At 37.9% G+C, this 133,011-nt stretch overlaps 3 protein-coding genes across 8 annotated transcripts in view; 2 read left to right on the top strand and 1 right to left on the bottom strand.

Moving 5' to 3' along the window:
• Window positions 1-12,280: 12,280 nt before the first annotated feature.
• Window positions 12,281-76,061, top strand: syt9b (synaptotagmin IXb). Its single transcript, XM_023261011.3, has 8 exons — window positions 12,281-12,770; window positions 35,517-35,692; window positions 40,426-40,643; window positions 41,888-42,428; window positions 62,913-63,033; window positions 63,196-63,367; window positions 63,453-63,582; window positions 72,578-76,061. Exons 1-8 carry the CDS (start codon window positions 12,623-12,625, stop codon window positions 72,653-72,655), a joined length of 1,584 nt encoding a protein of 527 aa, XP_023116779.1. The 5' UTR covers window positions 12,281-12,622; the 3' UTR covers window positions 72,656-76,061.
• A 12,357-nt stretch (window positions 76,062-88,418) lies between these two features.
• Window positions 88,419-91,917, top strand: LOC111570753 (uncharacterized). Of its 6 annotated transcripts, XM_023273707.3 has the most exons (4): window positions 88,419-89,209; window positions 89,553-89,639; window positions 90,206-90,297; window positions 90,393-91,917. In XM_023273707.3, exons 2-4 carry the CDS (start codon window positions 89,635-89,637, stop codon window positions 91,466-91,468), a joined length of 1,173 nt encoding a protein of 390 aa, XP_023129475.2. In that variant the 5' UTR covers window positions 88,419-89,209; window positions 89,553-89,634; the 3' UTR covers window positions 91,469-91,917. The 6 variants fall into 6 exon arrangements, with proteins under 6 accessions (XP_023129475.2, XP_023129453.3, XP_023129461.2 ...); XM_023273685.3 differs by lacking the exon at window positions 89,553-89,639; XM_023273693.3 differs by having other exon boundaries at window positions 90,206-91,917.
• A 13,775-nt stretch (window positions 91,918-105,692) lies between these two features.
• LOC111569225 (spondin-1-like) overlaps window positions 105,693-133,011 on the bottom strand; it is a 159,412-nt gene continuing 132,093 nt past the window's right edge. Inside the window, exons 11-16 of the mRNA XM_055009128.1 lie at window positions 127,736-127,918; window positions 117,719-117,889; window positions 115,877-116,044; window positions 115,044-115,202; window positions 110,665-110,928; window positions 105,693-109,673 (exon numbers count right to left, since the gene is read on the bottom strand). Coding sequence (XP_054865103.1) covers window positions 109,507-109,673; window positions 110,665-110,928; window positions 115,044-115,202; window positions 115,877-116,044; window positions 117,719-117,889; window positions 127,736-127,918 — 1,112 coding nt within the window. The 3' untranslated portion in view covers window positions 105,693-109,506. The remainder of the gene's footprint in view (window positions 109,674-110,664; window positions 110,929-115,043; window positions 115,203-115,876; window positions 116,045-117,718; window positions 117,890-127,735; window positions 127,919-133,011) is intronic.

The following is a 133,011-nucleotide window of genomic DNA, read 5'->3' as shown; positions in this document are numbered from 1 at the left end:
TTCTTTTGAAGTTTTTTGTGTTAAAGCCACAAAAAAATTAACAAAATATAATTTTTTAACCGTTTGCTTCAGCCACTTCACTATCTGTCACATAAACTTAAAATATTTAAAGAAGCAGCTTCGTAAAGCTGCACAACTTTATATTTTGATACTGGAATTGTATCAAATGACTGTTTTTTAATGCAAAACAGGGGTCAAATATAGCCACAAACTACAGACAAAACTTCCAGATCTGGAAATATGATTAATTTTAGCACATTTACTCAAAAATACAAGACAAACCTGCATTATTTCTACCAACCAGCAGGGGGCGACTCATTTGATTGTATAGACGTCTATGAAAATATTAACCAATTTCTCACTTGATTTATTATCTCAATAAATATTTTCCTAATATATTTATGGTCTCAGTTGCTAGTTTAATGTCTCCTTCAGTAAAGAATGATGTCTATTTTGTAAATTAAGGAGCTTTTTAGTATTAAACATTGTCAAAAAGGCACTGAGGTTTATGTTATGATGGCATTGTAATGTCAGATTTTATTCAAAATACAAAACAAAATCAGGTATATTTGTAAGTGAAAGCCATACAATGTTTAGAAAAGATGGATGGAGCATGTTTTTCTGAAAGTGAAGCCATCAACCTGCGTTATTTCTAAGAGCCATCAGGGGGCGACTCTTCTGGTGTCGGATTTTATAGAAGTCTATGATCAAATGAGTCGACTTCTTTTGACTTGTTTTTGTCTTAGGAGCGGCATCTTAAAGCTGCACAACTTCATATTTTGACACTAGAGTTGTATCAAGTGACAATGTGATTATTTTCTATAAATTTAGACTAAATTTACTCCAGAAAATGGGACATAAACGATAGTGAGAGTGCACTTTACACGACTCAGACATGAGCAGAGCTGCTGTTGAATGAAGATGTTGGCTATTGTCCAGATCATTGTGCAGCTGAAGGGGATAAAAGGAAGCATTGATGGTTTTGATCGGTCTGAAGCTCGTCTCATATGGACAGGATGGATAAGTGCCTCGTATAAGAGGACTTAGGAAGATCTAGACACAACTTCTCTAACTTGTTTTTGTGTTAAAACTACCAAAAAAAATGAACAAAGTGTGACTTTTTTTAAAACAGTTTGCTTCAGTCACTTTAAAATCTCATATAAACTTGAAATATTTAAAGGAGCGACACGTTAAAGCTGCACAACTTCATATTTTGAAATTAGAATTGTAATTAATGTCTGTTTTTAAGGCAAAAAGGGGGTCAAGCATCACCACAAAATACAGACAAAACTTCCAGTTCTGAAAAGTGAAAGCAAATATCATTTTTAATTATTTAAGGCCAATTTGGATCGATTTTGAGTCATTCTGAATCATTTTTAACTTAGTTTAGAAATATTTTTGAGTCATTTTTAATAATTTTAGAGCAGTTTAGATTAATTTTAGGCCACTTTGGACACATTTTGAGTCATTTTGACCAATTTAAAGTTATTTTAGAAATATTTTGGGCCATTTTGACCATTTTTAAAAATTTATTTCAGAAATATTTTGAGTTAGTTTTAATCATATTAAGCCACTTTGGACGCATTTTGAGTCACTGAAATTTTTTTAACTTAATTCTTAATCGTTTTAGGCGAGTTTGGATCAATTTTATGTCATGTTGGACAATTTTTGAGTAATTCTGGACAATTTCAAGTTATTTTTTGAAAGGTTTGTGATTTGGGACAAAGTATATTTTGACAATTCTGAGTCATTTTTGACAAGTTATTCATCTTAGACATATTTTGAGTAATTTTGACAATTTTTAACTCATTTTGGAAATATTTTGAGTCATTTTTCAACAACACAACAAATTGCTCTGACCCTGCATTATTTCTACCAACCAGCAGGGGGCGACTCCTCTACTAGCCTGATTGTATAAAAGTCAAAGAGAAAATGATCCAACTCTCACTTGATTTATTTCCTGAGTAAACATTTTCCTAATAAGTTTATGGTCTCATTAATCATTAGTTTCAAGCCTTATTTAAAACAACTTGATGTTCATTCTGTAAATTATGCACCTATTTAAAATAAAATATACGATAAACAGAATGTGTTTTAAGATGAGGCTGCGTTACAATTAGCCTGACTCAAATAACATAATTCAGCCATAAATGTCTCTAAATTTACCGATTTTTTTCCTCTATTTCTTCTCTGTAATTCACATGAAGCAGAATTACAAATATTCATTGTTGGAAAACATCTCTTAAATACAATAAAATTAATGAAATGCAATATAAATACACTTAAAGCACATCATTTGAATGTTGCTGTCTTTAAAACAACAGCAAAAGTATGTTATTTCATACAATTATTTAATCAATGTGTGATATTTGCTTGTCGATGTGCAGATTTCTGTCAAAGAATTTTTAATTAACATTCATTTTACTGTCTTTTAAATCTTATATATGTGATATTGTAATTATTTTTACTGTATTTAACTCTTTATTTAAATTATCACCAACCTTCTCATGTAAAAAATATAGTTTTGGAAAATTTTAATGTGTTTCTTTCATGTTTAAAAAAAAGAAATTCACAAAATGATAACTTTATTGGTTTGTTGTTTCACTTAATTAACTCTAAACTATTTAAATAGTGTTTAACCTCATTATAAAATGGTGGATTCTTGTGGGGATTTGTTTTTTAAAAAGTGCTTATTTTCCTATATTCTATAGATCCATTCTCGTAATAGCAAAAACAAAACAAAAAAAATATTATTATTGTTGTAAACTGAGATATTTAGGTATTTAGATTTCATTTTAATTTGATTTAATTTTACAGTTTAAAAACTTTCATGCAAGTTGCAGCTCTGGCTGACCTCCCAAAGCAATATGAAGAAAAGTAAGAAATTAAAAGATCCTCTCCATTCATTGATTTAAGCCCTAAAAGTTTTTCTCAAAGTCACATATTTTAAAGCTTTTGCAGTGAAAATAATCTGTAATTTTGGAGACTGTCACCAGTTTACTGCAACTTCAAGCTGGAAATGTTCCGTATTGGCTGCTTATTTCACTCTAGCATATAAAAATCAACAAATGAACACGTTAATGAGATGAAAAATTGGAGGGTGTCTTTCTAAAGATCTATAAAATGGTGCAACAGTTGATTTACTCTTTAATAATTGACTGCTCCATTGCTGAGTGCGAGCGCTAATGGTCAGCACTTTGCAGCAATACTAACCAGGAAGTGGAGAACACATGACAGCACTGAGGTCGTTGGTATGTAGTCAGTGTATCGACCACATGTTTTAATGATCCGTGTTTGGAGCTGATCTGATGGCTGCAGTAAATCTGTCAGCTGTGGTCGAAAAACAGTTCTGAGAGTCACAAAGCTAAAAAAACAAACAAAAAAAAACTGCTTTTCATTCAACCTGGGCTTTGATTTGTCAAGTTTACGTGTTGATTGATGCGTTTTATTTAAGGTTTGATACTGATTGTCAGTAATCAATGAGACCAAAAAAAATTTATTTACACTCGGTATTCCTTAAATGCTATATATTAGCAACACGTAATAGCAGAAAACCTGTTATAAATTTCTAATGTACTTCATTAAAAGTCATTCCATCTAAAATTCTAACAGGTTTAAACAATTTCTCCTCAGAATGGATTTTTTAAAAATCTATTTACAGATAGCAACCAGAAGAAAATACATCATTAAACGTAGTTTCAGTTCTAGCTAAGGCTAGTCATGGCTATTTCAGCAACTAGCGTTCAGTTGACATAGTGCTTTGACTTTAGCTGTGTAATTAGCTTTGTTTTATGATTTTAGCTGTGTACTTAGCATCTTTCTATGGCTTTAGCTGTGTAGTTAACTTCTTTTTTTTATGATTTTAGCTGTGTAGTTAGCTTCTTTCTATAATGTTCGCTGTGTAGTTAACTTTTTAAACATATTTTTAGCTGTTTGATAAGCTACTTTCTGTGACTTCAGCTGTGCAGTTAGCTTCTTTCTATGATGTTAGCTGTGTACTTAACCTCTTTTTAATAATTTTTTAAATGACAACTCGAACGATCTACAATATCAGTGCATTTTATGAATTACTGCTTTTATTTTGTGCATGATTATGTTGTTTACTGATATTTCTTGTTTCATTCATTGATTTTTCCTGCATTTTTGCACGATAATGGAACACTGCAAATGTCCATTTTCTTTCTTCTTCTGAAAAAGTTAAAATCCTGCATTCTAAAGGTTAACTCTGTGTATGCTAATATGCTAAAAGCTGTGGTTTTTAATGGGTGTTTCAGTTCATGTTTGTAGTAGCAGATGGTTAACCTACGTTCACCTCACATCATCACCTGCAGGCTGCGGATTTATTCTGGTTCGTTATTTCCTGATGTCAAAAAGCAGACGCAAGCATTAAAAGGATTCCTGTGTTTTCACCGCTGTGGCCTCGTGACCTACGTGAATTTGATATTTTAGTGATTTCACAGAGGAAAGTGTTGATGTTTGGACTGATAAAAGCTGCAGACTGATGGATGGTTAGAAAAGTTCAGGGGTCTCTCAGACTCAACACACTGGAAAAGAAAATCAGCTCAGAGTTTTTTCATCTCTCCTGTCTCACGCCCTTCTGAAGCCTTCAAACACTCACTCGTTTGTCCGGCGAGCGCTTCGACTCTCAATCAATACGACCTCCCTGTTCTCCACATCCTCCTTCCTGTTGACCTTCACTCACATTTTCCTCCTCATCCTTCAACAAACACAGAAAAAAGAGAAATCAGCGATTATAGAGCAAAAAAAAACCTAACAGAAAACAGGAAACTGAGGCGTTACATGAAGGATCCATTTAATTCAATCATCATGCAGAAGATGAGGTTCAATGATTTGAGCTAAGAGAGTGTTTAGGTTTTGCGTTTTCATTAACAATGTGGCTCCTGTGGGACTCCTCCCATTCTGTCATCCAATTAAAAATGACCTTTAAAAGCTTCTTATTACACAAAACACACTTGGTGTAAGTGATATTGACTTTTAGAGGTCGCGTGACACAGTATAGATTCAGCAAACGCCCCAAAATAACAAAATTTATGTTCAAATGACGGCAGCAGATAAGGAAGTCAGGCAACATTTTTACAGATAAATTATTTTAAGATAAGATTAAACTTTAGTAATTCAGAACGAAATTCCAGATTTTGCTCAGAAAAAAATATATTAAATAGGAAATGCAGTGCGTAAAAGTAGAAAGCAAAAAGATATCAGTATGACACTATACTGAAATAAAACAATATAACACATGATAATGAAATAATGACATTAAGTATTACACCTGACAAAGTGGAATATTCCTCATCACATTGGCAATGTTGTACATGAAAATGAAATATTACAGGGTTAATGTTACACATGATAATCAAATATAATAAAAATATCACACCTGAGAAATGAAAATATGAAATATTGCACATTATATAGTAACAAAAAACGCACAGAAGCTAGTATTTCCAGGTGGTCCCAATCCAAGTACTAAATAGGCTTGTGGTTTTTTTCTGTTTTATTATCAAAAATATATTACTCCAAAAAAGGTTACAACATGTACAAACCAAAGTATTTACAACACATACCACAGGATTATAAAAAACAAAAGCACCAAACAGGACTCAAATTCACTAAGAAACTTACAAAAATTCAACTGTACAAGGTGTTTTTTAGTAAAAACAACCACAGCAAAAACCAGAAAAATCCCCCAACAAAACATCAGAGTAGACATGACAAAACCCCGTCGCCAACTTTCTATGACCTTAACTGTGCTGTTAGCTTCTTTCTATGAATTTAGCTGTGTAGTTAGCTTCTTTCTATGACCTTAACTGTGCTGTTAGCTTCTCTCTATGAATTTAGCTGTGTAGTTAGCTTCTTTTTCTATCATTTTAGCTGTGTAGTTAGCTTCTTTTTATGACTTTAACTGTGAGGTTAGCTTCTTTCTATGACTTTAGCTGTGCAGTTAGCTTCTTTCTATGAATTTAGCTGTATAGTTAGCTTCTTTCTATGACTTTAGCCGTGCAGTTAGCTTCTTTCTATGACTTTAGCTGTGTAGTTAGCTTCTTTCTATGACTTTAGGTGTATAATTAGCTTCTTTCTATGACTTTAGCTGTGTAGTTAGCTTCTTTCTATGACTTTAGCTGTGTAGTTAGCTTCTTTCTATGACTTTAGCTGTATAGTTAGCTTCTTTCTATGACTTTAGCTGTATAATTAGCTTCTTTCTATGACTTTAGCTGTGCAGTTAGCTTCTTTCTATGACTTTAGGTGTATAATTAGCTTCTTTCTATGACTTTAGCTGTGTAGTTAGCTTCTTTCTATGACTTTAGCTGTGTAGTTAGCTTCTTTCTATGACTTTAGCTGTATAGTTTGCTTCTTTCTATGACTTTAGCTGTGTAGTTAGCTTCTTTCTATGACTTTAGCTGTATAATTAGCTTCTTTCTATGACTTTAGCTGTATAATTAGCTTCCTTCTATGACTTTAGCTGTGTAGTTAGCTTCTTTCTATGACTTTAGCTGTGTAGTTAGCTTCGTTTTTATAAATTTAGCTGTGTTTTTAACTGCTTTTGTTGTGACTTTAGCTGTGTAGTTAGCTTCTTTTTATGACTTTAGCTGTATAGTTGGCTTCTTTTTATGATTTTAACTGTGTAGTTACTGATCAATATTTATCACATCTGTTATGAGCACTAAAATGTCTTTTCACTCGACAGTTCGACTCACAAAAACTGAACTGCACGAGGTGACTTTATAAAAAGAACCATTGCATAAACAAAAACAAATAAACAAATGACAAAAAACAGACAAAATATCAGACTAGACATAACAAATATTTGGATGATGTTCATTTTGTCGTTGACTATCATAGGTTAACGTTATTTCTTTTACACCGACAAATCAAAGAAAGGATGCATTCTGTCTGGTGTTCTTTTCGTCTTGTGTTGAATGTTCTGCCTGTTTCTCCAATGTATGTTTTCTCGCAAGATTTGTATGGAATCTCGTATATGATGTTGCATTTCTTGTCCGGTTCTATTTTGTCTTTGGGATGGACTAATAGCTGCTGGAGTTTTGTATGTGGTGTTACTGCTGTGTTGATGTTGTGTTTTTCATTATGCAACGCATAAGAAGAACAAGAAATGCAACATCATTTATGAAATTCCGTGCAAATCTTGCAGCTCGCACAGAATGCGAAAAGGAAACAACTGGGCGACTCACAAGAATACAAAAAGAAAAAGCCGAACAAGAAAACAAAAAATCAGCCATCAGGGATCACTGCAAAACAAATAATCACATCATGGACTGGGACAGGGGGAGGATTTTAACATCAGAGACCAACAAGCATAAACGATGGATCAAGGAGGCCATCGAGATCAGGAAGCAGGCGAGCTGCTCCATGAACCGGGACGAGGAGCTACACCCTCTAATACCTGGGACTCCATCCTCCAGAGACCACCGGACGGTGGGGGGCGTGGCCTATCTGACAGATTCTGACAGATCTGTCAGACTGGTCACATGATAAAAAAAGACACGTCAGCACACGTCAGATGACGCTCTGAAGAAGACTGCAGATACAGTTGAAACATGTCAGCTAAGGTAAAACCATCTGTACTTTGATTTGTCGGTGTAAAAGAAATAACGTTAACCTATACATAACAAAACCCTGCCACCAAAGTAACGTTAATATCTCTCAGTGTCACGGGCCTAGCCCAGCACCGCCCCCTTCTGGCCATACGTTCCCCTGCCGGTCTGTGAGGCTCTCTGCAGCTGCTGATTCCTGGATTAGATGCAGCTGAGAGCCTCACACCTGCAGCTGATTCCACCTGCTGCTATATAGACCGGCTTCACACTGCAGGGGATGTGGGACCATAATGCCTTACTGACTGCCTTGAGCTGAGACAAGGAGCAGCCTGTGTTTTCCTCCCTGCCGTCCTTAGTGGAAGGACAGGAACCTCTGCCGCCCTCTGGAGAAGGGCTAGTGAGTTTTTGGCCTGAGTGGCATTATGGGTCATTTTTTGTGAATAAAACCTGTTTGACCGTGACCTACCTCCTGCCTGCTCTGTGTGCACTCATCTTGGGTTCACAATCCCCCCAACTCGTAACACTGAGTGCATTAAAAAAAAAGCCAAACAAACTCATTCGGGTTGGTTTGGTAGTTAGCACCTATTTTATCTTGTAAATGTCCAAATCTGATCTGAAAAATAACACTGAAGGCCTGTTCTCACTGGTCAGTATTGACACAAACCTAAACCTAATCCTTCATTTGTGTCCGGTGTCACACGGGTGTCGTAAAAAGAGAAATCAGTTTGTGGCAGGACGCTAGTTCTGAACAATCAATTAATCGATAACACAAACTGACCTCAGTGGACATGTGTCCTGAGTTACTCAATAGACACATGATTTGGATCACAAAGCCCCTTCTGCTCCATACGCCACTATGAACAGAAATGATCAGAGGTCATTAAGTGTCATGAGTCTTTGTCATGGTGACCTGTTGCTATCATGCCTTTTAAGTTAAAATGCATTGTTGGATCTGTCAGCTTAGAATAAAATGTTAACTCCAAGTGTACCAAAAAAATAAGAAATAATAGTTACTGGATGTGATTCTGGTTCGTAGAAACAATAGAAGTTTGTTCTGTTAGCCAATACAGTGAAGTTTAGCTTGTTAAAGGTGATGTTAGAGACAAGATGGCAGCTAAAACAGTTCAGTTTTTCAACTTTTTTTCCCTCAAAAACTGCTCTGAAGGAGGTTCTACAGGAGCGTTCCCTGAAGTTGAATGATGCTCAAAGGTTCACGCCACCAGAAAATGTTTAAAATGACGTTTTAGCAACGATCAAATACTGACTGTTGACTACAGCTGACGTTCCAGCAGTGGAACTTCAACTGTAGTCAACAATTAATATTTAAGCTGCTTTATGTTTTACTGTATTTAAAGCCAGTAAAAAATCATGTTGCAGATTTCTGTTGTTAATTTTGCAAGTTTTTACAATTTGAGTGTAATTCTTTTTTATAACAAGTAAAATTACAGAAAAAAGTATGAATTTACAATAATAATAATAAATAATAATAAAATAAATATTTGTTTATTAATTTTATCATAACATTGAATATATTTATTCAGTGTAATAATAAAATAAAAAAATGCATTTTGTATTAATAAATAAATACTGTATTTATTAATAGATGTTAATTATTAATAATAATAATAATAATAATAATAATAATAATAATAATAATAATAATAATAATAATAATAATAATAATAATAATACATAAACAGTTTCTTTATATAAACACACACATATACATATATATTATTACATTAAATAAATAGATATATTTATTATTAAATAAATTCACTTAATGCAATATATATATATATATATATATATATAAATAAACATATACATGTATGTATTTAGTAATTAATAAATATATTCATTTACTAATAAATATTAATTTATTTATATTTATTTTCTAAATGCATTTTTCATGATTAAATATTTATTTATGAATAAAAAATATATTTTATTGCATGAAATAAATATTACATAAAATATGTTTATTTATAAATAAAAATATATATTTATTTATTTTATTACATGAAATATATATATATTTATTTCATAATTACTTTTTTAAAGTAAAAATGAAATTTTCGTTCATAATATATATTTATTAATTCAAATTTTAACTCTTTTAGCTCTGTATTGTGTGAATTAATCTGTGATGCTAGAACCCTCTTGAGCCATTTAAATTGAATTTACTGTAGATTTTTCCATCATTTGACAGATTTAAACACAGATATTGATAAACTCTGCCAAACTATACATACAAAGACGTATTCAGCTCCCTGAAGTCCATCCTCTAACCTCTGCAGTGAGTTTAATCTGGATGCTGCCGAGTCTGAAATAGAGCGACTGGTGTGGAGCCCAACAGAAGCCCTGTTGTTCCTCTGAGGCAGCTGGTCTGGCCCAGACCTCCGGATCAGAACCCCACAATCAGCCGAACCCACATCCACACCTGGACCTGGACACACACACCTACACCCATGTAGAGATGCACAGCGAAACCACACAACAACATGAGAGCAGAGCTGCAAACCCACCGAGCTGCTCCCACTCACACTCCCACACCAGAGCTTCCACACATTTCTGCTCTTCCAGGATATTTTGGAGGACGTGACCAGATTACATCACTGCTCAGCAGCACAAAACACACAGTCACCCTCTGGTTTGCACAAAGTCCACGTGACCTCTGATTGGAGGAAGTCAGAGGTGGAGCGACATCACACGGGAACACGAGAAACAGCATGATGCTGCCACCACCGTGCTTCACATCATGATGCTGCCACCACCGTGCTTCACACCATGATGCTGCCACCACCATGCTTCACATCATGATGCTGCCACCACCATGTTTCACATCATGATGCTGCCACCACCGTGCTTCACATCATGATGCTGCCACCACCGTGCTTCACATCATGATGCTGCCACCACCATGCTTCACATCATGATGCTGCCACCACCATGCTTCACATCATGATGCTGCCACCACCATGCTTCACACCATGATGCTGCCACCACCGTGCTTCACATCATGATGCTGCCACCACCGTGCTTCACACCATGATGCTGCCACCACCGTGCTTCACACCATGATGCTGCCACCACCGTGCTTCACACCATGATGCTGCCACCACCGTGCTTCACATCATGATGCTGCCACCACCGTGCTTCACATCATGATGCTGCCACCACCATGCTTCACATCATGATGCTGCCACCACCATGCTTCACATCATGATGCTGCCACCACCATGCTTCACACCATGATGCTGCTTAGATCTTTTGCTTGTAATACGGTATTTTTATTTTGCTGTACTGATACTTTTACTTGGTACTTATTGGGTTTTATTTAACGAACAGATAAAAGCTTCATGTATTTTATGTTTTATTCACTCAGATTCATCAAATCTTCTTCCTCCTCTGAGCCTAAAGGCATTTTTTTGACATATTTAGCCTTTTCCACCACATTTCCACTGTTTCTCATAAAAACATCACATTCCCAGTCATATAATTGTTTTTTTAATATTGAAATATTGATAAACAGAGCGTTAAATGATGTTTTTTCAAGGAAAAAGGTGCTTAAAATGTAACACAGGCCATTTCTAGAGATCCTTTGAATGTTTCTGGGGTTTGAAGTTGTGTGATTGGACCCTCCTGCACTGATTTGGTTGTAAATATGTAGAAATATGAAACCCAATCTGGACTGTGTGGTGCTCAGAGCTGTTTGTTGGTCAGATTTGAAGGTCCTCCTCTACTAGTTGACAAACAGACGGAGGCAGCAGGCCGTTATTAGCTCCTACACCGGGGCTTTAATGTGACATTTATCAGTCGCTCTCGCCCTTCAATACTTCCATCAGCTAAAGGTCAGACTCCCTCTCAGGTGTTTGGCCGACACCAGCGTTTAAACATCTGCAGCCCAGGGGCACATGGGGATACCCCTTTTCTCATTACTCACGTGTTCACCTGCACTGTAAAAAACAACAAACACCTTCAAATCAATCACAGCCTTCAGCTGTCTGCAAATACACCTGGGTTCCTGAAGAATAGAGCTGCATGAAACCAACAAGATCAAACTTATAGTTAGATGGGTTTCATCAACAAGTTATGTGAAGCATGGCGGTGGCAGTATCATAAAGTTGATTTAACCAGGAAATCTAAGCTTCCTGAACAAAACCACCATGTTTCACATCATGATGCTGCCACCACCATGTTTCACATCATGATGCTGCCACCACCGTGCTTCACATCATGATGCTGCCACCACCATGCTTCACATCATGATGCTGCCACCACCATGCTTCACATCATGATGCTGCCACCACCATGCTTCATGTCATGATGCTACCACCATGTTTCAAATGTAAACAAAACATCAGGTTGTGTTTGGTGAGCTAAAAACATGCCACTTATTAAATCATTCTTAACTTCCCTAACAAAAGTCCAACGAGAAAGCAGCTGCTCACACATCGTTGATTAAACCAGGAAATCTAAGTTTCCTAAACAGAGCTGGTTAGTTTTACAGACTGAAAGTTGATATTTCAGGGAAATCCAACATTTTAGATTTGAGAATGAACCGAGGAAATCATTTTTTACAATGTTTTGAGAGGAGTCGTTGCTCTGGAGATTTAAAAAAGGAGGGAAAACGACTGAATGAGGGATTTGATGGCATTTTGTAGGAGGAGAATCTCAGCTGCTGGAGGCTGAACTTCCTGTCTGTCCGCATCCCGACGCGCTGAGGAACAGGACGAGCATTCATTCACCAAACAGAAGTCGAAGCTTCTCAGTGATTCTGCAGCAGCAGGAGGAGGATTAGAGCTCTGCAAACGAACCATGCACGGGAGGATTCTCTAAAATAAAATAAAAAACTTCTCTATCTGTGCCGAAATCTCCTGAAACTGCGCTAATTTCTGGATTTCCGCTGGATGCGTGGAGCGCGCTGGAGCGGTCCAGGGGTGTAGCCGCGGTGCGTGTTTCTTGCGCTGAGCCACGGTGGTGCATGTGAGGGAGGCGGAGGAGGAGCAGCCGGAGTGGCCGAGCAGTCAGAAGGATGCTGGAGGGCAATGCCTGCAGAACGAGAGGATGAGATTTGTCAAAAGGCGCTGGAGCTGCTGTCCGACCTGTGCTCCAAGGGCGAGGTGCAGGACGACAACTGCCTGGATTTCATCTACTACTTCAGGGACCTGGCCAGACCCAGATACAGCGACTCAGGTCAGAACCCGTAATGTGGGAGTTTAAATCAGGCTGGAGTTTAGGCGGAAACAGCAGGACTCGTGCGTAAAACCAAACTTTACGCATTTTTTTTTTAAATAAATGCGTAAAACCAAACTTTACGCATTTTTAGGAAAGCTCTGAGCAGAAACCTTTTATTCCTTTAATTCCAAAACTTTACCACCAAGAATTTAATGGTTACGCTGCTAATTTAATCATAATTTAACATTTTAGTTGCAGGTTGAACAGGTGTCTGCTCGACTTTTTCTTGCATTTCACTTTAAATGTCCTCCGAACTTGTTGCTCTGCAGAAAACATTTCAGATCATGTGAGTTTCTCAGAGCCTCCGTTCTGCTTCCTGCTCTCAGGCTGAATGAAAGTGATGCTCTGCTTTCAGTTTTTACTCCAGCAGCCTTCAGAGAGAGGAAAAGCCCCACCCAGTAGCTCCCAGACCTCCCAGTGATGTGCAGACCAGCAGAAAAAAAAAAAAATCTAATTCTACAGAATCTGGTTGGGAACATGTAGGTTAAGGACTGAAAACAGGATAAAAACCACAAATTACCAAAAATCTGCATTTTTACCAACAGGGAATTAGTTATTTTCCAATGTTTGACTGTAAAATTACACAATTTTTACTATATTTAAATTGAAAAAGCAATTATTTTACAGATATTTGCTGTTATTTAAGAGTAAAATTACATGAAAAATGTTATTTTACAAATTGAAACAAATATCTAGTCTAAAACTGTAAATAATGTATGCATGAAATTTTAAAAAAGTGTATTTTTCAAAATTCTATTACAATGTGTGGCTGTAAAATTACACTAGATTTAGTAAATCACCTGTAAATTTATTATTTTACAGATATTTGCTGTCATTTAAAAGAAAGATTATGTATACTAAAAGTGAAACATGGTGAATTATATTTTAAACTGCTGTTTTCCAGACAGTTTTGTCAAATTATACATATCTACTAAAATCAAAGGGAAATAAGCATTAAGCATAACAAAAATGACTATTTTATAGATGTTTGTCATGATGGAAAGGAAAAATATATAGATGAAGGACTGAAAAATGGTGAATTATTTTTTAAAAATGTAACTATTGTTTCACAATCAGAAAATATTAATTAAACAAACAGAAAAAAAACTCATTGAGTTAAATGTTAATTTGAAATATACTGTACAAAATGTGAAAATAAGACAATATCAGTAATTTACAGATATTTACTGGTCTTTGAAAGAAAGATTCTGCATATTACTATTATTATTATTATATAAATCACGGTGGTGGCAGCATCATGATGTGAAGCACGGTGGTGGCAGCATCATGATGTGAAGCATGGAGGTGGCAGCATCATGATGTGAAGCACGGTGGTGGCAGCATCATGATGTGAAGCACGGTGGTGGCAGCATCATGATGTGAAGCACGGTGGTGGCAGCATCATGATGTGAAGCACGGTGGTGGCAGCATCATGATGTGAAGCATGGAGGTGGCAGCATCATGATGTGAAGCACGGTGGTGGCAGCATCATGATGTGAAGCATGGTGGTGGCAGCATCATGATGTGAAGCACGGTGGTGGCAGCATCATGATGTGAAGCATGGTGGTGGCAGCATCATGATGTGAAGCACGGTGGTGGCAGCATCATGATGTGAAGCATGGTGGTGGCAGCATCATGATGTGAAGCATGGTGGTGGCAGCATCATGATGTGAAGCACGGTGGTGGCAGCATCATGATGTGAAGCATGGTGGTGGCAGCATCATGATGTGAAGCACGGTGGTGGCAGCATCATGATGTGAAGCACGGTGGAGGCAGCATCATGATGTGAAGCACGGTGGTGGCAGCATCATGGTGTGAAGCACGGTGGTGGCAGCATCATGATGTGAAGCACGGTGGTGGCAGCATCATGATGTGAAGCACGGTGGTGGCAGCATCATGATGTGAAGCACGGTGGAGGCAGCATCATGATGTGAAGCACGGTGGTGGCAGCATCATGGTGTGAAGCACGGTGGTGGCAGCATCATGATGTGAAGCACGGTGGTGGCAGCATCATGGTGTGAAGCACGGAGGTGGCAGCATCATGATGTGAAGCACGGTGGTGGCAGCATCATGATGTGAAGCACGGTGGTGGCAGCATCATGATGTGAAGCACGGTGGTGGCATCATCATGATTAATATCTTCAATCAGGAGGAATTTGCTTTAAAAACTCACTAAAATGCACTAAAAGGTTTTTAAAAATCAGATCATTGAATAAAAACCGTCCAGTCGGTGTGAGATCAGCTGTTTGATGCTTCCTGCTCCATCTGCTGCATGACAAGGATCAGCTTCACCGCTCATGTATGATTTAAAGCAGCTACACGTGTTTTCAGCCTCTATGTCTGCTCCTGGTTTGCATGTTCGTGTTCACATGTATGCTGGTTTGAGCTGCAGCCTTTAAGCGTGTTACAATCCGTCATTAAACATGTATGACGGAGGAAGTTGGAGCTTCCAGACTGGATCCCTGAGGAGCCGTGACCCACTTCCTCCTGCTCCGGATTCACATCGATCCACGACAAACTACGACTTTTAGGAAACACCGACGGCAGCTTTAGGAGTTCAGTCTGATTCAGTTTTTTCCTTTTAGACGCTCTTAATGCGGTTTGATGCTTTTAATCTGCTCCAGATGCACATTTTAGATCGAAACTAGCAGAGAATCCAGAATTAATCAATCAGTCCAGCTTTTGAGAGAAAAGAAACTCCTTTAAAACCATTTTTAGCCGGAATTTTTTCAACAATTTGCTGCTATTTTATTGATTTTCCCTGTTTTGGTAAATTATAGATCATAAATTATAGTAATAATTTACATATATACATATACATATATATATATATATATATATATATATATATATATATATATATATATATATATATATATATATATATATATATAGTTATTTCTCATGTATTTGCTGTAAATTCACAAAAAAATAAGAAAATTTACATGCTAAGCATAAGAAAACAGGACAAAATATTAAATAATGTTGACATAAAAAAATAGTCATTCATCCTTTTACAATGTTTGTACAATGAGACTCTTTTACCTTTATTTAAATAGGCAAAAAAATTTAAAATAGAAGTCAAAATGACAAATATTTGCTGTTATTTAAAAGAATATGTACGTATATTAAGGAGTGGGAATTTGTAAAAGTAGATTTTCCTTGTTTTGGTAAATTACAGATAAAAAAAAATATAGTATTAATTTACACATTAAGTGTAAGAAAACAGTTTTTTTTTTAGGAATAATGTCCATATAAAAACAAATAATAATTTTTTAAAATGGCAGTTTAACCTTTTACAACATCTGTAAAATGATGCTCTTTTTATCTTATTTATATAGGGGGAAAATTGAAAGAAGATTTACATATATTAAAACTGAAAACTGGTAGAAGCAGATTTTCATTGTTTTGTTAAATTACAGATATCTGATAAAATCATGGAAAAAAATATTGATCTCCATGGCAACTGAAAAAAGGGCCAAAATTGTCAAAATGTCGACATCAATTCATTCTTTTTTTATGCTTGACTGTAAAATCGAACAATTAAAATATATATATTTATAGCAGCAGAAAATATTTTTAAAAGCATATTTTAAAGGTTGAAAAAAGTTAATATTTCTTTAAAATAGACACATTTTCCCTGTTTTGTCAGATTACGGATAATAATTAGTACAGAAAAAAATAATATTACATTATTGGCCAAAATAGTACAAAATGTACACATGAAATATCTGTTTTCATGAATTTATAAATCGGTATTTTACAGATATTTGCTGTTAAGAGTGAAATTACGTATATTAGAGAGTGAAAAATGGTATTTTCCAAATTAAAACATACATCTAGTATAAAACTGTGAATAATATGTGCATGAAATTTAAAAAAAATCTGTATTTTTACAAATTCTATTAAAATGTCTCGCTGTAAAATTACACTACAGATATTTGCTGTAATTTAAAAGGAAGATTACGTATATTCTGAATTGAAAAATGGTGAATTATTTTTAAAAATAAAACTTTTTTTTACAAACATATAATATTTAGTAAACAAAAAAAGCATTAATTTATATGTTAACTCTGAAATAAACTGCAAAACGTGAAACTAAGCCAATATCATTAATTTACAGATATTTACTGGTATTTAAAAGAAAGATTCTGTAGATTAACAACTGAAAAATGGTGAATTATATTTTTAAACTTTTATTCCACAAGCAGTTTTGTTAAATTGCACATATCTACTAAAACAAAAAAAAAAGCATTAAGCAGAAGAAAAATCACTATTTTGCTGGTATTTGCCGTGAGTTGAAAGTAAAAATATGTAGATTAAAGACTGAAAAATGGTGAATTATTTGTTAAACTGTTATTCCACAGACTATTTAGTTAAATACTGATAATAAATCACAGATAAATGCATGAATAATGGACGTTACAGCTGATTTCTACTCCAGCTTTAGTATCTGTGGAGCTTGGTAGGTTTGAAGCAACGACCCGCTGATCTCTGGGTCTTTTCTGAACATTTTGCTGTGAAAAAAAATCACTTTTTATTCCAGATTTCTGCTGTTTTTCTATTTTTAAACGTCCTTTCTGCTCCTCACTGGACCTTTTTCATTGTCTCTCTGAATCTTCTCCAGAGATCCACAGAACAAAAGGATTATTTCTGACATTGTTTCTGCACAAACATGGATTTTAATGCCCTGGATTCAGTAACTGGAGGAGTTTTACGTCTTAATAAATGTTAAATTATTCTAATGTCATGCAGCAGGAGCTTCGTTTAGTTTCTCTCCAGGTGATTTTCCACAAACCTTCCCTCACATTTAGTTCTAATAAGTTCTGAGTTAAACTGCAGCCAAACAAAATATTTAGATAAAAAAGAAAAAAAAAAACGAGGAGAAGGAAACGTCTCGTTAAATCTGCGCTGAAAAATAATTTTTAAAAAAAATCTTTATAAAAACTGTAAAATGTGCCAACCAGAGTCCAGAAAAAAATGTGGAAAATAGTTTTGACCGATTTATATGTTGTAAAAGAACAAATGAACATGTGGACATTATGTGTAGTTTATTTTAGAGTTTACAGTAAATTAGTGCTTTTTTTCTGTAGTTTTATTAAATTGATGTAATTTAACAAAACAGAGAAAACCTCAGTGATTTACTATTATTTCAGTCCTCAGTATAATTTTTCTATTAAATAATGTCATATATCTGTAAAAGATTCAGATTTTTTCCTATGTAAATACTGCAAAACTGGAATATTGTGGTCAACATTTGTAAATGACATTTCACTATTAGTAATAAAAATATTTTTGATGTTGATGCCAAGTCTTCCTTTCAAATAATCACAAATCTCAGTAAAATAATGGTTTTATTTAACTGATATAATGCAGTGAAATAAAATGTAAATTTGCAGATAATTTTTTACCAGTGATTTTATTAGGCATCATCAGAAATTTATCAAAAACTAAGAGATAATTTGTAAAATGACAGTTAAAAATGATTTGATACTTTTTCAGTCCAAATTTAAATACAGTAAAACAGTAATTTTACAGTCGGACACTGTAAAAGAATTAAATTTAGTTTTTAAAATTGTAATATGTTAAAATGGTAAAATCTGTAAAAAAAATTGGCAAAAAACTATAAAATAATGGCATTTAATTTGGATTAAATCCAGGAAAACAGTGAGTTTACAAACACTGCAAAAGAATGAAATGTAAAAAAAAAAAAAAACTTTTTAACTCTAAAACTCACTATTTCAGAAATACATCAGTTTTATTTTTTAAATATAACTTTCGATAATATATATATTTATACACACAAAATAATGAGCAACAAGAATTTATATATATATATATTTATATGCTATTTTTGCTGATTGTTTTATGCATTTGTGTTTTTATATTATTATATTTATTTTATTTATTTTTTTGCTCATTTTCTTCTGTATTTGGGTTTATATAGGTATAATTTTTTTTCTAATTTCATTTATTTTTTTTCTCTATATTTGTGTCTTACAGGGTTGCAACTGTAAAAACAGCAAAAAACTAATGCTCTTTTGCTAATGCTAAGGTTGCAGCTAAACGATGTAAAAGTATGAAATCTTAAAAAAAGTTTTTAAAAAGTACCAAAGGTAAAAACTAAAAAACATTGGCAAATATGTGTAAAATAATGACAATCTTTGCCAATTTAAAGATGGTAAACTCTGCGATTTTACAATAATAATAATAACAACAACAATAATAATAATGTTTTTCTTGATTTAACTACAGTTAAAAAAGACGATAATATATATATTTTTGGTCATAGATTAGCATTTGTAAAAATACCCATTTTTTATGTGGCTGTAATTTACAGTTTTGGAAAATGAATCTTAATTTTCATTCTTGAAACAAGAACCTGAATCTCCTACGTCCACCAGGATGACTGAGAACTCTTCACTCTGTTCTTAATTTTCTTCTATAAATGTCCAGAAACTGAGGCTGCGTTGAGTTTTAAAGTGAGATCAGTAGCGTTCTGGTCAGAAGTTTCATCTCAGAGACCTCCTACATGATGTTTCTGTGTTGTTGTTCCTGAACATGACTGTTGGTTGGAGTTTTAAACCTTCAGAGATTCCAGCTGCAGTCGTGGGAACAACGTTCAGCCGGAAAGTGGAAAATGCGAGAAGCACTTTCATTTCTTTGAGATGAGCGATTGATTAAATGCCGGGAGAAACGGGTTAGCTTTCATTACACCCCTGATTGCATTTCCAAGGCATGGTTGCCAGGCAACGTGGCATTATTGGATATTTGCTTTTAGAAATGTTTGAGCCCCTGGTGATGCTCTCCAACCAACTTCACGGCTCCTGGTCTTTCTTTGAGATTCTCTGCTAAATGTCCTCCTGAATCTCCTCCATACGTGGTTTTTTGGGGTTTTTCCCGTCATTTCCAGGAAATCAGCGCCGTCCTTCCCCTCAGGTCCACCTTTCACCTCAGCTGCTGGGTGTTGTTGACCACTGAGGACGTCATCAAGCTGAGTCAGTGCCGCTGGGAGGTTTACTGGACGCCTTAATGAGGCTCCACACAAAACTAGAAAACGTCCATAATCACAGCTCCCATTACTGGATTAATCCTGATTCATCCTGTAGGTATGAAGAGCTTAACGCTGCAGGAATCTGGGTTATTATTATGAAAATTACAGCTTTTGAACATAAAAACTTTTTTTTTTGGTTTAAACTAACACAGTTTGAGTTTTTAGAACAGGATTTGTAACGTTGCTGTTAAACCAGCATTCAGATATTTCACTTGACATCACATTATATTAAGAAAAGACTAAATTTATTGCAGGCATTTCAACAAAAGGTCGTCCTCAGGTTGAGTCCTGAGTTCCATCACAGCTGTCAAGATGTTATTTTTCTGGAAAAGTCTGATCCGTTTACTGAAATCATTGTAATCGAGTTGTTTTTTAGTGTGGATATTTAATTTGTCAGTTTCACGGCAGGATATTTGCAGTAGTCGTCTAATTATTGTGTACATGAACGTAGAAGGAGAGCTGAGGATACAACTCAGTCATTTAACCCTCGTGTCGTCCTGTGGGTCAAATTTGATCCGTTTTAAAGTCTGAAAATGTGGGGAAAAAAATATTTTCACAGTGAAACTTCTGGAAATTCCAGAAATTTTTGAAAAATAAAAAATAATAAATAAAAAAAGAAATGTTAAAAATTTTTATGTCAATGTTCTTAAAGAAAATGTTAGAAGTTTTACTGATATATATGGAATCACTTTAGATATTTTTAGGATTTTTTTGAAGATTTTTACTCATTTTTTGAAAATGTTTACAAGAATTTTTCTTGCCAAATTTTGGGGATTTTTTTAAAATAAAACTTTCAAGGGGAACTTTTAAGGAATTCTTGGAATTTTCTTCCTGAAGCTTTTGCAAATTTTCTGAAATTTGGGGAAATTTTTTGCTGGATTTTTTTCAGACAAGGAAACAATATTTTTTGGTGCCTGTAAATGAAGACAACAGGAGGGTTAAAGCATCATTTGAAAACTGCATTTTGTGTTTACTTTGGTTATCTTTCTCTAATAGTTAAATTAGTTTGATGGTCTTAAACACATAAGTGGGGGAAATATTCAAAAAAATAAAAATTCAAGAAGGGCTCAAATACTTTTTGGTACTTTTTTCCCTTAATCAGCTGCCAGTAAATCATTTACTACAGAGAATTATTATGCATTATGTCACATGATGCTCTGTCCAGTTTTGTGTGAACAACAATCTATGTCTGAATGGCCGAATGCTACCACTTTACTGTTAGCGAAGCCGCAATGCTACGTATCCCATGACTGAAAAGGGCTTTAATTTAGCCTGTTGACAAGCTAACATTAGCTAACTAACACTAAATACAAAGAGCTTCGTGGTCACAAATCAAAACATTTAAAAAAATCAAACACCCGAGAAAAATAAAGAACGAACAGATCACCCCAATTATCAGGATTCATCCAGTGGGGAATCTGAACATTTTACTAACTCTAATGGATTCATCCAAACATTATCACATCCCTGTCTGTTTAGTCAGCCTGGCAGAAACCATCATTAAAAGATGGCCTGTATTTCTGTGAGCGACTGTCAGTCATTGATAGACGTTACTAAATGGAAATATTCAGCTCATGTGTGGGATGGAACAAACAATTAGAGCTGCTTTCCTGCTGCCGTTTCCAGCCGTGCACTAGTTTAACTGCAGGTTATTATCTGTGGAGGTGTTCTGATAGTAAACAGGAATAAAGGGTTACTGCTCTGCTCTGAGGGGCCGATGGAGCCGTTAGACCTTCTTCAGAGCAACGCCGTCCACCCATCAGTGCTAACGCCTGAAAACAGCAGGATCCCCTACAGTTAGAACGCTGCTCCTGGTTGTTATCATGATCTATAGACTTAATAAGGAGGAACACAGTCCTGTTTGCACAGCAGCTCCAGGAAGTCACATTAAAGAGCGACAGCTCAAAATCCATGAACATTCAGCAGCAATCAGAGGGAAGTTTGGCCAACAGCAGGGAGACACTCAGAGAAACAAAAGGTGCCAACAACAACCAAAAATGATTCTTAGCAGTGATGCCATTGAAAAGCCGTTTTTAGTTCAACAAAGAACCTTTTAGCAACAGGTTCTTTGAGCAAAGGTGCATCAAATAACCACCAAAAATGGTTCCTTTAGGCGTCACAAATGGTGCCACAAAGAACTGAAGCAAAATTAAAATCTTTAAGAAACTATTTTCAAGATAGTTCTTCCTAAACCCACCTGGTTCTGGACTTTTTTGATTTAAAAAAAAAAAAAAAAAAAAAAAAAAAAAAGACGCATCAAGTCCTATGCAAGATTTTTCAGCATTTCTGGTTCCCTTCCATTATTATACATTTAACCTTTTGGATCTTTAATCAGGCAGAACAACATATTTCAAGACGTCAGTTCAGGGTGTCAGAAACTGACGGACATTTCACTGCTTTATGGTGTTTTATTGACCAAATGAATAACTGATAATGTAAAAAAAATGCTCTAATTTCATTCTACCAAACCAAATAACTAATAAAAATGAAGAACCTTAAGCATTCTAAAGAACCACATAAAGGATGCAACAAACCATTTCTTAAATAAACAAGTTCTTCAATTGTAGATGCTGCTCCGAAGAACCAAAGAACCATTTTGGAACCATTGTTTTTCTGAGACTAGGAGGTTCTGGGTGGTGCTTGATAACATCCAAACCAGATGGACATATCCAGTTTCTAGATTTCTGTCTTCAAACGTGCACATTAGCAACCTTGTTTTGGAGTTTCACTCTCATGTTTTGGGCTGTATTTGAACGTCCATGGAGGGTTCTGTAAAATTGATATCTTGCATCTGTGTTGTTGGACACGCATCCTTAAGGTGTGTGTCCACTAGATGCGATATTCCTGCACTGCAAGGAATGCGCTGCATAGATGTTTGAGGACAGTTTCATGATGCGTGGAATCTCCACACCCCGGAGTCCAGCCTACTTTATGCAAATGAGCTGCAGCCCTCTTCAGGTAAACACACCTGATCGCAGCTGGAAATGCGCTGCATGTGGCATGCTGGTCCGGTTGCGGTGCGTTTCCAGCTGTGATCCGGTGTGTTTACCTGGAGAGGGCTGCAGCTCATTTGCATAAAGTAGACTGACTTCTACTTTATGCAAATTGGATGCTGCGTGAGGAGATTCCACACATCGTTAAACTGTCCTCAAACTTCTAAACTAGGCGTCAGTGACCTAAAACAAGGACAGATTCAGCTGCTGCACAGATTATTTCTGCCTCAGATGCTTTCAGAAATACTTTTCATTGACGTGTTTTTGAAATAAAAGGGAAAGTTTGCGGCCGAGCCGCTGTGTTTATCTGACTTGTCTGCAGGACTGTCCAGCTGAAAGCTCGGTCACGTGACCACGTAGCGGCCTGCTGTTGGTCAGTGCTGTCATGTGACCATGTTGTGGTCCGCTAGTGACCACCCACCGTCCGTGTGATTTTCAGATGTGGTGCGTTGCCGTGTGGGAAAATAGCATCTAGTGGACACGAGCCTTTAGTTAGGTTTGTATGGTGTTTTTTCTGTAGAATATTTTGAGTTTTTTTTCCACTTTGGTGACTCTGCACAATGAAACTGTTTTCTAGATAGTTCTTTCTGGACCCACCTGGTTCTGGACTATTTTGCTAAAAACATGATGCATGAAGTCATATGTAAGTTTTTTCAGCATTTCTGGTTCCCTTCCATTACTATACATTTAACATTTGGGTCTTTAATTAGACAGAACAATATATTTCAAGACATCAGTTCAGCATTTCAGAAACTGTGAGGGACAGTTTCTGAAATGCTGTTTTCTGGTGTTTTATCTAATGAATAATTAATTGATCATGTAAAAAATTTATATTCACAGGTCTATTTTCATGCCACCAAACCAAATAACTCCAGTAATAATTAAAGCTGCAAGCATCATTAAACGTGGGGCACATCGAGGTGAGGTGTATGTCGAGGTGTGACGGAAGCTTTAAGTTGAGATTTAGCTGACCAGTTTCTTGCAACAGTCTGTCTATCTATATCTATATCTATATATCTATATATATCTATATATCTATATATATCTATATATCTATATATATATATATATATATATATATATATATATATATATATCTCCAGTTTGCAGATCAACCTTAATTCAGTTTGCATCGAGTTGTTTTTCCTATAGAATATATTGAATTTGTTTCCACTTTGGTGATTCTGCAGCATGAAGCTAACTACTAGCATTAGTTTTGCTATACAGACAACAAGCGCCGGATTGGAAATATTGATGATAATGAAGCAAGATTTTAAGCTAAAAGGAGGACTTTGGCTTGATTTAGGAATACTACTGCCTCTGCTGAGCCTCATTGACTCAAACCACAGTGCATGATGTCTATTTAACTGAGAAAAAAGGTGAATTTTCAGTCTGATGCTGGAAGATAAATTAGTTCTAATCCTGAAGATGCCTCAGACACTCCAAAGTTAATGAATCAATCCTTTTTCCAGCCTGGAAACTGCGACAGGAGATGAATGTGGCGGCGAACGCATGTCACTGTAACACTAAATGCTAAATTAAACATGTGGAAGCGGCGCTGACATTTAACTTTCATACTGGAGGCTGCGGTTCAGTCGCCACCTATTCTGAGGTTCAACAAGCCTTTCTGGATAATCAGGCAGCCTCTGGCGTGTTGTTGGTTTCCACAAATCAAAGAGAGATTCAGTCCAAATCAATAAAAGCAGCCATCTGTGTGTCTGCTCACTTCAGAGGACGACGTCTCTGCTGAGGCTCCTATCAGGACGATAAAGCTGCGTTGTTGGACCATGAAGACGATGGGCTTCCTGCTCTAGAGACGTTTTCTGTTTGTGTTTAAAACCAAACGGCTTCAGAATCTGAGACGCTGTTGGTGTTTTCTGTGCAGATTAGTGTACATGGGTTGTGTCTTATTTAGGATTAAAAGTAAATGAGTCCAGAAATATTTAAACAGCACAAAGCCTTTCATGTTAGAAGCATCAAAAAACAGGAAACAACAAAACTAGTCGGACTAGAAACACATCGTCCCCTTTAATTACTGTTCCAAGCTGATGCCAAGTGCATGAAAATTATTGTATTTTTGCACAAATTTAACCATTTGCATGAGCAGTAATTCTAACAGTTCAGTGGTAAAATGCTATTTGGAACCAGTTGATTTATTATTTATTGCCAGTTTGATGTCAATAATGCATTTTTTTTGGGGGGGGGGTGGGGGACTGAATCCAATCTCCACATAGAAATACAGCAGTTATTTCAATGAATATTAGATTTTCAGGTTGTGGCATTTCTGCTTTACAACAGTGATGGTTTCAACACCTGAACGTCTTTGAAACAAAAAAGTTCTTGGTTTCAAACAGAACTAACTGTCCTAATTTGTAGGTTTTATCAGCTGCAGCAACAACTAACTAACAAATTCCACTGACATTATCTTGATGATGGTTAAATAACTGCCTTTAATCCTTTTTATCATAAATATGAGAAGTAAAAATGCAAATCACACTTCAGTCGCTGCCTGGCTACTATCCTGGACAAACACAGTGGTTAGATTCATGCATCATTCAGTGTCTGAAGTTTTCAAGGGAAAAGGTTTGTGCCTGTAGATCAACCACAGATTATGTATAACCTGGTGGATGCAGCAGTTCTCCCTAGCGGCCACCAGGGGGCGCCTGCTCGGGTTGGAAAATAGAGTTAGACTGTATTGAAGTCTATAAGAAGATTAATCGTCTTTCTTGATTTGTTAACTCTTTAAATGCTTCCTTATTGTGCATCCTGTTTAAATCACTAGTTTTAAGTCTTTCAGTGCAGAATTTAAGTTCATGTCCCATTTAAGGACAAAAGAAAGATAAAACAGGGCATGTTTTAGGTGAAGTAACATTGCAGTTCCTTGAATGGCCACTTGAGGCCACTGCTAAAAAGCACAACTTTATAGTTTTATGATTTTATACAAGAAATGTATAAAATAACCAGATTTAATGCAAAAGTGGTCGCTCATTGTGACAACCCGACAGGCTTATCATTTTAGCTTTTTCAGCCCTAACATTTTTTTAGTTTTCTGATATTTCCAGAGAAAAAGCTCTGAAAAAACCCCCAATGTTTTCTATAAGTTCAGCACCAAACAATAGAAAAGGAAAAAAATTGGAACAACCTGCAACCTCTCGGTTTGAAAAACAGAGAAAAAACGCAGTTCCTCAAATGTCCACTTGAGGCTCTCAAAGCAAATCAGTCCAAACAGACCTCCCTGTTAAAATGTCCACCAAAAATAAACATTTACAGCCTGGTAGAAAAATGGTTGTGGTCTGTTTGTCTAATTTCTCTGTCTCAGACAACTTTCCAGAGATTAATCTTTTATCCAACTCATCTGTTTAAGATGTACTGAGGTTTAGAGTTGCACATAATTAAGGGCGTGCCTTATTGATCCCTTAAGGGAAATTGCAATGTTGCAGCAGCAGTTTATCACATATCACAAAACATACCTGACTTAGACAGAGCTGCATAAAGTAGGTGAGAAAAACATGATTTTATAAATATATAACATGGGTGTAAAAACTGCGTGTGGCACAGAAAAACAAAAACAAACTGTAATAAATGAACTTACTGTAGGGTTTCAGGTGAATAAACGGAAAGGCAGCTGGTGATCCAGTGGTAACACATCCATAGAAGAAGAAGGTAACAAAAAAAAAACGGTCCAAAATCCACATAAATTAGAAAAAGGAACAAACACAGCAGGTGAACAGGTGGTTGACAAACATGGCTGCAAACTGAGGACCACCTGGAGACGTGAAGGTAGAAAACAGGAGATTAAACTGGAAGAACTGGTGGAGAACAAAGGAAAATGTAGGATTAAAGCAACACAGAAGTAACAAGGAGACCAGACACAGCTGAAACTGATTAGTGATCAAAAGAGGAGGGAAAACAGACAAAGGGAAGTAAAACAACACGAGACACACAAAGATGGGGAATGTCAAAATAAAACAGGAAATAAAACTAAGTGAAACCAAGACAGAACTATATACAAATATAATATACAGCGTATGGTGTCTTCCAACTAATAGGAAAAGGTTTTTAAATGCTAAACACCTTTATTATACTTGATACATTACGGGGGTCAAACTCATTTTAATTCAGGTTAGTTCTATATTCATCCCAATTTCATTTCAAATGACCAGTAAAATCACAATGGTTCCTAATGGTTCCTAATGGTTCCTCTGTTTTAGTGCAAAAAAAAGTACATTCTGAAATGTTCACATTTAAGGAATTATCTTTTTACAAAACATTATGAATGAACTGAAATTTCTTAAGAAAAATAAATTCAATTTCAACAAAATTATGCCTCAGTTTATCATTTCCACATTACAACTTCCAGATCAGAGAGTGTCTACAAAGGAACACAACATTTAGTCACCTGGAACTGAATGATGTAGGATTTTACTGTACGATCAAAGTGACAAAAGTCAAACAAAAAAAGACAAAACCCCCCAACAAAAACAAGACACTATTACAAAAATGAGACACAAAACGACAAAAATAAGCAACAAAATGACAAAACATGAGACAAATGACAAAAGTTAGACAAAAAAGACAAACAACAAAATCAAGACAAAATATTACAAAAATGAGAAATGACAAAACATGAGACAAACGACACAAAAACCCCCCAAAAAAGACAAAAAAGTTACAAAATGACAAAAAAAATGGACCAACGACAAAAACAAGACAAAGAATTACATAAATCACAAACAAGACAAAAAAAATGACAAAAGCGAGAAACAAAACGACAAAAAAGACCCATAAGCGAGACAAAAAACCCTACAAAACAACAAAAACACTACACAAAACAATGAAAAAAAGCAAAATATGAAATGACAAACGACAAAAAACACAAGCGAGACAAAAAGGAAACACAAAACGACAAACAAAATGACAAAAACATGAGACAAATGACAAGACAAAAAAGCAACAAAAATCAAGACAAAATATTACAAAAATGAGAGAAAATGCAAAAGAACCATCTAGTATTTTACTTTATGATCAAAACAACCTTTCATGCTCTAGAAAATATTTTCAATTTATAGTTTTACTAATTTACAATCTGCAGTTAATGTCTTCTCTGGAATTTTTACACTTTACAAAGTTGGCCGGATTGGACCCTCTGGAGGACTGCTTTTGGCCCACAGGCCTCATGTTGGACACCCCTGTCATAATATGAAGGTAGCAAACAGGAGATTGAAAATATGTTGACTTTTCTTCATAGTTCAGCCCTCAGGACACTAGAAATGATGTTTTTCCTCATTAGGATCCATGTGTGGTGATATATAGACAGTTGAAACTGCATTTATACACAGTATTTAATGCAAATTAGAATTTATTTATCTTCATACATCACATCAGAGTTTAGTTTGACATTTTGTAACGAGGAGATTTGACTGAAAACAACCTAAATAAACACATTTTACCTTTCAACGCTGCCATGAAACGGCCAGAACCTGCAGGTGTGCGACTATGTTGGGACGGCGTTAGAATTCGAGCTCATTCAGCATCGGATCTGTGAAGCCATGCAGGTGGAAGGCAGAGTGTGCAGCTCTGCTCAGGCACCAGCTGGGATCAATCGAAAGCAGCAAAGAAATGATCTACAAGCTGTGTCCCGATGCCGAGCGCCGGGTTCGTGTCCTCAGCTGCAACCAATAGGAGCGTGCAGCTCGTTGACTTTGATGTGCCCAATAGCCGATGCATTCGTTTCAACGTTTCACACCAAAATAATCCAGCTTTTTATGCAGCTAAACCAAATCACAGCTCAGGACAGCAATGTGTTCCATTCAAGGTTAGCTGCTTTCCTTTCAAAAGTCCAAAAAATACACACATTCAATAAACTCTTCGCTAATTTTGGCTTTAGAAATGAGAAAAACAGCCCAGACGGTTCATTCGGGTACCTTTGTTGAGGCTTCCTCTCCCAGACTGCAATCAAGGCCTCGACTTAATACAGCTGGTGGCACTTAATAGGATTCAGGAGATTATTATTATCATTATTCAGACACAGGAGTTTGAATATTTGTGTGATTTGAAGACTAATTCTACAGATTATCGTATGTAGAATTATCTGACAATGCATTTATTACCTTTTCAATAAAACCTATAACACACATTTTTACACCTTTTATACTTTGAAGGGTCAATAATTATTCATTATTGTCATTTTGGACATTTTTTTTATCATTTTAGATCGTCTGCATCTTATTTTGCACAACTTTTAAATCTTTTGGGACCAATTTCAAGTCATTGTAAACCATCTTTAGCTTGTTTTGGACACATTTTGAGCCATTTTGGACAAGCTTCCAGTAATTTCAGGCAAGATTCAAGTCATTGTTGGTGAAATGTCAACCAAAGACTGTATTTTTAGTAGAAATATGGATCCATCCATAGATAAACACTTACAGGAACTTTATGGAGACACAATACCAATCTAGATTGATAATGTTGCTCTTTTTTCCATGATCAAGGAGCAACAATTCTTAATTATTGTCTTTTTTGACATAATTTCTGCATAATTTTGGACCACCTTGGCCTTATTTTGAACAAATGTTGTGTCTTTTTGGACAAAAAAGTCCAAAAAATACACGCATTCAATAAAGTCTTCACTAGTTTTGGGTTTTGAAATGAGAAAAACAGCTCATTCAATTCCCTTTGTTGAAGCTTTCTGGAGCCACAGGGCGCCTCTGCTTTTTAAATCCTCTCCCAGGCTGCAATCAAGGCCTCGACTCAATGCAGCTGGTGGCACTTAATAGGATTCAGGAGCTCCGTTAATCAGTAAGCTCACTAAAGGAAGTCGACAATTACCATTAAAAATAAAAAAAAGGTCAGAGAGGTTTTGATTAGTGTAATTGTCTGTGGTTGCTTGTTTTTAAGGTGGACGATGAAGTGAAGTTTCTAACGTCTGCTGGGATGGAAGAGTGGTCAATAAGGATCAATAAAGGACACATTTTAGGTCTTTTGGACAAATTTTGAGTCATTTTCGACCATCTTTGTCTTCTTCCACCTATTTTAAGTATTTTTAGACAAGTTTGAAGTCATCTTGAACGATTTCTACTTTATTTTGGACAAATTTTGAGGAATTTTGGACAAGATTTACATAATTTCAGACAAGATTGACTAAATGTCGACCAAAGACTGTATTTTAGAACTTTCTGGAGACACTATACCAGCCTGGATCAAAAAAATGTTGCTCTTTTTTCCATTATCAAGGAGCAATAATTCTTCATTTTTGTCATTTTTGACATCATTTCTGCATAGTTTTGGACCACCTTGACCTCATTTTGAACAGATTTTGTGTCTTTTTTTGGTTATTTTGGACCAGTGTCATGTCAAAAAAGTGAAAAAAATGGAACTTTGTCCTGTCATATTCCCCAAACATCAAAATCTACTGATGTTAGAGCCTCAAAAGTTGGTGAAATGTCGACCAAAGTCTGTATTTTAGTAGAAATATGGATCCATCCATAGATACACACTTAGAAGAACTTTATAGAGACACAATACCAGCTTGGATTGGAAATTTTGCACTTTATTTTCCGCTTTCAAGAATGAATCAGCTTTTCAGTTACCGTCTTGTTCGGTTTCAGAAAATATCAGCTTTATTGGAAGCTTGTTTAAGGTTTTTGCACCAAAATTACTCAATAAAACAGGAAAAATATCATGGTTTGAGTTAAAATACAACCCTTTCAGTACGTTTGAACCTTCTCCTGCATTTTCTGGGTTACCAGAGTAAGAAGTCCATCTAATTTATGATTAGAAACTTTTACATGTTGGAAGCTTGTTTGAGGATCTTCCACCGATATTATCCCAGGGTGACAAGTCCATCGAATTTATGATTAGTTTGGATGCAATAAAGTAAAAACGTTGATTAGAAAATCTAAATAAACACAATTAGGCAGAAAATTAAGTCTAGTATTTGATTTATGCCTCCAATATCATCCAAAATGAAACTATATTCCCCTCAAAACATAATGAAGAATGTAGTTTAGTTGTGTAAGGATGTAAGTTTGTAGTAGAGTTGTGGTACTTGACTTTAAAACCATCTGATAGTTGACTGAGGATACTTACAGATGTAGAGAAGATGCACTCAGGTGGTATGAAAGCACAACACTTAAGGTTACCAACCTGTCAAAGATCAAGCACCATAACAAAAGTTTCAAGGTTCTAGTTGGAAAATGTACCTTAAGACGAGACAATCCTTGATTTTTGACAGAACTTTTCTTAAAAGTTGTCTCTTTGTGCTACAGTCTAGTGACTGAGGTCAACTCTGTCCACCAGATATTTCCATTTCTGAGCTGCTCTGTGGGGTGAAGGCGTTCGGTCGTCCTAATCGCTGTCCTCTCTACCAGTCTTTTGCCTTTGACAGCTCATGTGTGAAGGAAGCACAGCGGCCAGAAGCGCAACGCGAAGGAAGGCAGGAATTTAATGGATCCTGAGCAAATGATCCACCCCTGATCACCGCCACCTGCCTGGTCGGAGAAGCCGGCGATGGCTGTTGCTATGGAGACTGTTCTACACTGTAATCTCCACATCTTGTGCCTTTTAATTACATCCTATATTACCTTGGTGTGGTGTAGGTGGCAGATCCACAGCGTAGAACCAATGTATAGAAGGAGTTTCTGGAAGAATTCAGGCTGCTTCCTTTGTTGTGTTTTAAAGGTGATTGAAAATTATTAAATTAGTGTTTTTGGTGCATGAGAGTCTGAATATTTGTGTATCTTGAAGACTTGATGTGCAGATTATTGTATGTAGAATTATCTGACAAATAATGGACTGTAACGCACATTTTGACAACTTTTATACTTTGAAGGGTCAATAATTATTCATTATTGTAATTTTGGACATTTTTAAGATAGTTTTAGATCATCTGTATCTTAATGTGCACAATTTGGGACCAGTTTCAAGTCATTTTGGATCATCTTTAGCTTGTTTTGGACACATTTTAAACCATTTTCGACAAGTTTCCAGTAATTTCAGGCAAGATTCATGTCATCTTTGATGAAATGTCGACCAAAGTCTGTATTTAGAAGAAATATGGACCCATCCATAGATATACACTTAGAGGAACTTTATGGAGACACAATACCAACCTGGATTGGATATTTTGCACTTTATTTAGCATTTTCAAGGAGCAAAAATCATTAATTATTGTCATTTTGGACAAATGTTAACTACTTTGGACCGTCTTTATCTTATTTTGAACAAATTTGAGATCTTTTGGACAAATTTTGAGTCTTTTTTGGACCATCTTTGTCTTTTTGCACCCATTTTAAATCTTTTTTTGACAAGTTGGAAGTCAGTTTGGACAATTTTTATCTTATTTCAGACAAATTTTGTGCCATTCTGGACAAATTTCATTTCATTTCAGACAAGATTTAAGTCGTCTTTGGTGAAATGCCGACCAAAGACTGTATTTTTCCATCCATATATATTCACTTACAGGAACTTCATGGGGACACAACACCACTGTCATTTTAAAAAGTTGCATTTTTTCTCCATTTTTAAGGGCTAATTAATTAAAAATATATCCTCTGTTGGATCCATTTAATCACTCTGATCTGATGGAAACTCTTCTGTCTGAGGTCTCACCACATTTCATGGCTGTTGGAGATTTATTTCTGGACATAATGAACCTTAAAAATGTCTTCACAGGCTTTTTAAGTATAAAAATACTAAAATTCCCAGGTCTGAAAACAGAGTAAACTCTCAAAATTCAGGAAAAAGTATTTAACAGGACTAAGTTTTAGGTGCCAAATAACAAATAAATAAAATGTGACCCTGTGCAGCAAAATATTTATTCTATTTTGTCAATTTTTTTCAATGTTTTTGTCATTTCAAACCCAAAGAGAGTCCAAATTTTGGTATGGATGTGAGTAATTTTGAGTTATACTGTAAATACGCTGTAAATACGGCACTCAGCAGCTGATTTACGATGACGTGGCGCCGTGTCCTGAATGAATAACTGGCCTTCCACATTGTGTTTGCTGCTCTGTTGTTGATATTGCGTTCTGGAGTCTGAAGAGCTTTGAACCAAACAAGGAAGCTCAGAAATTCAGACGTATTCTTTGTGTCTGTTGATTCAAACCGACGATCATCAGAGGAGAACCAGAGAGCTCAGTCATCTCCAAGTCTTTAAAGAATCTGACCTCAGCAGAGCTTTTAGTTGCTTCACTATCAGTTATTATCAGACGTTAGAGGAGGAAACGTCTCCGCTAATGGTCCAACGGACTCACATATCCGTCCATCAGGCCTCCAGTCTGCTCAGGAGCTTATTTCATCTGGAGGGAAAGAAATAATCTGCTGATTTTCATTTTAACTGTCCATTAAAAGCTGAGAGAGCTGAGGGAAATTATTGGGAATGTTTGTAGAATTAACTGAAAGTAAATGAAGTTCAGAGAATTAATGGGTTAAGAAGAATTTACATTCAAGTGTGATTGGAAAAACTGTTGCGTTTAACAGCAAAGTTTCTGTCTGAATAATGTTCAACACATTTCATTTGTGTAGTTCATTGAGGATTTTTAGATTCTGCAAAACCTTTTAAAAAATAAACCAGCTGATTCTGAGGAGGTCAGTCAGACTAATATTTCCAATCAGGGACAATAATGCTGTTTAAAAAATTCTTTTAAAAAAAATCAAACGTTTCAAAAACAGAATTTAGAATATTGTGAGAAATATGTTACATAAAAATTCTACTCTGAAAGATTCCCACTCCTGAAATACTGAGAAAACACACATTATAAAGTCAGATTTTATAGAACAAAAAAGAATTTTGAGAAATTATTCCAAGAAAAAAGTTCAATCATTTTGAAAAAAGGTGTAAATATGTTGACTAGTATTTCCAGCAAAAGGAAGTTGTTATGTTTCAAGTGAAAACATGTGATTTTTAAAATGAAAAATATGAAAAATAAATAATAATTCAAAAATAATGTAATATTCTCAAAGAAATACATATATACTCACAGAAAATAGTTTTAAGTATTTGTTCTAAAATAAAATTGATCTATTTCAAGTGAAAACACAGATTTTCTTAAAATAAAACAAACAAAAAAATTTTGAAAAAAATTCCAAGAATAAAGGTGTAATTTTCTAAAAAAATAAATTAATAAAATAAAAAAGAATAAATATGCTGATAGAAATTAATAGTCGGCATTTTTAATAAAAGGAAGTTGTTATATTTCAAGTGAAAACACATAATTTCAAAAAAAAATAATAATAATAATAAAAGAAAACACACTTGAAAAAAATATTCCAGGAAATAAAGTTAAAGTTTTTTTTTTTTTTTTGATAAAAGGAAATGGTTAGATTTCAAATGAAAACTTGCAATTCAAAAAAATCGAAAAAATATTTTTAAAAAAATGTAAAAATGCCAAGCATAAAGTTAAGATTTTCTTCAAAAAGTATAGATATAATGACAGAATTTAATATTCAGTATTTATTATGAAAGGAAGTTGTTATATTTTTAAATCTTTTAAAGAAATTTTTGAGAAAATGTTCCAAGAATAAAGTATAAATAATTTTTTTCAATAAAAGAAAATTGTTATATTACAAGTGAAAACACAAAAAAAGTGTTTTGAGAAAACATTTCAAGAATAAAGTTAAAATTTTCTCAAAAACAGCATAAATATACTGACAGAAATTAGGATTAGGTATTTATCATAAAATACAGTTGTTAGATTTCAAATTAAAATGAATTTTAAAAAGTCATTTTGAGGAAATATTCCAAGAATAAAGCTGTAATTTTAAAAGTACAAACATACTGACAGAAATTAGCATGAGGTGTTTATTATAAAAGGAACTTATTTATATTTATATTAAGTGAAAACACACAAAATACTTTTTAAAAATTGCAGTAATATTCTAAGAATAAAGCTGTAATATTCTCCAAAAAGTATGAATGTTGACAGAAATTAGCATTATTTTTATTTATTTATTTTGTAATAAAAGTAAGTTGCTATATTTCAAATTAAAATGTAATTATTTCAAATAAAAAAATATTTTAAATTATTTTTGGACAAAATATTCCAAGAATAAAGCTGTAATATTTGCACAAAAAAGTATAAATATGTTGACAGAAATTATTTTTAGGTATTCTTATGAGGGGAAATTGTTATATTTTGAGTGAAATCAGATTTTCTTGATTTTATATTGAAGGATCCACATATTAAAGCCACCTCACTTCCCTGTTAAAGCTCTGTCTAAGCCTGCATATAAATGTGGTGGATTCTCAGATTAAATCTGTCTTTTTGGTTCCTTTTCCTTCTGTCCTATAAAAGGCTTTACAGAGCTCATACTAAAGGAGGAAAATACATGTTCCACTGAAAGGCAAAGAATAATTCTTCCAGACTAGTTGCAAACAGGAATATTTAATCATCCAAATGGCTCCTTTAGTCTCCAGTGATCCGGCCGTTTCCAGTGTTTTCGTATTTCATTGTAACACCTCGTCGCCACGTTATCGCTCGTTGATGGCTTTCCTCCTCGTTTGCCTTCGGTGAGAGTTTGTTACACTTTTTCCCTCTCATTTAGCATTCTGGATAAACACAGTCTGTCCTCCCTGGGGAGCTGGGTTTGTCTTTGGCAGCGTTTTTTTCCTCTCTGGCTGAATCTCTGCTCACTGTTCCCTGAACCTCTCGTCTGTAGATGTGTCGGTGAGCCTGCTGTCCCTGCTGGTGACCACCTGTGGCCTGGCCCTCTTCAGCGTCTCGCTCTTCGTATCATGGAAGCTCTGCTGGGTGCCGCTCAGCGGACGCTTTCTCCCCGACGTCCTCAAGGGGGCGCACTTCCTGGGAGGAGATCAGCAGCCCGTCCTCACCGAGGTAAGGAAGAAGAAGATACATTATGTAGGTATAAGAGAACGAAACCAAAGTCTACATCCGCTGGTACAGACCATGGATACCATGTCAGTCTGTAGATTCCAATGACTCCTAGAACTCATGAACTTTGGGTATTTTATAGATCCATTTAAGGTCTTCTGGATCAAAAATATACAAACACCATAATGACATCTAAATCTTCTGGTTTATCTTTGACTCCTCTGGACAGAATCTTTGCAGTTCAATGAAATTTGTAGTCTTCTGACTTGTTTCTTCAGGTTCTTAATGGGTCTAATTCAGGACTTTGGGGAGACCAGTCTAGAACCTTCATTCTAACCTGATGGAACCATTTCTTTACCACGTCTGATGTGTGTTTGGACTCATTGTTTTGTTGAAACATCCAACTGTGTCCAAGATCAAGCTTCTGCTGATGGTTTTAGGTTTTCCTGAAGAACGTGGAGGTGATCCTCCTTCTTCATTATTCCATTTACTTTGTGTAAAGATCCAGTTCCACAGAGCATGATACTGCCACCACCATGCTTGGTGGTAGGTTTGGTGTTCTTGGAGGTTAAAAAAAGTCTACGACCTGAGACAGTCTGACACCAGTCCTAAAAAAGTTTAAAACCGGAGCAAAATCATAACAAAACCAAAGCTAAACTACTCCTGAACAAGTCCAAGATCTGCCCAAGACAGTCTGAAACCAGTCCTCATCCAGGACCAGATCCAGAGTGAAATAAGTCCTAAAACAACTTTAAATCACATCCAAAACCAGGAGAACCAAGACTGAAACCAAACATAAACCAGTCCCAAGAAAGTCCAAAACCAGTCCAACATCCAGTCTGAAACTAGTCCAGAAGCTCTTCTAGAAAGCCCCAGAGCATGATACTTCCACCTCCATGCTGGATGGTAGGTTCGGTGTTCTTGGGGTTAAAGGTCTCACCTTCAGTTTTTCTTCCATCTGACCACAGAACTTTCCTCCAGAAGGTCTTTTCTTTGTCCATGTGATCAGCAGCAGACTTGAGTGGAGCTTTAAGGTTCTGCTTCTAGAGGAAGAACTTCCTTCTTCATGGATCCTCTCAGCTCATGTTGATGTAAAACCCTGTGGACACTGACAGCTGTGTTCCAGCAGCTTCTCATTCATTCAGACCTGCTTTCTGATGGTTCCTGGTTGACTCTTGACCATCCTGACCAATGGTCTCTCAGCAGCAGGTGATAGTTTGTGTTTTCTTCCTGATGGTGGCAGTAACACAACTGGACCATGAACTTTATTCTGACAAACAGATGATTCTGGATCTGAAGCTGCTTTCAAATGGCTCCAAGTGACTTTCTGACTTGTTTAAGGCAATGATTTGCTTTTTCAGATCTTTGCTGAGCTCCTCAGACTTTCCCACTGTAGAGTTTGAGTCTAATGAGTGGATCTAATGGGTTCTATTTAAACTGGATCAGAGGAGTCAGCAGCTGTAGTCGATTATAATCACTCAGGAGAAGTTAAGAGGTCATGAAACTAAGATAATTTTATTAAAACAGCGTTCTCTTTACTCAAACTGATAATTCAAGTTGCTGTATGTTCATTTTTGACCCAGAAGATCTGTAATAAATCTATGAAAGAACCAAAATACATGTATTTCAATGATTCTGTCATGGAACATTCAGAGTTATGGGAGTCACTGGATGCTCAAGACTGATGTTTACAAGTGGATGCAAATTTTTGTTCATAACTGTAAAAGTAAAAAGTAATGCTGGCAATTATCCTGAGGTAATATCACACATTATGATGACATATTGCACCTGAAAAATTTGATTTCAATCAAAATATTGCACATTATGTTAACAATACCTGTACATGAAAGTGAAATATCTCACCTGAAAAATGAAAGTATGGTATAAATATCAGGATCACAACTTTTATCTTCAATGGAAAAATCATTTATGTTTGAGTAATAAGAGTGAATTTTTAGATTTTGTCCAGTGTTAGTTTGTACATTCGAGACGCTGATAGAGGATATCACATGAAACTGAGATCTGCCAGAATCCAAAGCGGACGGTTCCAGTCAAACGATGCGCTTCTTTGAAAACCAGATACTCCAGAAATCCCCGGTGAGAATAATATTTCACCTTCCATCTGCACCACAGTCTGTTTGCACTGCAAGAAGACGATTTGTCCCAAATCCAGACTACAAACTGACTTCAAACAGTGCTCACTGCATATAATGTTACTTTAAAAGAAACTGTTATTGCACTTAGCTTTCACAGAAATAACTTCCTTACTGTTTTACACCAACAGGAAATGAAATATAATCGTTGTTCCATCACACAGCTGCTGAAAGATTAAAATTAAAGCTCCTTTAAAAGTTCTGACTTCACCCATACAGATGTTTTACCTCGTTTGTTTTACTTTTTCAGTAAAACAAACTCAGAAATATATCAGAGGCAAAGAAAAAGTTTAATTTCTTTGGTCATTTATTTTACAAAAAACTAATTTCTGACAAATTTTAAGCTATTTTGGACCTTTTTAAAAAAAATCATTTTTATAATAATTTTAGAAATTTTATGTCACTTTGGACAAAATGTGAGCCATTTTGGACCAATTTTGAGATATTGTGAATGCAAATCTCTCCATATTTCCAGCTTCTGTAGACTTTTCCTTTCTACTCTGCTCATTAGCTGAACCAGAATGACGTTAAAATTGTCCAAAATGACTCAAAAATGATCCAAAATTATGGAAAATTAGTTCAGAAGGACTCTGATCTTATCCCAAGGACACAAAAATGATCCAAAATGACGAGAAAAGAGCCAAGTTCACAAAAAACTTGTTGAAAATGACAAGAAAATTGTCCAAAATTAGTCAGAATTCACCCAAAATTACTCAAAAATGATCCAAAATGACTGAAGATTTGCAGAATGACACAAAATTAGTCCACGGTGCTTCAAAAATGATGGAAAATGATTCAAAACTTGTGCAAAATGACTCAAAAATTATCCAAAATTACAGGAAATTAGTTGAAAATGAAATGAAAAATGTCCTAACTTGTCCAATTTTTGAGGCAACAATTGTCTACAATTGTAGAAAGAACAGGGTTCTGAACAAAATTCAGATTCAGTGTTCAGACTGAGACACCTGGATGGATGTAAAACTGATCTGGTGTCAGTTTTTCCCAGAACTCAGGTGTGTTTTACCTCCTAAATGTCATGGTTCTATCTGCTGGACTGATGAAGTTCTGAGGCTCAGAAATGATGGAAAAAGTCCATTGAAAAGTGATAAATCTGGACCCACCTCTATGGAACTCTGGAAATATTCACAGGATGAAGGTAGAACTCTGGTCATTGATAAAGTTACTGGACATGAAGAACCAGGTGATTCTGAGGAGGTTTGGGGGGACTTTTCATATTTAGTTGATTTTATATAGAATGACCCAGGTACTGTTGGGGTTTACAGTTTATTTTATAACTGGTTTCAGTGTAAACACTCCTCTCTTCTAAAACCTGCCTGCAATCAGAGGGTTTTTGTGGATCTGTGAGACGTACAAGTTCTTCTTCTGTTCCATTTCCTGTTGAGTAGCTGCTCAAGGCAAAGGAAATTTATTTATGCAGCACATTTCGGAGGCGATTCAATCTGCTTTACATAATTAGAGACAAACTTCAGGGCAGCTGTGTTATTAAAACTCACCACCAGAAACCACTGCTAAATATATTATGATTGAAGGAAGAGTTGGACATCTTTTAGAAATTTCTCGTTCTCTGCTGTCTGGAAAACTCACAACAATAAAGTGATGAAGAAGAAGACGTAACAACATGGACCAGCTGTTGCTAAGCTAAGCTGCCACGAGCATTTATTTCCCAGTAGAAATGGTACAAACCTTAAGTCTTTTGGGTTCACGTTTTAGGTCATTTTGGACAATTTTTGGTCATTATAGAGTTATTTTCCGTATTTTGCACAAATCTTAAGTGTTTTGGGACGAGTTTCAAGTCATTTTAGATTGTCTTTCTCTTGTTTTCGACAAATTTTGAGCTGTTTTGCACAAGTTTCAATTTCAGACAAGATTCAAGTCTTCGTTGGTGAAATGTCGACCAAAGACTATATTTTAGTAGAAATATGGATCCATCAATATATATACACTTACAGGAACTTTATAGAGACTCAATATCAGCCTTGTTGCACATTAGCTCCATTTCAACAACCAATGCTTTTTCATTTTTGTCATTTTGGACAATTTTGAGTAATTCTGGACCACCTTTATCTTATTTTGAACACATTTTGAGTTTCTTTGCAACGCAATGCAATTTTTTTCAGATTTGATATGCATTTTGTATCTCATCTGTAATTTAAAATGATTAAAGGAAGAGTTTCAGTGTAAAACCTGAGGAAGAAACTTCACGGCACTTCTGCTCAAAAAAGTGTTGTGAAGCTGTTTTCTAGCTGTTCCTGCACAGCTTAAATCCATTTTCAATTATGTTTACAGAGTATTTTCTCACAAATTAGTTTGGGATGTACCACAAATATGCATCAAAACAACATATTTTTCCATTCAATTAATTGCTTTACTGTCAGAAAACAGAACGAAGCTCAAAACATGTTGGGAAAGTTTCAAACCAATGATATTTCCTTAACATAACAAAGGTGTCTAAATATAACCGAACTTCTACCCGGTACTTTTTGTTGTCAAAGTGGCAACTCTGGCTACTTAAGTTAGTATTTCTATGTTGGTTTTCACAGTATTTCCATGTGTTCTGTGCAGGTGGATGGGGAGGAGAGGGAGTACAGCGAGGATGGCTGTGTGAAGGAGCCCTCGGGGCCGCCGTCGGCTGTTGGCATCCCAGAATCGGGCCTGAAGATCAGCCACACGTCGCCTGACATCCCCCTGGAGACCCAGACCAAGGTGGAGAAGAACCAGGTCCACACTCTGGCCAGGGACCGGGTTCAGAGGCAGATTACTGAGCCGACCTCCTCTGTACGGTCAGTATACCAAGATACCTGAAGATACTGTCCAGGTGTTGGTGTTGGGGGAAGGTTAAAGTTAGTTGTGGGTTCGGAGATACTTCCTTGAGGGGTTGACGGTATAGTCAGATCTTAGGGAGCACAGTGTTCTCTGCCATTTCCTTTCAAGAATGTAGATGTGGGTTTTTGGAATGCTGAATAAAATTGTCCAAATTAAGGAAGTCTTGATGTGATTTCAAAGATCCGATCAAGACATTTTTTTGCCTGATCGTATTGGCACGAACCTAAGTCTGATTCTTTGTTTACGTCTTCTGTCACACATGCCTCCTAAAGATAGAGCTAAATTTGTGAAAGGATGCTAAAGATGCAAATTTTGGAAAGTTTTCTTCAGCGATAATAAACATTAATTGAACATATTGGACATTTAACCTGTACTGGTGTTGCTGTTTTAGTCACCAGACACATGGTTTGGACCTTAAAGTCAGCTCTGGTACAACTACCAGAGAGGAAATAGGAACAACATCTTGGTCGATTCCCTCATGTACAAAGCATATGAGCACTGGAGGTCATTAAGCATCTCAGAAGTCTTTGCCATGGTGCCCGTTGCTAGCTAAGCTCCCACAATGCTCTCTGTTTTAACATGAATTGTAGTCTGAGTGATGCCTCCTCAGGTCTCTACAGTATTAAACAGGAAGTGTCTCCACCTAGTGGAACAACCAGGAACTACAGCTGATCTACAGTACATTTACTGATGTAGAGAATACAGGTTTTATGCATCTGTTGGAGCTCGTAGAGCCACAGTACATCCTACATTTTAATACTACATTTACTCTTTAACACTACATTTACCCTCTAAAACTACATTTACCTTCCTACACTACATTTACCCTCGAACACTACATTTACCCTCAAACACTACATTTACCCTCGAACGCTACATTTACCCTCTAATACTACATTTAGACAGTGTCCTACTGGAGCTTTACAAGAAGGTTCCTGAACACCTACAGAACATTAAGGAACAGACTGCACTCAGAAATAAACTTTTTTCTCAATACATTGCAAAGATATTCAGTTTCCAAACAGATACTATGGACTGATTTTAATAACTTTATTGCCCTGGAGGACAAAGGGCATAGTATGTAAGAAAACGGTATAAGATTGGGGTTCAGTATCGGCAAATATTAAATACTGATGACGAGGGTCAAAAACCAGGACATTGATGAGGACATCATGTCTGAAAATGGACCTCTTTGTTACAGGCACAACTCCATCCGCCGACAGATGAACTTGTCCAATCCGGACTTCAACCCTGCTCAGTTCCAGCGTCAGGAGTCTCTGTCTGGTTTGGGTCGGATCAAACCAGAACTCTACAAGCAGCGGTCGGTGGACGCAGAAGACGGCCGCCGGACCGACAGCTGTGGGCGTCTCCACTTCATCCTCAAGTTCGACTTTGACCTGGAGCAGCTGATCGTGAAGATCCACAAGGCCCAGGACCTTCCTGCCAAGGACTTCTCAGGGACCTCCGATCCTTACGTCAAGATCTACCTGCTGCCTGACCGCAAAACCAAGCACCAGACCAAGGTGCACCGAAAGACACTCAACCCAGTGTTCGACGAGGTGTTTCTGTTTCCCGTGGCGTACGCCGAGCTCTCGAACCGGAAGCTGCACTTCAGCGTCTACGACTTTGACCGGTTCTCTCGGCACGATTTGATCGGCCAGGTGGTGGTGGACAACTTCCTGGATCTGGCGGACTTTCCACGGGAGACAAAACTGTGCCGGGACATTCAATACGTGACTTCGGTGAGCGATTTATTCATTTCTCTACTTCTATCACTATCTGTCGTTACATTACCTAGGATAGAATGTCATTCTTTAGTTTTAGTATAGTGGTAATAGTGAATAACTGACCAGAATGCAAGCAAGTTTTCAGAGTATGTATGGGAACATTCGGTTGAAGGTAAAATAACCCTCATATGTTTCCACATGATGACAACATGAAGCAGCTTGTAACTCTGCACATCTAACACCAACATCTAGACCTCTATGAACATCTAGACCTCTATGAACACCTAGACCTCTATGAACATCTAGACCTCTATGAACATCTAGACCTCTATGAACATCTAGACCTCTATGAACACCAACATCTAGACCTCTATGAACATCTAGACCTCTATGAACACCAACATCTAGACCTCTATGAACACCAACATCTAGACCTCTATGAACACCAACATCTAGACCTCTATGAACATCTAGACCTCTATGAACACCAACATCTAGACCTCTATGAACACCAACATCTAGACCTCTATGAACACCAACATCTAGACCTCTATGAACACCAACATCTAGACCTCTATGATCACCAACATCTTGACTCCTATGAATATCTAGACCCCTATGAACACTAACATCTTCTGTTTCCTACCAATGAGTCCACATCGACATTTTAGTCAAAACATCTAAAAACTGGAACCTTGTCTGGTCAAACTTTCGACTTGTCAAATTCTACTGATGTTAGAGCCTCAAAAGTTGGTGAAATGTGGACCAAAGTCTGTATTTTAGTCGAAATATGGATCACCCCATGCATATATACTTAGAGGAACTTTCTGGAGGCACAATACCACCATTGTTGGAAAATTATGCTTTTTTGAGTTTGTCTTTTTAGACCATCTTTGCCTTTTTTTGTACAAATCTTTTGGAACAATTTTCAAATCATTTTAGACCATCTTTATACGTTTTGGACAATTTTTGTGTTATTTTGGCAAATTTAAATCAATTTCAGACGATATTCAAGTCATCTTTGGTGAAATGTTGACCATAGTCTGTATTTTTAGTAGAAATATGGATCCATCCATATATATACGCTTACAGGAACTTTATGGAGACACAGTGCCACCATGGATTGAAAATTTTGCTTGTTTTTCCATTTTCAAAGGCCAGCAATTAAAAATTTGGCATCTGCTGGAACCATTTGATCATTCTGATGTGATGAAAGTAATTCTGTCTGTGTTCTCATCAAACTTCATGGCTGCTGGAGTTTTATTTCTGGAGATAATGAACCATTATAATGGCTTCACAGGGTTTTTGAGGGCGAAAATGCAAAAGTTTGCATACGAGGTCCTTTGAATGTTTTTTTTCTACAGAACTTAGTTTTGGGTCCTGAATCACAAATAAGTAATCTATGAACAAAATCTGAGAAGATATCCCCTGAATCCTGACTCTATTTACTGTTTCCTCCATGACGGTACACTGAGTATCATTTTCACCAATTCGTTGACATTTTATCGACCAAACAGTTAAAGAATCAACTGATTTACCAACAATTAACACAGCTATAGGTGTTGGTAGTTTGTAGATGGATACATTTGCAGCGGCCTTTACTTTGCACAGAATCTGCTCAAACAATCAAAAACAGCCAAAACTACTATAAGATCCTGTTAGAACAGCGGAGGGAGGAAAACATATCAACGGACTCGTATCTAATTTCCTCTCCGAGTGGAACTCATCTGTGGTTTTTAGAGGCAGAGACACAGAAATATACTTAGATGCAGTTAATGTTTAATGAAAGCAGTGGAAACACTTGGGGGTAGTGACCCAGATCTGCAGCGACATCAGGCTGGGCTTGGTTTGACGGAGATACAGCGACACCGTCTATATTACATTATTCACTTGGATAAATCTACAGCATTGGAGAGGAAGTTAGAGCCTCCTGCCAGGGAATTCCTCCTCATCAGCCAGCTCAGTTTGACATAGAAACTCTGTTTTTCTTCTTGTTTATGGGTAAATTGTCGGATCACAGCATGCCGTAATTATGAGCACGATCACATACCAACACTTTATGGGATTAATAAAGACTATTCTGCATATTCATGCGGTCTTTAATTAACTGTTAGCCTTTTATAAACTGGTGAACATCAGTGAGAATAGGTGAATATCCAGCAAATAGACCACTCTCAAACAGATCTCCTTTGAAATCTATCCTCAGAATGGAAATCATAGCAAACATTAAACCTGGGCGATTAAGCTAAAAACATCTATCATCAATATGAGTAATTATTGATCCTTTTTAACAATGTATTTCTAAGAAAGACCAACAACAACAACTTTATTTGAACTCTCACCAGCTTGAATGTAACTGCTTCACTTATCAAAGCACACAACACAGTAATGAAAAACAAACACAAATATGTAAATTTACAAATATAAATAAATTATAAAGGATAAAAGACTTGAAGCTTTATTGTTATTGTGCCGTATGAAATGTTTAATGCAAAATGATATTCAGACAGAAAATCCTGCTCTCACTGGTCTCTGGTTTTTCTCTGTGCTGTCAATCGCAAACAGAGAGAGTTTTCTTCCTGAAGTGGATGGGGCCAGCAGCTACAGAAACTGAAACGGCTTGTTTACAACAGAATTAAAACCAGGAATCATACAATCATGGAGAAACCAACCATTTTTCTGGTGTTTTTGAGTTGAAAACTGAAAGAAGCATTCCGGGGATATGTGAGACTTTCATTAATTTGAGTAAAAGGACTCAAAAGTCATCTAAAATTAATCAAAATAAGTTCAAAATGACTCAGAAACTTTCTGATCCATGACCAAGGTCATCAAATGTTCTGCTCTGCTGTTGTCTAAAATGACTCAAACACATACAAAAATAATTAACATTTGTCCAATGTGATTGAAAATTGATTTAAAATGCTTCAAAAACTTGGATAAAATATAACAAAATATGTTTAGAATGACCAAACTTTGTGCAAAATGACTTTAAAGTTTTCAAAAGAGCTCAATGTGGCACATTTAAGCAAAAGTACCAAACTTTCTATTAAATAATTTTCCTATTGCCTTTGATAGTCTATCACCGGCACAAATCACTGTCATTTTATGGCCCCATCTTTGCACATTTTCCCAAAAACATCCAGATTATAGTCACTGGAGACAGAAGTGAGCTGGTGGAAGTGAACAGATTTATCAGAATAAAACTCCCCTTGGATGAATCTTTGAATTCATTCATGTCTCTTGAGCATTTTCATCATGTTTATTTTGCTTTATCAGTTTCTCAGAGCTCTTAAAGGCCTTTTCTTTGTCATCATCCTGAAGCTTTCTACTCTCTGGAAATTAACTTGACCTGTTTTACAGATAATATAATAGATTTGACTTCTCCTGTGTTTATTCTCCAGCCTTGACTTGTTCCCTCTGATTCCTTTAACACAAACTCTACTTGTGAGTATAAAGAGGCCATTTGAAAGAGCAGACAGACTGAATAAAGAGCATCAATGCAACATTCAATGAAACTGTGTGGAGTTTAGCTAAAGAAAGGGTCACGACTGCCAATTTAATTGACATTTTTTCTGCTTTGTCTTTGTTTCGCTGTTCAGACGGACGGATTGAAAGAGCAACGTTCGTCCTTGTCAACAGAATTTTTTAATGGGTTTTATGATTACAGCAACACTTTCACAGAGATTATTTCCTTCATAACCACTAAAATGCACATCTGATGCACTTGATCTAATATTAGTCGATGAAACTTTAGTTTTCTGACTTATCAATGATCCCCTCATGTTTCGTCAAAATTAGAATTTATCTATGACTTTGATTCATGACCAAATATCTGCAAAAGTAATGGCTAACCATTAGCTTCGGGTCTTCTTTGTACAGAACTTGTGTGCAAACATTAGCATGTTAACACACTTGGTGTCTTTAAAATGGAACTCTTGAGCTTGTGATTACGATATGGGAAATTGCATTCACCAAATGCTTAGAACTGTAGTATGTTGGAGAATAAGGCTGGCATATAGAATTCATGAAGCTAACCATTCACCAAACTTGACTGCAGAAACTACTTCAGTTCCCACTGTTTATGACCAAATACCAGCAAAGGTAATGGTTAACCCTGAGCTTCAAGTCTACCTTTTGCAGTACTTTACAGCAAATGTTAGCATGCTATCACATTTACTGCGTTCAAACTGGAATTCTTGAGCTTGTGTTTACGATATGGGATATCATGTTCACCAAATGCTTGGAATTGTCGTATGTTGGACACAAGTTTGACAATATGGCTGGTATTGTTGGCATCTAGAAGTCATCAAGCTAACCGTCATAGAATTACGAAGAAGACTTTGTGTTTAAAATTGCAAAAAATTAAAGGCTGATTGATGGTTTTCACATGAAGACTTTGGGGCTGGACCCAAATATCTGGATATCTGAGTATTCGGTCGTTACGGTGGTATATGATTATTTATTTTGAGATCCGAATATTCGGACCCTCCCGTTGGACGATGTCACATGGCTAATGCAAACTTTAAAAGCAGCCAGTGGACATACATGTGGTTTGTTCATACTGTAACACGTACATTTTGTTCTGCTTTCACATAGCACAGCATATCTGGAGATTTTAGAACTTCCAACTGTGTTTGGGCTAGAAAAGATTTACAAATCAAAGCTCCTCCAAAATCCTGCAGCGACGACTTCAACTACAATTCAGGTTTATGATCAAATACCTGAGACAGTAATGACATTACGCTAACACGCTAAACCACCATAGCGATCATGCTACTACATATTACACCTGAAAAACATTAGCATTTGTCATTCACTGCCTTTAAACTGGAACTCTTCAGCTCATGATTACGACATTGGATGTCTTGTGTGACAAATCCTTGGAGTTAAGGTGGTATATCAGACATAATTTAGAGAATATGCACGGTATCGTTGATGTTTAGAATCCACAAGGCTAACCATTTAGCACGCTAATGAACGGTAAATGCAACGGCTGTTGGGACTATCAACATCTTCCTTAGACTTTTTTCTATTCTTGAAAACAGATATTTTTGCTTATATCATCACGTGTGTAAAGATTCTCTTGTTTTGATGGGATTTCCATAAAAACTGAACTGAACTGAGGGTTTCTGAGGAACCTACCCTGGTGTTTGCAGTTTGGCCATCGCTTTGAAACCGACTACACAGCTGCTGTTCATCATTTAGTGAAGTTCAAAGCCAGAAAATTCTCGTTAGCTGGGTGAGAACCAAACCAGCTCTGACCTGTTGGTGGTTTAAAGAGCTAAAGAGGGTCAGTGGAAGTGGGTTAGACCTTCCTCTGAGGCCGAAGCTCTTCTGTCTCCAGCGTCAGAATAAATATAATCCTTATTAATCATCCATTACCAGCAGACTGCTGTCAACAATGTCAACTCCAACTTCAAACAAGCTTCGGGACACTTTCTCTGGAATAAATTCTTAAAACATGGACATTTTCAATTTAAATTCTTAACTATTTACAGTTATGGTTTTGCTTTTTTTTTGTTAAATTACAGCAAATATCCCATAAAAGTACCCCAAAAAGCATTAGTTTAATTCAATTCAAATCAATTTTATTTATATAACGCCAATTACAGTCAAATTGTCTCAAGATGCTTTACAGAACCCATATGCCTCAACCCCAGAGCAGCCCTAAATGCTAAACATGCTAAAAATAAAAGACTGTCCAAAATTGTAAATATCCAGATTAAAAATCTGTACTTTTACTTAAAAATAATTATGAATTAAATAACTTCATATTTATTATTTTCCTGACAGATAATGTAAAATAGCTGTAAAGTAATGATATTTAAATACAGCAAAAATAAATAAATGGCCACACACTGTAAAAAAAAAATCCAATTACTATTTGTAAAAATACAGATTTTTTCATGTGAACTAATTAAATTAACACTTTTTCCTATGATTTTCTTGTGAAACTGTATTTTTTTAATTGAGAAAATTTGAAAACTTATATTTATGATAGTCAGTAATTATTTACATTTGTTTAAATCCATTAGACACCTAATTTACTCTTCATATAAAGGAAAATATCTGTAAAATAATGATATGTTGAGCAGATTTCTAAAAATATCCTTAGTTTTTTGGTCAAAGCTTGAAAAAAAAAATTTTTTTGGTAAAAAAAATACTGATTTTTTTCAGTTTTGGCCCCTTCCTTTAGGATTAAGATGCAAATTAATATTTTTTTCTGAAATTTTACCAGATATTTTTTCAAATTTAACAAACAAATAAAATCTACTTAAAAACACTGTTAAAACATTTTTTACAGTGTAAGCATAGTTCAAGAACTATAGAGTCCTTCTGTGTATACACAAAAAACATGGATGTGGTTGTTGCTTTTGCAGGTCTGTTTATTGAGAGTTGTGTTAACGTGTGCGTCTCAGTGTTTTACATGCGTGTTGGCGGCCTGAAGAAACACATCAATGTGAAGTTTCTCCTTTATCTCCGTCGGTGTCCCCAGCAGAACTGGGTCAGCTCCACTGGGAGGAGCCCTGAGCCGGTCCACTCTCCGGTCGGCGTGCATTAATCACAGCTGCTGCACACAGCGAGCCTCCAGCCAAACCCGGACACATGAACCACACTCAAACGTATACATCCGAGCTGCATGCTTATAGAATAACAAATGAGCTTCTCGTGTAATAATAAGGCTGCTCTGGGGGCTTGAACTTGTGACTGCTGATTAGTGTTTGCGGTTAAAATTAGAAGAATCCAACCTGGAAGCTGCAACACCTCCCTGTTAGTCCACACATGCTATTAATTACAGGAAAAGTAATTAAAATCCTCGTCTGGAAGCCACACGGATCTCAGCTGGCTCAGAAGGACTGATTATGACTTTATATCAGTGGGATTCTTTGTGTCCCACAGTCACAGAGAAATCATTAAGAGTTACCAACAGCACTAAAGTAAAACAGCAGGTTTTCTGTGAACTCAGAGGAAAAAACTGAGAGAAAAAGCAAAGTTTGTTCTTGGACAAAACTTATTTAGTTTAAACAGTTTGTTTTAACTCAGTCAACCACAGTAACAATAAAATGAATGAAATACAGTGGAAATTCTTCTTTATGCTAATAAAAGTAAGAAAAATCTGCTCCGTTACAAAACAGATAAAGAAACATGGTGGTGGCAGCATCATGATGTGAAGTACGGTGGTGGCAGCATCATGATGTGAAGCATGGTGGTGGCAGCATCATGATGTGAAGCACGGTGGTGGCAGCATCATGATGTGAAGCATGGTGGTGGCAGCATCATGAAGTGAAGCATGGTGGTGGCAGCATCATGAAGTGAAGCACAGTAGTGGTGGTATCATGATGTGAAGCACGGTGGTGGCAGCATCATGATGTGAAGCACGGTGGTGGCAGCATCATGATGTGAAGCACGGTGGTGGCAGCATCATGATGTGAAGCATGGTGGTGGCGGCATCATGATGTGAAGCACAGTAGTGGTGGTATCATGATGTGAAGCACGGTGGTGGCAGTATCATGAGATGAAGCACGGTGGTGGCAGCATCATGATGTGAAGCACGGTGGTGGCAGCATCATGATGTGAAGCACGGTGGTGGCAGCATCATGATGTGAAGCACGGTGGTGGCAGCATCATGATGTGAAGCACGGTGGTGGCAGCATCATGATGTGAAGCATGGTGGTGGCAGCATCATGATGTGAATTAACTAGCAAAGAATAAAAACTTAATTTAAAGCTGCTGTTCAGTGATTAGCCCAACAAAATCTGTAATCCAATTTTATGTAAATTTCTAAAATCTCAACCTTATAAATTGAAATAACCACTTTTTTGTGTGAACATGATTAATTTTAGTGGATTTACTTTGTTTGGTGAAATATGAGCCATGATTTGACCCTTTGATTGATACCAACCTACAGAAAGTTGAAACTAGAGCTGGTCGTCCAACTATTTCATGTCCTCCAACTAAACTGTGTGAGATTTTTATTTGTTAGCAACAACTGACTTGTTTTTTCCTTCTTCGGTAACTTCTAACTGAATGAACTCAACCAAGTGGAATAAACACAACCACAGCGTAAAGAGAGCACAAGGAGGCTAATCATTATTGACTGCTACCATCCTGTTTTAGTTTACTGATCCGAGAAACTGTCACACTCACTTTTACGCTAATTTAGCAGCTAAAGTGCATTTTAAACTTTATTCCTTTCTTGTCTTCTGTTTAAAACACTCTTGATTTATGATGTAATAGCGATATTGAGCTAAAATGCTAGTTTGACGTTTAGAGGTGTAATTTAATTAGAGGAAACTCCTGAGACTCACTGATCTGTCCCGACTCGGTGAGCAGCGATGAATCATTGAACTGTGTTGCTTTTGCATATTGAATTATTGCCAATTGATGGTTCCATCATTTCGTTCTCCTGTAGTCTGGTCCACATTATGTTTAATGATTTTGGTGACAAAGACGATGAAGAGCTGGGAGACGCTGGACCCTGAAGGGCCAGTCGATAGTATTGACTGCAGTCTGGTCGGCCCGTAATTAGGACCTTGATGAATGGGGTCAGCCTGAGCACTAAAACTATGTCTATGTGTGCGTTTGTTGTTAATTCATTAAAGGAGCTTCCCATTTCCCAACAATGATAAATGACACCGTGTAACAAGCACTCGTCCTTCCATTTGCCCGCATTGACTAAGTGAGAAATATGATTCTCCAAACACTTATGGCCAATTGTGTCAGTGGGGGAACATTAAAGGGGAAAACATACATGGACTGTATGCGCACATGGGGGAAGTGTGTGTACTTTCCTATCGTTTCATTGTATATTGTAGTTCATCCTCATTTAATTTGCCATTACGTCTCATGTTTCTTTATTTCTGTCTTTAAAAACTAATAATGACATTCTGTAGATTTACAGTATACAACAGAAATTAGTCAAAAGATTTAAAACAATGTTACCTGCATCATTTCTAACTTGACAAAAAAGTTTTTCCGCTTGTGAACAGTCAGAAAGAAACACTCTCGAGAGACCATATTGTAAATATAGATCCCAGAGTAGGAACTCAATGCAACAAAAGTGAATCCAGCTGTGATCACCCGTGATCTCCAATCAGCCAAACTTCATGGACATGGTTCTAAAATGACCCCGTGAACAGCAAAACCTTCTCAGTTTTGGACCTACTGACTGTGTCAATATCCATGCCTTCATCATGGCTCCATGTGGAAAAAGAAATTGGCAGAAAAATATGATTGTGATGCTTCACAAAGGTGGAAAAGAAATGTGGAAGATCAGCTAAAAACTGGTGGAAGAACAGTCACAGCAGTAATCAGGAGTCATAGTAGCACTAATCAGGGCTCCTAAAATGACTCCATGGACTGCAAACTACTTTCATAATCCAACTGCTTCAGACTTGGCTCAGGGGTTGTCAATGGAAACCAGAGTTAGTTTGAAGCTCAGACAGTGTAAAGAACACTTCAGAACATAAACCTCTATGGACGGAGGACTAGAACAAATATCTTTCAGTAGAAAGTTTGCTAAAGAACACGAAAAGAAGCCTGAGGAACGTTGCAGAACATTCTTTGGTCAGCTGAAGATAAATTGGTTGGGCTCAGATGGAGTCCAGATGGTTGGTGTGAACCTGACCAGGACTAACAGTGACTGCATAGTCCTGACAGTGAAGCACGGAGGAATTTGTGTCTCTCCTGACCAGGACTACCACAATGAATGGGTAGTCCTGACAGTGAAGCATGGAGGTGTATGATGACGTTTATGGATGCACCATTAATGTCTAAGGATAAACCAAAATACTGGATGATAAGATGACTACCAGCCTGAAAAAGCTTGAAGAATCACACAAAAGTTTCTACAGAAGAAAAACGACAACCTGGATAAATATGCGGCTTGACTTGACTTCAATAGAACATCTTTGCGGTATTTTATTTATTTATTTATTTTTTTCTTTGCGGTATTTTAAAGAGAAGCTTGATGAGAGCAAGATAAATTTGTTGGGCTCAGATGGAATCCAGTAGGCTTGGCGTGAACTTGGTGAGGACTACCACATTGGATGCATATTCCTGACATTGAAGCACGGTGGTGGGAGTGTGATGATATGGGCTGCAGGAGTGAAATGGTGTGGATTCACCATGAATGTCTGTGGATAAACCCAATAAACTGGCTGAGAAGATGACTCCCAGTCAGCAGAAGCTTGAAGAAGAATAATAGTATAGCTGGAGAATCATCCAAAGAACTAAATCACACAAAAGTTTCTACAAAGGAGATACTACAATCTGGACAAGTATGTAGCCTGAGTTGAATCCAGTAGAACATCTTTGTGGTAATATAAAGAGAAATGTAGAGCAACACAACCCCTCCAGATAAGAGCAGCTGAAATAATTGTCTTAAAAGAAAGCCAGAACGTCTTTTCTTAAAGAATAAAAGGTGGAATTTGTAATCCAGTAACTGTTAGTTAGTAATCATTTGACATTTAAGTGGTTAAGCAATGAAGCAGACTTCTATCTAGAGCCAACAGGTGATTAGCTTAGCATAAAGACAGGAAACAGGAGAGCACTGGTACCATTTAACAAATACAGAACACCACTAATGCTCACAAGTAAGATTTTGAACCTTGAACAGAACCAGACTGTTCCGCCCCATTTCCAGTCTTCATGCTAATCGCTAACATAAAGCCCAGTGGCTCTAAATTCATATTTAGTGTACCGACATGATCCCAACTCCTGGCAAAAACAGCGTGTTTCTTAAAATGCCACTCTCTCATTGCCAACCTGCCTTTCAGCATCCAATCACGAGGTGTAAAATTCTGCTGAGACTTAAAGTTGCCCTATGGAGTTTTCTAATTCCGTCTACGTTTAGTACTCATCTCTGAGACTCATTGTGTGTGTCCTTGAGGTCTGACTAACATAGTGAATGCATCTTCTTAGTTATAAAACAGCTACAAAGCAGTTTTTCCTAGTAAGTCTCGCAAATTATTTAACTCTGGTGAAATTTCAGAGACAAATTTGCCCTCCTGACCGAACCAAACTATCCTTTGAGGAAGCAGGGAACCCTAGAAGCTGAAACATTTGAAGCTGTAGCGCTGTAAGTTTTGTGGTCCCATCACTGGGAAATGGTTTGCTGACAATTGAAACAGAAGCTCATGGTACAAATACTCAAAATACAAGATGACTGATAAGTGTTTGCATTTAGTGCTACTCGGGACACACTGGGCATCTCGTTGACATTCTGAATGAACTTCCTTCTTTAAAACATTTGCAAATCTATTTTTCTTATAGGTTTGCATCATTGAGACACTCACTTTTAGCTTTTAGCTTGTAGTCTTCCACTTTGCTGATCTTCCAAGCACAGTGCTAATTTTCTTAATGCATTACCACCATCTGTAGATCAGTGAATGATGTGAAACCATAAATATTGGAGAAACTAAGGCTACCATTGGGATCATGCTGTTGAGAAAACTGACACTTTTCAATTCTGGGTCACTGGGTTGTTTACCAATGTAGGAACCATAAGCATCATTGAGAGCATCCCGAACCTTCAAGCACATTCCAACGGCAGAGAGCACCTCTGTAGAACCTCTTTCAGGGATGTTTTTGATTGGGGAAAAAACTACTTCTAAATGGCTTTACAATATTGGGTCTAAATTTTGTTTCAGTAAACTCAAAGAGAACAACAAGCACCATTATTTTTCCCAGCCCTCTTGATGTCCTTGTTGTCTAGCAGTTTTCTTCTCTTAAGCATCAACGACGTCAACGTAAAATTTGTGCTTACAGAACTTTAGTTGCGTCCAGTAGTTACTGTTTTGCGCATTCGGCATTAATGTTGCAGTCAAAGCAGTTGGATTAAAGACTGGAATGGAGACAGAAAGGCTGAAAGCGCAAACATGATGTGAAGCACGGTGGTGGCAGCATCATGATATGAAGCACGGTGGTGGCAGCATCATGAGATGAAGCATGGTGGTGGCAGCATCATGATGTGAAGCATGGTGGTGGCAGCATCATGATGTGAAGCACGGTGGTGGCAGCATCATGAGATGAAACACGGTGGTGGCAGCATCATGATGTGAAGCACGGTGGTGGCAGCATCATGAGATGCAGCATGGTGGTGGCAGCATCATGAGATGAAGCATGGTGGTGGCAGCATCATGAGATGAAACACGGTGGTGGCAGCATCATGATGTGAAGCACGGTGGTGGCAGCATCATGATGTGAAGCATGGTGGTGGCAGCATCATGGTGTGAAGCATGGTGGTGGCAGCATCATGATATGAAACACGGTGGTGGCAGCATCATGAGATGAAGCACGGTGGTGGCAGCATCATGAGATGAAGCACGGTGGTGGCAGCATCATGAGATGAAGCACGGTGGTGGCAGCATCATGAGATGAAACACGGTGGTGGCAGCATCATGAGATGAAGCATGGTGGTGGCAGCATCATGAGATGAAGCATGGTGGTGGCAGCATCATGATGTGAAGCACGGTGGTGGCAGCATCATGAGATGAAGCATGGTGGTGGCAGCATCATGATATGAAGCACGGTGGTGGCAGCATCATGAGGTGAAGCACGGTGGTGGCAGCATCATGAGGTGAAGCACGGTGGTGGCAGCATCATGAGGTGAAGCATGAAGGTGGCAGCATCATGAGGTGAAGCACGGTGGTGGCAGCATCATGATATGAAGCATGGTGGTGGCAGCATCATGAGGTGAAGCACGGTGGTGGCAGCATCATGAGGTGAAGCATGAAGGTGGCAGCATCATGAGGTGAAGCACGGTGGTGGCAGCATCATGATATGAAGCATGGTGGTGGCAGCATCATGAGATGAAGCACGGTGGTGGCAGCATCATGAGGTGAAGCACGGTGGTGGCAGCATCATGATATGAAGCATGGTGGTGGCAGCATCATGAGATGAAGCACGGTGGTGGCAGCATCATGATATGAAGCACGGTGGTGGCAGCATCATGATGTGAAGCATGGTGGTGGCAGCATCATGAGATGAAGCACGGTGGTGGCAGCATCATGATGTGAAGCATGGTGGTGGCAGCATCATGAGGTGAAGCACGGTGGTGGCAGCATTATAATGTAAATCTCTGAATAAATACATTATTTGGGAGTCCAGTGTCAGTTTGTAAAGTATGCTTCAGTTTATTATCTGAAAAAATGTCTTAAATTACTGCAAAAATAGTAGAAAATCCTTCAGTATCGCTCTCTGACTTACATCTACTTTGTTGTCGTGTCCTTAGAGATTATCGGTAAAAATTTAAATTAATGAGAAACACTCGACACAGAAGCTCTTGTAGCATGGAAGGTAAACTATTTGGAATCAGTGAACATTTCTTTCAAAACAAACGGACTCTCTTTGAACTTGAATATCTTCCTGTACAGCTGCATGTACAGTCGTCTCTCTGCTGTTTACAGTTATTAGGATGCTTTAGGCCTTCAGACCTGATTCTGCCATCGTTTATTTATCCGTACAGCTGAAGCTGAGCCGAGGCGGCGAGTTGTTTCCTTCCACCGTGTTCATCCAGGCAGATATCAGCTGATTGGTTCTCATGTAACAGGATCTTCAGTGCTTAAGTGAGCTGAATAAACGCTTTGCTTTTTGTCACCGTGGTGCTGAGCCTCTCTAGCAGCGCTACAGCAGGGAAAACAGAGAAGTTTAACACCAAACTCAACGACAACTTTGTAGAAGTCAAACACTTGGTACAACCGAAGCTTCTCCATCTATCTGCTGACCAGCAATCTGAAAAAGTATTTCATCTGCACATGATAAACAGAATATATAATACAGGATACATTGCATGAAAACTGTGTGCAGATCTAATAAAAGAAGGAACCAGTTTGCCATGGATACAGCTTCAGCAGTCAGAACATTGTGAAACAGACTATTCTTAGACTGCTTTATGCATTTTAACACCAGTTTTACAGGAATTATTCTCAATGCTCCAAAAAGTAAAACTGACAAATATTCTCAGTGAGTTTGTGTACAATAAACTAAAGATCAATAAAACATGTTGAAATGTAGTGCTTTTTAACTGCATATTTTACAGATATATGATTTTTTTTCCAAGTTACAGGCCCTTAAAGTACACAGGGATGAGTTCCATTACTTTCTCCAGCATTTTGAGGGCTTATAACTTCATACCTTAGGAAGACATCTATATACACTAAGGTTACTGTAGATAAACAATCAGCTGATTCTAAGGGGTCAGGTAGGTAATTTTTTAGTTTTGCCAGATGGAATATCTCATGTACTGTTTGGTTTTATGCTTTACTTTGTAATTTTTCCAGTGTGAATACACTACACTCCCAAAACCTGCTAAAATCTAGTGTGATGTATGGATCTGGTCTAAACCCCAACAATGCTATCTGCTTGGCAACATGAACTGCGACCAGTAGTCTAAGTGACCACCTGGCTACATGGCTTCTACAAACATACTAAAGTTACTGTTGATTTTTTTTAAAAACAGCTGATTCTGAGGGGATCAGATGGGAACTTTTTTAGATTTGCCTGAATTTGGCTGATGAGACGACCTACACACTGTTTAGATTTATACTTTAGTCATTTATCCATTGTGAACACACCAAACTCCCAAAAACTAGTTCAAGAATTTGACCCCAATGTACTCGACCACAAAAGTCTTTGTCTTGGTGCCCATTGCTAGCTAAACCCCAACAATGCTATCTGCTTGCCAACATGAGCTACTACCAGTAGTCTGAGTAACCACCTTGCTAAGTGACTTAATGAAACATACTAAAGTTATTGTACATAAAAAATCTTTCCCCTTTCTAGGTCCTAATGGCCTTTAGACCGGCAGAGACTGCAGGAGATTAGATATCGTCTATTCTGACGTGACTAAGCCGGCTAGTTGCCTCCACATTGGTCCTTAATCTAAATCTGACCTTCTCCCAACTACAACATATACCCAAAGATCAGAGAGAATCCTCACAACTGATGCTGGAATTGCTTGCGTGTACTGCTGCTCTATCGCTGTCACTTCTCCTGACGTCAGTAAACTTTACTTTCAGCCCAAGTCATCTGAGTCTCCAGCATCTCTCTGTATCGGCCTCCTCTTCCTCTCTCAACCTCGCTGAACTTCCACAGAAACCATCACAAGGGAACAATGTGCACAAGTGGAATCATTTGAATTTATTACTCCACCAAGGAATGGCAGAGTTATGTGACGATTGGCTCCTGTCTGTCTGTCTGTCTGTCTGTCTGTCTGTGTCTCTGTCTGTCTGCCTGTCAGCAACATCACTCAAAAACAGACTAACGAATTTGGATGAAATTTTCAAGGAACATCAGAAATGACACAAGGACCACCTGAATAGATTCTGGCAGTGATGCAGCTTATAGTCTGGATCCACGGACTTGTTAAGGATTTCTGTATCGTTGCCAGATAGCGGCACAGTGTCACTGTAACCATGACAACAAGTGAACACTACGTCAGCTGCCTGCTGACGATCCCATGATTGCAATCTTACTACCAATTGACCACTGAGGACATATTGGGACTTATTGTTGTGGCATTTTAAGACAAAACAAATGATAAAATTAGATGAATAGGATGTGTAAATCAAATTTTAGAGCAAACGGTGACAAGATTGGAAAAGCTAACGTGTCAACTGAATTTATGAATACACTAAATGATCCTGTGGAGAACGGCAACCCAATGGAAGCCCATGGAGCCCATATAAGACGTTAACACTGGAAGTTCATGCCCTCTCTTTGTCTGCACTTGTGAGTTGAAACCTCGGTCACGCTGAGCCAAGAAGAAATAATGCTAACCTTTCAGAAATTAAAGAGAGGAGGTGGTTAAACATTTGATATGACTACACCATATGCATCCTGATTGGGTCTTAAGACGATGGGTGTGGTTTCACAGAATTGAAGAGGAGTGTTTAAGAGAAGGTATAAAAGACAATGTAACGCTTTGTGTAGTCGGTTAAAATCTTGAGGTTTTGCTCACGTTTGTTCTTACAGCCTCTATATTGAATAAACATTATTCGCATCAGACTCTGAAGACTGCTTGAATACACTTTCTTGAGAACTTTTTGAAGACTCCAACAGTTGATCCAGAATTGATTTTTGACTACATGTTTGACAAAGCTGCCTGATCATCACCGGCCTTTAGCAGGCAGACTGAGTCACAACATTATCCATCGAAAATGATACAAGGAACAACTGATTAAATTATGGGGTGTTTCTGAGTCCCATCAATTCCCACCGGCCGCTGCATATTTAGGTCACGTGATTCCGTATCCATACATAAAGTACACATGCAGAACACACACCTGTGCTCAGTCTAAGGTCATTTAGTTTGTGGGTTCATCTACAGGGTGGGCCATGAGTTGCCATATATAGGAAAAATAAACATTTTATGCTGGACAACCGTTTTTATTTATGTAATGTGCTCTATATGATTAGCATTGTTTCCAAAACACATATTAATACGTGTTTTCCACTGTTGATGAACTTGCATTAGCACAGTTGAAGTTCTGCTTGTAATGGCGTTGATGATACGTTCCTGGAGATGATTTATGTCTCGTATCTTCACCTGATACACCATGGCCTTCAAGTGTCCCTAAAGATAGCATCAAATGCATCTTCTAGGGTATCTGAAACGTAAAAATATGTACATTATACATTTTCCTATGTATGGAAACTTATGGCTCACCCTGTATATTAAATGGACACATTCTATGGTGCCATGATTTGTGCCACAAATTTTTACAACATTTCAGCCGTTGTAGATGATCCAACAACTGAGCAGCCTTGGAGGAAGACTGAGCTCTATGAGTGCTTTTCTTGTTGGAAATGTCGCCGTCACAAGTGTTAAAAACAGTGATTCATTTCACTATAGCACATTGTTAAACATGACAGGCTCACAGAGAGGAGGACGAATAATAAGAATGAGAAGATGGAGTGAGGCTGAGATTATGAACGACACAGCAAAGGAGAGGCTTGTAGACGAAGGCCGGCTGCTCCTGAGGGACAGCAGGTGTTAGCATTATAATTGGAGAAGATGGACTGTCCACACTCTCTCTCTGCTTTATTGGGCCGCTTCAGAGCAACGGTCTAATTTAATTGTCCGAGCACAAGTGACCATAATCCTGACCGCAGGCTTGATTTGAGTGCTCATAAGAGTAGTAGCCGACACTCTATAGTCTGAAACCTGGAGTCTGTGTGATAAGAGGAGGATATCACATTATCAGTGGAGAGCTGAAGGGCCTTTTGATCCTCTGTCTCTGCACAGACCTGCCGCTTTGCCAGAATTCATGTCCACCTTGGAGACATCACAGAGCTGATTGCTGCCCAGAGCCTCAGAGGTGGATTCAGTCGAATGAATCAACTCGTCAGAACATGGCAGCTTCTACGTACGTGTTGTTGTGTTTGCTGACATCCGTGATGAATCCCTTCATTTTGTTCAATCTGATTTTCAGTGATTTTGAGCCGAAGACTTGGAGCAGCAGCTTCCTAATGTGCATGTGTGGTGTTCACATAATGTGACTCCGGTTAATCTTAATCAGCGAGACAAGCAGCTCATTGATGTCTTACTGGGACAATGATTTTCCAGTGGAACGGCAACATGTGACCTTTAACGAGGCTTGCTAGCTAATTGGTTGCTTCTGAAGAAACCTAAATGCAAAATCACTAACATTTTGTTTATTAATCACTCATTGGACAGAATGCATTAAAGACACCCTAAAGACATCCAGTGTTTTCCCATTATTGCTTTCCATTGAATTAAATATGTCTTTGTTGACAAGAATTTACAAAAAAAACCTCGTTCATGTCACAGCGAAAACAGATTTCTACAAAGTGATGTTAATTCATTAAAAATATGAAGGGCAAAATGAACAATTGCATCAGTATTCACCCCCTTCAGGCCAGTATTTAGTAGATGGACTTTTGTAGGTCTTTGGATCATTTCTGAGGATCTTTGGCTGTTTGCTTCGACTCATCGTCTGGATGGAAAATAAATCTTCTCCAAATCTCAGTTCTCTTCAGATTGCATCAGGTTCTCCTCCAGGATTTCCCTTTTTACCCCCTACCTTTACAAGCCTTCCAGGACTTCCTGCTGAGAAACATCCACACGTCATGATGCTGCCACCACCGTGCTTCACGTCATGATGCTGCCACCACCGTGCTTCACGTCATGATGCTGCCACCACCGTGCTTCACGTCATGATGCTGCCACCACCGTGCTTCACGTCATGATGCTGCCACCACCGTGCTTCACGTCATGATGCTGCCACCACCGTGCTTCACGTCATGATGCTGCCACCACCGTGCTTCACGTCATGATGCTGCCACCACCGTGCTTCACGTCATGATGCTGCCACCACCGTGCTTCACGTCATGATGCTGCCACCACCGTGCTTCACGTCATGATGCTGCCACCACCGTGCTACACGTCATGATGCTGCCACCACCGTGCTTCACGTCATGATGCTGCCACCACCGTGCTTCACGTCATGATGCTGCCACCACCGTGCTTCACATCATGATGCTGCCACCACCGTGCTTCACGTCATGATGCTGCCACCACCGTGCTACACATCATGATGCTGCCACCACCGTGCTTCACATCATGATGCTGCCACCACCGTGCTTCACGTCATGATGCTGCCACCACCGTGCTTCACATCATGATGCTGCCACCACCGTGCTTCACGTCATGATGCTGCCACCACCGTGCTTCACATCATGATGCTGCCTCCACCATGCTTCACATCATGATGCTGCCACCACCGTGCTTCACATCATGATGCTGCCACCACCATGCTTCACATCATGATGCTGCCACCACCGTGCTTCACATCATGATGCTGCCACCACCATGCTTCACAGCTGGGATGGTGTGTTTGTGATGATGTGCAGTGATTGATGTCCACCAAACATATCATCTAGTCTGATGGACATAAAGCTCCATCCTGGTCTCCTCAGACCAAAGAACCTTCTTCCAGGTGTCTTCAGAGTCTCCACATGTCTTCTGGTGAACTCTAGTCCAGATTTAATTGGAGCTTTTTCCAACAGAGTCTTTCTCTTTGTCTCCATAAAGCTTTGACTGGTGAAGAACAGAAAACAGTTGTTGGATGAACAGTCTGAAGTTGGAACTCCTCCAGAGAAGTCATAGTTGTCTTGGTGGCCTCCCTCACTAATCTCTGTCTTGGAACTCCTTCTGTAAAGTCATAGGTGTCTTGGTGGTCTTCCTCACTAATATCTTTCTTCTTGGTCTCAGTTTTTGAGGACGTCCTGATCTAGTCAGATTTATTCATGTTCATGTTTCAGAGAGTCTCTTGGAGTTTTTCTTTAGTCTTCATGGTGTAGTTTTATCCAGCAGTCCTTTAAAATCTCCAAAATATAGCACACTTTTTCATTTGGCTTCAGATTCCCCAGTAGGAGCTCTGTGGCAGCTCAACATGTGCATGAAAACTAGAAATCAGAGTTTCCCCTGTACGAAACCTTGTCGTTGTTCGCGTCTTGTAAACACACCGCTCACCTTCACACCATCGCACGTTATTTTCAGATGTGTTAATTAGGAAAAGAACTTGACATGTGCACGAATGTGGGGGAGGCTGTGAAATCAGGACGTTCACACAGGAAAACAGGAGTAGGTGAAACGTGACGGCGGACAAGTTCAAGCACATATTCATTTAAAGATGCAGCAAACATCCCCACAGAATAGCCTGCATGTCATTTCAATGCTTCGACTTGTCATTTCTGCCACATCGCAGATGTGATTTCAAAATGTTTCCAGGTTTTTCTACCCAAGGTGTTGCATGATCCATATCTGAGGTGTAAATGCTTGTGTCATTCATTTACACATATTATAATGTGCCTTCTGTTGAAGCTACTGCAACCTTGTTTGGTTTTAATCACAAAACCCTTCACCAAAGAAAGATGTTTGGACCACAGACTGTGGGCTGCGTTTTCAGGGCTGATACAGATTATTAATGATCAAGGATTTCTGATGAATATTTACAGGAAAAATGAAAATTTTGGTGTCAAAATTTGGACTAAGACAAAGCACAGAATGTTGACTACAGATGGAGAGAGGCGGCTGCATCAGAGCCAAACTAGTGCATTTTAAAAAATTGTTTTATTCTGAAAGTGTAAAAAACTGACTGAATATTGGTACCAGAAGTGTTCGAGTGTTATACTCATTCACAAAGTCCTGACCAGCTGTCTGGATCCATGTTCACTGTTGATTTTAAATGGCTTTTCTCCCTTTAAACTTCCTAAAATAAATGTTTGGTAGCTTCTTTTGTGGTTTAATCTCTTAAAAATCAATCAACCTTCTCATGTTATAATAACATCAAGACTCAAGCTTTAAATTTTCTCATCTGGAACGAAGTATATATACAGATTTCAGCGTTTGCCATCTGTGACTGCAGCAATTTCTCTTAAAAATGGATTAGAGTTTGATATAAAAACTTTCTGCAGCATGAGAGGAGCATGAGCCATACTAATATAGAAATTCAATCTAATATTTCTTCGCAGGACAACGTGGACCTTGGAGAGCTGATGTTCTCGCTGTGTTATCTCCCCACTGCCGGCCGGCTCACCATCACCATGATCAAAGCCAGAAATCTCAAAGCCATGGACATCACTGGAGCTTCAGGTGGGCGCTGACTGACAATGGGCTGAAAAGTTGGGCAGTAAAATGGAAATATTTGGTGTTTAAGTTCATTATTATTGTTTGCCAAAGTGGTTTTTGCTTAAAATTGCCGTCATGTCAAGATATTTAAGCGTCCTTACTAAAGGAAATGTTATTTTTCTCCAGATCCATACGTAAAAGTGTCTTTGATGTGTGAAGGCCGGAGGCTAAAGAAAAGAAAGACATCAACGAAGCGTAACACTCTGAACCCGGTATACAATGAAGCCATTGTGTTTGATGTTCCGCCCGAGAACATCGACCAGATCAGCCTGCTTATAGCCGTCATGGACTACGATCGGTTAGATTCACGTTTGTTTACATTTTACATTCACTCTCAGAACATTTTAGAGTCTATATTCATCCTGTTCTTTGCCGTCCTGCAGGGTCGGACACAACGAGGTGATCGGGGTGTGCAGGGTCGGCAACGAGGCCGAGAGTTTGGGCCGAGACCACTGGAGCGAGATGCTGACGTACCCACGAAAACCCATCGCACACTGGCACCCACTTATAGAGGTATGGATGGGTTCATGTTAGAGGTTTATACTGGATTTACTACAGTATGGACACAGTCAAAGTCTGCTAGCAATGCTAACTAACACAAAACACAAAGGGTGTTCAAGATTGGTAGCGGATATTTGGCTAAAATCAAAGTACAGGACCAATTAGAAACTATACCTAACTATACTTTATATGATGGAGCTCGAAGAAAAGTTGAGAAACTAAAGTTATTACAATTTATCCTGAAGGGAACAATAATGTGTCAACTAAATTTTATGGCAATCAATCCAATTGCTAGACATCGTTAGGTAGTAGGAACATTTCATCAAAAACCACAGATTCAAACTTCATGATGGCAGAGTAGAGAGAAAAGGTCAGGAGAGGATGGAAACATGGAAATGTTCATATTCAAAATGACTTGAATTTTCTCCAAAACGTCTCATATTTACGGTGGCCGAGAGGTGCAAACCAAATTTACATAATGCAAAACACTTTTACAACCTCCAAGACAAATTTACAAGCGACAAAACACTTTTACAAGTCCAAAAACACTTTTACAAGTCCAAATTTAACCGGAAAGGGAATGTCCCAACTCTGGGATTGAACCGGAAGTGACAACGAGGAGCGGCTAAATTTGGATTTGTAAAAGTGTTTTGTCGCTTGTAAATTTGTCCTGGAGGTTGTAAAAGTGTTATGCATTATGTAAATTTGGTTTGCACCTCTCGGCCACCGTACATATTTGGTCCAAAGCGACGTACAATTTCAAAAAAGATTCTACAAATCATGAAAAAAAAATAGAACAAAATGGCTCAAAATTTTCCAAAATGATTAAAAAAAATGTCTAAAATGACTTAAACTTGTCTGAATGACTGAAAAAATGTCAAAAAATGAAGTATGTAGAGATAAAAACTGCCACAAAGAGACATGAAACAGCAACAAAAAGACACAAAATGACAAAACGAAGACACAAAATGATCACAAACAGACAAAACACAAACGAACTAGTTTTTCCTCACTGTGGGTTCATTTTTCATCACTTCAAACTAGTTTTTCCTCACTGTGCGTTCATTTTTTCTCACTGTGGACTAATTTTTCCCCACTGTGGGCTCATTATTCTTTACTGTGGGTTCATTTTTCCTCACTGTGGGCTCATTTTTATTAATCATGGACTCATTTTTCATCACTGTGGGCTCATTTTTATCAAACAAAATGTCATGTTTAGGTACAAATCTACTCATGTACACAGAGTCTTCATTCAGAAGAGAGTAAACTGAGTGTAGTGATTATAGTCCGTGTTTTCATGTAAACAGCAAAAATAATAATAACAATAATAAAACAATTGCATAACAGAAACGCAGCACGACCCTTGTGTCTACTCCACTTGTTTTTTTGCCGTGATTACTGCGACCGAAGCACCTTTTTTCCCTTCACAGAGAAAGAGGCGGCTGCATTCACAGAGCTGCTGCTATTTCTGAATTTCCAGCCCACACTCATTAAAAAAACAGATGCTGGACTGATTCATGTAAATTCATGTTGGTGAGCTAAATATACGCTCAGCTGGAGGGGTCAGGAAATAAAACACCTCCAAACGGGTCGGCTAAATAAAGCTCAGGGTTTGTTTGGAGCTTCACCTCCACTCTAACGCAGCTAGCCGGGAAGCTAACGTGCTAATAGGGCCTCTGGAAGTCCTCTGCAGACTTCATTAGTTTAGCCGCAGGAGGTCTGCTGATGCTCATTACGACGGAGGTGAGGGACTCGGCAGGATTATCCATCTGTGATGAACGTGTCGCCGAAATGAAATCCAATAATGAGTCTGTGTGATGCTAATGAGTCAGATTCGTTTCCGGTTATTGGCGACGATGAAGTAATAAAGACGATATTTAGACACTCACAGCTGTAAATAGATGAGTAATGTTCTGTTTGTGGGAGTTTTAGTGTTTGGAAATGATGTCTGTATTTTATTCATCAGAGAAATTTAGGCTTTGTGGAAAACCTATAGTAGAAAAATGAAAGTTCTGTAGTTCTGAATTCAGTAATTAGCCCCATTTGAGGGCTTTTTTTTTAGCTCCTGTTACGTTCTTCCTCACTGTGGTTCTTTTTTCATCACCGTGGGCTCGTTTTTCCTCACTGCCAGCATATTTCTTTTCACTGTGGATTCATTTTCCCTCACTGTGGGCTCTTTTTTTTTTATGGTGGGCTCTTTTCACTTCACTGTGGGCTCATTTTTATTCACCGTGGGCCCATTTTTCATCACTGTGGGCTCATTTTCCTTCACTATTGACTAATTTTCTGACTGTGGGCTACTTTATCGTCACTGTAAGTTCATTTTTCATCACTGATCCTCACTGTGGGCTCGTTTTTTCTCAATGTGGGCTCATTTTTCTTCACTGTGGGCTCATTTTTTCTCACTGTGGGCTCATTTTTCTTCACTGTGGGCTCATTTCTTTTCACTGTTGGTCACTAATGACTTTTCCGTTGTGCCAAGGAGCACAGAATCTTCTATATTTTCTCTGCAGTATGGCACAGTTAGAATCACGTAGAAGTAGAATTTCTCTATTTATTTTGCAAAACATTTTACGACCTGGAAGTAACATTTTTCTAAGTGTCCACAGCTGTTGAACATATAGAAATTACTGGAGAAAAGAAATGGTGTTTCTACATGCTGCTATAATACAAAATATTTTTCTATTTACAAAGTTATTTTCATTATTTACTCTTCTTTCTGTTCTGTGAATACAATGCCTGCAGTTCAACTGAGAACTCCCTGATTTTTTGTCACGGATGGCTTCACAATTACACCAAGGCATGCAGAATTTTTTATTTTTTACAGAATCTGGTTAATGCAAAGCAGTTTTTTCTACTTATTTTGTCTAAAAATGAGCAAAAACACAGATTTTCAAGAAACTGCACAATTTAAAGCTTAGATTTTGTTTCATCTTCCAATCAAAGGGCACAAGGCTTAAAAACTTTACAATCTGACAATCCTGTTTTCACATTTTCTAGCTGTTAAACTATGTAATTCTGATAATTTTTTGGTAATAATAGCGAGCCTTTTAAACCCATCGGTGGGTCATTTACCAGATTTCACATTGGGCCAGATGCTGAATTGATAAAACTGAGCTGATTGTGTTTGTAGCTCCTTTGCAGCAACATCCACAGTTGAAGTATTGTCTATTTACGACCACTTTGCGTCTATCAGAAGCAGCTTTACACTCTTTAATACTAGATCCACTGCATGCATGTGGACAGACGTGCAGCTCGTCTGGTCGGCAGCATCGAGGCCGTCATTCTGGTTATGTAATCTATAGTATGTGAGCTGTGGGCTGTTTATTCTCCTTTCGTGCTGCTGTTCCTTGTGAATGGCTCCTTCCTCTGTGTGTGTTCATGTATTCGCTGAGCCAGAAGCAGCAGGAAACTACATCCAGCACATTCTGTTTCGCTTTCAAAATGCAGATCGCTTCATTTCGGTCACCAGGAACCTGCCCACAGTAACAACACGCTGTTTTCGCTGCAGAAAAACTAGCAAATGAAGCTTTGGCTTTATTTACTGGAGGTCAGCGACCCTGATATTTGAGGTCAGAGGAGCTCTCTCGTCGTCTCCAGGGCTGTTTGTACGGCGCTAACAGCGAAGCAACGAGTTCTGTCCGACACTCAGCGCTCGTCTGAGGCCATTAGCAGCAGCTCCGGACTCCAGCAGCAGCAGCACAGACCCGGCTAATGGCTTATTTGTGTTTCTTTGAAAGATCCTCGCAGAAGCCCTGAGGGAAGTTCATCGCTCATGCATCAGTGTGTGCACAGCTGAAGCTCAACTGATACGTTTGCACGAAGTAGAATCAACAGATTTCAGTGTATAAATTCAAGATACATCCATCAAGCTGCGGTACCATAATTAGAGCACTGAAAACCAAGTCCAAAAGGACTTAAAAATAGTCTAAAATGACTCAGAATGTGTCCACAATGACTCAAATGTGTCCAAAGTGATGTGATGAGTCAAAGACGAGTTGAAAATTCATCCAAAAGGACTCAGAATTTGTCCAAATTGACCTGAAAACACAATGATGTCTTGAACCGACAAACTCACCAAATGTTCTGCTGTTGCCTGTAAGAGTGAACACTTTCATGCACTCCAACTTGCCCAGAATGGCACAAAACTCGTACAAGATCTACCAAAACATGATTCAAAAATGTGTCCAAAATTGATGAAAACCTGTCCAAAATGACTTGAAAATTTGTGTAGAATTACTCAAAGCATGTCCACAAAGACTCATATGTGTGTAACATGACAAAAACATGTCAGATGAGTTGAAAATGTGTCCAAAATGACTTGAAAACACAACGTCATGAGCAAAACTCACTAAATGTTCTGCTGTTGGCTGCAAGAGTGAACACAAGAGTCTTCATGCACTCAAAACTCATCCAAAATTCATTAAAATATGTTCAAAAATGATTTACAGTGTGTAAAAAATAAGTGACAATATGTTCAGACTGACGGGCTGCACAGTGGTGTAGTGGTTAGCACTTTCACCTTGCAGCGAGAAGGTCCCTGGTTCACGTCCCGGCTTTCCCGGGATCTTTCTGCATGGAGTTTGCATGTTCTCCCTGTGCATGCGTGGGTTTTCTCCAGGTACTCCGGCTTCCTCCCACAGTCCAAAAATATGCTGAGGTTAATTGATCATTCTAAATTGCCCGTAGGTGTGAATGTGAGAGTGATTGTTTGTCTCTGTATGTAGCCCTGTGACAGACTGGTGACCTGTCTAGGGTGTCCCCTGCCTTCACCTGAGTCAGCTGGGATAGACTCCAGCCCCCCCATGACCCTAGTGAGGATTAAGTGGTGTATAGATGATGGATGGATGGATGGATGGATGGATGAATGGATGGATGGATGGATGTTCAGACTGACTCAGAATTTATTCAAAATGACTTGAAAACACAACAACGTCATGAGCAAAACTCACTAAATGTTCTGCTGTTGGCTGCATGAGTGAACACAGGAGTCTTCAAGCACTCAGAAGATTCAAAATTTGTCCTAATTTGATCAAAATATGTTTGAAATGACTTAAAATATGTCCAAAATGACCTAAAATGTCTAAAAATGTGAAAATGTGTTGAAATTGACTCAGAATTTACTCAAACTTACATAGAATTTACCCAAAATGACTCAAAATGTGTCCAAATTGACTTGAAAACTCTAAGGTGTCTGAACAACAAACTAAACTTGTTAAATGTTCTGCTGTTGGCTGTAAGAGTGAACACAAGAGTCTTCATGCACTGCCAGCATCTAAACACCTGAACATCCAGTGGATTATTATTATTTGATGGTCTCCACAACTATAGGACAAGCCTCAGTATTAGCATGTTGTGCAGCTAATGTGGCTAAAATCGCCATTAGCTTTGATGGTGGAAACTGCCTGTTAAATCGGTTAAATCAATCACAGACAGAGAGAGCTTTCTTCCTGATGGGGGCGGGGCCAGCAGCAGCTCATTGGTTTTCAAAGCTAGACAACTCATTTCGAACCAAGAGTTATACACTTGCAGTGAAGTTAACCATCTTTGCATTATTTTAAGTCTAAAAACTGGAAAACACAGTCTGAAGACATGTGAGACTAATTCATGTGCTGAAAAATGGACATTTCAAGCTGCACTGACACATTTTCTTGCAACTCGGAAGCAACAGAACAATCCGAAAGCACAACGTTTACACAAGCTAACCGATAATTTTGTCTGTCGTCTGATAAAATATATGTTATCCTCCCAATACCAGAGTTAATCAGACATTATTTTCCTTAGAAACTGCCTTAAATCAGTTAAATCAATGACAGACAGAGAGAGTTTTCTTCCTGAAGGAGGCGGGGCCAGCAGGAACTCATTGGTTTTCAGCACTAAACAACTCATTTAGAACCAAAAGTTATATACTTACAGCGAAATGAACCATATTTGCAGTATTTTGAGCTGAAAAATTGAAAGACAACCTGAAGATGTGAGATTTTGATTAATTAGCTGAAAAAGGGACCTTTAAAGCTGCACTGACACATTTTATTGCAACTTGGAAGCAGCAGAATGAGCCGGAAGCACGTTTACACGAGCTAACCACTAATTTTTTCTGTTGTCTTATAAAATACATGTTATCATTATTACTTTCCTTAAAAATTGCCTTGAATCAATCCCAGACACAGGTTTTTTCTCCACTTTAGGTTTTCCTGAAGTGTCGGACTAAGACGCTCTGACCTGCTGACCACAGTCTGACAGCATTAATAATTCACCAGCTCGATCTCTTCAGCCAAAGCTGTAAAAACACACTAAGACCAGCAACAACAAATTTCTCTTGAATCCCCCGGAGTCACTTCAAGCCAGTTCTGATGCTATTGAGTGGAAAGTAAAGGGGATGCTGAAAGCTCGCTCGCATCCACTTTGTCGCATGAACGAGCGGCTGGATAACAGCAGGAGGGCTGATCTCACCAAGGTCCAGAAGCCAACTTTCAGCTCGTGTGAAAATATGTTCAAACTGCCTCAGAATTAGTTCAAAATTACTTGAAGTCTGTCCAAAATTACTGAAATTTGTCCAAATTGACTTGAAAACACAACAACGTCTTGAGCAAAACTCACTAAGAGTGAACACAAGAGTCTTCATGGACTGCCAGCATCTAAACACCCAGTTGATTACTATTATTTTGATGGTCTCCACAACTATCGGAAAATCCTCAGGTTTCAGAGCTAAACAACTCATTTAGAACAGTATGTTGCAGTATTTTGTGCTGAAATACTGAAAACCAGCCTGAAGATGTTAGATTTTAACTAATTTGCTGAAAAACAGACATTTAAAGCTACACTGACACATTTTCTTGCAACTTGGAAGCAGCATAACAAGCGGGAAACTTAACTTTTACACAGGCTAGTCGCTAACTTTGTCTGCTGTCTAATAAAATATATGCTACTTTTATTTTCCTTAAAAACTTCCTGCCACAGCTGGAAATGGGATTCATGAGCATCGTCAGAATAAAACAAAACCATAACGTTGCAAATTATTAGTCTGTTCTAGTAATTTCAGTAGAAACTAATCAATCAAAATGAGAAACTAGAATAATGCGCAGTTTGTTTACTTTTCTTCGAGCAACACGTTTCCAATCACACATACATTTTAGACATATAATCCAAGTTTAAAATTCTATACCAGTCTGTCGGTGAATGTAGAACAAGCTTCTACCATTCTTTTTATCAAATTAAGTTCATTTAAAACAACCTGAGTTGACCAAAGTTCTTCCACAGAGATGAGCTCAGAAAGAATCTAGTTTGAAATTGATCCGTCCACCTTTAGCAGCATTAAGCCGCTCAGGATATTTACCTCAGTGTACAATACAGTCAGAAGACTGAAGCAGGTTAGATCTGAGGCCATGACTTTTAGCACCGTGACTCATTCTAAAAACACAACGGTTAGCCGGTCAGTCCATTACCCACCACTTCAACACCTCCAGCCTCCAAACACCACCATTTTCTGGGAAATTTACCAAACACAATCATGTCCCCCAGACAAATTAAGCTTTTAGTGCGGAACCGAGTCAAAAACCTTTTCACCAGCAACGAAAATCCAAACAGACAGACATCTGTGTTTTCTACTGGCTCACAAATTCTATATACAGTTAAAAAAAAAAAAAAAAAAACAAGCAACTAACCACCTCTCCTGTGCAGGAATATTACATAGGTTCAGCTTTTCACCTATTAGAAAATTATATTCCCACAGAGTAAATCTTGTCTAGAAGATGATTCTGGTATCAAATGTTGGTAACAGTTATAAAAAATTGCCAAGATGGATCAAAATTAGCTCTTAGGTCAAAATGAGACCGTTCATTGTCTAGGTCACTTGGAAGTCGTTGGCAATGACCCAAAAATGTACAGAATCACCCCAAAAATCCAAATTTATTCAAATTTGTCAAAAAATTACTCAAAATTTTCCAAACAAGACTTAAACATTGTCCAAAGTGACTCAAAAATTTATTTTTAGGTAAAAATGGGACCTTTCAGTCTCTATAACTTGTTCTAGACAACCATCTGTCTCATGTGACTTGGAAATTATTAAAAATGACTAAAAAGTCTCCAAAATCACACCAAAGTTAGCTAAAATTACTACAAATTTGTCCAAGATGACTCAAAATTTGACAAAAATGACAGAAATTGTCCAACATTACTCAAAAATCACCTAAAATGATATGACATGTCAAGAATTGTTTGAAAGGAAAAAAATTACTCTAAATGTGTCTAGATGTCAAAATTGTCCAAAATCAAAGAAAAAAAATGGCCAGATTTAGTGTTTAGACTGTAACACCTGGATGGATGTAAAACTGATCTGGTGTCAGTTTTTCCCAGAACTCAGGTGTGTTTTACCTCCTAAATGTCATGGTTCTATCTGCTGGACTAATGAAGTTCTGAGGATCAAAAATGATGGAAAAAGTCCATAAAAAAGTGATAAATCTGGACCCACCTCTATGAAACTCTGGAAATATTCACAGTATGAAGGTAGAACTCTGATCATTGATAAAGTTACTGGAGATGAAGAACCAGATGATTGGAAGACTGATTGATTTTTCATGGAATTATTTGAATAGATATGAATATGGAGAGGTGTAGCATACAGTAACCCAACTGGTCATTGAAGAGTCGGTACGATTTCAGTCGATTTCCTTCGGTTCTCTACAGTGCTACTAAATTAACTGTTGCAGATTATTCCAATTCTTGTACATAACATCCAAACTAATTGATATATAGTGGATTTCAGTCTTTGCCTGGTTGGTGACCCAAAGGATGAACTGTTTCATCACTGGATGGTCAAAACGTCAACCGTCCATCCATACCTTCTAATCTACGCAAACTTTCCAAGCCCAGTACTGTTTTTACATCAACTCTCAGCTCGAATGTTGCATATTTTGTGGTTCTCTAAGGCCCAATCTAAAACTTTGGTGAACTTTTCTAGCCTTCCTTTCTGTCTGCAGCCCACTAACGCTGTCTCTTTGTTTTCCAGTGGGTCGGACAAGGACCGACGGTTAGCGGCAGCCAAGGAGGATCCACTAACTCCCTGAAGACACCTCCATCACCATGACCACACATCAAACACTCACTCTAAAGAGGCTCAGGGTGGTAGAAAGATGGACGAGGGACCAACAGAAGGTCCTACGTAGACCTTAAAGCAGACTAACCATCGGTAGATCCATCAGCTAGCAGCCATCACTCCAACTGATGCGTCATTAGACTGAGCTTTAGTGCTAAGACTGTTGCAGAGGCTAACACTCACTTCTTACTTCCTCTTGTGTCTTCACAACCAAAACTAACTACATTCCAAGTGAACTACTACTTTCGTTTGTGATAGTGAGCCGTTTACTGACAGTATTAACAGGTTAACAGGCCCAGCTTTTGTTCTTCTTTTTTACTTTTAAGCAAAATCGCAGTTTGTGGACCAAAATCATTTATTTTTAGGCGACCGTGTGGAGCTGTAACTGTGTGAGTGATCCGCTATCATACACAAAGTGTTTGCTCAGTAGTAAGAGTTAGAAACGACATGGTTCAGGACTCTTTTGGACATTTTTGCATTGGTTTAACAGTTGGTGTTGGATGGTTTTGTGGCAGAACATTTCCGGTAAAGATGTAAACGGAAGAATAAAACAGCTGAAGTGTTTTATTAAGTGCATGTTAAATTGTAATACTTTGTTAGCAGGGTGTGGTCAAAATAAAGGAAACACAAGCGGAATAGTTGTCATTATTGGCTGTTCTGGCAAAAAGGGCGGCTGGTTCTTATTCTCTGAGGCAGACTGATGAAGATTTTGAGTGATTCTTTTGTTTTTTTTACAACGTGAATGGTAATTTTTTTGCAGTTTGGACATCATTTGTGATGGTAATCGAGGTCGTTTTCTTCTCCGGGAACTCTCAGGCCATCTTAGGACGACCTCAACCTTCTTACTCATCTTCTGACTACTAGAACCAACCCTGTAGAAAGACTTTCAGAGCCGTTTTCATGGTTGAACAAGCTCATAATTCAGGGTGCGATCTTCAGATCGTCCTGAAAAACTCCTGCACAGGTTTTGATGGTGATTGGTTGGACTCAGAGAAGACCAACACTGATTGGTTGAAGTCAGGAAGTGACAGAAGCTAACATAACAACTAGAATTACGTCCAGTGACCACAGTTTGTCATTAATTCAGCCAATGCTAGGCAGTATTATCAATCAATAACCCAATAATCGTTAAGATAAATAATTATACAATGGAAATTAGTTAACATGCTACTAGAGCTACTTTTTAATCAGACATTCACCACAAAGGTTGCTCGCTTACATTAGCTGCTTAATTTAAGGAATACTGTCCGTCTAGGCTACCTGGAATCCATTCAGCATCACAGAAATCTTTGTCATGGTGCCCCTTGCTAGCTAAACTCCCACAATGCTTTCTGCTTCAGTGAGCTTCGTCTTGTCTCTACAGTATTAACCCTCCTGTTGTCCTCATTTACAGGCACCAAAAAATATTGTTTCCTCGTCTGTAAAAAATCCAAAAATTCATCAAAAAAATTCCCAAATTTCTGAAAATTTGCAAAACATTCAGGAAGAAAATTCCAATAATTCCTTAAAAGTTTCCCTTTAAAGTTTTATTTTTTTTAAAAAATCCCCCAAATTTGGCAAGAAAATTCTTGTAAATATTTTCAAAAAATGAGTAAAAATCTTCCCAAAAAATCCTAAAAATATCTAAAGTGATTCCATATATATCAGTAAAACTTTTAAAATCCAGCAAAATTCGCTGGATTTTGGTTGATTTTTATGTGAATGTTCTTCAGAAACATTTTTAACATTTTGTTTCCACCAAAAAATGTTCAAAGATTTCCCAAAAATGTGGAAACTGTGGACATTAGAGGTTTCACTGTGAAAATATATTTTTTTTTCCACATTTTCAAAGTTTTAACCGGGTCAATTTTGACCTGCAGGACGACACGAGGGTTAAAAAGTAAGATGCTCCACCTGGTGGAACAACCAGGTACTACAGCGGATCTACGTTTCCTGACATGCACGACCTTCTTCTTTTTCTGCCTTCTTGATGAATATATTTTTAATCGGTTAAAAAATTAATAGAAATGAATCAATGAACAGTCAGTCAGCTAAGCTCCTGCAACATAATGGAATTGGAAATTCTGAAACAGCCAATTGCGTAACTTGTTTTGTAAAAGTTAGCGCCATCTTGTGCCTGCAGTGGGAAGTCAGGAATTCAATCACTGCTCTTATGCTGAAAGAATTTTTAGCATTTTAGTTATTCTGATGCAAACTGAGAACAAAACGGTCTAAAAAAATAGTATTAAATAATACGACTTATTACTAGATTTTAGCGACAAAGTACTAGATTATAATGTAGGACATGTTTGGGTTTAGGTTGTACTTAAAGCTGCATTAATTGATTTTTTTTTTGTCCTCGGGGGAAGCTTTTCTTTTTACACATCCAGCAGATAAAGACCAACACTATCAGTCCTCTTTTAATGATCAAGCTACCCATCGTTCCTTTGGGATATATCTGTTATTTTTCGAGATAAATGCCGGAAATGTGCCATTCAGGGCTGGGCAGGAAGCATGAGTATCCCAAACAATGAGCTAAAATGAAGAGAAACTACAGAGTTTAGTGGTTATTTTCACATTTCCATACATTTTTTATGTGGTAGCGCTGCATGTTGATAGAAAAATATCAATTAGCGCAGCTTTAAGTGTTGCAGATCCCTTCAGAAATTCAGTTAATGAAATTACGCGCCGCTGATTGACGTGCACTGAAGATTTTACAGCCCCTGAGGGTGGATGCTAGCACAAAGGTGAATGCTGAAAAGGTGTGATTCATGAGTGCCAGTTTTCCAATGAGCTCACTTTGATTTTACCAATTAAATCCAGATATTCTGAATGAACTGCATCAGCTCAAGTACTGATGAGAACCAAATCTGCAAAAAAAGAACTGATATTTAAGTAAACTGCTGTAGAATGATTGTTTTAAGTGATGTTAACTGCACAAAAACTACACCTGCAAACTGATGGGGAAACCTTTGTGCCTTCAAGATGGAGGCTTTGCCATTATAGTGTAGACGGCTTCTATTTAGACAGAATTTAATATACAATAAAGGTTTTATTCCTTCCCTTTGCAGCGATTTGAGCTGCCCTGAGCCTCCATAATGAATCTGAAAGCCGTGTTCTTTAATCTGGACCACACCCTGCAGCTGTTTTACTAAACCAGTGTTTGTTTTTTGAAAAAAATTCTGATTAATGCCAGTATTGTTTCTGTCTTTGTGTTGGACACTGTCACAGATAACAGTTTGTGTTTGTAGGTACGATGCATGCATCATTTTTTCTGGAGTCATATTTAAAACATGTTTTTTTCTTTTTGTTGTGAGATACTAATCATGCTGTAAACACGAGATGTATTCTGAACCTTAAGGCAGACTGTGTAAATTGTCCATTCAGATGTTATTAATAAATATTTCTATACATAGTTGATTTTTGAGGTTTCTTCACACCAGAGCTGGGATTGAAACACCTGTGAGGAGCTTGTGACACACTTTATTTACACACCTTTACTGAGAAAAAAACTCAAAAGGTGAAATGTCTTCATGTTTTTAGGGGATTTTGTAGCTGAGATTCATTTATTATCACCTCAGAGCCACACTCATTAAAAGACAGGATTTCAAAGCAACAATTAGAAATGTTAAATCTGCAGTAATTCACTAGCCAAAGAATGCTAGTAACTAGCCAAAGAATACTAGTAACTAGCCAAAGAATGCTAGCTGCAAGTCTATTAACACTACTAACTAGCCAGAAGAATGCTAGTTGCAAGCCTATTAATGGTAGTAACTAGCCACAAGAACGCTAGTTGCAAGCCTACTAAAGCTAGTAACTAGCCAAACAATGGCAGTTTCAAGCCTATTAATGCTAACTAGCCAGAAGAATGCTAGTTGCAAGCCAGTTTATGCCAGTAACAAGCCTATCAATGCTAGCAACTAGCCAAAAAAAAAAAGCCAGTTGCAAGCCTATGGATGTAAGTTGCTAGCATAGGTATGCAACAGCCCTACGGATGCTCGTGGCTAGCATAGGAATGCTAGTTGCAAGCGTATAGATGCTAATGACAAGCCTATGAATGCTTGTGGCAAGCGATGCTAGTTGTTAGTTCTGGAGTGTTGCAACCCTTGCGACTAGCCTTGGATTGCTAGATTCAAGCCTATGGATGCTAGTTGCTAGCCTGGGAATGCTGCAACCCTACGGATGCTTGCTGCCAGCCTTGGAATTCTGCAGTTTAATGGATGCTAGTGACTACCCTAGGAATACTGCAACTAAATGGGTGCCAGTTGATAGCCATGGAATGTTAGCTGGAAGCCTATGGATTTTTCTTGCTAGCCCAGGGATGCAGCAACCCCCACAGGTGCGAGTTGCCAGCCTAGGAATGCAGCAACTCTATGGATGCTAGTGACTAGCCGAAGAATGCTAGTTGTAAGTCTATTAATGCTAGTTGCTAGTTTAGAAATGCTAATTGTAATCCTATGGATGCTAGTTGCGAGTCTTGAAATGCTAGTTTCAAGCCTACGGATGCTAGGTGCTAACACAGGAATGCTGCAACCCAATGGATGCTTGTGACTAGCCCAAGAACGCTGAATGAAAGTGTATATATGCTACTTGCTATCCTAGGGGTGCTAGTTGATAGCCAGGGAATGCTAGTTTCAAGCACATGATGCTTGTTGCTAGGCAAGGGCTGCTAGTTGCAACTCTACAGATGCTAGTGACTAGCCTAGGAATGCTAATTGTCACTCTATGGATGCTAGCAAGGAGGTGAAAGACCTCCTTAACGTGGTGCAACATCAAACCTCTACTTTCCTCCAGTTTTTGGCGATCACCAAGTTATTTAGTTATAAATACTGAGAAATATTATTATCCTCTGTTCTGCCCCATCAGTCTGGTCGACCACCTTTGACTCCAGTCGGCTATTTTATTTAACCGTGAGTCCATCAGTACGCCGGTGGGTAAAAAAACAGCAGAACCTTGTCTTCTGTCCCGATGGCCTCCTCAGGCGTTTCTGAATGTTAAATCTGCTTCAACCCATTCATCACTGCTGGTAAACTGTCAAGGATCCGACCTATGACCGTCCTCGGAGACTCCAAAACAGCACAAACATGAGTCACCACGGTAACCATGAGTCGGTAAAAACCAGAGGAGTCTTTTCTTTAAAATGTCCTTTGGCCGTTTGTTGTTTGCTCAGTTAAAAGACGTGGGGCTTCTGTGGGGCTGCATCTCCAGAAATAAAACTTCCACAGCCATGAAATTCGGCAACGACACAGACAGAATAGTTTCCAACAGATCAGAATCATTGAATGGAAACAGCTTGTACCTGTGCCCATCTAACACCAACATCTAGACCTCTATGAACACCAACATCTAGACCTCTATGAACATCTAGACCTCTATGAACACCAACATATAGACCTCTATGAACATCTAGATCTCTATGAACATCTAGACCTCTATAAACACCAACATCTAGACCTCTATGAACATCTAGACCTCTATGAACACCAACACCTTTATCATGTGTTGGACAAATTTTGAATCATTTTAGACAAGCTTGAAGCCATTTCAGACAAGATTCAAGTCATCTTTGGTGATGTGTCGAAGACAGACCACCCTGGTCTGAAAATCTTGTCTGTTTTTCCATTTTCAAATTTGGCCTCTGCTGGAGCCATTTGATCATTTTGATGATGAAACTTTCCACAATCAGATTCTACTGATGTTAGAGCCTCAAAAGTTGGTGAAATGTCGACCAAAGACTGTATTTTAGAAGAAATATGGATCCATGTGTATATATGTATATATATATATATATATATATATATATATATATATATATATATATATATATATATATATATATATATATATATATATATATATATATATATATATATATACACACACACACACACACACTTGTGGGAACTTTATGGAGACACAATACCATCCGTGTGTGAAGATTTTGCACTTTTTTCCATTTTCAAGGTCCAATAGTTATTATTTAATGTTGATACAATTTCATGTCATTTTCAGAAGAATTTGCACAATTTTCAGTCATTTTGAACTAGTTTTGAGGCTAGATCACGGCACCACTCCATACTTTTCCATTTTTATGGGCCAATAATGAAAAATTGTTGCTTCTGGTTGAGCCATTCTTCCAGGAATTCACCCTTTTGGTACAAAATTGGGCTTTGCAGCATAAAGAGTGGATTTTAACCCAAACCATGATCCTTTTCTAAACCTACCGAGTCGTTTTGAAACTTAACATAGTAAAAACTGCAGACAAACAGAGTGGAAATAACTGTGACAATGAAAGTCAAATCAAGACTTTGGTGAAAAACAAAGCTAGAACAGTGATCCAAGGTGGGACTCTTAGTTCAAGACTTTTTATTGCATGCTTAAATGTGAGGTTTTTGCAGATTAACTTCCTGTTAAAATGTGAAAAGGTTCAAAAACACAACACTAAATGGACAAAACATAGTTGATGTGCAGATTTGGTGAAACTAAAGCCAGGGAGAAATAAAGGAACAAACCAATAATCTGACACAAGAATGCTCTGTACAACATGACCTTAAAGTTTTATAAACACCTACTGACAGACAGGCCATCATCACACGTCAAGTATTTCTTTTACTGTACAGAACAGGACGAGGTGTTCTGCTGCCAAGACGTCTGCAGTGTGACAAAGAAAGAAGCTGGATTTGATTTATGGAGTTCAATGATGCTGAGAAGTTGCTGCTTCCTCACCAGAGGAAAAAGGTCACGCTGCAGATCAAATGGTGCAGGAACACATGAAATATAGAGTAAATTATCAGTACACGCATATAAACATACAGTTTTTACAATGTTTGTTGGTGGAATTTACCTTCAGCCCACAAAATTCACACTGAAATTCAATAAATATGTTGCTGCACCGACTCAGATTCTGCTCAGAGTAAGCCGTTTCCTTTAGGACCAAAAACGAGATTATAAAACATATTCTGGCTGAATTTTTGAGAATTAAATGTTTTTCCACCTTGGAATTTGTCTTTTCATCTTCAAATCTCATGTGGGAAGATATTTTAAGGGTTAAATATCTCCAGAAATGAAACTCAAATAGCCATGAAATGTGGTGAGGAAACAGACAGAATAGTTTCCATCAGATCAGAAGGATTGAATGGATCCAGCAGAGGATTTATTTTTCATTATTGGACCTTGAAAATGGTTTTTAAAAAAAATTGCAAAACATTCAAGCCAGGATGGTATCATGTCCCCCTAAAGTTCCTGTAAATGAATATATATGGATGGATCCACATTTCTACTACAATAGTCCTTGGTTGACATTTCACCAAGTTTTCAGGTTCTAATATCAGTAAGATTTGATGTGTGGAAAGTATAGCAAGATGGAATTATTTTTTAGTGATTTTGACTTAAAACTGGTTTAAAATGACTCTAAACTTGTCTAAAATGACTTGAAAACTGCCCAAAATGATGCAAAATTGCACAAAATATTCCAAAAATGTTTTAAAACTTGTCCAAAAATACTCAAAATTTGTCCAAAAGAAGATAGAAAATGTCTAAAAAAAAAAACAACTAAAAACTTTCCAAAAATGAGTTGAAAGCAGAAAAAAAAATGTCATGAAATGTCTTCAAAATCTGTCTAAAACAGGGTAAAGAGTGTTCAAAGGGACATGAATGACGATGAATAATAATTACTGGTTCTTCAAAACAGAAAAACTTCCAATCCAATTTCCAATCCAGGCTGGTACTGTGTCTCCATGAAGTTCCTGCAAATATATGGATAGATCCATATTTCTACTAAAATCCAGTCTTTGGTCCACATTTCACCAACTTTTGAGGCTCTAACATCAGTAGAATCTGATGTCGGTTGCGTCTGACAAGACAAGGTTCCATTTTTTCAAATTTTTTTCATGGTACTGCACCAAAACAATAAAACTTGTCCAAAATTATTTGAAATTTCTCTAAAATTGTGCAAAATTTCTTCAAAAATTGTTCAAAATAACATAAAACTTGTCAAAAATGCCTCAAAATTGTCCTTGAAAATGGAGAAAAAAATGCTAAAATGCTAAATTTCCACTCAGCGCCGCTATCATGGGACCCGAAGCCCGAGGCTCTAACTGACCCTTTTCTCTACTGACTTAAAGAGGCATTCTGCTGTTGGACCTGTAGTAATGTCTGTTACTTTGCCTCTGTGGAATCCCTTCGTCAAACCGCTGAAGCAAAACAAGAAGAAGATGTTCCGGATAAAAACAACAAGATTTCCCCTGATGTCTTGTGGTTGAAAGTCTGACAATGCAGCGAGGACGTGAATAAAACTCTCCAGACGGGAGGAAGCCGAGGCAGCGGCGAGACGATAAAACATCAGAATGTTTGTGCTGATATTCTGTCTGCTGCTAACACAATGCGATGACATTTCAATTGCAACATCTACAAACGCAGCGAGGAAACTGAAAAGTGCCTCCACCATGAAACCGATAGAATTGATGTTGATGGTGACAAGTTCATCAGTCTGTTAGATCCACAGATCGCTGGTGAATCTGGGCCCTGTTTCAAAGCAGGGGAGCAGCAGCGAAGACAAAGTGCATCTTGGATTTAATTCAGCTTATCAACAGGCTGTAGAAACGGAGAGCCACCTTCGGGCTGCATGTGCTGCTGATTTGTCCTCCTAATTCATCCTTCTCCAGCTCTCAGAGGCAATTTGGAGGAAGCTGCTGCTGTGAAGCACTTTTCCAGAAGTGTGAGTTCCTCTGAGGATGTTCTGCTCTCCAGTGATCGCTGATGAGTCTGATGAAAAATGGCTAAACTGGCTGAAGATGCCTTCAAGGACCGATCTGAAAATGAAGAACTGTTGCAGCTGACATTTTTTCAACTACAGCTGCATTTCTTATGAAATTCAGGAAATATGTTGCTCTACCGTTTCAGATTTCATTCACAGTTTATTTTCTGTTCGAATCCTCAAAAACCCCAAAGTTATGTAAAGCATTTGGTCTGAATCTTGAGAATTTTGAACTTTTGTATTTTTGCCTCCAAAAATCAATTTTGTGGGTTTAATATCTTCAGAACTAAAACTTCAACAGCCATGAAATGTGGTGAGGACAAAGACAGAATAGTTTCCAATAGATCCAGATGAGTAGTTGGAAGCAGCTTGTATCTGTGCACATCTAACACCAACATCTAGACCTCTATGAACATCTAGACCTCTATGAACACCAACATCTAGACCTCCATGAACACCTAGACCTCTATGACCATCTAGACCTCTATGAACACCAACATCTAGACCTCTATGAACACCAACATCTAGACCTCTATGAACATCAACATCTAGACCTCTATGAACACCAACATCTAGACCTCTATGAACATCTAGACCTCTATGACCATCTAGACCTCTATGAACACCAACATCTAGACCTCTATGAACATCAACATCTAGACCTCTATGAACACCAACATCTAGACCTCTATGAACATCAACATCTAGACCTCTATGAACACCAACATCTAGACCTCTATGAACATCTAGACCTCTATGACCATCTAGACCTCTATGAACACCAACATCTAGAACCTCTATGAAATTTTGCAATTTCTTCCATTTTTCAAGGGCCAGTATTAATTAATTATTCTTAAATATGGACAATGGGGGCCAATTTTATGTCATTTTGGACAAATACTAAGTAATTTTATACCATCTTAAAGTCTAAATTGCAGGAAAATAATCCTCTGTCTTGCAATATGTGCATAACAGCCTGAAAAGTTGGTGAAATGTTGACCAATAACTGTATTTTAGTAGAAATATGGATGCATCCATATACTTACAGGAACTTTATGGAGATACAAGAGCACTTTCTTTTGAAAGTTTTGTACTTATTTCTGTTTTCATGGACCAGTAGTTGTTGTAATTTTGTCCAATTTTTAGTCATTTTGGACAAATGTTGAGTCATTTTAAACCAGTTTTAAGCCAAAATCACAAAAATATCCCTTGGAAATATAATTTAAAAAATCATGTAAACTACAAAAACGTAAATGGTAAATATCTAACTGTTATATTACAGTTTTGTTTTACAGAAAAAAATAATAATTCACATGCTGACTGTAAAAATGAAACAAACTTCATCACCATTTCTTCACAGAATTGCTTAGTAGAATATTAGTAGGGAGGTTAAGTGACTTTAGAGTTCAAGTCATGATGCAAAGGTCCCCTTTGGTGTGGAAGCACCTTAGGACCATAGAAATAAATTCATCCTAAGACACTAGTGAGATCCCATTTTGGCCATACTTTAGAGGCCCATAGCTTTACTTCTGTTATCGCTATAATGACAAACCTGGTGTCAAAGTGTGCATTTTTTGGGTCAAAGAATCCAATAAAATAGGTTCCAAGAATTAAAAAAAAGAATAACATTCTACTTACCATGATAAGTGAAGGTAAAATATGCAATTTATTTAAAAAAAAAAAAAAAAACACATACCAAAAACACAATCGATTCACACCTCAATAATTTAAAAATAACAACTGAAAGTGTTGAATATGTGTATTATGGATGTAGAGAAACTGAGTAGTGAGACAAGTTCATAACTACAGTCATGGAAAAAATGATTAGACCACCCTTTTTTTCTTCAATTTCTTGTTCATTTCAATGCCTGGTACCACTAAAGGTACATTATCTGAAGAATACAATGAACACAACAAAAAAAAAATGCATCTGATTCCATCATACTTTATGTCCTATTAGACATGCCTAAGCTTAATTGTCATGGTAAGGGGAAACTTGTTTGGTTTTTTTTAACTTGAAACCTATTTTATTGGATTCCTTGACCCCAAAAATGTACAGTTTGACACAAATTTGTCATTATACCTATAACAGAAGCAAAGACACGGGCTCTAGAGTAGTTTTTGGCACATTGGTGGCCATTGTTGAAAAAAATGAGTTTATTTCCGATACAAAGGGTGATCTCACTTGTGTCTTAGGATAAATTTATTGGTATGACCCTAAGGTACTTCCATACCAAAGGGGACCTTTGACTAGAAGTCAAAGGTCTATTTTTTGGCCTTAACCTCCCTACTGTATCTCAAACCAAATATTTGTGTCTGGTAATACTGTAACGCTGCACAAACTGGACCTTGAATTGTGCCGCTGCTGAAAGCATCCTGACAGAAACGCGAGCACGATCTAACCTTATTTCCCTTCCTGTTTCTATGAATGGTGGATTAGTGTTGGCGTGAGTGGACCGCGCTGCTGCTCTGCTCAGGTTTTCCATGGAAACTGATGTGATTCTACACAGAGGAGTTAAATAAACAGAAACATGCAAACGTTCCGCTCTGCAACACAACTGACCTTTTCTCTTGGCTGTGATATTTAAACACCCAAAGGAAGCCTAAACTGCACATTCACCTTCGATTATAAAAGGCATCCAGCGGTTTGGTGGCTGCAGAGGAGCTTCTTTCCGTGGCCTCGTCCTAAACGCTGCCAGTTCCAGTTGGGTTTGTGGTTAATTTAGTTTATGCAGACGTGTAGGTGTTCGGCTTCGGCTTGATTTGAAAACACTCCCACACACTGTTGCTTTGTGCTGTTTGTTTCCCATTTTAACAGATCACTAAGGACGCCGCATTCAAACGGCAAGAGGCCCGTTTGATTCATTAAAGTCAAACCGAAATCAGATAAGGGAGAAAACTCAACCTGTGACTGTGTCATTTAAGACTAATATGAGACATTTGGGGCAATTTTGTGTAATTTTAAACTGGTTTCAAGTCCGACTATCAAAAAACTGGAACCTTGTCTGGTCAAACTTTCCTCACATCAGATTCTACTGATGTTAGAGCCTCAAATGTTGGTGAAATGTTGACCAAAGACTGGATTTTAGTAGAAATATGGATCATCCATATATATATATATATACACATACAGGAACTTTATGGAGACAACACCACATTTTGAGTAGTTTTGGACAATTTTAAGTCATTTTTGGGCTGATTTTGGACATTTTTAACACCAGCCTTGGTGAAAATGTTTGGCTTTTTCCATTTATGAGGTCCAAAAGTTACTTACTATTGTCATTTGTGACCATTGTGGAACATCTTCATCTTATTTTGAACACATTTTCTGTCTTTTTGGACAAGTTTCAAGTCCTTTTGTACAAATTTAGTCATTTTGGACCAGTGTCATGTCAAAAAAAAAAAGCAGAAAAACTGCAACGCTGTCTGGTCAAACCTTCCTCACATCAGATTCTACTGATGTTAGAGCCTCAAATGTTGGTGAAATGTCGACCAAAGACTGGTTTTTAGTAGAAATATGGATCCATCCATAGCTATACACTTACAGGAACTTTATGGGGACACAATGCCAGCCTGGATTTGAAATTGTGCACATTTTTCCATTTTCAATAACCAATAATCATCCAATACTGTCATTTTGGACAATTTTGAGCTATTTTAGACCATCTTTATCTAACTTTAAACAAATTTTGAGTCTTCTAGGACAAGTGTTACATCTCTTTTTGACACTTTGTGATCATTTCAGACAAATTTCAAGTCATTTTGGATCATATTTAACTTATTTTGGACCAATTTTGACACATTTTGGACAAATTTCTTGGAATTTCAGACAAAATTTAAATAACCTTTGGTGAAATGTCGACCAAAGTCAGTATTTTAGAAGAAATATGGATCCATTCATATATATACACTTACAGAAACTTCATGGGGACACAATACTAGCCTTGTATGATAATTTTGAACTTTTTTTCATTTTTAAGGTCCAATAATTAAACATGTTTGTCATTTTGGACAATTTTAAGTAATTCTGGGCAGGTTTCAACTCACTTTGGACAATATTTGTCTAACTTTGGACAAATATTGAATCATTTTTGACAAGTTTCAAGCCTTTTTAGATCATTTTTAAGTTATTTTGAAGATTTTTTTTTCAAAACATCTAAAAACTGGAATCTTGTCAAACTTTCCACACATCAGATTCTACTGATGTTAGAGCCTCAAAAGTTGGTGAAATGTAGACCAAAGACTGTATTTTAGTAGAAATATGGATCCATATATTTATATATAAACTTAATTAGTTTTACTATTTATTGAAATCAGGTAAAAATGTTATTATTTTACAAATATTTGTTGCTATTTTACTGAACGTTAAAGTATTCAACCATATTTTAATGCCACTGTGTTTAAAAATCAAAGTTTTGTTTTACAGATTTTTCCTTTCTGGCTAAATTAAAATTAAATAGTTTGGAAGAGTTGTATTGATCTTAACAAGATTATATAGGAAAATAGTAGCAGATTGGGACACAATATTGACAGATATTTGATATTATTAAATGCTTCTGGTTGAATTAAAAACAAAAAACTTGATCTGGACATCCCTAGTTTTCAAACTTAAAACTAATTTTCTATTTCCCAGATAAATGTGGTGTTAATTTGACGTAAAGCTGGGTCTACACAGTGGATTTAAGTCGACTGATTTTCCGAGTGTGTGTGTGATAATGTTGCTGTAACTAATTCTTCAACGGTCCCACCGGCTGTGTAAGTGTTCATGGTCAACTTGGTTGCTTGAGTAAGAATCATAATTAACCTCAAGAACCAGCAGAACCAAAAGCTAATTAGCTTTTTTTGTGTGTTCGGGAGCGTCTGAATGAACGAACGCCGGCTGCTCATTACCGCTTTAAAACGCTGTCCCATTTCCACCAGCTCATCTAAATGGAGACTGTACTCCCTCCGCATCGTGTTTGATCTCAGAGAAAACAAGGAAAAAACAGCGAGGAAGAGGAGGGGGAGGAAGAGCTGGGATCATCCCCGCAGTAAGAAGCACTTAGTTGAAAGGGCGGCAAACGAGGTCACTTAGTCTGCAACCGCATCATCACCAATGGGATCCCACCCAAGCATCACCACCACACAAACATGTGCACACACTCCGGCTGTAATTGCTTCAGCATGCTAATGGCACCACTATCCACATCTATTCTCTCCTTCCTGTCAGCCGGCAGTGAGTTACCGACTTGTTTGTGATCGCCGGGTAGAAAAACACACTACAGAAACATGAGCTAATGCGCTGACATAACATGCAGTAACACTAAAATGCATCAAAACCTGAATGCTCAGAAAGATGTGCACTCAAGAAGGCAATAGCCATGTTTCTGAATCAGTAAAGTTCAAGTAACGCTTCATAATTTGTAAAAAAAAAAAATTAAAAAACAAAACAAAACTATAGAACAAGAAAATACTATGATGTGAAGCACGGTGGTGGCAGTATCATGATGTGAAGCATGGTGGTGGCAGCATCATGATGTGAAGCATGGTGGAGGCAGCATCATGATGTGAAGCACGGTGGTGGCAGCATCATGATGTGAAGCACGGTGGTGGCAGCATCATGATGAAGCACGGTGGTGGCAGCATCATGATGTGAAGCACGGTGGTGGCAGCATCATGATGTGAAGCATGGTGGTGGCAGCATCATGATGAAGCACGGTGGTGACAGCATCATGATGTGAAGCACGGTGGTGGCAGCATCATGATGAAGCACGGTGGTGGCAGCATCATGATGAAGCACGGTGGTGGCAGCATCATGATGTGAAGCACGGTGGTGGCAGCATCATGATGTGAAGCATGGTGGTGGCAGCATCATGATGTGAAGCACAGTGGTGGCAGCATCATGGTGTGAAGCATGGTGGTGGCAGCATCATGATGAAGCACGGTGGTGGCAGCATCATGATGAAGCACGGTGGTGGCAGCATCATGATGAAGCATGGTGGTGGCAGCATCATGGTGTGAAGCACGGTGGTGGCAGCATCATGATGAAGCACGGTGGTGGCAGCATCATGGTGTGAAGCATGGTGGTGGCAGCATCATGGTGTGAAGCATGGTGGTGGCAGCATCATGGTGTGAAGCATGGTGGTGGCAGCATCATGATGAAGCACGGTGGTGGCAGCATCATGATGAAGCATGGTGGTGGCAGCATCATGATGTGAAGCACGGTGGTGGCAGCATCATGGTGTGAAGCACGGTGGTGGCAGCATCATGATGAAGCACGGTGGTGGCAGCATCATGATGAAGCATGGTGGTGGCAGCATCATGATGTGAAGCACGGTGGTGGCAGCATCATGATGAAGCATGGTGGTGGCAGCATCATGGTGTGAAACATGGTGGTGGCAGCATTATGATGTAAGGTACGGTGGTGGTTTAAACTGAATGCAATTAACGACTCCGTTAAAATGAACCTTTGTGAGCATTTTTGGTTTTTCTGCTTCTAAAATGGAAGCCATCTGGCTGACTGGCTCCCTCTGGGCCAAACAAACTCTTCATTATAGAAATACAGAAAAAACTTGCTGAAGCAGTAACTGTGACTTGAACTGAAGCAAGAAAAGTCCGAGGCACTCTGTACTTACTCAATTAAAAGTCCTTTATTAGCTACATGGACACCACCAACATGTTTCGACACCAAGTCTTCGTCAGGGCAACATTTGTAAATGAACTGAACAGCAGGAAGTCTACTTTTAAAAAACACTTAACAGGAAGTCACATGATCGTGTGTGGTCATGTGACTCCACCCAAGTATTCATTCATGAAAGACAAATAAAATATAAACACTTTGGAATATTTTCACAGAGCAATAGGCAAGCATATCATCCATAATGCATAAATAAAGCTCATTATGTAACACTATATTTCAATAATAAACCATGATGCATCATGTTAACATATAGAAGAAAATAAATAATGAAAAAATTACTGACTGCAAGGCACTGTGTGTAGAATAGGAAACAGTGGCATGAAACAGTGAGTCACAAGATGACACAGCCATCTAAGAACACATTATTTTTTACCCAAGAGGAAGGACGCAATATTATTGTACAAGACTCTTTATTCTGCATGGAAAACCCAGGCTCACCTGAACTACCTTCTTACAATGAACTTAAAAGACTTCTTGAGAAAGAAAAGAAACTGGAGTTACATGCAATAACGCTATCCGACTACTGGCGGCAGAACATCATACCTCGTGGGCTCCGGATAAATAAATTTCCATCCTTTGGACAAGATAACCTTGAATTTAAACAAAAATGGGAGTCCGTACTAAATAAATGCTCTTTTGACCTGATGCTATTACTGATTGATGAGGCAAAAAATCAAAGAGAAGAAATCAAACAGAAGATACCGGAAGTAAAACGGAAGTTGTCACTTGTCAACGTGACACAACAACAGAAGGAGGAAGCAGCTATCACTGTAAGTAAAATAAACGACGACATACGTGAGCTGACAAAGACCATCACAAGTACAAAAATGAATAAGTTTCAAAGAGACAAAAAAGATTATGATGAAGGAGCCATCTATTCTTGGCAGCGCCGGCACACCCGGGGACCACCGAGACGCGGCCGTACAGTCTCATTCAGCTTACCGGGCAGCACCACAAGTGAGGACGAGGACCGCTCTGACACAAGTCTGGCTGGTTCTTCTCATTTTTTAGACAAAACCCGGACACCTCACAGTGGCGCAGGAAGAAAACACGGCGGGGCAGACGGGGGAGGAGGAAAACGACAGCTGAGACCTCGACAGCCCCATCAAAATTACCACCACCACCACAAACGGTAATCAATATATCTAATGTTCCTCTCCCACCAGACTGTCAAAAACTCCTATCAAGGGGATTATCTTTTGCACCTACTCACATAACCAATAGTTTTCAAACTAGAATAGAGCTCTATAAATTCTACCGCAACCTACATTTAAAAACATGGTACCACACACACCCCTCGCCCTGTACCACTTCATCCACGGACCCTTCACAGCCCCTATCCTACTTTAAACGAAAATCAACCTTCTTCCCACTGAGTAACAACTCATGCTTAAACGCATTTATGAAGAAAGTCGATCATGATGTCAACTTGATTCTACAAAATAACACAGCAACTACGTCAAATTTGTGCTCAGGTGAAAGACGAGCTATGGTGTGGCTTAAAAAAGAAGAAGACATCGTGGTGAGAAGAGCGGATAAAGGGGGAGCTACAGTAATATGGGGTAAGAATGATTACATCATGGAAGCCCAAAAACAATTAAACAATAGACAGTATTATGTGCCACTCAAATCGAACCCCACTGAGAACATAAAAAGAGACCTTTTTGCAATTTTGAACCCTGCACTGGAAAATAAGTGGATTAATAAGAATGAATTTGAATTTCTCTCTCCCTCTAACCCTAAACTGGCAACTTTTTATCTTCTTCCCAAAATACACAAAAACCTTCATTCACCCCCAGGTAGACCAATAATTAACGGAATTGACACTATTACAGAACCAGCTTCTCAATATATAGACTTTGTTATCAAACCCCTAACAATGTCACTGAAAGCATATTTGCAAGATACTACACATATACTTAAGGACCTTCAAGAAATGCAACAAGCCCCAAATGCTATTTTAGCAACCATGGATGTTGAGTCACTTTACTCAAATATTGACCACCAGGAAGGCCTAGAGGCCCTTGAACATTTTTTACAAAAAAGATCAAACACCGAGACTCCTCCGACACAATTTGTTGTTTCTCTTACCCAATGGTCCCTCAATAACAATATATTCCTATTCCAGGATCGTCTCTACCAACAAACCAAGGGGACTGCCATGGGGGCTTCATACGCCCCCAACTATGCGGGATTATTTTTGGGGCTATGGGAAGAGAGGTATGTGCACAGCACTGAAAACCCCTTCAAACAGCTCATCAAATACTATGGTCGTTACATTGATGACCTTTTCTTCATTTTTACTGGTACAACAGAACAACTTCAAGAATTTCATCAATATTTAAACAGCACTAATCCTAACATCAAACTCAGTTTGGAATTCAGCAACAAAGAAATAAACTTCTTGGACCTTCTAATATCACTGGATGAACAAGGCTCAATACACACATCTCTGTTCAGAAAAAGTACAGATCGAAATACTGTTTTACATGCTGAATCCTTCCACCCTAAGAGTCTCATTGAAAACATTCCATTTGGGCAATTTCAACGTCTCAAGCGCATCTGCAACTCTCAAACGGACTTCAATACCCAAGCTACGGAAATGCAACAGCGGTTCGTTCAAAGGGGCTACAAAGCAAAGACACTGAGTGGGGCTCTAACACGAGCAAAAACTTTGGACAGAAGAAATCTTCTCATAAGGAGACAGCGAGCTCCATCACAAACAAAAAACAGAATTTTCTGTACTTTACAGTACAGCAACATGGCATACAAAATCAAAAACGCCATTACAAAAAACTGGTCCATACTGGCTTGTGACCCTTCACTGGGCCCCTTGTTCTCTGAGCCCCCCAGGTTTGCCTTTAAAAAAGCCCCCACCCTCAAGGACAAAATCGTCAAAAACTATTTGCCAGCATCAAAACTTGAGACTTTTTTCAAAAAACCCATTGGCACCTTCAGATGTGGGGCATGTGTCCATTGCACACAGATCAATCGTTCTACACATTTTATGGACTCTACATGCACCTACACTTTTAAATGTCGTTCTTTTGCAAACTGTAATACAACACATGTGGTATACCGACTGGACTGTGTTTGTGGGTGTTTTTACATTGGTCGCACAAAAAGAAAACTGAAAGAGCGTTTTGCAGAACACAAATATGCTATCCGTAAAGGAAACATGGAATATCCGATTGCAAAACATTTCAAGAACATGACCCACACAAACATTAATGAACTCACAATCATGGCAATTGAAGTTATTGAGAACACTCCCCGAGGGGGTGACAGGTTGAAAAGATTATTGCAGAGGGAAACCTTCTGGATCCACTCTTTGAAAGCAACTGTGTTCCCTGGACTAAATGAAGAAATAGACTTTTCTCCGTTTCTGTAAATATATTAATGTGTTCTGAATGATTGTCTTTGATGATGAGGGTTTACTCACTGTTTCATGCCACTGTTTCCTATTCTACACACAGTGCCTTGCAGTCAGTAATTTTTTCATTATTTATTTTCTTCTATATGTTAACATGATGCATCATGGTTTATTATTGAAATATAGTGTTACATAATGAGCTTTATTTATGCATTATGGATGATATGCTTGCCTATTGCTCTGTGAAAATATTCCAAAGTGTTTATATTTTATTTGTCTTTCATGAATGAATACTTGGGTGGAGTCACATGACCACACACGATCATGTGACTTCCTGTTAAGTGTTTTTTAAAAGTAGACTTCCTGCTGTTCAGTTCATTTACAAATGTTGCCCTGACGAAGACTTGGTGTCGAAACATGTTGGTGGTGTCCATGTAGCTAATAAAGGACTTTTAATTGAGTAAGTACAGAGTGCCTCGGACTTTTCTTGCTTCAGTTCAAGTCACAGTTACTGCTTCAGCAAGTTTTTTCTGTATTTCTATTCATCCGCGGGCCTGGTCCTTGTAGAGCACCTGCTTTTTACCCATTGTTCACACCTGTTTTGGAGCCATAAGCAGCACTCAACAATCCTCCCCTTTTTTTGCAAAACTCTTCATTATATTCCCCTCAAACATGTTTGATTTATTTTAAGAGGCTCATCTTTAAAATTTAATGAAATTTGTCGATCCTCTAAGTGGAAAAGCTCTCCGTCTTCACTATCGCTGAGAAAAGCCTTCCAAGAACTGACCAAATCACTGTCTTCTCCCCTGTAAATATCAGTTTTTATAACTATTTATTTATATGTAGGTGCTTATGTCAAATTATTACCCTCAAAAATGTAATCTACTGCATTTATTTACTAGTTTCTGCCCTTTATTTCCTTTTCAAACACTATATTCCACATGCAACCGTCTTGTTTTTCGTGCAAACAACAAACGGAAAGGATTAACGGATTATTTTTATCCATACCTGTGCTGTAACTTGGTTGATAATGACTCCAGTATGTTTGTTTGCACATTTATTAACCCGTTATCCTTCCTGTATAGAACATGAGTGCCAGTTTCACATCCGTTTAGAACATTCATTCTGCTATAAAGTGCTTCTTGTGTTAATATTCATCTTGAAAAGACATCAACGCTCTGATGGAACACGAATTCAGAGAAACTTCAATCAACACACAACAGCTCCATTTGTTCCGCTTTTTATTTACTTTGTCTTTTTTCTTCCCAATCTGTCCAAGGTGAAGAAACATTTTCTCTGGCAGCACCTTTGTGTCCTCCTTTGTGCTGATTTAATAAAGAAATCACACTTTTTTTCTTTGCTTCACTTCATCCTTTGAGTTCATCAACATCAACTGTCTCTAATTCATTGCTTTCACGATGCAAAATCTTTAAAACTCATGAAAATGCAACAATAGCACGTCTTGGTTCAACTATTCAGCATGTCTTCCCTTAAAAAAAGCTCCATAAAATGCTCCTTTCTTGATTCTGCCTCTCTGAAAGTAAACCAGATGACACTAATGGATCATTTTTCCAGCCCGGCGTTTATCGTTTCCACTGAACGGACCAGATTGCTGAGAACGCCGAGTCTGTGACAGTAATGGGAGGAAAACTGAGCATTTAAAACACCTCTTTTTCTCAGTGTAGAGCCAAAATCACCAAAGATCTGCTGCTCCGGTGAATCAGACCGACTGCTTTAACGTCTGTGGTCATGAAGTCATTGGAGCGAATCATCCTCTTATCTGAAACCCAACACCGCCCATCTGATGGACACTTAACAGTTATCTTACTGAGACAATAGGTCTGCTGAGGATGCTGTTAACTTGGCCTCCATCACGGCCTGCAACACTTAGAACCACCCAGCACCTACGCCCAAAACTTCATTTAGAAATATCAAATGTTAAATAAGTGATGATTGGTGCTAGAAATCTCAAATTAGTAACAGTGAATGTATTTTAGTGACTGTAGTATAAAGACCCCTGAACCTGGAGGTCCAGTCACTGGTGGATCAGGACTCCTGGATAGAACTACACCATGAAGACTAAAGAAAAACTCCAAGAATCTCTGAGAGAAGGTTGTTGAAAAGCATCAGTCAGGATGAGACAAGAACATTTACCAAATATCTCCTGGAGTCCCGTTAAATCTATCATTAATAAATGGAAGGAAAATGGAAAATGAATAAATCTGACTAGAAAAAACTGAGACAGAGAAGAAAGAGACTAGAGAGGGAGGCCACCAAGACTCCTATGACTTCTCTGAAGGAGTTCCAGCTTTAGACTGTTCATCCAACAACTGTTGTCTGTTCTTCACCAGTCAAAGCTTTATGGAGACAAAGAGAAGGACTCTGTTGGAAAAAACTCCAATTAAATCTGGACTAGAGTTCACCAGAAGACATGTGGAGACTCTGAAGACACCTAGAAGAAGGTTCTTTGGTCTGAGGACACCAGGATGGAGCTTTATGTTCATCAGACTAGATGATATGTTTGATGGACATCAAACACTGAACATCATCACAAACACACCATCCCCACTGTGAAGCACGGTGGAGGCAGCATCATGATGTGAAGCATGGTGGAGGCAGCATCATGATGTGAAGCATGGTGGTGGCAGCATCATGATATGAAGCATGGTGGAGGCAGCATCATGATGTGAAGCATGGTGGTGGCAGCATCATGATGTGAAGCATGGTGGTGGCAGCATCATGATGTGTAGCATGGTGGTGGCAGCATCATGATGTGAAGCACGGTGGTGGCAGCATCATGGTGTGAAGCACGGTGGTGGCAGCATCATGGTGTGAAGCACGGTGGAGGCAGCATCATGATGTGAAGCACGGTGGTGGCAGCATCATGATGTGAAGCACGGTGGTGGCAGCATCATGGTGTGAAGCACGGTGGTGGCAGCATCATGATGTGAAGCACGGTGGTGGCAGCATCATGATGTGAAGCACGGTGGTGGCAGCATCATGATGTGAAGCACGGTGGTGGCAGCATCATGATGTGTAGCACGGTGGTGGCAGCATCATGATGTGAAGCACGGTGGTGGCAGCATCATGATGTGAAACACGGTGGTGGCAGCATCATGATGTGTAGCACGGTGGTGGCAGCATCATGATGTGAAGCACGGTGGTGGCAGCATCATGATGTGAAGCACGGTGGTGGCAGCATCATGATGTGAAGCACGGTGGTGGCAGCATCATGATGTGAAGCACGGTGGTGGCAGCATCATGATGTGAAGCACGGTGGTGGCAGCATCATGATGTGTAGCACGGTGGTGGCAGCATCATGATGTGAAGCATGGTGGTGGCAGCATCATGATGTTTCGATCAGGAACCAGGTATTCCATTAAAGTCATCCATTCTATTCTGTTCGGCAGCTTACAGAATAAAAAGTTTCCAACCTGCTGTTAAGGGAAGTGGAGTGAAATGGTTCAAAGGCATCCGACTACAGGGAAATGGAGGAAAATATGAAATAAAGCCAAGACAGAATCCACGAACGGAAAAAATCCCAGCAGGTCCCCACATCAAATACATCAAAAACACCAGATCTCATTATAGATTTCAGACAGTGACCACCTCCACTAACCCTCCAGAGGAATCTACCAGCAGCTCATTCACATTTCTGAGCTTCTACAGCAGCAATAAACTCAAATTTAACACTGATCACATTATCAAAGAAGACCAGCAGAGGTTGAATTTGTTGCTCAGTAACCACGTGCAAAAAACCTGATTTATCTGTGTTTAAGGTCTGCTATGGTAGTTAGCGTTCCTAATGTCTAATATGATGCTGATACCTGCTTATGTTTGTTGTTTGGGGTTCTATTTTCCCACCTTTTAAAAAGGTTTTAGTCATAAAAAAAAAGCTAAAATCATGAGCTAAAATTATAACAATTGAGACAAAAGAGGAGGAATTTCAGGCGTTCCAGATATTTTTGTTGGTCAAAAGGTCAGGAATAGCAGGAAAATGCATATTTATGTTCAATAAGGCAACAGACTCACTTCCTTCACCCTCAAAGGGTCATTCTGAGGAGGAAAAACCCTGAAAATGACTGACATTGTGCAGCACTGAAGGTATATTCTGCAAAACACCATCAATCTACACATCCCCGGACATCAGATGAGTCTTCCATCCATTTATTCCTGGATGTCTGAGTATCTTAACACCGTCTTGGAGGCGTCAGAGCATATTTTTAGAACCAAAGTGTGGAGAATATATTGACTTATGCAGATGAGATCATGAATATTTCACATCTGCTGGCAAATCAGAGCGTCGCCGCAGACTTTGAGCTCCCAGCAGCCCTCAGCCGACCGCCGAACTCAACGAGATGAAGCCAAACTCAACGAGATGAAGCCAAACTCAACGAGATGAAGCCAAACCCTGGGGGAAAGAAGCCGGGCGGCAGAAGGAGCCCCTGAATAAAACAGCGACTTGAAGAAACGCTCGGTGGTCAGCAGCAGGTTGAAGGAGCTGCATGGTTTCATGTATGTACGTTTGAACACGCGACTCTCAGGGATGAAAACCTGGGTTTACATTTAATCTGTATTCTAGAACTGAAGACGTACGCTGACGGTTTAAGGTTGTTGCTCTAACCTGAAGAAAGGTTGGTTTTTTTAACCCCCGTGTCGTCCTGAGGGTCAAAATTGACTCAGTTTAAAGTTTGAAAATGTGGGGAAAAAATGTATTTTCACAGTGAAACTTCTGATGTCCACATTTTCAATATTTTTGGGAAATCTTCGAACGTTTTTTGGTGGAAAAAAAGAAATGTTAAAAATGTTTCTTAAGAACATTCACACACAAAAAAAATCAACCAAAATCCAACAAATTTTGCTGGATTTTGGTTGATAGTCTAAACATCTAACAACTGGAACCTTGTCTGGTCAAACTTTCCACACATCAGATTCTACTGATGTTAGAGCCTCTAAAGTTGGTGAAATGTGGACCAAAGACTGGATTTTAGTAGAAATATGGATCCGTCTGCATAGGGACACAACAGCATTATGGACTAAACATTGATTTACTTTTTTTTCCCCCATTGTCAAACACAAATAATTATGCATTATTGTTAATTTGGTCATTTTTGGACACATTTTGAGTACTTTTGGAGAATTTTATGATATTTTAGACGTATTTTAAGTCACTTACAACTATTATGAGCCATTTTAGCCAGTTTTTGATAGTTTTAAACTGGTTTCAAGTCAAAATATCTCAACTTTCCACTTTTCTCCTGATGTAGAAAGTTGGTGAAATGTCAACAAAAGACTGTATTTTAGTAGAAATATGGATCCATCCATATATATACACTTACAGGAACTTTATGGAGACATTAGACCAACCTTGGTTTGATAATTTTGCACTTTCCCCCCCATTTACAATGACCAATAATTAGAAATAAGTCTTCTGCTGGATCCATTCAATCATTCTGATCTGATGGAAACTATTCTGTCTGGGTTCTCACCACATTTCATGACTGTTGAAGTTAAATTCATGGATACACTGAACCTTTAAAACAGCTTCCCACTTTTTTTGAAGGTAAAAATGCAGAAATCAGCAGGTCTGAAAACACGAAATTCTCCAAATTAAGCCAAAAATAGTTGACAGAATATTTATTTTTGAGTCCAAAATAAAAAATAATTAAACTCTAAAAATCTGAGACGGTGAAACAACACCTGTATTTGAAATGTACAGTTTATATATGTCTGGCATCAATTGAAAATGTGTAAAAATCTCAATAACTTGCATGTCATTTTGATGACCACAGTGTATTTTAGACTGATTTGCTGCTGCAGGATTTTTTTTAACCATATATCAGCTCACACCTGGGCACAGTTACAGCTTCTACGCTCCCATTTTACACCAGTTTAGCCTGATGACGGATCTTCTCTGCACTGAAACACCTGCAGTCAGCTGTCAGGTCACCACCTTCCCCTTTAGATTGTGCAGAACCACATTTTACGAGTCACAGTAGTCCTTTGTGTGATTGTTTTTGCAGTTATACCTTTAAAAAAAAAAACGGAACCTGAGATGTTGGGGTTAGAAAGTTGTTGGTGTGTATAGAAACTGACTTCAGTCCTTATTGTTTGGGCTAAAATGTTCTATCAAAGTTAAAGCTGCATTTACAGGATAATTTAAGCACACACAACAACAACAAAAAAAATCAGATTAAATGCTGATTTGAGTGTTTTATAACTGAATCCCATCTCCTTCATATTCCTGTATAAACATCCTAATAATGCATTTATATTCTGACTCTGATTTCAGAGGTTGTTTTCCTTCATCCTGACCTTTGTTCAAAACCCCAGAAAAGTCCTCATTCTGCAGTTTAGTATCAGGAATCAGAGAGAATTATGGGAAAAGACAAACACCGGAGGAAGAAGGTGAATAGAAGGGAAGGTTTCCTCTTTAACGTTTATGGAAATTAGTGTTATAATGCTGATTTTTAACAGCTGGAAAGGAACAAATACTGGACATTCTTGGCTTCTCTAGAGGATAATTCATGTTCTTGGAGAGTTCTGCTCCCTAAATTCTGTATTCATTTCAACTCTAGATGGATGTCAGTTACATTTTTGTGAATCTTGACAAGTTACATATGTGCACCAAATGTCAAAAATCTAAGTCCCCTTATTACTGGGCGTAAAAAATGTTTGAAATTTTCCAGGGGCGCTATTGAGCCATTTCATTTTCATTTCCTGATGGGTGTGCCAATTTTCACATTTTCAAGTATTTTTAGGGCCTCAAAAACGCATTTTTTTTGTCGGACAAAGAAGGTATAATAATAAATCAATGGGCTTCAGTAGGATCTTCACACCTTTGGTGCTTTGAATCTAAGAAGTCATTCAAGAGAACCATTTACATCACTTTAAAAATAATCAAACAAAAAAAAAACACGGTTAGATTTGACAAAAATCTATAACACCAGTTACAATTAATTATTTTAATGTGTTGCATTGACAAAACGTTGCATTAATTTAATATTGTATACAGCTTGAACTCAAATTTCTGCCATTTTAGATCATTAATAACATACATTTTCTTTTAAACCACACAATAGTAAAGTTGGTGCAACTAGCAACATCATTATGTCAACAAAACAATGTGCAACTTGAAATCAGTGAATATGAATTTTTAGGCTGCAACCATCCATGTAATGAGGGGAAATTAATGTCTTTTTTAGCGTTTCTTCCCTTCAAGTTACACTAAACTGTAAAGCAGAGAAATTCAACAATGAAAGGGCTCCTACCTGACAGAGCTTCTGATGGATTTCATGGTGTGAATGGAGTTCAGTCTGAGAGCATCGGCTGGTCTGCAGCTTCAGTTAACTCTGTGGGCGTCTGAGGCTGGATTTCAGAGTTTTAGACGAGAGTTCAGCCTCGACTGCAGTAAAAAACGAGCAACAGGTGGAGGTTTAGGATACGTTCTGCAGGTAAACAAGGCAGGAAAGAAGGAAACTGGAAACCTGCCTTCAGATTACCTGCAGACCAGCGACTGAAGGCGGCTTTATGAGCTCTGAGCTGATTGGATGAGGAGAAACAGGTGAGGTTCAGATGATGAGATCAGCAGCAACACCTGAGTTCCTGCAGAATTCATGAATATTCTCTCATATGTGAAGCTTTAGAAAGGTGAAAATCCAATAATATGCTGAGTATTATGTTTAAAAAAAGTGCCAACGAAACATAGTTTTTATGGTTTCTGTGTTTTAGTTAAATAAAAAGCTGAGAGTTTGTGGTTTATTTACTGTTTTACTGAGAGATTTACATAAAAAAAATTCATTTCTATTGGAAAATGTATTTTCTAGGAACATAAATAATGCACAGCTCATGTTTTTTAAAATATTTTTTAAACGCTGGTGTGCAGACAGCGAGTTTGGAAGGTCCGACTTTTCAAGCTGATATAGATTTCGAAGCCACTTTATTGTTATTTAGGACTTTTTGGAGCGATAATATCCTAAAACAGAAACTGATTAGAAGCCCTAAAATCAGCTTTTTGACATCACAAGATTCACAATGAGCAATTTAACGGCTGATAAAAGGTTCATTGTTTGAGTATTTTAAAGATGAATGATATAAAAATGTTCACCGTTACACATTCATGTAGATATAATTTCCTGTAAACTAGTTTATGGGCCGCTTGGTGGGCGGGTCACTAGTGGGCCACTAGGAGGTCACATGACTGCCCTTCAGACCTTCAGTCCGGTAGAAGCATCGCACCAACATGGCGGTTCAGTCACAAACTGTCTCATTTATTACAAAAACAGTTCAGCAAAAAGTATTTCTGAAAGCATTTGAAGCGAGAAATAATCTGCTGAATCTGTCCTGGTTTTAGTTAAATGACGGCTGCTTTAGAAGTTTAACGAAAGCTTCACGATGCGGGACCCCAGAACTGAAGAAGCCTCTTGGATGAGAGGTGAAACGTCTTCAAGGAACCTTCTTAAAGTCCAGTTGGATTGATTTAAACAACTTTGGATTTCTAGAGTTATATTTCCATATTCTTTGCGCTGCTTTTTAACCTCTCTAGCTCACTTACTTGACATTTTCTTTTTCCCGTCTAGAGTCACTTATCTTTTGTAAGTTTTTCCTGCTTCATTGTTCCTGAGCAGTAAAAAAAATCACATCTAAGATATTCCATGAACCATTCTACAGTCGATCTGTTCTGCTTGGCTTCCAGTCCAGACCCAGCTTACAGTAAATAAAACACTCCCTGACATGAACGTTGGGGCTTGAGGAGGTTGAATTATTGAATCTCTGCTCAGAAAGTTACCAGAAAGTGCTGCTCATCCTCAGATCAACTTTTGGGTCTCGAAGGGTTTAACGGAGCGGCAGGGGAACGATTGCAGAGTGCTTCTGAAAGCATTTCTAATTGTTGCTCCCAGCGAAGCGGCTGAAACACGGCGGCTGCAAAACATCATCCAGTATTGACTATTAGTGGATAAAAAGCTATTGTACTCTGTCTGCAGAATTCATGAGCATCCTGTGCTGGTGATATGTGGTCCCACTTAGTGACACTTAAACAGGCAGCTGAGGTGCAACATGTTGGCTTCTGCTCCACCGCTGTCACAGTAATCCTTAATCTGAGGAGTTAAAGGGAAAATCCAGAGGTTTTCCCTCATAAATCCAGTCAGGAGTGGAGCTGAGTGAAGCTCCAGTCGCTGAATTATTCATGGTGTGACTGAGGACGAACTCTGCTCATGTTGGAATGAAGCCATCTGGGTGTTTCATGCTGGAGGTGAGTTATGAAGCTAAGTTAGTGCAGGTTGAGAGAAAAGAAGCTGAGGTGCATTATGGGAAATGTAGGAAATTTGACAATTTAGGGGAACTGCATAGATGTGACCCAAAATGGCTCAATAGTGCCACCTAGAAAATTTCAAACAGGAACTACGGCCAGTACGTGTCACCTTCAGCTATGAAATTAGGTACACATATGTAACATGTTAAGACGCAGAAAAAAGTCGATGGCACCCATGCCCAAAACTCAACAGGAAGTCGGCCATTTTGAATTATGTGTCATATTTTGCATGATTTTGGACCATTTTTGGACATTTTCAAAAGCTATAATCTCAAATGGGGTAGCCCCGGGATGTAAACCAGGCATGGGTGATCAAAAGCTGTCAAAACGCTCCACAAAAATTTGAAGGTGTGGAAATGGCTGCTGGTGGGATTTTGACAATTTGCTATGGATCAGGAAGTGCTGTCTAACTGGCCTGAACATGCTCCAATCTGCCTCAAACTTTACATGTATGAGCAGAGTCTGGCTCCGATTCACTCTCAGTCGCAGTTTCAAGCATCGTTTTAATGGGTTGTGATGACCTCATACTGTTGCCTCAGATTAAAATTTAATGCAATTAAACTCACCTTTCTGTGTTTTGTTTTGAAACTAAATTCAAGTTGAGGTAACTTAATGAAATTGGCTTCATAATTTAATATTTCTAGACCTTAAATTAAGGATTTTAAGATCCATTCTTTCCTGAATGTCTGCAAAATATTAGTTAATTGAAAATACCTTTCATTGTTGAGGAATTCCCTTGACTCAATGTTAACAATAATTTGTGTGTTGTTGTTGTTTATCTAGTGAAGATGGGAAAACTGCATCAGAAATGAGTTCTGTTAATGTAAATTTAAAATAATATACGAAATACACATCAACTTACACAAAATGTCAATTAAATTTTGCTGATTTTTCACCATTTGTCTTTATTTCTCAATAGATGACACCCAGGAGGAACTTTATTAGATAAGGTTCAGTAATAATGAGATATAATATTATCTTATATAATTCTAAAAACGAGAAAAACATTGTTTCAGGTGCATTTTTAAAAAAAAATTAAACTCCCTTCTACCGACCTCTTCCTTGTGTGTTGCATGATTTTCTAGTCTTGTGTCTCCATCTAGTGGACAGAAACTGTCAGTACAGCAGGTTCAAGGAGGCTGTGAATGTAAATTAAACCTGCAGAAACACGATCAGTAGAGTTTTGACAACAGTACTTGAGTTTATTTTGTAGCCGGTGAAGCAACGCCAGCATTTCAGAGATTAAAGAGGACGTCCTTTATGGAGTCACAGGAGTGCCACAATAAAATATAAATAAATAAATAAATAAATGTGTAAATATAAAGAGAAATAAATAAATAAATGCAGAAATATAAAGAGAAATAAATAAATTTAAAAGGAAATAAATGTGTAAATATAAAGAGAAATAATAAATAAATAAGGAAATAAATGTGGAAATATAAAGATAAATAAATAAGGAAATAAATACATAAAAAGGTAGATTTTGTCTTTGCTTTTCCCTTTTCTCTTTTTTTTCCTTTTATTTTTCCTTTTGTCACTCATCAGTCCACCAAGTAAAAACAAAGACAAAAGACTCTGCTTTCACTTGGTGGACTGAGCTGTCAATCAAATGGCTCTGGGCGGGGCTTTCTGTCCAGGTGGGTAGTCGTACCTGATCATAGGATTCCTGCCTGACAGCAGCTCCTAGCGAGGCTGAAGTCAAGTGATGGCACCGTGGCGCTTCTGCTGATTCTACCAGCAGACACTGAAAGGGCTCTGATAGTTTGGTAAGTTAATGTTTATTTTCTTATTGGTGCCGCTTTTAATGCACTTTATATGCAGCTTTAGTGTCAGATATAATGTGTGCCATGCACTCCAGATGTTGGTGGAGTTTATTTCTGTGTGTGTTGACCAGAGAAGAAAGTTAGCATAGTAAATATTAGCTTTAATGTTAGCGATGCTAACTGAGCTAGCTGCGCAGTAGTAGCCTGATTAAAGCTAACGTAGCATTAAGCTAACGATGTTTGTGTTGAGTTTCATGTAAACAGCTGAAGTGTGTTGTGTTACTGTAATGTGGTACATTTAGTTAATAAAACTGTCAGTGGAGATGCTGGTTCACATTAATGTAACGTTTAGAAAACATAAATGTGATTAAAACAGTGAGGTTAAGGTTCTGTGTTGTCAGTAGTCCTGAATATCTGCTGAGTCTCTGAAGTTAAACTGGAGAAAACAGTAAATCTGCTCTCTAGTTGTTAACATTGTTTAATGACTGATTCACATGTTGTAGTATGTATTCCTGCAGTGTAGACTGGAAAAATAAACTCCCAGAATATGATCAAAATAATGATGAACACTACAGTTATTACATTTAATGTTGCAGCAGTTGGAATGAAAGAACCTTGTCGATCGTTTCCTCAATGTTAGTGTCTTTTCCTTCCAGCCTTGGTCTGGATCATTGGGAACATCTGCTCTGATGGACTGAGAGCTACAGAGAACATGAACATCCAGCTGTGGTTGTTTGAAGAGTCTTTTCTCCTTCATCACTGTGAGGAAGATCAGCACTGATGTCCTCCTCATCCTTCCAGTAATAACAATAATGCTGCAGATTCAGCTCCTCTCTTCAGAATACAACTTGTATTGTTACTGTTCAGTTTTTACACTTCACTGTCAGCAACACATTATTTATTTCATCCATTTATTTCATGTGTTTACACATCTTTACAGTTCACAATAGTTAAATAATGTAGTTTTTAAATGTGCAATAAAGGTAATAATGAAGCTCCTGCCCTGAATGTGTCGATGTTTTAATGCTGCATATCTGCTATAAATAACATGGACTTTTTAGATTGTATTTCTGCTCCAGCAGCAGAGATGCAGTTAAAGGTGATAAATAGAACCCATGAATACTAAGAACAGAGAATAATAAACTGCTGAGAGTTGCTCTGTCCTTCTGTAAGTGAAAGTTAAACAGGAAGTGGTTCACTGAGGATGTCGTCCATTCAGTCTCCTTCTTCACATCCAGATGAGGTTTTCCTTCTGTTGGCTTCACTCAGAAGATCCTCACAGTGAACATGAGACACCTGAGATGGAAGAGAGACGTCACAGTATCAGCATCAACAGCAGAGGTTCATCAATACTTTGATCATATTCTGGGAGTTTATTTTTCCAATCTACACTGCAGGAATACGTACTACAACATGTGAACCAGTCATTAAACAATGTTAACAACTAGAGAGCAGATTTACTGTTTTCTCCAGTTTAACTTCAGAGACTCAGCAGATATTCAGGACTACTGACAACACAGAACCTTAACCTCACTGTTTTAATCCCATTTAGGTTTTCTAAACGTTACATTAATGTGAACCAGCATCTCCACTGACAGTTTTATTAACTAAATGTACCACATTACAGTAACACAACACACTTAAGCTGTTTACATGAAACTCAACACAAACATCGTTAGCTTAATGCTACGTTAGCTTTAATCAGGCTACTACTGCGCAGTTAGCTCAGTTAGCATCGCTAATTCACATTAAAGCTAATATTTACTGGATGCTAACTTTCTTCTCTGGTCAACACACACAGAAATAAACTCCACCAACATCTGGAGTGTATGGAACACATTATATCTGACACTACAGGTGTATATGAAGTGCATTAAAAGCGGCACCAATAAGAAAATAAACATTAACTTACTGAACTATCAGAGCCCTTTCAGTGTCTGCTGGTAGAATCAGCAGAAGCGCCACGGTGCCATCACTTGACTTCAGCCTCGCTAGGAGCTGCTGTCAGGCAGGAATCCTGTGATCAGGTACGACTACCCACCTGGACAGAAAGCCCCGCCCAGAGCCATTTGATTGACAGCTCAGTCCACCAAGTGAAAGCAGAGTCTATTGTCATTGTTTTTACTTGGTGGACTGATGAGTGACAAAAGGAAAAATAAAAGGAAAAAAAAGAGAAAAGGGAAAAGCAAAGACAAAATCTACCTTTTTATGTATTTATTTCCTTATTTATTTGTCTTTATATTTCCACATTTATTTCCTTATATTTATTTCTCTGTATTTCCACATTCATTTCATTATATATTTATTTCTTTATATTTCTGCATTTATTTATTTATTTCTCTTTATATTTCCAGATTTATTTCCTTATATATATATATATATATATATTTATTTATTTCTCTTTATATTTCTACATTTATTTTCTTATTTATTTATATTTATTTATATTTTATTGTGGCACTCCTGTGACTCCATGGTCCTTCAGACTGTACAGGATAAATCTCGAGTGTTTTTAGCCTCCCTTCTTTTGATGGCACATTAATTATAACCTAAAGCATCAAAACATCCCAGTGAAGGAGGTTCAGCAGAAATCACAATATAAACACTTCTACTGCTCTCCTCCATCACCGGGTTCCCTCAGAACCATCTGGTTCTTCATCTCCAGTAACTTTATCAATGATCAGAGTTCTACCTTCATCCTGTGAATATTTCCAGAGTTCCATAGAGGTGGGTCCAGATTTATCACTTTTTAATGGAGTTTTTCCATCATTTCTGATCCTCAGAACTTCATCAGTCCAGCAGATAGAACCATGACATTTAGGAGGAGAAACACATCTGAGTTCTGCTAAAAACTGACACCAGATCAGTTTTACATCCATCCAGGTGTCTCAGTCTAGAGACAATCAAAATTTGACCAATCTTGGACAATTTTCGAGTCATTTTGGACATTTCAAATCTTTTGGAGCAAATTTTGGGGAAATGATTAATTTTGAAATGCATCATCATGTGAAGCATGGTGGTGGCAGCATCATGACATGAAGCAAATATGTGTTTCTGCTTCTTTTTAACCAGGATATTCTGGTCTACTTTTTGCTCACCTGGTGTCCTTATTGGCTGTAAATGACAAAGTTATCTGAGATTCAAGATAAAAACCACTTCAGTGACGTCACGGTTTTCACATTTACTTTTTTTTTATTGTAAAGGTGGTTTCTTACAAAATAGTCACGTGATACAGAGGCAAAGAAATAACAAAAAGAGGTCTGTAAACTAAAAAAAACCCTAAAACATCTACAGAAAACAGAACTTTGGTGGTGATGTAAAAAAGAATAAAAAACTGCAACATAATCAGCTAAGTAATACTAAAAAAAAAAAGGTTTTACAGATCACTCTCATCATGGCAACACAATGAAAAGCGCAATAATAAAAAAAAACAATAAATGGAAATAAAGAGTGTAGTAACTGAGGGCCCGGTAACAGTCTACTGCATGTTGAGCTAAACTACAGCTTTAATACTGTAGAAACTTGTATGTTCGCTAATTTCTGAACTCGACGTGACGCTTCTAAGGCTCCGTCTGTTTGGGTTTTCAGGAACCAACAAAGGCAGATACAGTCATTTAAGACAACAAGTACAGCTGATAAAGCCTGAAGTCCAAACCAAAAACAAGAACAACGAAGAAAAAAAGTCCTCCTTGCACATGCTAAAGAAAGTTTTCTGAATGCTACATCAGCTGAAACGACAGATAAACAGCAGTACAGAATATAAAGACTAATCTGAACAGTATAAAACATCTCCATTTAAATGTGTCTAGTAGGGGAAGTGGTTTTTAGTAATTACATAGCAGTGTCATTTATACGTGTTGGTTAGATAGTAGATGTACAGTACATCCAGAAGTCTTTACGCAAAACCTGTGTTAGCATCTGTGTCTTGCAAAAAAATGTTTTGTTTACTTTTCTGTCAATTTTTTGACAATTAGATGCTTGAAATATATTTTTAAAAGCTATGGTTGTAGATTTTCACCTATTTTGTAATCCGTATTACCTCCATGGGCTGTTTTTTTTTTCGCAGAAATTCTGGGAATTCTCACCAAAAATGAAGTTTGAAGCTCTTGATAGTTAATAGAAATGATTTAGGTTGTAAGAAAGTGGAAAAATGAAGTTCCAACAAAGAGGAGACCCTTCTAAAAAAGAAGTTTGACATTATGGGAGTTAGATTTATGGCCACTATGAATCTTGAGCCAGCAGCTAGTTAGCTTAGCTTAGCACAAAGAATACAAACAATGTTGGAAGCGGCTACTCTGGCTCTCCTTGACTGGAACCTTTCTACAACTGAAACATTAACAGTCTGTAAAATGCTGCATTATTCAATATAGTAACACATAACATGTTAAAAAGTGAACTTTAGGCTAACTGTTTGTGTTTTGCTAAGCTAAAAAAACACTACTGCATGAAAAAGTACTGTGTAGAATTGTCTGACTGCACCTCATTATCACTCTGTTATACGAGTGGAAAAACACTGACTTTCAATCATAATTGTCTCAGGTGATGCTAAGCAAGAAATCAACCAACAGTACTGTGTAGAAGGGTCTGACAACAACTTATACTGATTCTGCTATATTCTGGCTTGTTTGTAGTTCTTTAAATCATTACAATCGTCTCAGGTGATACGAAGCAAAAAATCAACAAACAGTACTGTGTAGAATGGTCTGATGTCACCTTATAATGATTCTCCTATGAAGAGAAAGAAACACTGGCTTGTTTGTAGTTCTTTAAATCATCATAATCGTCTCAGTTGATGCTAAGTGAAGGACGCAGCGATGGTGTTCCTGCAAAATAGCTACAAGGAAACTCTTCTGGTGGAACATTTGCATATAAGAAGGCGAGAACTGTTATCAAAAATTGCTAATTTTCCAAAAAATCAAGCAGGAATGCCTTATTGCACAATCCATATCCTCTGCAAAATGTAGCATTTTCAATGCACAGATTGCTGCTTGGATTTTGTTGCTAATCAAAGTGGAAATGAGAGACCTACACCCCAAGTCTAGATCTGGTGAGTCAGGATAAACAGCTACAAGGGTCGATCAGAAAGTTTCAAGATGGTCCATGGGGTCACGTGACATTGTGCTATTGACATTAGGACCTCTGTTAAACAACTTCTATTCAACGCCATCTGTGACGAGCACTAAATCTCTTTGAAAAAGCAGTCCTTTGACTTGAGTTAGGAAGAGTCAAATATACCAAGTAGGGCAGTCGGCGAGCTAGGATCGAGCTGTTGTGGCCAAAAACTTTGTGCATTAGTGTTGTGTTCGAATGTTTTTCCTCAGACACCTCAGGACGCTCCAGTAGAACTCTGCCTTGGGATGCCTTGGTGCACAACTTTATAAATGCTGAAGAAAACAGCAGCTCGTCCACTGTTAAACTGTTGTTTCTTCTCCTGATGGTAGCTGCAGACCCTCCTTTGGTTGCCACCATGGTCTTAAGCATGAACTTGGATCATTCAGCTGCTGCATGATACTGAATCTGATGTTTTATACTTTAAAGCAGTTTGAGCTCCATCTAGAAATCACAAATCTACCTACTGGTGGTCATAAAAATGCCTGTCCTGCTACCACGTTGCACTCCATGAACAGTCCTGAAACTTTTTGATCAACTTTTGCTAAGCTATAGCTTCAATTTGACCCGATAGATGAAGTTCCTACTACAAGAACAGCTGCAGACGGCAGTAGTTCTTCTTATTCTATTATTTTTTAGGTCTATTTCATGCACTGTATCTATACTCCAACACTTGTTGCCCTAATGACATTAAAAACCCCTAAAGGGTAGCAGACGTCCAGAAAGAGTCCGTATACTCTCGGGGACCCAAGTGAAGTCACTGTTGTGGAAACTTTAACACCAGACTGAGAGGACTATTGATTCATTTTGTGTAACTCTGCAAGAAGTTTAGCATGAAAAATAACTGGAGGAAATCTAAAAATAAAGCAGATCCGGTTATGATGCATGTAAAGGTTCGTAGAATAGTTTTAAGTTCTTTTGTTCAAACATAAGGTGACTAGATAGATGTTGATTACCTTCTCGACAGTTTCGGTGAACTCTTTCACCTTCATCGGAAGCGTCTCACTGACTGATGAAGGCGAGAGCGTTTGTCGAAACCATCGAGAAGGTAATCAACATCTATCTATTCACCTTATGTCTGAAAAAAAGAACGTCTAAACGTCATAAAAACGTCTGTACTGCTACCACATGTTGCGCTCCATTAACAGTCCTAAAACTTTTTGATCAAGTTTTGTACAAATTTTAGCTTCAAATTTACCCAACAGACTAAGTTCCTGGTACAAGAACAGCTGCAGACACCAGTAGTTCTTCTTATTCTACTATTTTTAGGTCTTTTTCACACATCTACCTTAGATGTGCGTCTATACTCCAACATTTGTTGCCCTTATGACATTAAAAACCCCTGAAGGGTAGCAGACGTCCAGAAAAAGTCCATATACTCGTGGAGTTCCAAGTGGAGTCACAGTTGTGGAAACTTTAACACCAGACTGAGAGGACTATTGATTTTTTTTGTGTAAAACTCTGTAAGAAGTTTGGTGTGAAAAATAACTGGAGGAAAAGAGATCCGGTTATGACACATTTAAAGGTTCATAGAAGGTGCCTTTGAGGAAAAATTCCCAGATTTTTGGTGAAAATTTCCAGAAAACTCTAGAGTTCACTAGAGGCCAAAAGTACAGAAAATCATTAAAAAGTTGTTGTTTTTTTTGCAGGACACAGACGTTTCTCTCTAAAACTTCCACCGTGGTCTAAAATAAAAGTCAGCCTGTTAACTAAACATCTACAATGGCTTCACTAAACAGCACGTCTTCCTTCGTCTCAGCTAAACTCCTCATATTTGTCCCAAACCACCCCGTCCTCCTGCCCTCACCTCGCTGTACACAGATCAATCAAACCCCATCATCTTTAATAAACCAGCCCGTTGGCGACGCCCCCTAGCAGGGATGAACGTTGCAGGCTCGGATCTCCTTGCGGTCCTTGCAGCTCGCCGTCCCGCTGCCCTTTGCCCTCTTCTTCACTGTCATGAACCGCTCCTGGATCCCCCCACTGCAGTGTTTGGTACAATCCGTCCAGCTGCTCCACGGCTGCATCCGGCAACCGGCTGTAAGAAATCATGGAATAATCGGTAAAAGACACCCATCATGATGCTGCCACCATCATGTTTCACATCATGATGCTGCCACCACCATGCTTCATATCATGATGCTGCCACCACCGTGCTTCACATCATGATGCTGCCACCACCGTGCTTCACATCATGATGCTGCCACCACCGTGCTTCACGTCATGATGCTGCCACCACCATGCTTCACGTCATGATGCTGCCACCATCATGTTTCACATCATGATGCTGCCACCACCGTGCTTCATGTCATGATGCTGCCACCACCGTGCTTCACGTCATGATGCTGCCACCACCATGCTTCACATCATGATGCTGCCACCATCATGTTTCACATCATGATGCTGCCACCACCATGCTTCATATCATGATGCTGCCACCACCGTGCTTCACATCATGATGCTGCCACCACCGTGCTTCACATCATGATGCTGCCACCACCATGCTTCACATCATGATGCTGCCACCACCGTGCTTCACATCATGATGCTGCCACCACCGTGCTTCACATCATGATGCTGCCACCACCGTGCTTCACATCATGATGCTGCCACCACCATGCTTCACAATGCTTACTTTACAATTGTACTTGACTGACATTTGTTTGTAGAAATCTGCTTTCAATTTGAAATGAAATAGTCTTGTTTGTTTTTGGAAATTCTTGTCCAAAACTCCAGCTAAAATTTGCCATTTTTCAGCAATAAATAGTAAAAACTTCCTGGTGGTGAATTCTTTTTATCGATGCTGTAAAGCCAGTTAACCAGCGACTACTGATGCCCGTCTGATTACTAGTTTGAAGAGAAAATGAGTCTGTCTTCTGGAGGTAAACATATCGGTTATCTGGAGGAATTATCGGTAACGAACCACAACACCTGTAACAGTCTGCACCATTAATATCATTAGAGAAGGAAGCCCACCAATCATCTTAATGCAGGAATATCAGTTGTTTTAATAGATGATAGTATCCCACCTGGCTGCTCCTCCACGGCTGAATCTCGTCCCTGTTTCCCTCGTCTCCTCCTGTTTCCTCCTCCTCCTCCTCCTCCTCTCTCCTCCTTCGTCTTTGGCCGACACTTCCTGATCTTGCATTTCTTCCTCTGGATGGTTTCAGGACAAGCGCTGCCTCCGAACTGAGGCTCCAGTTTCACCATCCGGGTCCGAATAGTGTGTCCTTTTCCGCAGGACTTGTTGCACTCGGACCACTCAGACCACTCGGAGACCATGCAGTCAACCGCTGGAAGGAAAAATGGGAAACAGACCAAGATTATCAGTCTGGATTCATATATTCCCATCAGGTGTTGTTTCATTACAGTCAAAACGATCCTGACCTTTACAGTCCTGATGCAGATTTACATTTATTGAGCCCAGGTCACTTTATATCTGTTCCTGTGTGACGTGAGAAGCTGGACAGAACACTTTTATTTGTACAATGCAGCTCAAAGACAATAAAGTAGCACCGAATCTTTTCATTTTGCTTCTGGAACATTTATAATAGCGAAAAATGGCTGGAAGATGCATAAAGTATGGTCTATTTTATTAGTACACTGTAAAAAAAACATGAAAAATTCTCACTACAACAGCTAAAATCTGATAAAAAATGTGCTATAAAATGTCAGAATACTGTCATTCATTCAAAAACTGTATCACCATGACTCATTTCATGATGCTGCCACCACCGTGCTTCACATCATGATGCTGCCACCACCGTGCTTCACATCATGATGCTGCCACCACCATGCTTCACATCATGATGCTGCCACCTCCATGCTTCACATCATGATGCTGCCATCACCATGCTTCACATCATGATGCTGCCACCACCATGCTTCACATCATGATGCTGCCACCACCATGCTTCACGTCATGATGCTGCCACCACCATGCTTCACACCATGATGCTGCCACCACCATGCTTCACGTCATGATGCTGCCACCACCATGCTTCACATCATGATGCTGCCACCACCATGCTTCACATCATGATGCTGCCACCACCATGCTTCACACCATGATGCTGCCACCACCATGCTTCACGTCATGATGCTGCCACCACCATGCTTCACATCATGATGCTGCCACCACCATGCTTCACGTCATGATGCTGCCACCACCATGCTTCACACCATGATGCTGCCACCACCATGCTTCACGTCATGATGCTGCCACTACCGTGTTTCACATCATGATGCTGCCACCACCATGCTTCACATCATGATGCTGCCACCACCATGCTTCACACCATGATGCTGCCACCACCATTCTTCACATCATGATGCTGCCACTACCGTGTTTCACGTCATGATGCTGCCACCACCATGCTTCACGTCATGATGCTGCCACCACCATGCTTCACGTCATGATGCTGCCACCACCGTGCTTCACGTCATGATGCTGCCACCACCATGCTTCACGTCATGATGCTGCCACTACCGTGTTTCACATCATGATGCTGCCACCACCATGCTTCACGTCATGATGCTGCCACCACCGTGTTTCACATCATGATGCTGCCACCACCATGCTTCACATCATGATGCTGCCACCACCATGCTTCACATCATGATGCTGCCACTACCGTGTTTCACATCATGATGCTGCCACCACCATGCTTCACACCATGATGCTGCCACCACCATGCTTCACGTCATGATGCTGCCACCACCGTGTTTCACATCATGATGCTGCCACCATCATGCTTCACATCATGATGCTGCCACCACCATGCTTCACATCATGATGCTGCCACCACCATGCTTCACATCATGATGCTGCCACCACCATGCTTCACATCATGATGCTGCCACCACCATGCTTCACATCATGATGCTGCCACCACCATGCTTCACATCATGATGCTGCCACCTCCATGCTTCACATCATGATGCTGCCACCACCATGCTTCACATCATGATGCTGCTACCACGCTTCACATCATGATGCTGCCACCACCATGCTTTACATCATGATGCTGCCATCACCATGCTTCACATCATGATGCTGCCACCACCATGCTTCACATCATGATGCTGCCACCACCATGCTTTACATCATGATGCTGCCATCACCATGCTTCACATCATGATGCTGCCACCACTGTGCTTCACATTATGATGCTGCCTCCACCATGCTTCATTTTATGATGCTGCCACCACCATGCTTCATATACAGTTTTTGAATGAATTACAGAATACTGTAATTGCATTTTTTCCACAGTTTTTACAATTCAGTGATTTTACTGCACTTTCTCTGCAATTAAACAAAATAGGGAAACCTGCAAAATAATAAATAATTAATATATTATTTAGCATTTTACAATTTTTAATTTGCAGATTTTTTTTTAAAGAATGGCACACTTCTGTATTTTATTCATCAACATGTAATTAATACTCTTTTTCTGTGATTTTATTGGATATTATCTGTAATTTTACCAAAGCAGGAATAAAACTGTTTTGGAAAATGTCATGTTTTATGAATTATTTACAGTTTTTCAGTCCTTAATATAAATAATTTTTCTTTCAAATGACAGCAAATGTAATGTGATTTCATTCTTTTAAGTGTAGGTTTGGTTAATTTTCCTGAAACATCACATCACAGACGAGTAGTTCAAGGACTGCTGCAAATGTTTTACAGTTCCTGGCTGATAAATGGTTAAATTCTGGTGATTTTTACAAGACAACAGGCCTCTAAAACCCAATGAGGATCATAGGTCTTAAGGTTCAGAGGGTTAAAATCTAAATAACATAAACCACAACCAATTCATTAGGTTACTTTCAGCCAGTGGTCTCTGCTGGATGAATATAATTGTGACCTTTTGTAAATTACCTCAAACCCAGGTTGGCATTTGTTCTCTGACATTTGTCCTCATTTCACAGCAGCTTGCATACAGACACACTGATGAAAGCATGTCTTTAAATATATATGGTGGTCTGTACTCAGCTGAGAGGCAGCAGTGAGTTGGATAACTTCATCAATACCCAGAAATAAACCAGTGCATTCACTTAGAAACAGCGACAGACTTCAAGTCATGTACATTTCCAAACACTCTGCAAATGACATGTTGTCACAATAGAAAACATAATTACTGCACCTGAAATGGAACCAATAAAAAAAGGGCAAAAAACCCATAAAATGTGAATAAAAGCAAAAAACTGCACCTTAAAAATCTGTCAAAAACATAACTCACGCCCAAGTTTCTCCAAAATTACCAAACCTGATTAATATGACTCACAACCTGTTCATGATTGCATGATAATTGACCAGAAAGAGTTGAAATTTGCTTAAATATCTCAAAAAATGTCCAAAACGACTCAAAGAAAAATTCAAGACAACATGAAAGTTGTCCAAAATTAATCAGATTTGTCCAAAATGACTCAAAATTTATCCTTATTTTCTGTGTTCAGACTGAGACACCTGGATGGATGTAAAACTGATCTGGTGTCAGTTTTTACTAGAACTCAGGTGTGTTTTTCCTCCTAAATGTCATGGTTCTATCTGCTGGACTGATGAAGTTCTGAGGCTCAGAAATGATGGAAAATATTCAAAAGCTTTGAATGTTCAAAATAACATATAAAAATTACAATATTGTTCCAAATTACTCAAAATGAGTCCAAAATTGCTCAAAAGTGATGCAAAAGTTTCCGAATGCAACTTTAATTGTTGAAAATGACTCAAAAACGTGCAAAATCACACAAAAAAATGCTCAAAATTACTCCAAAAAATCTCTAAATGAAACAAAAGTTGTTCAATTTTACATGAAGGTGAATAAATAATTGTTGAAAATTACTCACAAACTGTACATAGTTACTCAAAAAAAGTCTACAATCACTCAAAAGTTACATAAAAATGATCAAAATAATTAAAAAGCCCTGTCTGAAATTACCCCAAATTGTCCAAAATGACATAAAAATTGTTGAAAATGACAATGACTTTTACCAGAACTCAAATGTTTTTCATTCATCAGAAACTGCTGAAAATTTGACAAAAAATTATCCTGTAGTTCTAAATATTTGTCAAGAAGGGCTAAAAAAACTGCTCAGAATGACAAAAGATGTATAAATTACACAAAATTGTCCCAAAGTTATTCAAATTTGTCCAGAAAAATGATGAAAACCTTTCAAACCGATTTAGTATTTCCCCAAAATGACTCAAAAATTAGTCAAATTTTGATTCTCTTCACACTGTGACTCCTGGATAGATGTAAAACTTTATGTACCTCTATGGACTTCAAGGACCTGGAACTCTGGAAATATTCCCAGTATGAAGGTAGAACTCTGATCATTGATAAAGTTACTAGAGATGAAGTATAAAACGGTTCTGAAGAGGTTCTGGTTGTTGAATAAAATCACTTACGACACTCCGGCAGCATACACTTCTCCGTCTGTTCCAGCTCCTCTGTGCACTCAGCAGGATCCGACTTTAACATCCGTTGACGTGTTCGAACTCCACGACCGCATGTTACGCTGCAATCACTCCAGTCAGACCACGGAGACAACATGCAGGGGATCGTATCTATGGAGACGGATTTACAGTCAGTGAAGCATAGATAACTCTTAATATTTATTAGGGATGTTTTTATTCAGTCCAAATCCACAACAAACACATAACATGAAACTCCAGGCTGTTCATGTTGTGGGGGTTTAGCTAGCAGTGGGCACCATGACAAAGACTTCTGTGGTAGCTAATGACCTCCGACAAGAGTAGAACTAAAGCACCAAACTGCAGGATTGTGTGTTTTTAGGAAATTATTGAGGGAATTAGCATGGATTTCTCTCATATTTCTTCCCTCCTTTTTTTCAAAGTAGAAACTCTCCGGTCTGATTTCTGCCAGCGTTGTCAGTTTCATGCTGTTTTTACTGGCAGCAACAATCTCTCCAACCACACAACAAACCCTCACATAACATGGAACTACAAGCAGAGAGCATTGTGGGGGTTTAGCTAGCAGTGGGCACCAGGATAAAGACTTCTGTGGACATTAATGACCGATAAAAGCCAACATAGTGCAGACAAAAGACAGTTACTAATGTAAAAGGGCCACATTTGGATCCTTAATCATGTGCTTGTTGACTAAAACAGTAATTTTAGTTGTTGATTTTTAATGCTTGTGCTTCATTATGGTGAAATGATTTAGTGTAAATGTCCTGATATGTCAAAATAAACTCCTAATATGACGATTATTCACTCACGGCATTCCGGCATCATGCATTTCTCCACCTCGGCCACCTCGGTTTTACACATGGATCCGTCTATCGGAGGCATCTTCACCATCCGCTCACGTCGCTTCATGCCGATCCCACAGGTGACGCTGCAGGGATCCCACTCGGCCCACTCAGTCACCACACAGCTGCTGGGAGCTGTGGGGGCATTTCAGAATAAAAGCAGCTGTTATCAGGTTTAACCGGTTTTAACACGTTCTATGATTACGGCACAGAAATTAGAATTAAACCAAACAATCTGCTGCCATCTTTTTAAATTCTGACAACTTCTAAGGAAATTACATCGAGTTAGAGGATTTAAATTTTCCTCTACAACCAAATCTGTTTTAATTAACACTTTCTTAATCCATAAACACAAGTTTCTCAGTCGAACACTCATAAAAATTAAAAAGAATTTAGATGTTCTGTTCTTAATTACCATGATTGTGAACACAAGTTTTCAAGATGGCACGTTTAAAAAAAAAAAAAAATCATCCAGTTACCTCAACTTAATTGTGGTTTAAATGAAATATTGCAGAAATTTTACTTTAAATTACTCAAAATATTAAGTTGATCATTATAATGTCAAAGGAACTGATCAAAATAATGTTTGCAACTTAAATAGTTGATCTAAATCGGTAAAGTAACATTTTTAGCCTGAAACTGTGCAGTTACTTTTACTTTTGTTACTTTTTAGTGCATTTATTGGCTCATAAGTACAGCAGATACACATTTTCTTCGTCATTTTTGACTCTTTTCAAGTCATATTGGACAACTTTCATTTTAGAGATTTTCTTTCCAGTATTTTTGAACATATTTGAGTAATTTTCAACAATTTTACATCAACTTCAGGTGACACAATCTAAAGTTGGGACAAATTTCGACAAATTTGGCACAATTTTTGTGTAATTTTAGACCATTTTCATGGGATTTGACCAACTTTTTGATGAAAACACATCTGAGTTCTGCTAAAAACCAACCAGATCAGTTTCACATCCACTGTAGGCGTCTCAGTCTAAACACTAAATCTGGTTTCTGTTCATTTTCTCTATAACTAACTGGGAGCATCAGTATTATGGGATGTATCCTCGTGTGAACAGTTTAGAGTCCTACAATCAATCACTGTTAACCAGGAAGTGTTTCTGTTTTCTGATGATTCACCAGAGAAAACATTAAAGAGTGCATTCTGGGTGAACTTTAAGGCTCCTATCAGCAGGTGGTTGGTCAGAACTATTATAGACAATAAAAGAAACATTTTATATTAAAAAATAAATGAGGTCATTTTGGACTATTTTCAAGCAATGTTGGACAATTTTAGTCATTTCTAGACAAATTTCTAGTAATTTTGACAAATTTTAGTCTCATTTTGGAGACTTTTGAGTATTTTTGGATCTACAGTTTGAAGGTAGAACTCTGATTATTAGTAAAGTTACTAGAGATGAAGAATCAGATGATTATTTGGGGTAATTTTGCTTTTTTAGTGCTGATGTTGCATCTCTTTTAGTGGATATTTTGTGTTGTTTTGTGGTAATTTTTTGTCTTTTTGTGCCTTTTTTTGTAGATTTTGTCTGTTTTTGTGGTAATTTTCCAGCGTTCTTTGTTATTTTAGTTGTAGTTTTTCCTCCTAAATGTCATGTGTCTATCTGTTGAACTTTTTAAAAGTCCATTAAAAAGTGATAAATCTGGACCCACCTCTATGGAACTCTGGAAATATTCCCAGGATGAAGGTAGAACTCTGATCATTGATAAAGTTACTGGAGATGAAGGATAAAATGGTTCTGGGGAGGTTCTGGTTGAGGTTTATTTCTGATGACCTGATCTGGCTGAACTCACAGCATTCTTCGTTGACGACACATTTCTCCGTCTCCTCGGTGTTGAGTTGACACAGCGACCCGTCCTCAGGATACTGTTTGACGTATCTTTCTCTGGACCTCATCCCCATCCCACAGGAGACGCTGCAGGCCGACCAGCTGATCCACTCCGACATCATGCAGGTCGACGGCTCTGTCAACCGAAAAACAACATTTTACTGTTTAAACTCGTCTCTGCTGGGTTTTAATCCAGCAAATACAGGGAAAAAAAATTATTTTATGGTCAAATACAGTAAAAACATAAATTTTACTTAATTAAAATGAAACATGTATGATATTTTTGGATGATTTAAGTTAAAAAAAAAGGTGTTTTCTGGTCATATAGTGTGAAAGAACAATTTACTGTGGTAATGATGTCAGTATTATTTTATTTCTCAAGTCAATACATAAATTTGTGATTTTACTAGATATTATCTGTAATTTAACAAAACAAGGAAAATCTGTAAAATAACAGTTAAAAGATTTTTTAAACCAGTTTCAATATTTAACGCATCATTTTTCTCAAATCTCAAAATATTTTTAAGCTGATTTAAATACAGTAAAAATATAGTTATTTCACACACACACTGTAAAAGGACAAATTATCATTTATAAAAATACAGATTTTTAATGTGGACATTATTTACAGTTTTGGCCTCTTTGTTTTTTGATTCACACACATTATTATTATTTTTCTGTGATTTTACTAGATATCTGTAATTCAATGAAAACAAGTTTCAAAAATTAATTATATTTATTAAATCTTTCATATAAATATTTTTCTCTTTATAATAATTGATAATATTTGTTTGCTGTTCATAAAAAATGTGTAATTTTCCAGTCAAACATTGCAAAAGAACAAATTACTATTTGTAAAAACAGAATATTTTGATGTGGACACTGTTCACAGTTTTGACTTTTTTCTTTCCTTTTTCAATACATAAATTAAATGATCTATCTATCTAAAATAATAATATATAATATGTAACAATAGTAATAATATTACTACTACTACTACTAAAAATAATAATAATTATTATTATTCTATTATTATTATAAAATAAATAAATAACTGTTATGATCAAGTATTGTAAAAGAACAATTTTGATGTGAATGCCTTTTTTCTTATTTTTTACAGTTAATAAAGTAAATAAAAAAGTTGTAAAATAATATAATTTTTGGCCGACTTCAGTACAATTGACATGTAAATGAATAAATTAATACGTTTTTAAATTTATTTTACTTGTTATTATCTCTAATTTAAGAGAACTAGGATAATTTGTAAAATATGTATGTTTGGCTGATTTAGTTAAGGTAAAAGATAAAAAATAAATATATATAAAAGCAAATTTTATGATCAAGCATTGTAAAAGAATGAATCCAAAAATATAGATTTTTGACGTGAATGTCTTTTATTTATTTTTTTAAAGTTAACATTTAAATTAATATTGTTTTTCATTTATTTTACGTGTTTTCTCTAATTCAAGAAAACTGGGAAAACCAATAAGATGACGGTGAATTTTTGTAGAAATTACAATTAAAAACATTTCATTTTTTACAGTGCATCATTTCTTACTGAACTCTTTAAATTGTTTTCTGTCACTAAAAAGCTCAACTGACTTTAAAAAAACAACTATTTCAGCCTCTAAAGACAGAAACTCTTCAAATTTTTCCTGTAAAAGCGGCTCGTCAGATGGAAATCTTGAACCTTCAGTCGCTCTGAATCACTCCAAACCTACGTCCTTGGATTTCCTCCTGCTCACGGTTGAAAGCTCCATTTTCTAAAAAATTAGAAAATTGCCTGGTCTCTGTTTTTAATAAAGGGTGCTGCCTGGGGGACGTTCTTTTCACGCCGAGGCCTGGGGGAGTCGATGTGTTTGACCTCGGCCGGTATCAGCGACTCCTGGAGCTTAACAAGGCTCCACCCTGGAGCGTTTTATCACCATTAGCTTCAACATCTGCCTATTCTTCACGTCCACTCAGACACTGTACGAGCCCGACTGCCTTTTCCCTTCCAACAAGATAGTCCGTCAAAAAAAAAAAAAAAAGAACAGACCCAGTAAATTGGAATTTTATCCAAACTTTGGAGCAACTTCCCAAGGATTTTTATTACTAGTGTTGCTCACCGGCTAACAAAAGGAGTGAATCATTAATAAAAGACAACAGGTATCTGCAGCCCGAAAGAGGCTTTCCCAGGAATATTAATCAACCTCAGAGACGCCCCCCTGCAATTATCAATCTCCCAGCGCTACGCTAACAGAGCGCTAAATGAAAACAAAGGAGAGGCTGCCGGGGAACAAGAAGCTACCCATGTAGCTGCCTGATAATCAATAAGAGGAGCAGTGGAGGGTGGAAGGTGTTGGAGCTCCACTCGACTGATGACTGCCAGGCGTCCTGGGAGGAAGATGAGGATGAAGGCAGACGCTGACTGTGCTGCTTCTCAGCATTTGTTCCGAACTGACAATTTCACTGGAAATTGGACAAAAAGCAAACTCCTGGGGTTTCATGCTCATGTGAGCGCTTGTTGTGTGAGTGGGGGAGGTTGTTACCGGCAGTAAAAAGAGCATCAAACTGACAATGCCGCCTGAAATCACACAGAAAAGTTTCTTGTTTCGACAACAGACAGAGGGAGGAAAGAAATGAGGGAAACGGTTATGCTAATTTGCTAATTAGGTCCCTGAAATACACAATTCTGCAGTTGGGATGCTGGTTGGAGAGTATCTTGTTTTTGAAGTTAGAGATGCAATTTTCAAGTATTTTCTTAATTAATTGGCAGGAATGTTGTTGCAGTTAACCCCAACTTGTCGTCAATATATGAGCTCCGACCAGAAGTCATTAAGCATCACAGAAATCTTTGTCATGGTGGTCTGTTGCTACCGAGTTTTCAGTGTTTTCATGGAAGTGGAGGGGTTTGTGTTGAATGTTGAATACTTTTTAAAAATCAATCATTCTCAGCAATCTTGGCTTGTCTAAAACACGAGTTCAGGCCAGAGATCATTAAGCTTCACAGAAGTCTTTGTCATGGTGCCCCTTTACTAGCTAAACCCCCATAATGCTCTAATCCTTCAAAAAGGAGGAAACACAAAGGAATGTTAATTTGCTACTTAGGTTCTTGAAAATGACCAATCCTGCAGTTGGGATGCAGGTTGAAGAGAAAATTTTTCAGGGACTGCAGAGATGTTTTCATGCTGCTCCTTTGTTTAACCCTTTGATGCACAACATGGATCAAAAGTAACCCATAGCCAATGGAAAATGGGTATCTCTTGACCCACGTTGTGCATCAAAGGGTTCAGAAGAGCAAAGTCTGTGGCAGGACACAAGGGATGCTGAGTTTGAGTAATTCTTTATGTCAATAATCAGTTAGCAGTGCTGTCCAAGTCAATTTGCTGTAAACATGTGACCTGTGGCCAGTGGTCATTTTGCATCATAGAAGTCTTTGTCATGGTGCCCATTGCTAGCTAAACCCCTACAATGACTCATTGCTTGCCAACGAGGAACACCCTGTAGCTTTTTTTTTTTTTGTGGGATTGGGGTGGTGGTTACTTTCAGTAAAACAGCAAATCAGAAAGAAAAGTTTCTTCTTTTGACAACAACAGACAGAGGAAGAATAGAAGTGAGGGAAGCATTGATGTTAATTTGCTAATTAAGTTCCTGAAAATACACAATCTTGTAGTTGTTTTCCAAGGACTATCCTGCAGCAAAGATTCTTTTGGAGCTAGCGATGCAATTTTTGAATCATTTTCTCAACTAATAATCAGCCGCAATGCTTTCCTAGTGGACTGGTCAACATGAGTCCTGGCCGGAGGTCATTACGTGTCACATAAGTCTTTGTCATGGTGCCCCTTTACTAGCTAAACCCCCACAATGTTCTCTACTTGCCAAAACAGAACTGCTCGTCATCTGTATTTATGTGCTGTTCTAATCAGTTCCAGTTTTTTCCTAAATACATGAGCTCTAGTCAGATGTCATTAAGCGTCACAGAAGTCTTTGTCATGGTGAACCTTTATTAGCTAAATCCCCATAATGCTCTAATCCTTCAAGAAGGAGGAAAGACAAGAGGGAAAGTTCATGCTAATTAGGTTCCTGAAAATAGACTGCAGACATGTTTTCCTGCTGCTTTTTTGTTTAAGGAGAGCAAAATCTGTGGCAGGACACTAAGGATGTCGAGTTTGAGTAAGTTTCATGTCAATTATCAGTTAGCAGTACTGTCCAAGTCAATTTCAACTTGTTGTAAACATGTAACCTCTGGCCGGAGGTCATTTTGCTTTACAGAAGTCTTTGTCATGGCGCCCGTTGCTAGCTAAACGCCCTTTGCTTGCCAACAAGGAACACCCTGTAGTTTTGTTTTTTTCTGTGGGATTGGGGTTGTGGTTACTTGCAATAAAACAGCAAATCAGATAGAAAAGTTTCTCCTTTTGACAACAACAGACAGAGGAAGGATAGATGTGAGGGAAAAGTTGATGCTAATTGGCTGAAACACATCTGTCATCAGCTGTGATACTCGTAAACTGTGAACCTCAGTTCTGTTAACATGTTTGGATCCTAATTAGGTTCCTGAAAACACACAATCCTGCAGTTGTTCTTCTTGGCTTTATCACAATAATGATCGCATGCTGCGTTGATTTCTGTAAGTCACAGATAAATACAATCAAATCCCGATTTAAGCATTCAGGATGCGGGAGGCCACCCAGCGTTAGCAGCTAATCCACATAATCTTTTATGTTTCACTGAAGTAATTAGGGTATCTAATTACCAGTGTTTGCTCGGGGTAATTAGGGATTTGCTGTACTTTGTCACATATTCTGTTGATGTAACCACATCGTCCTCGGCTGAATCTGCAGATTCTCCTGCTAATCACAGCGGAGCCACCTGTTTCCCCACAGACGCTGTAATCCTCCGCAACAACAGTGGCACACAGTGGAATATTTGTGAGTAAAATAATTCCACGAGGCTGTGAAATATAAATGAAGCAGTGTCTTTTTAAGGTTTAAGCCATAGCGAAGCTCCTGGAGTTGCAGAGATAAATACCTCGGCTTTAATCTGCTTATTGTTTTGAGGGTTCACCGATTGGCCCGCTTGTTGATCGGAATTCAACGCCCCAGACTCTGAAAGGATTAGAGCGTTCAGAAATGCAATCTTTGTCATTTCAAGGCTCCTTTGTGTAATGAAGTGTTGCAGCAAACAAAAATAGCAGAAGGTTTATATTCAGGCAGTAAAATAAAAATGACATTTGTGAATACAAGTCTGAACACTGAAGGGACAGTTAAGTAGTGCACACTGAACAAAAGGTATCACGAGTGTACGTACCGACAATGGACGGCATAATGGGGATGCATGAATCCTGTTTTGATTTAGCAGATTCTACTGTATAGTACAACTTAAATAGGTATTAGACCACGTGCTGTTTTCTTTCTTCACAACATAATTTTTTATTTAGTTACAATTTCTTAAATTACTTCTTAAAGGTCACTTGTCCAGACTTTCTTTATGGGATGTCATCTATTTTATCCGGCTATTTTATTCTGTTTTACCCTTTTTTAAACATTTGCTTAATTATTATCTAGCATTATTTTTTTTTTACCATTGTTTTTATGGTTTCACCGCTTATTACTCCACTAAGGAATGCGGCGGAGTTATGTGACGATCGCCGTATGTTTGTATGTCTGTCTGTTAGCAACTTTACTCAAAAATGCACTAACGGATTTGGATGAAATTTTCAGAGAAGATCAGAAATGGCACAAGGACCAAATGATTACATTTTGGCAGTGATGTGGCTTATAGTTTGGATCCACGGATTTGTTAAAGATTTCTGTATCATTGCCAGATAGTGGCACAGCATCACTGTAACCATGACAACAAGTGAACACTATGTCAGCTGCCTGCTGACGATCACATGATTGTGATCCTACTACAAATCCACCACTGAGGACTTATCAGGACTTATCCATCAGAAATGATCCAAGGAACAACTGATTAAATTATTGGGGGTGTTTCTGAGTCCCATCAATTCCCGCTGCCCGCTACATATTTAGGTCACGTGACTCGGTATCCGTACATAACGTACACATGCATAACACACATCTGTGCTCAGCGCAAGGTCATTTGGTTTGTGGGTACATCTATATTAAATGGACACATTCTATGTTGCCGTGATTTCTGCCACACATTTTTTTCAAGATTTCATCTGTCAGAAATGATCCAACGACTGAGCAGCCTTGGAGGAGGACTGCGCTCTCTGAGTGCTTTTCTTGTTGTGGTTATATAATCACACCATCTTCTAAAAGATGTAAAAAAAAAAAAAAAAAAAAAAAAAAAAAAAAAGAAAATTTACAATAATTTAATACCTGCCTGCAACAATTATGTTTAAAAATATGATAAATTTAAACTGCAAAGATGCCCAAATTCACGCTAGATAGTCGAAAACGTTTTTTGAGTCAGCAGTATTTTGTGCAGAAGCCGTACACTACCGTGCAAAAGTTTGGGGTCACTTAGAAATGCCCTTATTTTTTTTAAAGAAAAGCAGTTTTTTCCATCCATCCATCCATCATCTATACATCGCTTAATCCTCACTAGGGTCATGGGGGGGCTGGAGTCTATCCCAGCTGACTCAGGTGAAGGCAGGGGACACCCTAGACAGGTCACCAGTCTGTCACAGGGCTACATACAGAGACAAACAATCACTCTCACATTCACACCTACGGGCAATTTAGAATGATCAATTAACCTCAGCATATTTTTGGACTGTGGGAGGAAGCCGGAGTACCCGGAGAGAACCCACGCATGCACAGGGAGAACATGCAAACTCCATGCAGAAAGATCCCGGGAAAGCCGGGACGTGAACCAGGGATCTTCTTGCTGCAAGGCAAAAGTGCTAACCACTACGCCACTGTGCAGCCCGCAGTTTTTTTCAGTGAAGATAAAATTAAATGAATTCTAAATCCAGTGTAGACATTGTTAATGTGGTAAATGACTATTGTAGCTGGAAACAGCTGATTTCTCCATAGGGGTACAGAGGAACATTTCCAGCAACCATCACTCCTGTGTTCTAATGCTACATTGTGTTAGCTAATGGTGTTGAAAGGCTCATTGATGATTAGAAAACCCTTGTGCAGTTATGTTAGTACATGGATAAAAGTTGGAGTTTACATGGAAACATGGAATTGTCCAGGTGACCCCAAACTTTTGAACGGCAGTATATATGTGTCATCTACAGATAATCCAAGCTGAATTATCACTTCAAAATGCATTAAAGAAAATTGCAAGATGCCAAGGAGACGAAGAGAGATGTCGCTAATTGGCTTGAAATCAGTAAAACAGCTGTTTTTTGAAACCCAAAGAAGAAAATGAAGCATTTCTGCACCAAAAACTGCAAAAGACAAGGAAGAAAAGCAGTGCTGACAGTGTTCTAATAATTATTTGTAGAATTGTGTTTACTGAGAAGTCTGTTTGCACATATCTAGACAGAAATATAAGGCAAAGAAATGCTGCTGCTGAAGTTGTGGCTGAAGAGAAGCTACTTTTGGGACCTCGGGCATGTTTTCCTAACAGATGGAAGGCTTTTGAGAGACACGTTGGTTAAATCTCTCAGGATCTGAAGTGGATGCTCAACACACAAAACACAATCAACAAAACGGAGCCGGCAGAGGATGAAGTTCAACCTGGCCGAGGAGCTGCTGATCCTTTTCTACACGACAGTAATCCAGACTTTTTGCTGCACTTCAGATGCTGTCTGGTCACAAAAAAGGACAAAAACCAACTGCAACATCCAGTCAGACCTGCAGAGAAATCACTGAAGCCAACCTAACTTCTGTCCAGGACTTAAGGATCTGGATTCTGGCTGATTGACGCATTTTTTAGCTAATCGATATCAACTTAAACTTCAGCATGATTCTTTCTGTACATCCAATGTGGCTGAAGATGCAAATTTTAAATAACTTTCTTCATCATTTATAGGTTGGAACACTGTCCTAATCGATCCCTGTAGGTTTTAAACCCGTAAGCTCTATTCGGAGGTCATTAAGCACCACATAAGACTTTGTCATGGTGTCCGTTACTAGCTAAACCCCCACAATGCTCTCTGCTTGACAACATGGACTTCTAGTAGGTTGAGTGAAACAAAAAAATACACTGTTAAAAAGATCACTATGCTACAGATTTTTGCCATCATGCTCACAATTTTGTACAAAGATCTTTGAATGTTACAGAAATCTGCTGTATTTTAAACATATTTTTAAAGCTCGTTTGCAGCTAGACTGCAAAAAACTGTTGTTTTTTTTACTGCAATGAACAATTTGCTCCAATTTTACAGATTTGTGACTGATAGTAACTATAATATTAATGAATAATTAATATTAATATTAATTAATATTTTAATTGATATTAATATTAGAAAAATCACAGAAAAAATTTATTTTACATGTGAACCTTAAAAAAAATAAAAAACAACTATAAAGAATGTACACATTAAAAAGTCAGCATTTTTTTTTTTTTTTTACTAATAGTTTTTTCTTTTACAACATTTGACCATAAAATCAGTTTTTGCTTTTGTATCTAGGCTCCACCTGGTGGAACAACTAGGTACTGCAGCTGATCTACAATATATCTACTGATACATTTTTTTCTAAATTATAAATAGTAACTAGCTTGAGCACTGATTTTTTGATTTTAGATAAATAAAAAAGGCCAAACTGTACATAATGTCCACATATTTTAAAATTATGTTAAATTAATTTTTTTTTTCCAACATTTCACCATAGAATTAGGTTTTGTTTTTACTGTATTTAAATCAGTTTTTCAAATAGTCATTAAACAGAAAGAGGCTCCATCTGGTGAAACAACCAGGTAATACAGTTGATCTATGATACATTTACTGATATGTATGTAGAGAATGCAGATCATTATTTTTTTTGTGGTAAATTACAAAAAACTGGCTAAATCACATTTTAAAAAAATAAATTTTCATGTCCACCTTAAAAAAAGAATCCCCCCAAAAAAGAGGCCAAACTGTAGAAAAAAAGTATATTTAAAAATACTGATTTATTCTTTTGCAATGCTTAACCATGAAATTAGTTTCATTTTTATAGTATTTAACATTTTTGAACTTATGGGACACTGAAGAAGTACATTTTTGTCTTTCTTTTATTTTACAGCGCATATTTTCACTTTTGGTTGTTTTACGAGATTGTTATTAGTTTACAGTGCACTCAAGACTCTACAATATGTTTTCTGACATGATTGTAGAGAATCCAGGTTTTCGCCACACTACGCTCAGTCTGATCTTGATAAAAATGCAACTTCAGGTGATTAAAAACAGACTTTTTGTGTAGTATTTGTATTTGGACATTTGATAGGATTTATATCTCTTTTCTTTGTTTTTTGTTTGGCATTAATCAGGATTAGAGAGAAAAAAGAATAAAACTGCCAATGATTTTACTGGTATTGTTAATAAATTCTCTTCATTATGGGATTACTCTGACGTACATACAGCAGACTGTTGCATCCGAGTTCTTTACGCATTTCAGCTAATTTTTTTCTCATTTCATCTTTATTTAGATGTTACAAATAAACTCAGTTGTTGTCAGATGAGAGTTACTGTGATGTTCTTTGTAGTAATTGAATAAATGCATCTAATTTCTCACTCTGAGCGAAGACGAAATGTTTTAACTGCTGAAGTGTAATTCCCATAAGTTTGATAAATACCTAAGTGTTGATGCTCCTCGGTGAGATAAAGCATTCCTTCTTGGAGGGAATTAAAAAGCAGTTACTTTCAATCTAATGAGGGGAAATAAAGAATCATCTGCACTTATCTGTACATATAGGGTAAGTAATTTATTGATGGAAAATTGGTTTAGAAAGCTTCTTCTGTTACAAATCTTCCATTAATTGTACCTGTAAGGTAGTAAAATAAACCTCTGCTCATTTCAACCACACTGGAGGATTATTCTATGGTATATTTTCTCTCTATAATAAATTATATATACATGTGTCAGTGAGTGTTTACCCTCCATGCTGCATCCGGGGCCCATGCAGGGCTGGAAGTCCTGGGTGTGGGGACACGGGACGCTGAGGTCCAGCTGAGCCTTCAGCATCCTCTGCCTCATCCTGCGACCTTTTTCACACGTGGCGCTGCTGCAGGCCGACCACGGCGACCAGCCCGAGTAGATGCACGTCTCCGGAGTGTCGTCTGAGGGGAGAAACATGGAGGGAAGACGATAAATAACCGCTCGAATGATTTCACTTTTTGGTAAGTTTTTGTTCTTGTAACAGTTATTTCTGACATGTGGATGATGCTTCCTTTATATCTCATCTAACACAGCATGAAGGCCTCAAAGGTCCTCAGGCGGTTTGAGTTTTGTCCGACAGATTTGAGCTTCTCAGTTCACTTGAGCGAATATCTTTCGGCTGTAGCCCCACTTAGCCTGGGAGTCCCTCAGGGCTCCATTCTGGGCCCAGTCCTGTTTCCATTATACGTTTTATACACTAATCCAACAATCTTCTTATTCTTCAGTAATATAATCAGTAATTGATCAATTTAGAAATGAGAAATTTGCATAAATGCAATTCTGCAATGGAAGAGTGGAAAAAAATCATTAATATGTACATTTTTATGTTTCAGACCATAATCAAAATCAAAAGACCAAACCAAACCATGTCAGGGGCTCAGTAGCTCAGTAAGCTAAATGCTCAGCATCTCTGGGAACTCCTTCAAGGCTGCTGGAAAACCATTTCAGGTTTTACCTCATGAAACTCATGGAGAGAATTCCAAGAGTGTGCAAAGCAGGAATCAAAGCAAAGGGTGGCTACTTTGAAGAATCTAAAATATAAAACATGTTTTGACTTATTTCACACTTTTTTGTTTACTGCATAATCCCATATGTGTCCATTCACAGCTTTAATGCCTTCGGTGAGAATCCACAATGTAATTAATCATGAAAACAAAAAAAACATTAAATGAGAAGGTGTGTCCAAACTTTTGATTGATAGTGTACATCTCATTAAACTTTTATATATATATATATATATATATATATATATATATATATATATATATATATTGAATGATAAATCCAGTCTAGACATTGTTAATGTGGTAAATGACTATTGTAGCTGGAAACAGCTGATTTTTAATGGAATATCTCCATAGGGGTACAGAGGAACATTTCCAGCAACCATCACTCCTGTGTTCTAATGCTATGGTGTTGAAAGACTCATTGATGATTAGAAAACCCTTGTGCAGTTATGTTAGCACATGGATAAAAGTGTGAGTTTTCATGGAGAACATGAAATTGTCTGGGTAACCCCAAACTTTTGACTGGTAGTGTATAAGTATCGTCTACAGATAAACCGAGCTAAATTAGCACTACAGAAAATTAAAAGATGACAAGAAGACAAAGAGAGATGTTGCTAATTGCCTTAGAATCAGTAAAACAGCTGTTCTTTGAAACCCGAAGAAGCAAATGAAGCATTTCTGCACCAAAAACTACAAAGGACAAGGAAGAGAAGCAGTTCTGACGATGTTCTAATAATTATTTTTAATTAATTTTTTTATTTAATTTTAAAAACCAGAAATTGTTTGGGTGACACCAAACGTCTGAACGGTAGTGTATATATATCTAGAAATCTATATCTATATGTCTATATCTATATTTCTTCCAGAGATGATTATAAAACCCAACTAAATGAGATTTCTTTATCCAATTTGCATTTAATTTTACTCATTTTATTAAACTTACATATATATATTTTTGCTGTTTTAAATACAGTAAAATTTTATGGTCAAAACTGTACATATTTACAGTGTACTCTGACTTTGTTGTATCTTTACATTTATCATCATTATATCTGAATCATTTTGCTTTACTGTGTTTCATTGGATGCTATTTATTAGTAATTGTGCAGAACTTGGGTTGTTTTAAAGTGTTTTCTAGCTGAATTTCAGAGGAAGTGAAGAACGAGGATGATTTAACGTCTGTGAAGGTGATTACTGCAGGTAGTCGACCACTAAGTGACATCTGAGCGGCGACTGGAAGCAGGGGGATGACTTGTGAACGTCTCATCCAATTAGTGCGACGAGGAGCTACCGGCTTCAATTAATAACGCTCTCCTGAGGCCTGGAAAATGATCCAGAGTCGGACCGCCGGGACCAAGCTGAGCGAGTCTGGTTCTGCAGGATAACATGTAACGACAGAAGATGACGAGGAAGTTAAAGCTCCGGAGGGAAAAGAACCAGCGGATCCTCAGTCGTCATACACCGAGGGCAGAACAGAAGCAAACCGAGTGAGGAGGACGTTTATCAGACAGCAGGAGATCCTTGTTAGGGATTCTGCTGAGTGGACAGAATCCTGCACAGCGATGCAGAGAATAAACACCGCCCTGGTTAGAGCATCTGTGAGGATAAAGAGGGAATAAAAAACAACTTATCCTGCAGCTAGAAGGTCACAGAGCACATTCACTTTGTGCTACTTTGTGCAACCCGCTGTGCAAAAGTGTTGAGAAAAAGTGTTTAAAGCAGAATTGCATTCAAACTTTAGAATAAATAAACTCTCAGTGCAGAACTTTTGCCTCCCCTTCCAAGCAGTGATCTTTCTGTTGACTGTAACGTGTCCAATAGCCGGAAAACGACATTAATGTGCTTTAATCCTGATCTGTAATTAATGTTTGTGTGAAAATGTGATTTTCTGGTGCTGTTTGCTTGTTTTGTGTGTTGACTTGCAGGTGGAAGCTGATAATATTACTTTAACCCTTTGAATCCCAAAAATAGCCGGACAGTAGGTTTTAAAGACGCATTGTCATTACAAAAATCACCACAATTGCGCCATTTATCAACAGTAGTGGAATAAACCGTAAAAACTGCACATGACTGAACATAAAGCAGTATTTTGGGAGGAATAAACTCCCAAAAATTACAAGTAATTTCACAGAAAGTCAGATTTTTAGAAGAGTAAGCCTTTAAAACTACAAGTACTTGGACATAAAGTAGTGTTTTGGGAGGAATAAACCTTGAACAGTAGCTGTACTTGGGCACAAAGTAGTGTTCTGGATGGATAAACCTTTAAAAATACAAGTACTTTGACATAAAGTCAGATTTTCCATAGAATAAGCCTTTAAAAGTACAAGTACTTGGACATAAAGTAGTGTTTTGAGTGAAATAAACCTTTAAAAGTAGAAGCAATTGGACATAAAGTTGGATTTTGGAAGAAACAAGCCTTTAAAAGTACAAATACTTTGACAGAATGTTGTATTTTAGGTGTAATAAACCCTTAAAAATATGAGTACATGGGTAGAAAGTAGTGTTTTGGATGGAATAAATCTGTAAAACTACAACTACTTTGACACAAAGTTAGACTTTTGGTAGAATAAACCTTTAAAAGTACAAGGACTTGGACACAAAGTAGTGTTTTGGGTGGAGTAAACCTTAAAAAGTAGAAGCGATTGGACATAAAGTTGGATTTTGGGTGGAGTAAACCTTTAAAAGTAGCTGTACTTGGACATAAAGTTGTCTTTTGGGAGAAATAAACCTTTAAAGCCGCAACTTCTTTCCTAGAAAAGTACTAATTGAATGGAATATGCGTTGAAAACTGCTTATATTTGACATAAAATTGTGGTTTGGAAGGAAGAAACCTTTAATAGTGCAGGTACTTTGACACAATATCAGACTTTTTGGTAGAATAATCCTTTAAAACTATAAGTATTTGGACATAAAGTAGTGTTTTGGGTGAAATAAACCTTTAAAAGTAGATGTGCTTGGACAAAAAGTAGTATTTTGGGAGAAACAAACCTTTGAAACCACAACTTGTTTGTTAGAAAGTACTAATTAGGTGCAAAAAACTCTTCAAAATAAGTGGAGAAGAAGTAGTGTTTTGAGTGTAATTAAGGTTTAAAATTGCAGATACTTGGACATAAAGTGGCATTAAAGGTGGAATAAACCTTTAAAAGTACAAGTTCTTGGACATAAAGTAGTATTTTGGGTGGAATAAACCTTTAAAAGTATATATTGTGTTCTTTAAATCAGTCCTTGAGTCTGTGTGGGAAGAAGAACATCTTGTCCTGTATATTTAGTAGAAGCAGGTCAAAGACGTCTGTATTTTGTTCAGTGACCGGTCAGCTGTGAATAATTTAGATTGTCTTGTTTGTTGTTGTGGCTGAGCTGTATTCGACTCATATCCTGTCGATATTAATGAATAAATCTAGTCTGTTTTAACCGCTCATCTCTGGGAGTCATTTTTAGATTCTGTTGATGTTCTGATGTTAGAGCCTCAAAAGTTGGTGAAATGTCGAACAAAGACTGTATTCTGAAGAATTTTTTTTTTTTTTTTTACATTTTTGAGTCATTTCAGACAAATTGGTTCATCTTTAACTTATTTTGGACCAATTTTGAGCAATTATGGACAAATTTCAGACAAGATTTAAGTAATCCTTGGTGAAATTTTAGTAGAAACGTGGATCTATCCATAAATATACACTTACAGGAGCATTCTGGAGACACGATACCACTCGAGTATGAAATTTTTATCAACAGCAGTGGAATAAAGTGTAAAAACTGCAGAAAACTGAACATAAAGTGATATTTTGGGAGGACTAGACCTTTAAAAGTACAAGTACTTGGACATGAAGTTGCATTTTGGAAGGAATAAACCTTTAAAACCACAACTTGTTTGTTAGAAAAGCACTAATTGGGTGGAACACACGTTGAAAACTGCTGACATTTGACATAAAGTAGTATTCTGGACAGAATAAACCTTTAATAGTACAAGTACACGGACACAAAGTAGTGTTTTGGAGAGAAAAAAATTTTCAAACTACAAGTACTTTGACACAATATCTGAATTTTGGTAGACTAAACCTTTAAAAATACAAGTACCTGGGGACAGAAACTATATTTTGAGAAAAACAAGCCTTTAAATCCCCAACTTGTTTGTTAGGAAAGTACTAATTGTGTGGAATACACATTGAAAACTGCTCACATTTGACATAAAGTTGTGGTTTGGAAGGAATAGACCTTGAAAAGCACAAGTACATGGACACAAAGTAGTGTTTTGGAGAGAATAAATGTTTAAAACTACAAGTACTTTGAGACAAAGTCAGAATTTTGGTTGACTAAACATTTAAAAGTACAAGTACTTGGACAGAAAATATATTTTGTTAGAAATAAACCTTTAAAACCACAACTTGCTGGTTAGAAAAGTAATAACTGGGTGGAATATATATTGAAAACTGCTCACATTTGGTATAAAGTTGTGGTTTGGAAGGAATAAACCTTTAAAGCTGTAAGTACTT

Source organism: Amphiprion ocellaris, chromosome 3, assembly GCF_022539595.1.
Source record: "Amphiprion ocellaris isolate individual 3 ecotype Okinawa chromosome 3, ASM2253959v1, whole genome shotgun sequence".
NCBI lineage: Eukaryota > Metazoa > Chordata > Actinopteri > Pomacentridae > Amphiprion > Amphiprion ocellaris.
Note: the sequence above shows the minus strand (reverse complement) of the source record. Positions and strands in the feature narration are given on the sequence as shown.

Excerpts from the sequence above, each read along its gene's own strand:
- syt9b (XM_023261011.3), top strand. The coding sequence starts at position 12,623 with ATGCCTGCAGAACGAGAGGATGAGATTTGTCAAAAGGCGCTGGAGCTG. Across the intron at positions 42,429-62,912 it reads ACATTCAATACGTGACTTCG|GACAACGTGGACCTTGGAGA; the intron begins GTGAGCGATTTA and ends ATTTCTTCGCAG. Across the intron at positions 63,583-72,577 it reads ACTGGCACCCACTTATAGAG|TGGGTCGGACAAGGACCGAC; the intron begins GTATGGATGGGT and ends TTTGTTTTCCAG.
- LOC111570753 (XM_023273685.3), top strand. The coding sequence starts at position 88,497 with ATGGAAAACCCAGGCTCACCTGAACTACCTTCTTACAATGAACTTAAA. Across the intron at positions 89,210-90,205 it reads TACCACCACCACCACAAACG|GATCGTCTCTACCAACAAAC; the intron begins GTAATCAATATA and ends TTCCTATTCCAG. Across the intron at positions 90,298-90,392 it reads TTGGGGCTATGGGAAGAGAG|AACAACTTCAAGAATTTCAT; the intron begins GTATGTGCACAG and ends CTGGTACAACAG.